Below are 144,179 nucleotides of genomic sequence, written 5' to 3' on the forward strand. Positions count from 1 at the left end.
CCCTGATGTCTCTCTCTCTCCATAATGTGCCTTTAATTCAGTTCTACTCTTTCCATCTCACCCCCCATACCCCCTCCTCTCTCTCTCATGCCGCAGGGCTCTCTGAATGGTGTAATGTATGCTATCTACTTTGCTAGTGTGAGAGGAAAACGTCGTGAAGCCAGCAATCTTCATGCCGAGCGCTCCTGTGGGAGTCTATGAGCCAGCCCCGACTGAGCTCTTTTTCTCTTTCACCATCTCTCCATACACAATGCAATTATCATGCGTGTGAAGAGAACACTCAATCTGTATTGCAGCAAAGGATAATTACGGATAACACAGAGCAGCTATCAGTTGCAAAGATATATTTCATGTAATAACACAACGCAGGTATCTGTTCTGGGGTCAATACTTCACCGACAAACGGTCATTTTAAAAAAACATTACCCACCAAGTGTTACCTCGAATTCTTGAACAAAACTTTGGTTTTACAGACATTTAACAAGAGCAAAACTATATCGAAAAACATCCTTTTGCACACTCACAACTCCAATTGAAAAATAAAGTCTAATTTCCTGAACTACGTGTAGGCGGTAAACTGGTTTTATCATCGTCGCCGTGGTCCCGTTCGGCCAGGTCCTGGATTACCATCCGATACCATCTTCACCGTGAGAAACATGTCCATGTACTACGTTGCTTGTACACTGTAACAGTACAGTACTTCACTCTAGGACACACTCTGTATAAACTATACTGCAAAAGTACATGTCACCGCCTTTCCATGTTGTCACAGAACCTCTTTCCATTGCAGGATGTTAACACAAAACAGCTACGTTATAACCCTGAATGAATCACGTGACATTAACATGTTTGGGCCAGTACTGCTCCCAAAACAATTTGTATTCTTATTTAGAGCCCAAAAACACATATATTGTCTTCAGATAAGTCACCCTTACATTATCAATAGACTGGAAATTGGTAGAATAAAGTTTTGAGTGGATATCCCTTTTTATTTTGTAATACTGCAAACGCCCCCAAAAATACTGTATGTTAGGACATATCGCCAAGCCCTGTTCGGAAGACTTTAATTTTTACCAAAAAAACTCACTATTTAGAACAATATTAACAGTTTCTCGCTTCTGCAGGCGCATTATTTCCCTTGTGGGTTCAAAGTGGTTTAAGTGATGTGGTTTCTGCAAAGATGTGTATCGGAAGTACTGAGTGGACAACCGGATTAATGACACTTTCTTATACTCCAAGAGTTGTGTGAGAATTTTCAAATGGACATTTTGATGTGGTCATGCTGTTCATAATTCTCTTCAATAATTCAAAGTAACAGGTTGGGTTATTGATAAACAAATGGAATTTTTGTGTGTTAAGTATTCCTTTCAGAACATATTTTGTATTCTGTGTTCAGATGGGAAAGTGTTTTGCTTATGTTTTATAAGTCTATATCAGGAATCCATAGTTAGACTGAACTTATGGCAGCAGTAATAACTCAACAGGGTGTTTTTTTAATGGGAAAATAGTTGATGTTGACTGAATATACTTATGTGTGGTTACAGGACAGCAATCAATTTCTATGACAACAGAGACGGCGTTGGCTGGGGAACTGAAGAGCGCAATGGAAGGTGACGCCATGAGAACCAATCAGGTGGGAGTGCTGTTAAACTCACAGCAGCTGTAGATCATTTCACTCAGGCCTTCCAATCACTCAGGGGCCTTGCAGCATGTTTGATATGCAAGGCAGCCAGCTCCTCCGCCAGCAACTGAACATCTCAACATCTTAGAGCAGCAGCTAATACTACATCATGCATTTGATGAGTGTCTCAAATGATCAAATATTAGGGATTAAAATCACTTTGGAAAACAAGTACATAATGTATGTTGAGACTCAGCATTTAGATATTTGAATAAAAGTAAAAGCACGGTGATTTGAAATGTACACACTTAGAGGAAGGATTTTCTCTCTCCAAGGTTCCAGAGGACCAGGGGGACATGGATGATAGCTCAGAGAAGACCCCCAGCAAAGCCTCCAGATCCCCCCAGAAAACCAACAAACGGCCCAAGACCGTCCCGATCAAAGTCACTCTGCTGGATGGATCAGACTACGAGGCTGGAGTTGAGGTACGCTACTCGCATTTTTTCAGCAAAGGATGGAGACAGTGGCGGCTGGTGGAACTCTTTTTTGGTAGGGCCATCCAATCAATTTCAGCAAACATCCTAATATGATTCAATGATAAAAAAACACGCATTTCTAAATATTTATTATATTATTATTTATTAAATATTTAACATTTATTGCAACAATGACAAAATAAAGACATCATATTCATATACATATATATATATATTAGGGCTGTCAATCGATAAAAAAAAAGTAACTAATTAATCGCACATTTTGAAATTCATTAATCGCGATTAATCGCGATTAAAAGTTTTTTTTTCTTCTAAAGACTAAATCTTCTAAATGAACGAGTAATCACTTCAGACAACCACAAAGAGACTCAAAATACCACAGAGCTGTGTTTTCAAAGAGGCTCCTACCTATAAAGTGCCAGTGAGGTATTTAATATCGTGGATGATTAATTGTTTCTTCAGTGAAATATCCAGATTAGTAAGAAAAGGTGTATTTGAGACCCCATTGGTCCTGTCATCTTTAACATTGAACAGCAGCAGAACCAGTGGCCTTGGTAAACTGACAAATATGTCACGTTAACCCTCTGGAGTCTGGGCTCATTTTCTCGATTTTTAAATTCACCTTTTAAAGGCTTTTGCATGTGACACATCCCAGTGTTTCCTCCACCATTCTATCAGGGTGAGGCCCCGCCCCCCTGTAATGTTCTCTATAGCGCCAGATTACAGCAGAAGTAATGTACGGTTCTTTTCTTAAAGAGCACGTCTTTGTTCTTTTATTAAACTAAACGTCTGTTGTTGATCGTCTCTACAGCAGCATGTCATTCTGTCTCGACGTGTCGTTCACTCTTCTCGGCTCTCAGTCTCGCGCGCCGCAGAGCTCCATGCCGGCGTGTCTGCGCGCGCATCGAGCGGAGCAACAACAAAAAAGTCCCCTGCACCTTCCGCCCCGCGTCACCGACACGTCGGAGGCGGACTGCCGCGGCTTGACACTCAGAGGAGTGCAACAACTTCAACGACACCGGAAGCAAACAAAGTTGCGTTAATTGCGTTAAAATATTTTAGTCCGTTAATCGCGGCCAAATTAATCGCATAGATTAACGCGTTAACGCTGACAGCCCTAATATATATATATATATATATATATATATATGTACTCTGTAATTTAATTTAAAAAATACAGGATGTTGGGAAATCTTTCTAAGCAATCTATGAGATGGAGGGGGAAAAAAAAATCCAGATTGGATTCTGAAGACATAATTACAAATAACAATGTGATCATGTTGTTTTGCAGTGCTATTCATACACAGTTTGGCTGTTTCTCCACACTAAAATGCACACCGTCTTAAATTTCATATCTCGCTGTGCAGGGTGACCAGGAATATATCATTTTAAGAAACTGGTGTACATCTCCCCCTTGACCATGGTGCACCTGAGTGGGATTTTGTCTCCCTCTGTAATACATGCTTCTGGAAATGCAGCCTTGTTTCTATTCTCGCAGGGAGTGACGGCTGGAGGTAAGACGAGCTCTGCACTGTGGGGGATGGAAGGCTTATAGATGAGCAATCCCCGGCTTCCATAAATTGTGACTCGGTTGCCTTTTGTAAACAGATGGGCATAGTTCCTGGTTTATTGGAATTTCTCATCAGCCCAAACGCTCATCATGATCGAACACTGCAGATAATGAATCTGCGGTGGAATGACTGGTAGAGCGAGGAGTGTCAAAGGGGCTGTTTCACACCAGAGGAATATCCTGGCCAGGATTTACAGAGCAGTAGTGAATCCCATTAAAGCCAGCACTGAAACCCCACTGGCTGCTGCTGATGATGGAGTGTGATGTGTGACGGGACTGATCTTGTTGGCTCAACCTCACTCATGTCACTATTCCTTTTATGGCGTACTGCCTCTCACGTGACCTCACATATTTTACTTCCGAGTGGAGAAATATGTCATAAGTAGTGACCGAGGCTTCAAACACACATTCTCCTTCAACTCAACCTCTCATCTCTCTCTAGATTAAATGTGCACGCATGCACACACGCACGTGCACACGCATACACACACACATACACACACTTCTTCATGTCACCTGGGCAGTGACACTCGAGGTACTGGGCTTTGACAGGAAGTCCATACGGTTAACAGATGAGTGCTCTGATGTTTGACCGGGGAGAAAATAGAATGGGAGAAGAAAAAGAATGAGGAAAGTGGGGTATCGGAGGAGGAGCAGAGAAAGATGGAGTGCTTGCTTGTAGTATGTATGCCACTTTGTATATCACGGTGTGTGCAATGGAGAAAGAGCGAGCGGGGCGACATTGATGAATGCAGTGAAATCATCGCTTTAATGACGGTCATTATGTCCACCGAGCGAGCGCGCACTGATGATAAAAACACAGAGAAGCAGCCGGAGCCTCCTATTGATGTTTGGCTCAAAACATTAGAGGTATTGATCGAGCTCAGTCCAGTCTTTAACCCAATGCTATACTTTAAAGAAAGATCGTAAGCACTGTGCTTACAACCTCGAGCTATTACTTTCCCCAAAAGACGCCTTGAAGGAAACATTCGGCATTTTATTAAAATCCCGAAGAAACCATTGCATCGATATTTGAACTACTTAAACTTTGGCTGAATGAAATTTTCTTTGCAGGTCCATGAAATTTTCATGCATTTCCACTTTTCTTTAATTTCTGCTGGTTAACTACACAACCATGTTTCTACTTTACTGGAGACGCATGGCTGTTTGGCGTCCACTAAGCGTTCTGTGCCGATGGTTCTTCAGCTGCTTATGCTCGCCAGCTTGGCAATTTAAGAAGTGCCTTTTTCACACAGTGATGGTAATAGATATGTAATAGATGTTGTTATGCACTGGTAGAATGTGATTCCTTTTCTGTGATAAGTTGCTTTTCCTTTGGGATGGAGAGTAGCAATAAACATGCATTATAAAGTGGGACCCAAGATATATCTACTGTATGTAAACACAGATTATAAACATAATATAATCCATAGTGCTCATCATTCTTACATTAAAACTGTCTTCTGGGAGAAAATTAGCAGTTTCATGAAATCAAATAAAAGATTTATGACACTGGGACTAAGCTCGACCTCCTTAAAGAAGGATACCATCACTTCTTCTCTCATATATTCTGCATAATAACCCTCCATTTAGTAGCACCCATGTAACATGTTCCCCATGTAGCTCTCTGAAGGTGAGTGCAGTCTCTCGCTCCAGAGAGCTTCCCTGTACACACTGGAGAACAGCCTGTGTGGTTGAAGGACAGCGTTTCTAAGGAAATGCCTCGAGCCAACAGGACTTTTATTGTGTGGGAACTTTAAACCAAATATAATTTATTTTTGTGGGTTTCTTTTGTGTTCTTTTGCCAATCTTGGTGAACGAGTCATTAAAGCTTTTATTAAAATTACTCTGGAACCAGAAAATATTTTGTCCCGACTGCAATATAATTTAAATGTTTATTGCGTTCACATGTTTTTCCACCACAGTAGGATGTAATGCTGCTTGATGAAGTCAGTGTGAAGTCTGCAACACTGTTTGCTTCCTTCAACTGAAATGTGAGATATTGCAAATGTCAGATTTTACGCTGTCACACTGTTTAATTAAAGGGTCTTCCCTTTTACTCATCACAAGGAGAGATGTCTTGTGAAAACAGTTGTCAGACGGAAATTTTTAGCTTTCTGAATTCTAAAAATAAATAACCACTGTGATGTCATCAGGCTTCAAACCTAAGATTTAAAACCTGTAATATTGACTGAAGGTTTGGGATTTGAAAGACATGGGCATTCATCAGGAGGTCAAATGAAAGATATCTAATTTAGGTTCCTCCATTTCGTGAGCTCTACCCATGACGGGGACTTCGGAAATTCAGGATATCTTGGCCTTTAATAATTAATCTTCATCAGAGAAGTCAGTTTTGTGAAACTTTATAAATCACGATATCCTCTAACTGACGAAATGGTTCTGGACAAAGCCACACAGACTCAGGCTCACAACAGTTTTGCAGTTTTGATTCCTAACCTTCTGCTTGCATTACTTCAAGTGACTTGGTTCGACAGATTTACTTTCCCCCCGGCCAGCCATTAACCCATTCACGCACACACACAGCCTCTCCTCATCTTGTTTGCATGGGCGAGGCGATCAGCAAAATGGATTTCTAATATTACACCAAATGGCTGCATGCTAACACAATCAGCCCACAGAACTAGTGAAATAAAAATGATTGGCGCCAATTGGAGTGACGACTAAATCTCATCAGCAGCTCCGAGCGTGACCTGGTTGCCGTGCGTGGGGGACCACCTGAGATGTGTGTTACAATTCAATTTATGTAAGAACATACAATATTTGCGCTGCTACCGCCAAAGAAATCAGTCTTATTCTCTCGCTGCTTCAACCGTGGCAGCTACCCGTGGCAGCAGGATATGCATTGTTATTGAAAGACGGATCACGAATGGTTCATTAATTAGTCTATTTAACATATTACACAGACGGTATGCTGACTGTACTCCTGCTTCTCTTACAAAAGCTGCACAAAGCGCTGTGGTGGCCTTGTGGTAACCAGAGACGGAGAAAGTGAGAGGGCGCACGCACATACAGAAGGGACCTATTACTTCTGTTTCCATGGTAACAGCTGCTTGGTTGCTTTGTCGCCAAAGGAGCCAGGTTTCCCGAGGAGATGAATCTGGCGTGTGTGTTCCTCTACGTGTGTGTGTGTGTGGAGATATAGCATTTTGCCAAGGCCGTCGGTGCGTCCTACGGAGGCCTTGCTTTCAGCCCTGAAGGGATGGATAGAACATGGGTGTGGTCTGTTAAAGCGCCACTGATGCGAGATGCATTTCCTCCCCATATATAGACATGCAATGAGCTCGTATCCTCCTGCTCTGCAGGGGAGAGACAGACTGGACGCTTCTCTCAGACCACATTTGGGGTGGACTTTATTATTTTTGTACCCCACCTTTCTTTAAAATGAAATATGATTAAAGACTGAAGACTAGCTTTATTTTACTGCATAATTAACACTTCATTACATAATGAATACTATATCGGTTTTGAATAAACCATTTTGCAACTCTTTTCTTCCAAGATTTGCAGCTTGATAATACAGAAGATGAAAACATGGAACAATGAGGGGAGAAGAAGGCTATGACATGCACCAAAGGTTATCGAATGGAGGTGAACCGGGGACTGTGCAGTTGTACTGTGTGGGTCTCGAGGACGAGGCCGGCAGACTCCCGACAGCATTATACATATTTATTGACTTTCATTATTACACTTTATCCTCTACTTGTTGACTTTTACAGTTTACAGTTCCGACAACCTAAACCTGCAGTGTGTCACCTGCCCACATGCTGTGTGTTCTTATATGGTGTGTGTGTGTTTTTGTTTGTGTGTGTGTGTGTGTAACAGAAATTTGCCAAGGGCCAGACCCTGCTGGACATGGTGTGTGGCCATCTGAACCTGCTGGAAAGGGACTACTTCAGCCTGACTTTCCAGGATACGGACAACACCAAGGTCAGACACTGACACACACACACACACCCTCCCCCCACACAAACACACACACACACACACTAAGATATCTTACTTAAGGAAGTTGTACTTGAGGAAGTTAATATCGTCATTCTAAGATCTAAACCTCTGTAGCTTGAGGCAAATGCAGCTGCAATTAAAACAAATATAAGACACCAATTTTGTCTCACATTAGAAACTATCCTGAATTGGCTTGTGTGAAGTTACAAATGTGGTGTATAAAAGACCTGGCACATACACACAGGGAGGGTGCATGAGTAAACTGGGTTTTTCAAGGTTCTTACCCATATAATGTAATAAAATAAAACCTCAGTGGTTTACTGGACAGTACTCTGACAGAGAAGTATTGTCATGCATGCATTTTTATTGTTTAACAATGTGTTTTTGTTCCCATTACAGTTTAAATGCTTGTTAATTGTGTAACATTGTTCAAAGTGACTCCAGACTTTATGAGTTCTTTTCAGAAGATTCTTTGGTTCTGGGCTCATCACTCATGATATTTGGGGTAATTTAGGTCCTTTTGTGGAGAATAGCTTTGTAGAGTCCAAGGCCAAATCTATGTTACATTACATTTGTTCTTCTTTATAACTGCTTCTAATAGTTTATTTACTTTTTGGTCACTGATTTCATAGCAAATATCAACCAGCCTTTCAGCCTTTCAACCCCTTTTAACCAGACTGCTTTTCCAGGTGTCATAAAGCAGTGAGTCCCCGCTGCCCTTTTCACCGTACTTAACCACTTACAGTCTGGGAGTGGCATACATGACCTTTCACCTTTTAAAATGTGATTAGACAGTATGGCCTTTTAAAAATGGTGCACATGGTCTCCAGTGCACCTTGAACGCTCTGGTGACATTAAGCATAGGGAGCTGGACTCAACTGACATTCATAGCCTCAATATTGATGCTTTCACTGTTTATAGAAGCATTTATCCATTTTATTGTAGTATGAATACATTTGGCTTTCAACTAGGGAATAGATATAAAAAGAAAAGAGCAGCCAGTGCTTTATATTTCTTAAAGGGACACTTAAAATGTGAATATGGATGATGTAGCTGATGTTGAAGTTCTCTAAGGAGATTGTCTCTTTATTTCTTTATCAGCATTGGTTGGATCCCTCAAAAGAGATTAAGAAGCAAAGTCGAGGTAAGTGCAACAGACAGACAGACACTGACTGACTGACTGACTGACAGACACACTGACTGACTGACAGACAGACACACTGACTGACTGACAGACTGACAGATATCTACAAACATAGAGCAGTCAAGCAAAACCTTTCTGGGGATTTGTCCACAGTTGGTTCCTGGACCTTTGGATTTTCTGTCAAGTTCTACCCCCCAGACCCATCTGTGCTAATGGAAGACATCACTAGGTAGGTGTGAATATTACAACAACAACAACAACAACAACACAGCTCACAATTGTTCGAAGCTAATGCACTGAGTTGATTTGAGGATATTTTTGTAAAGCAACTTAACAAAATCTTTGGAATCAACTGCGTTAGCAACACATTTGCCTCGTACAGCAAAAGCTACGTTTGTGTTATTGCAGAACAACTAAATTAACAAATCACAAAACCACATTACAAAACATCCATAATATTAAAGAGTGCCAACGGACAATTCTTTAAATAATGCGTTTGGGCTGTAGATACAAGATGCAGTGCAAAATGAGCATGGTTTCATTTTTGACAAGACGCAGCTTGTCCGTTAAAAGTGCCACAGAGAAGATGATTTTCTTTAGGCCAACCCAGAAGTTGGTTTGTTTGTCAAGTAATTTACAATTTACAATTTACACTAATTTGTGCTTTTGTTATTTTAACATGAGCTTACATCTATAGAGATTGATTTGCTTTTGGTGCCAGCCTCAAGGGGCCCTTCAATGAGCTGCAGTTCTTGGCACTTCCGTGTTGGCTTCATTTCTTAGCTTTGGCGGTTGCCACTTGGTAAGCATAGCCTATTGGTCAGTCAATAGGAAGCTCATGCACAGAATTGGGCGCCATTATCTTGCACAAAGATAGGCCGGTATACCTGTATATAGGCTTCATGTCTATTTTCAAGCAGTTATCATTCCCAATGGGTCAGATAACACGGCTTGATGGTTGCTTCTTGCCGTCCAACACAGAAGCTCATTTACCATAACAGTACTCAGGTACTCTTGGTTATCCACACTGATTATATTTCTCTCTATGAAACTGATCTTTTCCAGTTTGTATTGGGGCCCATTTTTTTTTGAACATAGAAGAATCTTGAAACCTCAACAAATAAGTTAAAGCAAAGGAAAAAAAATACTGTTTGATATTTTAATTAACTATTTTAATTAACTTTTTAATGACGGATAGGTCAATATGTAGATCAATTGGCTTGATCTATGTCCTAGGTTCCATATAAGACATCTAATTAGTCCATATAATACTGACTTAAATCATGAGGCATGAGGATGACAGGAATGTCATTATATTTTTTGATCTGTGGTGACGCTAAATTAATTTCAGACAGACATAGACATTGGCATCCAAGAGTCATGCCACTGGAAAATGGATGTGATGGAAACATCTAGCAATAGTTCTTCCAGATGGTTCCTGGTGATGTAGATACTTGAAACGTCCGCAGCATTTCCGCCTTTAACTCCCTCATTTCCTCAGGTACTACCTGTGCTTGCAGCTGAGGGACGACATCCTGTCTGGTCGTCTGCCCTGCTCGTTTGTAACCCACGCCCTTCTGGGCTCATACACTGTCCAAGCCGAGCTGGGAGACTATGAGCCCGAGGACCATGGCCCAGACTACGTCAACGACTTCCACTTTGCACCCAACCAGACACGTGAGCTGGAGGAGAGAGTGATGGAGCTGCACCGTAACTACAGGTCGGAGGACTTATGACTCCATTAATGTAATTGAAGGCCATGCGTACGATGGCAAATGCTGGTATTCTTGATTTGTTGCACATATATGAAAGAAGATATACATTGTGTATGGTATTTTGTCTCGTAGGGGAATGAGTCCAGCAGAGGCAGATGTGAACTTTCTTGAAAATGCCAAGAAGCTCTCAATGTATGGAGTGGACCTGCATCATGCTAAGGTACAGAGCTAAACCGCCTGTTTAATCTGGCAGCACACTTTTATCTGAGGTTTGTTGATGCTTAATGCTTTTGTTAACCAGGATTCAGAAGGTATCGACATAATGCTCGGAGTGAGCGCCAACGGTCTGCTCATCTACCGAGACCGTCTAAGGATCAACCGATTCGCCTGGCCAAAAATCCTCAAGATCTCCTACAAGAGAAGCAACTTCTACATCAAGATCCGCCCAGGAGAGGTAAATCAAATCTCTCCTTATCGTGTCCTATCACCTTGCTTGGCGATCACTGTCAACCTATTCCCACTAGAATAGCTCATGGCAGTCATTCTGAAAGAGCCGAAGCAACTAAAATAAGGGATTATTTTGTAAAGCGCCAACTCCACATTTCGATTTCATGGTTTCACAGTTGGTAAAATTACCTCATTGTCTCTATTGACTTGTACTAAACTGCATACATAATTATTTCATGGTTTGACAAAAGTGTTACTTCGGAGATTTATCTGCAGCAAACCATGTGACAACTGTCAAGGACATTATTTATAGCCCTCACAGATACTGTTCTTAAAGATTAGGCTGATGGGTCATGTTTTTGTTCCTCTCCTCTTTTTCTCTTCCGCTGTGGTGACTTCAAAGTGCGATTAGCCAGTCAAGAGGATTTGCACTTCCATCATAGATTTTACTTGCAAATGTTGGAGCCACATTATGCTCTCTCTGGTTTTCAACTCCTTCAATTATTATAATTTTACGTTTTTTCCTTCATTATTTGGCTGTCGGGGTATCTGCAATGTGTTTTACATTCACTGTTAAACAGACATTGACTTCTTTAGAGAATACCGAGGCCATTCTGTGCACATGCTTTGTTCTGCAGATCTATCCTCTTAAGTCAGCAGTCAATTCAGATTTGCCTGGAGGGTTGTCATTGTGTTATAAAACCCTTTTGATTCTAAACTCCCAAAGATTATTTTTTGTCCTTATGTTTAAAGACCGTTTAAGGTTATATTGCTAATGACCTCCTGATTTGAATGTGTCTTCATCTGCTCACACCACTGAACATCTGATGGAGTGAGTGTTCAAACGACTAATTTGTAGGTTGGTTAGAGAAGGAGAATCTACCTGACATGGCAGTGCGAGAATATATTTCTAACAGTTAACAGAAAAACCTCATTGATTTGTCCATTGCTGCGGACTAAACACAATTCACCCTGACACCATACCTCCATCTTTCCCCGCACTTGCTCCCTTCACTCTCCCTTTATCCTCCTCCTCCACCCCGACATCACTCCTTTCCCTCACTGCTCAGTATGAACAGTTTGAGAGCACCATAGGCTTCAAACTGCCAAACCATCGGGCCTCGAAGCGGTTGTGGAAGGTCTGCATTGAGCACCACACCTTCTTCAGGTAGGACCTGATAGTCACAGATACTCAGACAGACACACCTTTCCTACGCCGTAGTCGTTGCACCCTGCATGAACTGTTAAGACTTGAGAATAGAGAAATCATTCAAGTGCAACTCATTAGAGAAATGTGTTGAGTTCTTTTCATGGTAAACACTCTGTTTTTTTACAGGTCCTACAGTTCTGTTTAATTTTTCTTGCGGAAAACAGACATGTTTATGTTACTGTAAATGCATAGGAAGGTTGCTGATTCTGGGTAATTTGCCTCTAATAATGGGTTAAATGGGGACAGAGATCAGTTGGAACACTTCTAATTGATTAATTCCTATTGTAAGCTAGAGAGGATTTTAGTCAGTGCACAGCCGGTCAGCTGCATGTGAAATGTGTCTCTAGGCAAGCACACAATTCAGCACTTTAAAACTGTAAAAGATTCGAATAATGATGGATTATTTCCTTTTTCTCAAGGACGTTTTAGAGTCGCTGGTTGTGGGATTTTTTTTCCTTTGGGCAGAACCCAACTAAACTAAGATGTGTGTCTGTATGTTTCCCATATGTACTACCAAAACACAGTGTACTGTAGTTCTTCTCAGGAAATTATTAGAAATATATTACCAGAAGGATAACCTCGTCAATGACTTTAAACTGTAAATGGGTTAACGATGTCTACAAAGGGCAGAATCTGAGCTTTTGTGGTAGATTTACACACTCTCTACCTTCCTGCAGGTTGGTTTCCCCAGAGCCGCCTCCCAAGGGCTTTCTGGTGATTGGCTCCAAGTTCCGCTACAGCGGGAGAACCCAGGCCCAGACCAGACAGGCCAGTGCTCTGATTGACCGGCCTGCCCCACACTTTGACCGGTCTGTTAGCAAGAGGTACCTGCTGCCCCGGAGCATTGATGGAGGTAAGAAGCCAGATGAGTTCACCTTCCACACGGAGGGTCACCGATATGTCCTGGATTTTGTTGTGAGGCAAAAACAGAAATAAAAGCATCTTTCAACTTGTGTGTCATGTTATACCGTAGCCTATTGATGTATACATGGCCCGACACTGACTGTGCGGTAGATCATGTCATGTAAAAGCTTCATCACTTGAGGTGATTGATGGTTTCCTCCCTTTGCTCTTCACCAGCCTCAGCTCTCAACTACAGTATGGACCAGCTGTCCCAGCGGAGCTCCAGTGAACGCACACAGTTCATGTCCAGAGAAGACCTGGACCAAGAGGGCAGCCTTGATCTGGACCACGATCAGTACCAGTATCAGGACCAGGACCAGCTGGAGCCGCATGACGGTCAGGACCAAGATCAGCTTCAGAGGCAAACCTGGGGTTCCCACGTCTCTGCCACCAACAAGACTTTGGAGTTCAAGGTACAAGATGAGAGGATACATTAAAATACACAGACCCCTAACTCAACTGAAAATAGCTTTTTTAAAGAGGTATGGTAAAAGTTAGTAATGTAAATTCAATATAATTACATATTTCCTCCAATAAAAAACTACACAGCTTTGCACCAACTCGTAAAAATCCCTCATTCAACTTCTGACTAATGCTGCTCATCCTTTTATCTCACATTCCTTTTCATCTAAGAGTGTAATCACCATCACTACTTGTTCTCTCCTTGGTCCAATTTCCTCTATTTGTTTGCTCCTCTGCAGACTTATACAACTTCTTAGTATGAGTTTGCTCTCCTCTCCATTTCCTCAGCCCCCCCCCCCCTCCCCAACACCTAACATGACCTCTTTGCTGATGTTGACATTTTTTTAACCCAGAATCCTGCATCTAACATATCTTCTCTTTCCCCCGCTGTGATGTTAACACACTCTGCTATCCTCTGCTCTGCTCCCTGTCCGCCACCTCTTCCTCTCCCGTAGGGTGAGGAGGAAGAGGAAGGCTCGCCTATAGACTCAAAACCAGAGGTATTTTGGCCTTGGACCTTAGTGTCTGTAGTTTTGGTTGTTGTAGGTCATGCACGTGTACTTTGTGTTTGTTATACACAACGTGTCATTTTTCTTGTTTGTTTGTCTCTTGAGGAAATGTTGTTTATTTTCATGTCATGATTTCAAGGATTCCGCTGAGTATAATCCATGAAAACTGCATGAATCAACCTTCAGATGAATAAACATGAAATGTTTAATATGGATTCATTCAGGCTCTTTTTTACTTTTGATGCGACTCTGCCCACTGGAAAAAAATATATTAGATGTTCTTCATAGGCATTAAGCTCCTATCCAGATTCACTGAGATATCTTTAACAGTATCCCTGTGTGAAATCGCAGGGATTGATTGTTATTAGCTCGATAAACAGATTGCCCTCCAGCACTGTTGATCTTTCAGTGATCATCGGTTCCCCAGTTGACAAATCTCCAGGTACTTCAGCTGAGATGTGTAAAGTCTCCTTATCAATGGTGGCAGAGCTAAAAATGTAATAATTTGTTCTGTTATACTTTTTTTATTTATTGCTAAAGCCAATATAGATTGCACTCGGATACATTTAACTCTACGCCATTAGCGACAGCTTTTGAAGTTTGGGCCTGTCACATTATGGCGACGGTAAATGTAACGGTGGTGCGGGGAGACCCTCTACGGGTCCCCGGTCAGCTACAAGAGCAACAGTAAAGAGAGAGCTGACCGACGGTGTGTCAGCGTTGCTCCTCCATCGCAGGGTGAATGGAAATGCATCAACACAGTGACCGTCCGCGCATAATGACACGGCGATCTGCAGCTCTCCAATAAGTCGCTCTCACATTGATCGTGTGGTCAGTTATAGTTGACTAATGTATGTATACTTGCCGTGGAACAGATGTTACATCACCTTTGAAACGAGGCAGAAAGTACCATGTGAACTCCTCGGGACGCTCTAAAAAAAAATCACAAAATTTAATTATATATATATAATATTATATATGTTTTATTGAAATACGTTATTTGTATGCAAACCTGGCTTTTTAATGTATATTAATTATTGATGTCATGGTTGGTGTTATTCCTGCAGGAATACATCTGTTAGTGTTCTTGAGTCCTGCAGTACATATTGGCAAGGCATCACTAAAGGGTCTGCTCTTTTGTGGTTTTTGTAAAGCCATCTCACCAAATCTTTGGATGAAGAAGTATGGGAATAATCCCCCTGCCCAAACACTTCTGCTCTGTCAATATGTGACTGCATTAATGATCAATTGGCTGACACTGAAATCGGTTGTCGCTGTCTTCTTGGCATAACATTAAATAGCGAAACAGTCTTTGTCCAAAGCCCTGGTGCTGTCAACTGTTTGTCTGTCTGTCTGGCTTTTTGACTCACCTGCAGCACTTTACCTCTTTGTCTCTGCACGCACCCCCCCCCCCCCCCCACAATCCACAACCTCCTGCTTTGCTCAAAACCCTTCACTCCATCTCACTTGCCCCACCTCGGATTTGGCCACAAGGATGTGGCCACCCATTGGCCCAAACAGGAGGTACTGCTTGTCCCTTCTCTTTGGCATGTGCTGTGTGACCCCCCCCCCCCTCCCACCAGGGGTTTTCTTTTCCATAACTGTGCCTCTCACTTACTGTTAGAACACAGCCAATGGCAACAAAGCACATAGTCGTTTGGTGCACCACTTCTCTGGAATGCAATAAGATGGTTTTGAATGTCAATTTCTTATTTTCTGAACACTATTTACAGTTCAACTATTTGTGGTTATCTGTCTGACCTTTGATTACACATCTCATGTGCGCATCTTGGCTTTGTGCTTAATCTTCCTAAGATGGCCAGTTGTTTGTTCCCTAAGGCATTACACCAGGGTATTTTGTAAAGTGCAGCAACAGCAAAATACTTTTGGAAAACATTCTGTTCAATAGAGTCTGACCCTGTAATTCTGATATGTGTAAAGCTCCAGATCTTTAATTAAATCTCTTTGCCACTACAATGCTGCAATGTAGGAGATAAGTGTCAACACTCACCCTGATCTGTGTCAGGTCTATGTTGTCATGAGAGTAAGACCTCTTTTGTCCAGCCATTGGTGACAGCCTGTAATTCCTCCTACAGCAGGTACACAATAGGAAACAGTCACACGCCACACAAATTACAAACCTCCAGGTTAATTTTCAACTTAAATCTACATTTAGACCAGCTGTAGAAACGATTGTTACCAATTCAGAAAATCCTAGATCCAGATCTAGGATTTTCATATCTGTTAATTTGTGTTCCTGGTGTACCCTTCACCGTGTAAGCAGCAATTCTTGGATAAGCCCGAAGATGTTCTTCAAAAGCACCAGGCCAGCATCAATGAGCTGAAGAGGGCTTTGAGGCAGCCGAACAGCAAGATGGCCCAGAGGGAGAAACGCCTCTCCTCAGCTACTCCTCCTGGAGGAACCCCCGAGCGGAAACCAGTAAGAAGGGGATCCTATTCCCAAGTTATAATACTCACTATTTTACAATTTGTATTTAGATGTTCTAAATGTTTTTAAGTTTGTCAGCTCTTTCCATTTTCTGTCAAAAACATAAAGCCAAAAAGAAAGCGTTTTGAAATGCATCAACGTTTGAGGTCCCCCCCTCCCGCCCCATCCCAATCCCTGGTTTTCTTCCCTAATCACTTCCAGTAATTATGTGGGGTAACAATGATATCACAAGTGCAAGAGCAGTATATATATATAATATATATCGATCTAGGCTAATGCAACTGTCTACTCTATGTCAACATAGGCGACCGGTGATGGCAAATTGATTGACAAGCAGGATGCTTATGAAGGAGAACTGAATACTTCCACTAAAGTGGAACAGAGTGAGCCCTCTTCTTTGGGTAGAGACGTGTTATCTGTGAAACTTTGGACTGAATCAAAGATGAACAACTGTCAAACAGCTAGGGATTCATTAACAAGTGGTCCTGGAACATCCCTAAAACAAGAAACCGACTTTAGGGCAACCGGACTACTGGACGATACGCCGGCAACAAATGGACATCACGATTCTATATCGGTGAGGAATGATATTCAAGAAAATGGATATGGATCTCCACATGACAAACAGAGGAGTGGCATGATCAACAGAGATATGAAGCATTGCCAATATGAGCACAACATTCATCAAGAGAGCTTTGAACCTCCCGTGGCTGTGGACTCTCTCCCAAAAGGCCACGGAGGCGATATTGAGAGGGACGCCAGACTGTGTGAGACCTGGGGGAAAGAAGCGCCAAGCCCCACGGGAGAGCGAGAATGCAATAAAACCGGGAACGCACACTCAGAAGTCACCAAAATAGTTCCTCTCAAGCCACAAAGATCAAAGAAGTCTTTGAATAAGAGCAACACGGGTGCTGTAAACACTCAGTGTCGGCCTGATAGAGGCATCTCCAGTGCAACTGGTAATGTTCAGATGACAAAATCCAACGACGGCTCCTGTGACACAGGAAGGAGAGCGGATGGCGACGCTGTCAAGGAAAACACAGCGGCCTCCAAATACTACAGCGAAGCTGCGATGTCATACCAACAGCAAACTCTACTCCGTCAGCAGATTAAGAATGAGCTCAGAGACGGCAGAGGCCCCACAGGACAAAGTCTGTGGACAAGAGGAGGACAGGAGGACCATTTTCTGAACTACTCAGAGTTTAAAGAGAATTTTCTCTCGGGCTCCAAATTTCCGACAGCTCCCCCACGAACTCTCCCACTGAAAATGCATTGGTCCCGAGACAGGCCGAGCAGCGTGGACAGCAGCCATATCCACTACAGGACGCCAGGGCAGGAAACAGCCAAGTGGAAGCAAGCGGTAAACCCATCCGCCCCCTAATCTGTTTGTCAATCATGGGAAAGTAACGCATTGCATGAGCTTCAGGCGATGCCGTGCAAATCTTGTTTTTACCATCTAAAAACAAAACAAAATCACACATACTTCCGAACTCATGTGGCTTTGTATGAGAAGGCAAACGTTCGCGTACCTTGGCATCGCATCATTGATCGGCTCAGGTCAAGTCCGTGGCCCAGAAAGCATATTGCTTCCCCTTGTTCCAATTTGCAAAGCAATCCATCTGCTTGGCCATTGCAGAATGCCGCGGGCCTGTAAGCAAAGTTCCGTATAATTAAGCTTCAGCCGTCAATTTGATCCTTGTCACATTCACACTTGGTCTTTCCTTCCAACACCCTCACCGAATAAAGGTGGCTGCTGGAAAGACCTTTCCACCATTTTTCTTTGAACATATTTTTTGTAAATGGCATTGAAGGACATTTAAAACAAATGTTTTGCCTTGGCACCTCTGTGGCAACAGCAGGAAATGTGAATAAGGTGATGGAGTTGTTAAATCAAGCTGCAGAGCTGCCAAACCTCTTCAGGGCGAAGGCATTCATATGCTGCATTTACGATCATGAATACATCGTCCCTGAAAGGGATTTTTGAAAAACCTTTCAGTGCATGGCATTACCTTTGCACCTTGCGGTCATTTCTGATGATGTCCACCTGTGAAATATACCCTGTGTGCATGCTTTTGACGGTAAGCTTTGCAATAACTTAGAGCTCTCATATGTGTAAGTTCAACATAAGCCCTGAAGTTGGTGAATTAATTTAGTGTTTACATTTTCTTTGTATAATGCAGAGAACCTGCCCGGTACAAAAGCTGTAAATAGAGAACATTTCAAACATGATTTCTCTGAATATTATAATTAGTGCTGTGTGCTGTGCTACAAACAAAACATCATGTCAATGCAGTGAAAACTAAAGGCTCCGTTTCAGCTCTCTCCTCTTATAATGCAATAACACTGGTATCGGTATCATGGTTTGTTGTTGTTGTCATTTCTATGACTGTTTTATTCGTTTCATGCTAATGTGTTCTCCATGTTTGTTTTTCTTCTATAGGATACACCTCCCACACCTGCTATTTATGAAGAACCTTTCAACGAAGCTTCAGTGAGTTGTTGCTCAGTCTGTCTCTCTATTGGTCTTCTCTGCTCTTGCGTAAACAAACTATGTTGATATTTATATATGTATCTATATTTACATATATATATATACATATATTTATATATATGTATATATATATTTGTGTATATATATGTATATATCTATATATATGTGTGTATATATACATATACATATGTATATATATACATACATATGTGTATATATATATACATACATACATATGTGTATATATATACATACATATGTGTATATATATACATATACATACATATGTGTATATAAATATACATACATATGTATATATATGTATATATTTATATATACATATTCCTATTAAATTCAAAACACATTATTTAAATTGCTTAATAACTAAATCTAATTTATAACGTATTTTGATTATGTTGATGATTTATAGCTTTTCATAGGTAATTAAGGGGAAATAATCTGCAGAGAAACACAAACATGCTAGCTCGTATTCTTTGGTTATATGAGTAGATGTGGTTGACTTGCTCTAATGTCCTGAAGTCTTCTCTGCAGAGGGAACCGTGGGAGAGACGTCTGGGCTCCGTCTCAGAGGATGAACAGGACCAAGAGATCCTGTACCTGAAGGAGACCCACCTGGGCATCGAGCGCAAATGTTCCAGCATCACGGTCAGCTCTACGTCCAGCTTGGAGGCCGAAGTAGATTTCACCGTCCTCACGGACCTAAACACGGGCATAGAGGAGTTCTCCAGGGGCATGACAGAGCTCGGGGAGAGGAGCGTGTCACCCGATGTGGGTCTGTGCTTTAGCATGGACTTGCTCCAGCAGCCCTCTGAACCACCTCCTCCATTGGGGTCAGCCCCTCTGTCCAGAGCAGCCAGCAGCAGCCCTCCAGCCAAACACATCCAGGCTGAAGAAGTCCGGCCGGAGGTCAAACGGTCCGATGTGCAGGTAGAAAAGTGTTAACATCAAGTATGTGTGTTGCTCCTCCTCCTTTACTTTGATTTGGTAAGAAGAACCATGCTATTGTTAGGCACCTACAACGATGTGTCTTATTTCAATCAAACTACAGACACAGTGTCCGCATGAACGATCCAAAAATGAGCACACATGATTAAAGTGTTTTATAACTATCTCTCCATGTGGATTTTTTGTATTGCAAGAAGCAGAAAACCGATTAAAAAATAGTCAGGAAAAGATTTAACAACCGCCCTCCTTTTAAAACCACCATATCCTGATCTTCGCGGCACCCAAGTGTCCAACAAAGTGTGATGGCAGGCCTCCAACCTGGGCTGTTGAGCTAGTTCTATGTCTGTGTTTTTATGTTTTATTAAAAAGCCATAACGTAAAGGTAGAAATGTACTTTGAATGTGCATTAACGCTTATAATGCACGGAAATCTAGAGCAGACGAAGGACACGGTAATTAGCTGCAATCGAATGTGTTTTGAGTTGAACGCTCTTCACGGGTCATTCTCTCCTCCCTGTTTTTATTTCTTTCATCTTCATTTTCATTTATAATAATAATAATAATAACCTTCAATTTTATATAGCGCTTCTCTAAATACCCGAAGTCGCTTACAGAGTCCAGAGTGGTGGTAAGCTACATCAGTAGCCACAGCTGCCCTGGGGCAGACTGAATAAATAAATCTCTTCAGCGCTGAGCTCAACATACATTGCTCATCCTGTTTTACATTACAGTCACTGGTGTATGTCTTTCAGCCTGTCGTACCCAAAAAACCAAAGAGGTCGGTGCCGGTGCCATCCTCCGTGGACCGAGAGTCGCACAGAGAAGCCGGTCGCGTCTTTGCCGTCACGCCGCTGAGCAGAGAGGTCAGCGATATCATGCCCACACCGACGGTCAGGAAGACGGACGTCCGGACAGAGACTCAGCCCAATGGGTCAGAGGTCACCACGACCATCGTGGAGTTCACAGATCAGGTTAGTTTCATATTTTAGCAGAGGAAAGAATATCCGATGCAACTAGAACTAAAAGTTGTCCTAACCACAAGTCACACATTGAATGTGTCTGTTTCAGGATCATTGTATCTCGGGCCTGAGTGAAGTTTCTTATTCTTCCAGACAGAGTGTATCCCCTGTGAGTACGAACCTTTTACTTTGACCTGCAGCACACTCTAATGGGCTGAAACCTACTTACTGTACGAAGACAACAAATAAATACATTTATGAATGCACACCTGACTGGAAATCAAAACAGATTGACTTCAATTCTGTAAGGATTTGTATATATTGCAAGGGTGTTTCAAGTATTTGCTTTCCCAGGTGCATATGAGCAGTCTACGTAGAGAGGCGTCGGGGTCGCCCATCCTCGTCACTGAGAATGTTACCTCGGCAACCACTCACGTCTCCAAGGTAAGGAAGCTTAAAGGGGAACGAGGCCCATTTTCAAAATGCATACATGATTGCTGTTGTCAAGACCGCCGAGACCCAGACCCAGACCAGAGGGTATCGCGAGTGAGACCAGACCAGGCATTTGAGGGGTAGAGAGAGTCCAACACTGCATGACGCACTTACCATGAAAATAAATCTTTAATTACATGTATAAGTGTAATGTCAGAATTGTTTTGATGAAATAATCAAAAGGCATTGCAGAGGTGAGTCATCTTTGTCTGAGACCGAGACAAGCTGAGGTAAAAACGTCTGGACCAAAAACGATCCAGACGACAACACTGCATGACATTTATTAAACATTAACCGCTCCCAAATCTCCCAAATCCCCAAAACTAAAATGTGTGATGTCATCGAGTATAAAGCGTTGCACAGCTTCAAAGACGATGCATTGGGTAAGTTGTTATAACACTGAGAGAACCCAGGGGAATGTTCTGAGTCAGCGGGGACATTTTCTGTTTCAGAACTGAGGACATTACAATAGAATAAAGCTCATTTGGGCACAGTGAAGAAAACTAATATTCTATAATATATTGTTCTCTTCTATTCATTGTTTCTGAAGCCGCTCCAGACTTTATAATTGATTACTTGCTGAGACAGCGTTGACTTCTCTGGTTTCTTGCTTAGCTCATGTTCACAAATATTGACTTTTTGAATAACTCTCCTCGGCTATGGAAATAACATCATATAAATATAATTCTTAATTTAAGTGCTGTTTCCCTCTAAGAACTTACAAAGTGCACATTTGAATGTATAATTAAGATAAGGGGGCTCAACTCTTATGTCTGAATACAGTTAATAGCTCTACCTTTGAAGAATATTAAAAGAAAAGCTCTTGTGTGTTGTAGACGGTGAAAGGAGGATATTCAGAGACCAGGATTGAGAAGAGGATCATAATCACAGGAGACGATGATGTAGACCAGGAGCAGGTGAGCTGACATTAACAAAATGTGTGTGTATGTGCATCGTGGTTTCTGGCTGTTAGCGTTGGGTGTTTGTAGATGTTGCATATTTCCAGGTACGAAATGCTGTACATTTCGAATCGTCTATTAATATTATGTATAACCTGTATTCATGGACAGTATACCGTGCATATATTTGTGCAGATCTCGGATCGAATCAACAAGCTTATTTCGATGATTTCATACGTTGAACAATTATAATAAATTAAATAGGCACACAAAAAAATTATTCCTTTCAAGTCGGGCTGCGACATTATTTTCATGATCGATGATGTAAAGGTAAAATAATGAAAAGCCCGTTTTAACCCAATATCTAGTCAACTCAAAAATATTAATATTAATATTTAAATATTACAGGCCAAAGAAAATCACCAGATCCTCACATTTGAGAGCCTAAAACAAGACAATGTTTGGCATTTGTTCACTATTTTTGCATGCAAAATGTAGCTCTATTTGCAAGCATCAAAATATCTGAAATTGTCTTTCCTAATGTGGAAAAAAAAATGTTTCTTGAACTGAATTTCTGTTTTGTGTGAATTTCAGTTATATTATATTATATAAGTGAAAACTCTTTACAAAAGTTATACATTTGTTCCTATTATTAATTGTATTGCAGGCTCTGGCTATCGCAATACAGGAAGCCAAGCAGCAGCATCCGGACATGCAGGTGACCATGGCAGTTGTTGTCAGGGAAACCGAATCATCCAGTGAGGATCGACGCGGAGCATCAGAGGTATGGAGCCTTCTAGACTCCAAACGATAATATACAGCCAGGATTTGGCCTCAAAACCCTCCTTGAGATTAAGGGATTTGAGGTTGACTATCTCTTCTTTCTTCACCTGCAGTCCTGATTCCTTGAGATGAGAGCGCCCCCTTGTGGACAGAGTGTGTCAGTGCCCCGACCTGAAATTGCCACCTGCCATCCCGACTGATAGACTCCTGCCAGTGGCCTCAAATGGAGACCCCTGCACACATTCACAAACACACAACGCTGAAACAAGACTCCTTTTAAAATACTTATGTTTTATTGTTATTCAAGCATTTCACTACATTTTCAGCAGCGTGATTAAGCAGTCATGCTCGAGAAAAAAGAAGAAAAACAACATAAACATCACTTGATTGGTCGACAGTATGCCACCAAAATTCCAAACATCTGGAACAATTAAAGGTATGGGATCTGAATCCAACTGAATTCCCTGCAAACGTCTCAGGGCCTTTATATTCAAACCACTTCAGTATTTCTCAAAGGTCAAAGGGAATCTGTGCACTCATTCACACTGTGGAATAACCTAAGGCCCGGTGCAATGTCGGTACACATCCCACCCAGAAAGTATTATTTGGAAATAGAAATTAAATAGCTGTGCACCTAGGAGTGTCCTTTACATGTCTGTGCTGCTGTACTTAAACAATAATCAGATTCCTGTTGTGAGTGCTGAAAAAAACCTGCTGAAAAGACCTTCTGTGTGTAGTGTAATTACTTTTAATACGAAAACTATCAATTTCATGTAACTCCAGGAGAGAAGCTGGTTTAGGGAGAACAGAGCAAACCCTGCTTTAAGTTCTGACTCTTGCGTAGCCAGTCTAATAAATTAGCCCCCCCCCTGTTAATAAGCACCCGTTATATTGATAGCACCCGTGTTCCAATGATGACGATGCAGTTTCTGAGCATGCTGATGTTTCAGAATGAGCCCAGTTACCAGCTTTTACATATGCTTTCAGAATTCAGCTGGATATAATACCACTTTGGCTATTTTGTGTAATCAATACATAGAGTAGGCTGTTCTAGTTTTACTGATGCAGCAACCCGTTCTGGTCTCTAAGTCACAGAACGGGTCGCAGCATCCATAAAAAACAGTATCTGAGATGATGTTTGCATGATAATACTTTTGCATTATGGGTTTGTAATTGAGTAATATGGATATTAACTCATGAGAAGGATGGATCATGATCATCAAGATATGAAGGCCAAATTAAGGCTGTAGCTCAGTGGGGTAAGAGGGCCGTCCTGCAACCGCAAGGTTGTGGGTTCGATCCCCGCTCTCCCCATTAGTTGCAAGTCGAAGTGTCCTTGAGCAAGGCACTGAACCCCCAGTTGCTTCCCGGGCGCATCACTGCAGCCCACTGCTCCTTAATAACTAAGGATGGGTTAAATGCAGAGAACTAATTTCCCCTTGGGGATTAATAAAAGTGTATATTATTTATTATTTATTATTAATCACAATTGGCAAAAAAGGAAATGGAGAGTATTAATTAGAAATAGTCGGAAATATCAAGCACACAATACATTCAGTTTTGTTATTCCCAAAATGTAATCGCAGCACAGTGGCGGCAGTTCCTTCCTTCAGTTACCACCCTTTAACAGCTTCATCTAATGCAGGCCACTGGTGCTGTTATGTATCTTTATTCTACATATCACTCTGCTTTTGATTTAATCTCCCCGTCAATACACATGAAGTAGGCCTTTCATGTCTACATGAAGTTGTGATGAATGATATTTTGTACAGCTATTTATTGTACAACACATATTGCTCATCTTTCAACATACTCTGTAGAAATGGTATTATTCATCAACGAAGTACAGTGTTATGAATACATTTACAATAGGAGCACTCTTTTAACTTTTAGTTTTGTGTTGTTTGGTACATGGATGTTAGAGGGATGCCGAAGGCATGCAGTGTTCCGATTGAGGTAGCAGTTACATTGTACAAACTCTGATTTTATATGAACATATTTGTATGAACAAGCTACTTTTAATTACCGAGATGCCAGGGAGTCAAATGCATACAATTGAGATTGCAAGGTTTCCCTTTAATTATGGTGTCTTTGACATGACCTGCATATTTTCTCTCTTCTTGCATCATGTGTGTCATAAGTCAATGCAGGCAGCATCACAACTCATTCAGCAACACAATGTTTATCTGTTTATGAGGGTGTGACGGAGGTATTACTTTGCTTTTCAGACGGGTCGTGTACTTCCCATTGTGTTTCATATCTGCGTTCGAAATCCTTTTAAAGTGATGATTAATCATGAATGTGCGTGTCAAACTGGAAGGTGAAAAAAATGCAGTGGTGCATACTTTGTACTGTATAGTTGGTGCTGTTTGGTGGATTGTTAAGATGTAAAGTAGTTACTGGCCATGGGCTTGATGTACACTAGAGGGAACCTGTTACCAAAAAAGGAGAGCTTTTCAAAAACATACAGCACATCCATCTGAACTTGTTATCACCTTTCTTCATTAAGGGCCAGACACATCCAAATCATACTTGGATCAACTTGTAAGGTCACACTTATCTCCCTCTGGCCATGGACGTCTGACGAGTTAGAACTAGACTGTGATTAATGAGAGACATCCCAGTGCCAAAGTCTGATTGGACGACCTCCGGCTGACCCTTAAACCCCCCCCCCCCCTCCTCCTCAGCAGCTTCATCTCTTCTGCTCTTCGTTGCTCTTGGTGCCGTGTCTTTGCCGTACATTGTACTTGCATTCCTTCGAAATGAATAAAGAACAGAGAACAAGATGAGAAGGGAATCCCTCTGTTTGATCTCCTCCACACGCGTTGCGATGAAGCTGCAGCTGCTGTATTTTTCATCTGGGTTTGTTTAGGTAAAGGTATTTTTTATAATGCGACATGTTCTAATGGGACTTTCGTTCATTTATTGCTGAATTTAGATTCTTTGCAAGCAGGGGTGGAATTTAAATTTCAAGGTTTGGGCGACACAGTTATTAGTACAGCAACACATCCTCAGAATTTTTATGGGGAAAAAAATGTAGACACAAAATGTATACAAATACTGATCAAATGTATTCATTGACTCAACAGGAAAACAAGAACATGATGTTGACATTTCCCAACTATTGCTGGATTTAGTTCAAACTGCCCTGATACATGCCATTCACCTCAAAGCACGATGAATATCATAATATGTATTCTAAAACAACAGCCAAGAGGCTTTTCAATATGAAGTGTTCATTGGCAGACATGTTACACAGACACAGTAAAGCATGTGTAAAGAGTAAAATGCATTTTATAATTTAATTATTACATATCATGCTTTTGGAGAAGTGTCTATATTTTATAACGCATACAAAATAAACTAGATTGTGTAGGATAAGGGGGGCAAAATAATTATGTTTCATGAGTGTATAATGATCTGAAACTAAGAGTCGTTGTGTTTTTTATTAGCTTAAAAAGATATTGTAACTGTGCAATTAGTTTTCCTCTGTAATGTACTTTGTGGTGGAAAGTGTGTGAGCAATATATGATTTAGAGAAAGAAAAACAACAGTGAGTATCAATCATATTTGAGGTTCCAGCTGGACTGCGCCTCTGCCCCTCACAGCCTGGGCCTCAGTGACTGTGTCTTATTAATCTGTTATTCAATTCAGTTTATTTTGTATAGCCCAAGATCACAAATTTGCCTCAGAGGTCTTTACAATCTGTACACATAAGACATCCCTGTCCCAGGACCTCACATCGGATCAGGAAAAACTCCCCTAAAAAAACTGAAAACAACTTTTCACAGGGAAAAAAGGGAAGAAACCTTCAAGAGAGCAACAGAGGAGGACCCCTCTCCCAGTGAACAGAAGGAATCATTACAGTTACAATACATTCAATGAATATAACATACAGTATGAATAATTAGTAGTAGGCATGGACCACGATCCAGACCGTCACAATCCATGAAACAGAAGGAGGAAGAGATGGGGGGGGGGGGGGGCATCAGCAGGGCCATGACAGGAGGCAGAACCACGAAGGCAGGAGGTATCGCGAAAGAGGCCAGACCAATGACCAATGAGGTCGACCCTTGAGGCAGGAAGCACACAAAAGGAGGCGGGGCCATTGGGAAGGAGGCCAGGCCCAGGCCAGAGGCTGGATGCAGGAAGCAGGGACAAGGAAACCAGGACCAGCTTCAAACACAGCCGGGTCTAATGGACCCTATGAGGGGAGAAGTCACAAGACTCCGGGGAGGAAGCAGAGTTAATAATGTGCAATGAAGAGATGTACATTTGTCCATAAGAGAAAAGAGGAGAGGTGATCAGTGTATCCTAAACGTCCCCCAGCAGCCCATCAGCCTATAGCAGCACCTCTAGGGGCGGGACCAGGTGAACCTGATTCAGCCCTAACGATAAGACTATAAGAGCAAACTCTCCAGCGATGTGTGGGTGAGGGTGTTTATATTCTTACTGAATGCTTTGCTTCAAGTACAGTAAATCACGAATTGTTTTTCCTTACACTTATATGTCTCTTTACAGCCCTGAAGAAGGAGATTTGAGCCCTCAAGTCCGGAAACATTTATCTAAGGCATAGAAATAAATGTTTTGCACTCGAGGGATATTGATTCACTGGCCATTCTTTGGAACACGTGAAGAAGTGATAAACAGTTGACCTGTCCTTGTTTCTGAGATGCTAAAATCCCAAACCTAACCAGCCCTAACTCTGCCACTGAAATAATGACGCGCTTTGGTAGTCGGCTGTAGTTTTAAGAAAACGTAGTTTTCATTTATTTGCATGTTCAAATTTCAATCCAAGCACTTGGAATATGATCAGATCATCACAGAAAGCTAATTTTGTATGAAATATTACTAATGTTTTTCAGTTATGTGTGTTTACTGGAGCCTCTCCTCTGCCAGGATAAAAGTACTTTATTGGCGGGACATACAAATGATGCATGTGTTACATCCTCTTCTGTCCTGGAAATGGTTTCAGAATCCGGCGAAGCTGGTTCTCCCTGTCATTCACGCACCCTGCAACAGAGAGCATGTATTTGCAGTTATATTATTTTTATGGAATAATAGCACGATAAAAGCGTTTCCACACAATCAAATGACATGCTCTTAATAGTATATACCTATGCACATTTTTTAGAATTCTTTTTTCATAATCTCAAAATAGTTTGTTTGTTTGTCAGGTTACCCAAGTATGTATTGGCAGTGAAACACGAACTGCCAAATGTTTCAGGGTTGAAGTCCTCATTATAGACCGGCCCATCGTTCCACATCAGATCAAAGCCCCCCACCCTTTTCTCCTTGCCAGTCAGCCTAACGACAAAAAAACACAGATCATTAAAATGTGACGGAAAGAGATTAAAGGAATTTATCGTCTGCTGTGCAGCATTCGGCTCTGTTCTGTGTCTCCTCTGTGCGTCTCCTTGATTGGTTAATTCCCTGCACCTGCCCTCAGCCACTCTCGTCTCGTTACTGTCTCATGTCGTACACCTGTTCTCATGTGGTTACTGTCATGTCGTACACCTGTTTCCCCCCTATATATTGTGCCAGTCTTTCCCTTGTCTGTTGCTGGATTGTTGTCTTTTGTTCGTAGTCCTGTCTTGCGTGTTGCTAGTGTGTATTCTGCCTGCCCTGACCGCCGATCCTCTGCCTGACCCTTTTTGGACCTTGGTGTTTTTTTGTAACCTTTTTGGCCTCAGTAAAGAGTGAGTTTTGTTATCCGCACTGAGTCCAGTCCAGTTCCTCTGCGCATGAGCTCTTGCACCTCGCTACCCGTGACACCTTGTGAGGGAAATTATAGGGACTTATCTATTGTTGCAATTAATTCAAACTATTTTATACATACCATAACACAAGATTATAACTCCAAATTTGGATCAATTGGTGATGAACAAATACAGACTGATGACTATAATGAAATATCGGGTCTCCTGGTGACAAAAAGGCAAACGCGATGACAAAGAGATCTTTACCTTCCCTCCATGTCAACAACATTCAAAGTGTCTTCCATCAGCCGGAACTTCATCTCGTAATCCTCTTGATTACTCGGTGTAAGTGACGGGGACGCGTTCACCTCAATTAACCACCTGCAAGAAGAGGAGGGGGTTCATTATGAACAATACATTTGTTGCATACCACAACATTATTTTGATAGATTTATATGTATTTTCTGAGTTTATTTGTGTATCCTTAGAGGCGAGTCCCAGGTGTGTCATGTCTGCTTGGCTGTGTCTCTTTGTGAGCATGTTTGCAAGTGGCTGTGTGTCGGTGATGATGCATTGTGTTGCCATGTGGACAGTGTATGATCATAGGAGGACTCACGGTTTGAGACACTGATCCAGTAGAATGTCATACCCATAGAGCTCAAAGCAGTGTTTGTCATTGATCATGACCTTTTGTACACTCTGTAGACTGTGGACAAAGATGTTATCGATCTCCTTAAACAGGGATTCTATCGTCTGTCTGCCATGTTTTGCAGTCAGGTATCTTCGAAGCTGTTGCATCTGCCATTTAAATCCCTATATACAAGATTAATAAAACAATGCAGGAATGAAGTGGAGAATTAACTGGTTAATGGAGAGAAGATACAGCAAAATATAATGACGAAAATATGCCACAAAATGGTCTTTTACTTATTCTGTGGTTGTTGAGTTACACACCTGTTCAGGGTCATAGTCAGGTGCAGTTTTCTGAACAGCCACATTGGTGAGGTGCACATCTGATGAGAGGCACTAAGTAGTACAACCAAGCTATTTAAAACTAACTTTTAATTAATATTTTATTAGACAAAGGCTCAACATTAAAAATGAATGGAGAAATAATAGTTATGATGGTGAAACAAGGATACACTTGTCATCAATACTGCTCATGGAGAAGCGGGTGCTTGAGAAGCGGCCAATCCCATCTCGATACAGCCAGGCCTTCAAGGGAACATACTGAAACAAGAACACACACGCACACACATTGATTCACAAATGCTCCAATATTTACAATTTGTGTAAACATTGTTGACAAGATTTAATACATACAGCTGTTACCAGCACATAGACCCTCAGATCAAATTTCCTGCCTGTGGGGACAAAAAGTAAAACATCTAATTATTTTTGCTCACTCATCCTCCTGTTCCAATTTGTCAATGTTACGTGTTTGTTACTTTATTAAATTAAATTGGATTTACAATTAAATTTAGTTTTTCATTCAGTTTAGTGTATGAGATAGCAGTGTCAACATAATTATTATATATTATTATTATTATATTATTATCAACAGAATATCATTCTTATATTTATCTTTCTTTAACTTTTTAATTTAAACCTTTTAACTTTTACATTTCTTTGTTTCACAATGCTGTATTCCTGTGTACATTTTTAATTTCTGATTCTGACAACCATTGATTAGGTAGGGGTTCTCGATGTAGCGTTGAGCCACATAGCTTTCCACTTGAGCTGCATCCTTCTGTTCCTCCGAGCGCGTGCCATCCTGTGTAAACACAATATTACCAATCTGAATATGTGGGTGTGAACGTAACCAACATTTAATGTACACCTAATTCCTTGATGAAATTACCTTTTTCCAATCCATGATGTCTTTCAGTTTCCTGAATAGGAAAATGCCTTTCCCTCCAGATTTAGCTACCTAATAAACATACAGGAACAGTATTTTTTTATGATTTAAATGCCATGTGGTAATAACTTCATTTTAATTCCTAACGTCATCCAAACACACAATTCAATATCTTTTCATTGCATTGGATCACATGCATGGTCTACTTTAGCTAACCGGCTTCATGATCCAGGTGCTACCAGGGCTTCTTTTGAACTCCTCAACGAAGAGATGGTATTCGTTGGGCAATGCGAAGGTGCAGGGGAAGAAATCACATTTGGAGGCCTCCATGTGGCCAACATCCCTTTCGAGATTTTTCCGGTGTCTTTTGAGGTTTTTCACCATGAGGTTTTTGCGAGTCAACTTTAACATGAAACACAGAAACACAGAAAAAGACGACATGACTTTCGATGATACGAATGATTTATGCATATTACTGTTCCATCTCCAGTGTGTAGTCGCAAGCATGCTAGATTGATGCTGCCTCACCTCATAATGGTTGCGAAAGTGGTTTATCCTGACGTGTTCCTCCATATATGAATGATCCAAATTATCCCTGGCTTCACACCAGTTGAAGTCCCATTCTCCTTTTCTGTGAGAAAAAGAGTAAATACCAGATTCAAGCTACACATATGAAAAAAAAGAAAGAAGCTGATTTGATCATGAACAGACAGCGCTACTCACTCTTTGACTTCCACCCAACCTGGTCTTTGGCGTAAGATGTTTATGATGTTGAGTTGGCCACATTTGTAACGCACACAACACCTTCCCTCCCTGAGGAGACATGATTGAGTAGTGTTATTAGTATGAGACAATAGCTGCACCTTTAAAACCTAACTACTAGAGAACAACACTCACCGCTCCTCACTTTTGCTACAGTCAGCTTTGTATCCAGAAGTCTGCAGTGGTGAAGAGAAACCAAGATTTAGCCTATTTAATTGGCTTAGGGCCAAAGCCCAACAACAACTCAAACTGCTCTCTCTCTCTCTCTCTCTCTCTCTCTCATATATATATATAGTTTCATATAATGTTACTTTACTTACAGTCCTGTACAACTCTTCATTAGCTAGGTTAACTTATCAGTAGTTAAAGAAAATAACGTCGGCATACCGTGACACACGCACACACACACACACACAATGCTTTCTGTTACCTTGCATTTTGACATGGCAGCGAACGCTTAGAAATGTTAGAAAATTATGATAATTAACTGAGTATTACATGATGCGTAAGTACTATTATATAAACTAGTTATCAGTTAAGCTAAGCTAGCTAGATAGCGAGTCATTGTCGTGTTTTGATAACTGTTGCCCTGGTAACACGTCACGACAAACCACAAAGAGCATGTCCTGTCGCGCTTTCCGTAGAATTTGCGACTGACGAGTCCGCATATTACAGTCGTAATAATGAAAATGACCCACGATGTCAGGCTATTTGTAATGTTCCCAGTAATTAATTGGTCTGTGATATGAAACGAAAAAAACCACACCTTTCAAGAGCAGTGGTCATGATCATTTATGACCCATTTTTAATTTTCAAAAGATTTTTGAAAATAACGGAGTTGATCACCAGTGTCAATTCTAGGGTCAATTATTATTTTATTTTGCTTTTCTAATATGATTTCTAATTATGTTTTCATTATATGCACAAGTCTACCTTTAAAGAAGAAAGTCCTAATTAAGCACATCTAAAACACAGACAACTCATTTCATCACTCGACCCTACTCTAAAATCACCACTTAGGGGCGCCAACACCTCATCTAACTGAGAGCCTCTGAGAACCATCGACGTTAAATTATTATAAATAAAATTGTTTTATTTGTTTTAATTTCTGCAGAAGATAATCAGTTTAAACAAAGCAATTGATACATATACATATTGTTTGTTTTAATTATGTGAATGTTTTAACTTTTCATATATAAAGTCCATCCAGCCAAAAGTATTGAATGACAAATCAACACAAATAATAACATTGTTTAGGATTTGTCCCTAAAATGATTCAATATTTAATATTTTTTATTTTATGAAATAAATTAATTTCCTGTTTCTCTCTCTGCATGCATTACTTTCATCGAACAAATTGGCTTAAACATGTCTCATTGATCCTTTGGTTGTTGTTTCTGAGATAAAGCCATGGAGGGTTGGGGTACGGGATTAGGGATTATTCCCTTTTTCTTTTTTATAAAGCATAACAGCTGAATATATACCCCATTCAAAAATATTTTAATGTATTGCTTTAAACGCCTTGATGTCCATTCTGTAAAAAGATCTCATCCTTGAGTCAGATTCCAGTGCAAAGCAAAATATATGGGAAGATTACTGTTTTGTTTATTGTTGCTGAACCTTTTTTCTTTCTTAGCAATGTCATGTGGAATCAGTACTTTCAGCAGTAAGTATATGTAATGTTGTATAGTGTAGAGATAAACCATAATCTTTAACAACGAGCCAAACAGGTGTCTCAGGACAGAGACACAGCAATGAGACCAGAGGGCCTTTTAACAGAGTGCACTGGCACACACGGCGCATGGGTTGCCAGTGCTGCTAATTAATCGCAGGTGTTCCCACTCTTCTGAGGCCCCTCTGCCACGCCCACCTCCAATACCTGCAGGGACCACGGCCACATTGGCAGACAGATTTGTCACAGTATCAACATATAGTCATATCCAGGCACGTGCACAGACATTTTGGGGGGCAGGTGCTCAAACCAAAAAAAAGGGCACCCAATGCTAAAAAAAAATTCTGACAGAGTTGAAGCATTAGCAGCAATACACTGATGATGCAATACATCCTCGACCTGTGTTTCCTCTGGCAGCATCAGACCACTAGCTTACATTTACTTTATGAATAAAGAGGAATTATTATATAGCAACAACAGTACAAGCGTTCTGATTGGCTCATGGGTCGTCATGCCAGCCACGTATTGCCCTCCTCGCTGGTCTGATACGGATCCGTTTTGCCCTCTTACGTCATTTTCAAAATGAGCGATATTGATAGACATCAACAGCCAAGAGCAGTGGTCCTCAAACTCCGGCCCGCGGGCCGAATACGGCCCGCCTCCACATTTGACCCGGCCCTCTGAACAATAGAGGCCGTATGATTTTTTTTTCAGTCTGGCCACGCAAATCCTAGACTAGCCCCTGTTAAATAGAACGGAATAAGAATTATCTCTCTCTCTCTCTCTTTTCTCTCTCTCTCTCTCTCTCTCTCTCTCTCTCTCTCTCTCTCTCTCTCTTCTTTCTCTTCTCTCTCTCCCTCTCTCTATTCTCTAAACATAACTAACGTCAGCAGGGGCGGCCCTAGCACAGAACAACGATCGCAACAATGAACAAACATTAAATAAAGAACAAAATCCCTGAGAAAATGTCACATCTGTGCTGAACTACGCTCCGGCTACGCCCCCCTGATCAACGGTGCACATTCACTCCCTCGTCGTGCCCAAAATAATGTGACCGCCTTTTTTCATCACTTTTTTTTTTTACATTGAATTTACATGACGTGGTCTACACTTCACGAAGGGACACATGATGCATGAATATGTTCACAGACTCAAAGCGCCACCTACTGGCAGATTTAGCTGGCGGCTGTTACAGTTTTTCTCGATTGAAGATTATCTGCTTTAGACACAGATTTCAATTGTTAACCACACTTTCTTCAAAACACTAAACACCATCCTCTCTACTTTGCACACTTCATCAATGCCAAAACCTCCTTGTGTTCAGACAGAACACACTGCTATTCAATTGGCAAAACTTTCATTTCCACGGCTGTTGTGCAATTTGGAATCAAGGCTTTAGCAATATAAGGGCCACAGGTGACCTCCTGATTTGAAGAAGAATGGATGAAAACATGGAAGGTAGAGGAGACCAGAGAGGCAGAGGAGTATTTTTTTGTCCTTTTTTATTTACACTTTTCTTTCTTTTTTTGTTGACTGTAGTGGTCTATTTTCTATTGTTTGTTCTGTGAAAAAATTAGAAAAAAGAAAGAAACATTTTAGTTGTATATTTGTGTGCTGTTTTATATTTTGAGTTAAAACATTATACATTCACAATATTTTACAACAGGAGAAAGCATACAGTAACACTGGACATGAAAAGGCATAATGCTCCTGATAAGGCCTTCATACTGGTGTTTTCCCATTTCATAGTGTTTTCCATTGAGCACATCAGTGTTCAATTGATGCTTAGAATGTCTACTCATATAATGGGCTGTGTTTGTCATTTGAAAACAAAATACCCTTTTGAGGTGACATAACACGGTTTTGAAAGCAAAGTTGCATTTTGCAGGAGATATCAAGGGTTTTGCATTTTGTGTGAGTGGTTTTGGGATTTGTGTTTAGAGTTTTGAGAAAACGAGGCATGCTTTCAAAAAATGTGTTTAACCTCTTCCACTCCACCCCCATTTTCGAGCAAAAACGCCAAAAATGATCTGACGAAATTAAAATGGCTGTAGTTTCTGAACCCCTCTGAATAAATTTATCAATGAAGGCTTTCTAGAAAGATTACCCTTGTGATTACTTGTGAAAGTGTCAAAAATCCTTTAGGTCATACAGAAACAGAGCAGTGGGCCTTTGAAGTCAGGAAAAATGTAAGCTTTTTGTCCGCCTAAAATAAAAAAGTATATTTCAGTATAAATAACTCCGTGTGACTGTATCTGTACAGGAAAAGGACAGTATAGGTGTGTAACTGCACTAGTACTAAACACCTGCTTCAAATTTGAAGAGGATAGGACAAAGTATGACCATCCTACATTGTTTTTCATGAAAAGATCCAGGCGGAGCTCCAAAAAGGACATGTGCAGACTCCAAATGCACACATGGTACCCAAATGATATTATGAGACACTGAAGGTGTTTTCCTTTACATGTTGATATGTTTCAAAATATACCAATGTAAAGAACTGTAATATCACTGCAAAATATAACTTTTACTCCAAGTAGAGCAGATGTATTGCTAAAATAATATATACATATAAATATATACTACATATATATAGATATAGTGACATATATATGTAGTATATATATGTATATACTACATAATATATATATACACACACAAATATATATGTATGCATAAACATAGATATATATATTTCTATACATGAACATATATATTCTGTAAGGAGAAGACTGGCTGCGCCCACGTATTTCAGAGGAGTTCCGTTACGTGTGACTCAATTTGCATATGCAACACGTCGTTAGAAAGCCGTAAGTCTCCTCTAGAGTAGACGAAGGGATTGACAAGTCTAACCTAACTTACTAATAAAATGTAGTCAAACAAAAACGGAGCAAATCACCGTGTTCATGGCCCGGCAAAGACAGCGCGGTCTCCTGGCTTCAACACGTTACTGTCAGGGAAGACACAGCGCACCAAAAAAAAAGTTTTTTTTGTCAAACTGTTTACCTTTTCTGATTCCGCTAGCTCTTTGCTAACTTCCGCTAGTACTTCCGCTAATACCTCCGCTAATACATCTACTTAGAAAGTGTATTCTCTACGTTTTCTCCGTCGAAATGTTGCAAGACCCGACTTGCTGCATTTATCGCGACTTTAGATATTGTGTGTTTGGGCTCGTCTTGTGAAAAATTATTACGAAATAAAAGAAAATGTATATGTTCTTTGCAAAGATGAGGATGTGTTGAATGCTGGGATACCAAACATGCCCATGTTTATTGACGTGGTCTGCGTGAGCAAGCCGTTTAAAGGGAAGGGGAGGGTCTTAAGGACGCCGGCGTCCTCAGTGGAGTGGAAGAGGTTAAGCAATCGAGAAAAACTGTAATCGCGCGCTGAGTCACCATGGAAACAGTCTGCGCTTTGATGCGGTGACGTCGCTCGTAGTCGTGACGTCACGGAGCAGCGAAACAGAGTATATAGCAGTGATTTCCAGCAGAAGAGAAGAGAAGAGAAGAGAAGAGAAGAGAAGAGAAGAGAAGAGAAGAGAAGAGAAGAGAAGAGAAGAGAAGAGAAGAGAAGAGAAGAGAAGAGAAGAAGAGAAGAGAAGAGAAGAGAAGAGAAGAGAAGAGAAGAGAAGAGAAGAGAAGAGAAGAGAAGAGAAGAGAAGAGAGAAGAGAAGAGAAGAGAAGAGAAGAGAAGAGAAGAGAAGAGAAGAGAAGAGAAGAGAAGAGAAGAGAAGAGAAGAGAAGAGAAGAGAAGAGAACTCCGCTCCGGCCAGAGTCTCCGCTCCGGCCAGAGTCTCCGCTCCGGCCAGAGTCTCCGCTCCGGCCGGCGCAGATGAGCGAGGACCCGTTCGACGCTGCTTGCAGCTTTAATGTTTTTTGTTTGTTTTCTGCCTGGCATTGCCGTCAAAATATTGGTTGGAGATATAGATGGGGGTGCAAAAAAAAGGCGCATTTTTTTGCGCCCCCCTCTGAATGGCGCCCTAGGCGGCCGCCTATACCGCCTGTAGGAAAAACCGCCCCTGAACGTCAGTAAACAGCTGGACGAGGCTTTGAAATCACGGAGTTTAAAAACATTTTTTTTTAGGAAACGTCGGACCAGTTGTGACGTCATGTTTTCAGCAGCGCTAATGTTGTGGTTGATCACAAAACAACGTCAGGGGACAAACACCATCATGATCTGTGTGTCTGATGCTGCGGGTCAGAGGAGAAGGAGGTGCACCCGTTTGGTGGCGCGAGGAGCACTGCGCGGAGGAGGAAGTGGAGGAGGAGGAGGAGGAGCGTGCGGGGGAGGGAGAGGAGGGGGGGCCCGTGAGCGTCGCGGAGCATGTCAGGGCGAAATTCTCACAAGAACTCAAATAAATGCCCCGTCGGATGACAAAACACATTTGGGGGGACTTGATGGCAGAGAGAGTAACTTTTATTCTTAAATACGGATGAATAAAAAAAATGTTTCTCCAGCAAAAAGGGCACTTTACTCATTCAGGGCAAAGGGGCTGGTGCTTGAGCACCACTAGGGCTCTATCTGTGCACGTGCCTGGTCATATACATAATCTGATATTTGTTTTTACTGTTCATCTGTTCTTCAATTCACCAAGGCAAACTATGGATGCCCTTCTGTAGCTTTAAGCTTGTAATCTTAAAGCACAGGCAAAGAAAAGTTCACCGCTTGTAGAGACCCCATCTTAATTGTGCACAGAGGAAACAGAATATCTGAGCCAGGTGCTAAAAGAAAGGGAGCTATCAAACATCAATTAGTAGAGCGTCCACTGATGACAGGTACAGAGGAATTCAGGAAATAACTAAAGAGGGTTGTGATGGATGGCAACCAAGGGATCAGTTAGGAACATGAGCATGTATATTTAGGAGTCTCGAAGCAGAGGGACGGGAGCCCGGGGGTCTCTCAGGGGGTCTCTAGGGACAGATACGTTACTGGACCTGGGACACGGTATAAACTGATCCACATTATTTATGTATAGTTAGTTGATCCTGGAGCAACTCGGTTTGCTTGTACTCTGTGTGATCAACTAAACCTGCATGGAGTGAACACAATCCAATCTCTCTTGTGTTCAGTGTTTTGTACTGAGTTAATGAGAGAGATCTTCTGGTGTCTCTCCATCATTTTCAATGCGAAGGTAAATATGTGATAAGTAAAAGAAAGATTGTCTTTCAGGAAAAACCTCGCCATTTTAAGTCCCCATATCATTTAAATTTCGGGAAAGCATGCTCCACGGCCTCCTTCACATATTCTATTATTATTCATATCTTTTTATTGAATGTTCATTCGTTCGTGTGATTACAAAACAGAAGCTCCTACTTACTATTTTCATCCAGATGAAGATGAGTGTCTGACAGTTATTGGACCTAAATTAATAGGAATATGGAATAATTCCAAGGAATTAATCAAACAGATCCAGTGTCATATTGCGATTGTATTGTAAACATTTATGTGGTCGTCAAATGGAAATATGCTGCTTCGTAGAAGTCTCCTTCATATTTGGACTTGTCCATGTTCTCTACATCTTCACCTCAAAGAAGCAGTTAATTCATGTTCACTGGACAAAGTCACTTGTTTACAGTTAATTCACAATACGACCCGACATGTGAAGTTTTAAATGACTTTGTGTTGGAGGACAGTTGCCTTCAGCCAACGTGATGACAAAAAAGATTTTACAGCTCCAAATGAAAAGGAATAGAAATAAAGTTCCAAGCAGATACCACAGAGTGACCTAGATATCAATAAGTTACCTCATTACAAGCTTCACTCCAGGACTCTGGAGCTTATAGTCTGGCACACCACATGTAATATGTCCCATGCATGTCTTTAAATGGATGTGTCAAAATAATAACTGATTTTTACAATCCTTTCATTCAATTCAGTTTATTTTGTTTAGCCCAATATCACAAATTAAAAATTTGCCTCAGAGGGCTTTACAAACTGTACACATACAACATCCCTGACCTTTGACCTCACATCAGATCAGGAGAAACTCCCAAAAACCCTTTCACAGGGAAAAAATAGAAGAAGCCTTCAGGAGAGCAACAGAGGAGGATCCCTCTCCAGGATGGACAGAAGCAAGAGATGCCATGTGTACAGAAGGAGTCATTACAGAGTAACAACACATTCAATGAGGAGGACAGTGTGTGAATAGTTGGTAGTAGTCATGGTTCACGATCAAGACCTCCATGATCCATCAGGCAGATGGAGGTAGAGAGGAGGAGTGGGCGGAGCATCAGCAGGGCCATGGCATCAGGTCCAATCAGTCAGAGAATAGCACACAATCCAATATGTTCAATTAGTTAATTAACCTCGGAATTAAGCTTTCATACGATTGATTATGGCATCAAACATTATGGCATCTCCTCATTTTGGGAGGGGGGGGTTAGAGATTGAGAGGATATGAATCTCCTCAGTTTAACACAACCCGATGGCATGAAACAACTCCTGATGCGCCCCTCTGCGTTATAGCAAGGAGAGAGAGGACCAAGCAAAGCCCAGCGGAAGACAACACATTCAGTTCACAGGTGCAGATTGAGCCGATATTGATTGCACTTTGGGTATCTGTTTTCAGAACATTGATCAGGAGAACAGAGAAGGAGCGCTGCTCTTTTCTCTCTGGCGTGTGTCAAGGTGTTGAGACACACAGCCAGAAATACATTTCCAACAAAAGGGCTGAAAGAGACTCACATTTACATTTTGAATTGACCAAGTCCTGATCTTTAATTCAAAGGACCACTGAAGCACCAAATCCAAGAAACCCCGAAGAATTAAATCACTTCTTGTGAGGAGAAATGGGCCGTAAGCATCACTGGTTCAAGTCAGTCCTCCAGAGTTTCATATAGTTTATAATTACATACGTTTCTACCTCAATATGTGAATGCTTTGTGAATCTTCTGCATACGCATTGGAAACATCACTTGGTGTTGATGTGAGGGAAGGGAGCAAGTTGCCCTTTCTTTGAAATCGATATACACTACTGTTCAAAAGTTTGGGGTCATCCAGACAATTTCGTGTCTTCCATGAAAACTCACTTTTATTTATCAAATGAATTGAACATTTCATAGAAAATATAGTCAAGACATTGACATTATTAGAAATAATGATTAATATTTGAAGTATTAATTTTGTCCTTCAAACTTCAAGCTCAAAGGAAGGCCAGTTGTATAGCTTATATCACCAGCATAACTGTTTTCAGCTGTGCTAACATAATTGCACAAGGGTTTTCTCATCAGACATTAGTCTTCTAAGGCGATTAGCAAACACAATGTACCATTAGAACACTGGAGTGATAGTTGATGGAAATGGGCCTCTATACACCTATGGAGATATTTCATTAGAAACCAGACATTTCCACCTAGAATCGTCATTTACCACATTAACAATGTAGAGTGTGTATTTTTGATTAATGTTATCTTTATTGAAAAAACAGTGGTTTTCTTTGAAAAATAAAGACATTTCTAAGTGACCCCAAACTTTTGAACGGTAGTGTATAATTCAATTCCATTGTCCAAACCTGCATAACACATATAGGGACAACAACTCACGCCCATATAGACACTTACGGGGAATTTAGAGCCTCCAAATGCTCCAAGCTGCTTGTCTTGGGGGGGGAAGAAGCCCAGAGAGAACGTGCCAACCCGTTCCCCTTTGAAATGATGAAGTGATGAAATACGACAATTTCTACCAACAAAGACAAACTATTATTTCCTTTTCTGAGATTGCACTTAGTTGGTCTGTCATCACACACACAGTCCGTGTGGTTGAGGGTTTCACGGACTTCATTTGACAAATTGTGAGTCAGATTAGTCGAAGTTGTTGTAGAGGTTTATGTGCAGTCATACACACTAAAAGTAACTTTACTCAAAGTGTATTTATTGTGTATTTGTATCATCAACTGTAACCACTGTGTAAAGTATAATCTTGATGTCAAAGCAATGAGTGTTGTGATAGCGTGTGCTCCCCTGTTCTTCCCCTCCTGTCTGTTGTCTTACTGTCGGCCATGTGCTTGATGTTTTTCTTTGAGTCAGCCTACCTACGCTCTCCTCTCCCCTCCTCTCCATCGGCTGATTTAAGGACCACGCCGTTCCCGGGCGTGTTGTCAGTTGGTGCCGGTCACCGGTCTGGTTCTTCTCGTGAGTTGGAACATTTAGTTCATGTCGATCTCGACCGTGCCCCGGAGTAGAGTTTGGTCCAGTTGTCCTCCCGACTCCAGCGAAGGAAAGAAGTCTTCTGGATTCACTGGACAGTTCTGGTCGTTGTTTTGTTTGTTTTATTCTTTGTTGTTTTTCTGGCTTATTAGGAAAATAAAGTCCTCACTTTGATTTTCAAGCTGCTGCGATTGGGTCCTCCACAGCACACATCCATAACTATGAAACTGAAAGAAGCTTACCTCAAAGTCCAGAACAAAGTCCATCTTCTAAGTAAGACCAACAGAGCGTTACTTCAGAGCGTGGCCTGGTAAAGCCTTTCTGCCTCTTTTGACAGCAAAGAAGGAAATAAGAAAAATGGCATCATGTTTATTAAAAGCAGGTTGATCCATTCAGACATAGGTACGTACACTGACCAATCTCATGCCAAACAGCAGCTAAAAAGTATTTTACTAGATAGTAAAACACCATCACTACTTTTTAATAAGCTACGTTAAAAAAGTCAGTAATCACTGCCACGTGTACTGCATCACAATGCGCATCATGAAGATTTAGGAGAAAGTCATGTTATTTCTGAGCCCAAAATATAATCTAAAATGTAACAAAAGTGAAACATCTCACTAAAGCATATAGTATGGTCAGTTATTCATAAATTATAGCATGAGTGAGCCAAAATACAACGCAAATAAATAGAGGAAAATAAATAAAACTCTTCAATCATAATAACGTGGATAATAATCATAAGACTTAAGGCTCATTTGGGACCTGAGGATTTCATACATACAGTGTACAACAATGGGGCTCTAAATGCTTAGCGTGCCAGACTTGTCATGGATGAGGGAGGAAGGTAAGACATCAAAGCACCAACACAAGGCTGCCGTTTACAATGGGAGCCATATTGGGGGTGTCGGCGCTGCATTTTCTCACAATGATACAACAGGTGGTATTGAACCAAGTCGGCTTTACCTTTGGTTACAGTCAGTTTCATGGCAACTCTGAGCTTTCGATGTAATGTGGTGGAACATAAAAGCATGAATAAAATCCATGTAAAGTTACTAAGGTCCCAAATTCTGGTTTATCATAAAGCAATGAGGTTTAGCGCCCTTTATCTGGCAGGGATGAGTAACAGTTGGTTTCCCTTCGACGGGTCAGGAAGCTTCCCAAAGACTATCGTCTGCAGAGAGGAGGCAACTTACTTCCCCCATTGCTCCTGAACCAAACATGAATACAACTTCACTCACATAAATATGAGCCATGTCAGGTCTCCTCAAGCCCAGTTTAGATCAAATCCCAGCATCCAAGAAAAGTCCAGAGCTACACACAATATCTGTTTAAAAGAGCCTGCACCGTCCCACAGAGAAAAACATATACACATCCTATGGTGCATCACACATCGCTGGACCTCCAAGGTTAAAACCAAGTGAGAATATCCACTGGTAAGAAAATGGCAAAGAAAGAAACATCTTCAAAGAGACTGCAGCAGAGTCACGGTGTCCTTTCAGTGCCATACATACTTCTGAAAGAGACAGTTCCTTTCAAGAACTCTTAGAAAGATGGAAGGGCCGGATTCTTCCTCACAAAGAGATCTTTGTAGAAAAAACAGTAAAGACATAGCAGGGTGGGGAAGGGAGCAGGAGGAGATGTGGCTGCCAGCCTCTTCTCGTCTCTGACCTGCCGTTCCTCCTTCTCCAGTGATGAGCAGCTCTAGTGCCTGGTGGATGCAGACGTTTGTCATAGTACCGTCCTCGCTGTGAGGATTAACGCTGCAAGGTGGACCAATGGAAATGCAGAAGACTCTGGGGCTGCTCCTTTGGCGATGGAGCCTGGAATACAAAACACAACACAATGACTTCAAATGTTGCTCTTAAAACGTGGGTAAAGTTGATGTGACGGTCTCACATTCATTTTCAAAATAAAAGAATACAGCAGGCAACATATGAAATGCATTCAGTACAAATAATGATAGCGTTGTGCGAGTACACGTATAGGTCAATAGATGGCACTGGTACGCTATTCTCTGCATGTCTCAGCCTTGTTGTTGTTGACATGTTTATTTCTCAGACTGTGAATAAGAGACTGTTATTTTACAGCTGAGACAACAAAACATTTACACTTAGCTTCAAAGATAAAAGGCTTATTTGAAGACTGCCCATTTTGCACCAACCTGTCATGGTCAGGGAAAATACCTCATCGAAATGTCAAGGATACCCATTTATCTATAGACGCCTACAAAGACCATAATGCAATGCAGCTACATAACATGCTGTTTACAGTGCAGTTCAAGTTAGAGAGTAGCACACAATATATTTAGCGTGCTCAAAACACCGGTTATCGGGTATCTACAGTTCAATTTTTCATGAAACCTCAAAACTAATAAACTGAAGCGACGCCTCACAGGCCGACACAGGGTTCGTTTTCATGTTTCCCGTCTCTGGCCCAACCTGCTATCTTGGGGATGGTAATCTGGCTGCTGCTGCTGCCTTCCCCTCCCTCGCTGAAGGGTTTAATCTGGATAACGTAGTCCTGGTTGACCGGTAGTGACAACTCCAAGGAGGTGGTGTTGGTCTCCACCACACTGGGATGGCTGTGTTTGTCCTGGCTGTACATCACCTGCAGGAAGCAGAGAGGTACAGATGACGACAGTGTGTGAGGCATGGCCTGAAACCACTGGAGAAACAGCGAATCATACGAGGGGTTGCAGAGCGTCCTTGTCGGTGCACTGACAAGAACATCAAAGTTCCAGCTTGTGTTTCGTTCAGACAGCTCGGTGAGATGCAATGCGCTCCCACTGAAACTAACAAGATGGCTCTTACTGTAGATAGCTGCACATGGCTGTGATGGACCACCAGAGTGGAGGGTGCAGCAACGATAAGGGGAATGTGGAGAAGCATCAATCCAGTCAGCTGCAGCGCGACTCTGGGGATGAATCTACCCATTGTACGAGACAGTCAGCCCCCCTCTCAGGAGACCCCTTGTACGGGGTGAGAATAATGTGCAGCAACCAACGAGACTGCAAATGTACGTGTGAACTTTCTTTTTTGTATTGATAAGCCAAATGGCACTTCATAACCTCAAATGTACTTTTTGAAGTTATCATTAAAACATATACTGGGCTTTTAATACTGCCATGCTAAGTCAAATGTCCCAATCTGGGAAGATGGCAGTGAATATACTGTGTGTACACGTCCTGTATTGATTCCTCTCTTGAGAAACAATCACAAACGTTGTGGATCTTTGTCTGTTGCGGAAATTATGTGGCAAAAAAAGAATAGGATGTGGGCGTTGTGGCTATCAGGGGATTATTATTCTAGGAGAAGAACATTTTAATAATAATAAAAAATTAATATGCAGCTCCATTGCACCCCAACTAACTTTCCTATGAAATAGTTAGAGGCGAGCTGCACTTCCAAATTTAATGGAGTTAACTTTTGTGTGAAAAAGTTTAGATGCCTCCTTAGTTATCAGAAGAATCAGAGTATAGTATCCATGAATGAGTGCAGTCAAAATTGGAAATTACCAAAATAAGAAGGTGTACTCATTTTAAATAAATTGATCAACTCTTCTGTCATTCTCTTTTATGTTACAATATATAATACCAATCACTCATCAGAGAAGTCCAGTTAAAGCACTCTCTGGTGGAGAAGAGGACATCTCTCCACTTCTTACCTTATATCCTGTGACTTCTGACTCATTCTCCAGAGCGTGTACTTGGTCCCACCTCAGGATGACCTTGGAGTTGGAAGTGTTCCACATTATTTTGACCGGGGCTTGACTTGGCGCTGGAGGAAGAGGAGAGGAAGAGGAGGCAGTAAAACAACATTCCCCCCGGTCGATGAACGGTAAAGTCCAGAATCAACTCAGCATGAAGGAGTTTTTTCATTATCAGTCCATCATCCCACTGTTAGGAGTGAGCAGTGACTCGAGGAAGACTGTATGTGTGTGGGATTGAGTGGACGACTGTTTTTTAAAGGAGGTGGTTGGGGTGAATGAAGAAGAAACATGTGAGTGTGAGACAAAGGAAACTGATATTATATCATTAACTTAGATGAAGATATGCTGCTCATCGGTCAGAGCTCTGCTCTGCCAGCGCACACAGGTGTACTGTACGCTCATTGACATGCAGGTGACTTCTAGAAAGAAAAGTGTGAAACAATATTCAGAGGAGTTAACTCATGTTTATCGGAAACCTGCCAGCGGGGAACAACATCATTTTCCAGCGAGGCCTGCATGTCAAATCACACAGTGTGACCGTGAATTAAACAGTGACCGACATCAGAGGTTTACCACGTCAACCAAATGACAAGTGAGTGCTACATGATGTCCCTCAGTTTCACATTGTTCATGTTTGTAAGACTTGTGTGTGTGTGTGGGTCAGGAGGGGAGAGAGAGAGAGAGAGAGAGAGAGAGAGAGAGAGAGAGAGAGAGGACGATCAACAAGGGTTCCTCGGCCAGGACTCGATCCGAGGTGAGGCAGTAAAATAAATAATGCACTTTATGGTGCTCCTGTGTAGTGACTATTCTCTACTTTCACTCCAATTGGTAAAATATTATTGCTGAAATTAAATATATACCAAATGGACCGTGCACCTCTCGCCAGAGGTAACACACAAGCACAAGTCCCCACACTGTGCTGAGAGCCCTTACGTGGCTTCTTGGTTGTGACATTGACGATGAGGCTCTGTGGACCCACTCCAGCACTGTTATAGGCGCGCAGGGACATGTAATAGGTCCTGCTGCCCTCCAGATCCCTGACGAGGACGGACGTTTTATTTCCCACCGTCCTGATCACACTGGCTGTGTCCTGCTTCTTCCTCTCACCCCAGTACTGCAACTAAAATCACACAACAATACACAGATTATACTTCAACAGCGTGCATCTGATTTGTTACTCGATACTTCCATCTGTAACTGCACCAGTGTGTTCATGGAGCCTGGGGGGCTTCATCATGCTCATACTGTGGGTGACTTCATGCGCAAACAATCATACAGACATGAATACAAAAGGGTTATTGTATTGTTATCCAAGATATGCAATGAGCTGTTGGCACTGTCCACTACATTTCTACAATTCATATTGTGGGGGTGTGTTGGTTTGACCTCATAGCCCAGGATGCGTCTGCGGTTGTTGCTCCAGGCCAGCGGCTTCCAGGTGACCTCTGCCTCGGACGCTGAAACACTCTTTGCCCTCAGCCTCCCTGGAGCTCTGCTGGGCTCTGAAAGGCACGTGTGCAGGAGAGTCAGGATAAGGAAGAAGGCACAGATTCACTCCACCCACGTCTAAGAACGACTTATTGAATAAACTATAGCTCCATCCGATCTATGCGTATGCCTGTGTGAGTGTGACAACATTAAGTCCTGCAAAGTCCGCTGAATAGAACATTTTAGCCCCTAAAAACTTAAGTCTTTAATTAATATCTCTGTACAGAAAAATCTCATGTATTATTCTGCAACATTAACTTTTCATGAATAAATGCACAACAATTAAAACAAAACATAATTTGTTTTGTGATCATGTGGAAACACATCAATCACATTACGCCACTACCCTGTTGAGACTCCGCCCACTGTTGAGACTCCGCCCACTCCTCCTCTCTACCTCCATCTGCCTGATGGATCGTGGAGGTCTCCATCGTGGAATATGCCTACTATGAACTATTCATACACTCTGTCATATTCATTGAATGTGTTTTAACTCTAAATCTGTCCTTCTGTACACATTACATCTGTTCCACCTGTCCATCCTGGAGAGGGATCCTCCTCTGTTGCTCTCCTGAAGGTTTCTTCCCTTTTTTCCCCCCTGAAGGGTTATTTGGGAGTTTTTCCTGATCCGATGCGAGGTTTTGGGGCAGGGATGTCTATGTGTTCAGATTGTAAAGCACTCCGAGACAAATTTGTAATTTGTGAAATTGGGCTATACAAATAAACTGAATTGAATTGAATTATTAACAGCCTTTTTTTTATCCTGTCAAGTTGTTAGGAAACTGGATTCTATGTTACATCGAACATTTTCCAGAGTTCACTTTGAGTGAAAGTTGTTTTTAATTGACAAATGTTAACAGTTGTTGGCCCACTTGCTCTTCATGCATGGCTTTGAGGCAGTAGGAGTTTAAAATGTAAATTACTAAAAGTGCCATCAAAATAAAAACTGATCTAAAAATGACTCATTGCAGTACATTCCCGGAGTCAAGCTAAAGTCGTGTTAGTACACACCTTCCTCCGCTGAGTAGATGGTGGTCACTGGACTAAAAGGGCCTTCTCCCTTGTTGTTGTAAACCCCGACTTTGACTTGGTAAGGGCAGAAGGGAGGGATGCTCTCATTCTTGAACACATATCTAGAGGCGTCCGGAGACGTGACAGCAGCCTGCATCCATCCTTGCGCCCCAAGTGGGCGGAACGCCACCACGTAGCCAAAGCCCAGACCTCTCTGCAGCTCCTCTGGAACCGGCTAAGGAGGTAGTGGTCAGAGGAAGGACTGACGATGACGGATCTTACAGATAGAACATTAATCCCGAAAAGAAATGCAGCTATGCACGGATTAGTGAAGCAATACTGCTGAGGGCAGTAATATTCTTGCAAGCATTGCATGAACTCATCTCTCTGTCCAGTTAAGTGGTTTTATACTGAGGAGAAATATAATAAAATCATGACTATTAAATTTAACATGAAAAAAATATAAGAAATATACAAACATTAATTAATGTTTAATATGTGTGTGTGTTTGTCCAAATATATATAAATATACATTATATATATATATATATATAGACTTTATATTTTTATATGTTATATATATATATAATGTGTCTGTATATATATATATATATATAAATACAAGTTTACCTCCCAAGTGATGACCAGCTCTGAACGTCCCCCACCGCCACCGTTCACTCTTGATGGAGTCACCCTGGGAACTAACAGGTCAACCAGTGTTAGAAGGACCAGTTTGTATATTCACTTAGCTGCAATAAGAAATGGATTTTCTTTATTCATCCCCCGGGGGGGAATTTGGTTGTAGTAGCAGCAAGCAAAGTTACAGAGTGAACATATAATATTGTTCAACATTTTCAAGAATTAGACCTTTCTTAATAAATGTAGACTGCTCCATCCTTGAGCCGCTAGCCTCAAGCAGAGATAAGGAGTGGGATACAGCGGTCTGGTGATCTCACCTCTTTCTAACAACATTTATTTTTCTCATTCAAACTTAAAGTCTTTAGCCACCAACCAATTTTTCACAGCGACATTACATAAGGCAATGGAATAGATTTAGTGCAGCCTCTGGACCCATAAAACGGGTTATACTTTTTTCTCCTTCCTGTTAACAGACTTTGTGTAAAACCAGAATTTGCCTTTTGATGTGCAGCAGAGTGGATACAACAACTTTAATTTTAAACATCTTATGAAGCCATACAGTAGTGCCCTGCTCTTGGTTAGAGGGTCTTTTTATTGGTTGGTTATTACGAGACAATATATTGCTGTATGGTTTGATATGTATACATATAAGTGTTTGTTTGTATATATGTACTTATCTATTCATCTGTATATGTAGGTGTATGTACCTGCAGTTATGTATAACAACTCTGTATTTATGGTCACTAATTTACAAAGTCAGGGTGATTCATTTAAATAAATTCCTTTTTTTTTTGCATTTGAAAATCTCTTTTTTAATCTACTGTTGTCTAGATTTGATTCATTTTGGTTGTGAACCAAAGATACGGTATTCATTAGTATTTCCTATACATTGCCCGTTCCCCACACAGACATGGATGAAGCTGTGAGACGAGAGCTGCGAGGCATCAACACATTTATTGTGTACTTAATTAATTCCTGTGCTGTGCGCCCTGAAGAAGCAGAGAATTCTCTGAAATGCACTCGTACAATAAAGTTCTTTGGAGGGATCTAATTGCCGTCCTGGGCATGATTTGCAAACAATTTGTGCCACTGTTGGCAGCGGGGGAAATGTAAGGAGCTTCTGATACGTACGCATTTCTTTGGTGCGGGCCTTTTTGGACGGTTTGCTGGGCTCTCCTGTTCCGATGCCGTTTGTTGCCAGGACTCTGAACTCGTACTCCACCCATGGACTCAAGTCAATGACAGAGGAAGACAGCTGCTTGCCCCCAAGCAGCTCAGGAACTGAGAGACATCACAGAAATAACCTTTCATCAAAACCCTGCAAGATATGTCTCAGAGAGTTCGGCAAGCTGATGATGTGATATTTACCCACTTCATGTGTGGCGTTTGAAAAGGATACCGCTCTCATCCCATTCCCTCTTTTTAATCTCATAACTTCACATTCACTCAACCCACAGTCAGACTGTCAGATGAGAGCAGCCTACCGGTAGTCACGGTTTGCCACCCGAGAGAGAAGGTAGTCCTGGCCTGGATGGAGTAGCTGGTGATGGGGCTGTGATTGTCCATCCCGGGTCCCCAGAACAGAGAGGCAGTGGTCTCGGTCATCGCCGTCACCTGGCAGTCAACAGGTGGGCCCGGGGGACCTGGAAGGATAATTAGTGAGTGTAATTGCACAGGAAGATTCATACTGTAGAGATTAATGCAGACAAGAGGCGGAACCGGGATACATGGTTGGTGAGCCATAATTAGAGCAGATGATACAAACTGATTAGAGAGCGAGTATTAGGAAAGCTGTAAGTGCAATACTGAACTACCACCAGTCCAAAGATGACATTGTTTACCCGAGTAGCAGAAAAGAACAAACAATACGTGTGCAGCTTATTGTAATACAATTATCGAAGGATACTGCAAGGGAAATGCACAAATCCTGAACAAATGTCAACTTTTATGAGGGGTATTATATTAACCCAAGAGTTTGCAGTAAAAAAAGGATTTGCTCAACGTAGTGTAGTGTAAATACCGTGGTTGTGCCATTATTCCTTAACGCAGAACAACAAATCTGACTTTCAGGTTTAGTTAATTAAAAGAATAAAAAGTTCCTTACCTCTGACAACCACATCAGTGGCAATAGACACACTATCAACCTTGGTCTGAACAGCACACGTATATTTCCCAGCATGCCTCAGTTGAATGTTCCGGATCATGATGTCACCAGCCGAGCGCTGTCAGTGCACAAGTTAGGAGAAAAAAAAGAGTAAGAAAGTGGAGTAGAAAGTCAATAAAATGTTGCAAACTGAAGAAAAGGACTGCAGAATGTCACAGTGATTTATTTTGGCATTTAATTTATTACATTATGAGAGAAGAGAAAAGGAAAACACACGTCCAGAGAGTCAGGTACGCAGCAAATGATTGAGTGAAGTGTTTTTTCATCATTTGTGAGGATAGCTTTTTGCTGGAATTAAAAAAGCTCTTCTTTCTTCTTTCAGCTCGTTCCCTTTTATTCCTTCTGATTCAATTTAATCGACAGACAACCATTCAATGCCAAGTGCATTATTAGCTTTGAACTTTAACGTTATACTGATGGCTTATCTGATATGAAAGTAAGGGACTGCGAAACAAAATTAGAGTTGATAATTACTTTGATGTATAATCAGGGACATTTTATGAAAATAAAAATGCTGTTGCTGCAAGTCATTCACTCTTTGAAAGTCCCTGCCATCATTAAAATAATATAGCTGGGGATGGAGCGGGTCACAGATCTCTCAATCTGGAACATTTTAGATAAAGCAGGAAAAAATAACCTCGAGCCGTACTTATTAAATTAAGTGAGACCGTAAAAAGACCCGCAAAATACCGTACATGTATTTTGTGTGGCTTCTAGACAGAATAAAAAAGGTAAATTACTTCTCTCTCCATTGCAGGTAAAGTCTGTGCCTAAAAGGCACCGATATTGCTTTATGTCAATGCTGACATCATTTATGGGATGTTGGGTTCCATGAAAAGAAGGTTTTATAATTACAAAGATGTACAGTAACATTCAGTTTATATCAGTTAATATCTTTCAACTCAATACTGAACACGTCTCCCTTCCACCTGAAGTAATATAACACATCAGACCAAAGATATTCAGCATCATATTTCTGCAGGAAAGTATATTTCACACTGTACTGGTGTTCTTAAAAATGTCATTCAATTCCAGATGGACCTTTTTTCTGAATAGACACCATGAGTCCCATCATTTTCATAATCCCAGCCACTGCAATAGTGCGACTGCAGCTCTGGCAGCAGCAATACGCTCCACGACATGCAAGGAGCTCATCTCTATCTGGAACTGCAAAATGCTGGCGGCATATCATTTTCATATTCAACACTTGCAGGATACATTACATTCTCTGCCAGCAGACTTCAATTAGGTGTGTTGCAGAGTTTCTCAACATTACTAGTCTGCCATCATTTTAATAGTACATTTTAAAATAACTCAGGCCCATGATATACCATTGTGCCAAATCTGTTTCAATTTCTGAGCCATCAAGTTTGCCGTTTCATGTTTTCTGAAGTTATAAAATTACAATAGTACAAGGTATTAGGGTATGACTCACTCACCTTCTTAACATTGATATTCTTTAGTTTACTCTGTGTTGGATAGAGACGGCCTATTTTATCGGTATTTGCAACAGATATCTGAACATTTACAACATGTTGCAAAGCCTGTAAAAATGCAACGATAATGCTTCCTCCTCACATATAAGCCAATGCCTCACCGCTATTGAATGTTCCAAGCTGTAATCTCCTTGAGTTTACAGCAGACTATCAGTATAGTGAAGAGCATGCCATAGTCCACTTCAAAAGAAACTATCTGTATAATGTTGTATTGCCCACAACGTTCCAACATAGATCAGAAACCTTTCAGTACTGTGACCTTCTACTCTCAATAATATATCAACAGTTTCCCTCAACAGGTTTGCGTGGGTTTGATGCAAAGTGCTTGGATGAACTTCACAGCTAAATGCAATTAAAAAGCTCTTATTGTCGTTATTGTGCAGAATGCAAAAAAATAATTGCTTTTACTAATTAAAAGAGAATTTTTTTTGGTGTTTGATGATGATCAGATGTAATACATGGCTGGACATTGCATAATTGATTCCTTGGTTGCTGCGTTAGTCAATGGAGGAAGTGTTTTCAACAAGCCAAACAGCCGAGCACTTCTTGCTCAGTCAAAAAGATAATGTAATCTGTGTTATTCATCATGAAGTGTTCAATTCTTTGCCTCTTGAAAGACGAAGCTGAAATGAAGCTGTGGAGGAATGAGACGTAAATGTGTTCGCGATTATTTTAAATAGCTGACTTCCTTATGAGTCACATTAAACCAGATGGTGTTAAAATAAGGTCCGAGGCCCAGAACCAGAACCAGCCCACCTGCAGGGCCAATCCAGCCCAACAAATGACTTTGAAAAGTGTGACAATTGTATTAATTAATATCTTCTGCTATTTGTTCACTGGGTGTCTCAATAAGAGCAGCAGGCCCCGTTTTAGATGCCACGTGCCTACGTACAGGCTATGTCACGCAACACCATCACGACGAGGCCACTGGTCATGCCGGTGCTGCCGGTGAAAGTAGGTGTCAAAAAGGAGAAAAGTGGATTGAGTCGGGTTTTCAAAGAATACGAATATAATATTCGAGGCCACTATCAGACTCATCATGCCGAGAAGTACGAGAACTTGAACAGAGATAAATGAGTCCAGAGAAAGTAGATTACTCGTCAGGTTTGAGGTACCAGCCGTCTGGCGTTAGTCGAAGCTGAGAGATCAGCGAGACATCTCAGATTGCTCATCATCTGTTTTGCAAATGGATTGTTTAATTATGAACGTTATCAGAATGTACTTCTACTTTTTAGAAAGTGGGGTTGTTACTTATAGGTTATAATGCAATGGTTTTACTGGTCTGGCCCGCTTAAGATGAACTGGGCTCCATGTGGCCCTGAACTAAAGTGACTTTGACACCCTTGATTTAAACTACTGTATACAGGACTGTCTCAGAAAATTAGAATATTGTGATGAAGTTCTTTATTTTCTGTAATGCAATTAAAAAAACAAAAATGTCATGCATTCTGGATTCATTACAAATCAACTGAAATATTGCAAGCCTTTTATTCTGATTTATTGCTGATTATGGCTTACAGCTTAAGAAAACTCAAATATCCTATCTCTAAATATTAGAATATCATAAAAAAGTATACTAGTAGGGTATTAAACAAATCACTTGAATTGTCTAATTAACTCGAAACACCTGCAAGGGTTTCCTGAGCCTTGACAAACACTCAGCTGTTATAAATCTTTTTTTTTACTTGGTCTGAGGAAATATTAAAATGTTATGAGATAGGATTTTAGAGTTTTCTTAAGCTGTAAGCCATAATCAGCAATATTAAAAGAATAAAAGGCTTGCAATATTTCAGTTGATTTGTAATGAATCCAGAATGCATGACATTTTTGTTTTTTTAATTGCATTACAGAAAATAAAGAACTTTATCACAATATTCTAATTTTCTGAGACAGTCCTGTATATGTACAATTTCATCCTTCAAAGCAAGTGGGTGTGTAGAGATTGACAATCTGCGTATTATTAAGAATGTAACTGTTTGCTTTAAGCCTGCCTTCAGATGCAGGGCGCTTTTTTAAAGTCATAAGCAAACAGTCACCACGTTCAAATAGAAAGAAGAAAGTGTTTGTGTTTTTTTATCCCAGGAAATGTAACTTGGCCAACAAACAAATCTGGTGCTTCAAAAAGTCATTTTTAGTTCATAATGAAGTGTTCAAAGGTCATTTAAACAACTCTATAACAATATGTATGTACCTGTACTCACAGTTGTCTTGCAACATATCACATTTCCTCTAATGATGACTTACTCCTCCAACTTTTTCAAAATACGCCCAGTGGCTTCCGAAGTGGATGAGCTGCTCGTTGAAGAACCAGGTAAACTTGAGGTCCAGCGTGAGGTCATGAGACACCTGGCAGGGCAGCACAATGCTCTCCCCCACGGTCACGTCCAAATGACCTGCTGGACTGGTGATCCCTGTTGGCTCTGAAACATGGAGCACAGAGTTAGAAAGGTGGCCATGCAACAGCGTTGATAGACCTTTTTCACAGAGTCTAGACTCTAGTCTCTGCTGTGTGTGTATGTAATACACAAGCTTGTTTTATACTGCGTTATGTTCCCTGGACATAGAGAAATAATTACAAAAACATGTCACACTCAAAAACAAATCCTGCCCTTTGTCAAATCCTCTCCGGGATGTTAAAATAAACAAGATATATTACTTTTCACTCAGCCAGTGAGCTTATATCACATCTCTTTCTTTGAGTTTAATAAATCAGAGTATGGTCTGATGTATCACTGAACAACGACGGAGTGAAATAAACAAACAAAAGGAAAAACTCAACCATTACGGCAGGTCAGAGCCGAGTCTATAATTTGGCTGTTTGTGCCGAGACAAAAAGCCATCCTCTTTCATCCTCAGTGTGGGGCGCATCAACATGAATATGATCTTTGGCTGCATGTCTCATTCAACAGAAAAGAGCACAGGCTGAGACGCCCATACACTAGTGCACTGTGAATTATGCATGCATGTCATAAGCAACTAATGTACAGGAAAGCCAATGCAGCATGTCAGGGGGAGTAAAGGTCTATATTCAGCTCTGTCAAAACAAGCCAGCTTGTTTATCTCACACCCCGGATGGAGAGCCGACTGGCCATGGCAGTGCATTCCAGGTGAGTCTTATGGAAGTTTGGCACCAGATGCAAAATGAGAGGGGAAAACTTTCTGCTTCCGATTGCTAAGCTGTCAGGCTCATTTCGTCTTATGACGAAGGAAAATCACAAATTGGCTCCCTCATTACTACCTTCAGTGTATTCCGAGCATGGCCCTGGTTTTCATTGTATGGATACATGCAGAAATTTAATGTTTCCAATTGAATTAGCATATGAATTTCTGAAATGTGTTGCTACGCCCATATACCTGAAATATATTAAATACTTGATTACAATTACAAATAAGTTAAAGTATGAAACATTTGTTTTTTTGCATTTTTTCTTATCAGTTTAATGAAATTTAATAATTTAGTTGATTAATAATAAAACTGTTAATGTAAAATATAATTTCAGATTTCAAAACATTTACTGCTTCCTGCTTATTAAAAAACTTTTTAAAAAGTCCTGCTTTAGTCCGCTTCATTGTACTGTTGTAAAAACAAGCCGTTACCTTGGGCCGCAGGACATTGTGATGACATTTTGAAGACGAAACAATTCATCAATTAATTACAAAAATAACCTTCGGAGTAATCAATAATGCAAATATTCTTTATTTATTGTTAATAATGTTTCCTCTTAAGCTTAATAATTAACATTGTGAATACAGTGATGTAAACAGGAAGTAACATAATGGTGGCGAGATCAAATTCACAATGACTAATATTTTAGGAGATCTCTTTGTGTTTTTATTACAATGTAATATGCTTTTGCAGTTCCTTGAATTCCTTGGACAGTATTTGAATGAATAATAATTTACTAATACTATTAATAGATAGACATACAAATATACAGTACACTGTATAACAGTGCAGTAAGGCCTCTTTACATAGGAAAAGATTGAAACTGTGTCTATGCAAGCTCATTTGCAATTCAAAAAAACTTGTGAAGAGGAATCACCAAAAGGCCTTTTAATATAGAGCACTGTTGTTGACTCTGCTCTTTAGAAAGACCTAGAAAAATGCATTGCTCTGCAGAAGTGTGTGATTTAAATGGATTGAAAACTTGAACAAACCGAGCATGGCTATGAGCCATGGTGCAAAAAGTATGAATTAAACATAAAGGCGCATGAGCGCAATGATCTTCATGTCTCGCTTCCTCCAGCCACTGCCAATCAACTAATTGGACTGTAAATCCGTCAGGTGAGAGAGGGACGTCTTTACAGCAACTCTGCTTCACTGTGTTTGTGCATCAAGTGTGCAGTAAGGGTCCGTGTTGGTTCGTCTTGAATGCAGCACTGGGCCCTCTTTTGCAGACTGACACATCTTTTGTTTCGTGTTCCCCCGAAATACTGACAAACGTAAATTATGGGCTGGATAATAAACCTGCAGGAGTCCTGATGTTCAAATGGATTACACACCGACAAGCAGACCAGCTGTAAATGTTTAATATCTTGCATGTTTGGTGTTGAGGTAATTCTACTGTTTCGTATAATCGCAATGTTCTCTTAATAGATGGAGATTGTTGCTGTAAGTTAGTTACGGTCTGTGTTGTGTAAGAGCAGTTGTTACCAATGAAACAGCTATTGGGGATAACAAACAATAAACAAGCAATATCCAGCTGCCCTTTACAGTAAACCAACAAGAGCAGATATTTGAAGCCAAAGTTTAAAAAAAGAGAGAATATTTTACCTTTAACCAAAAGGCTGCCAGCACTGCTCGCGACTCCAAACTGGTTCCTGGCTACACACGTGTAGAGTCCAGCATCCATCTTAGTCACATTGGAAATCCGTAGGCTGCCATTATCCAACACAGTAACTCTGTGGGTAAAAACAAATGAAATGATAATTATATAATACATATTTATATATATATATATTAGGGCTGTCAATCGATTAAAAAAAATTAACTAATTAATCGCACATTGTGAAATTGCGATTAATTACAAACTTTTAATCGCGATTAATCGCAATTGAAAGTTTGTTCCTTCTTTTTAAAGACAAAACTGCTTCTCTGACTGACAGGCTGCTATAGAGCCTCACATGTGTGGTGGGAGGTCCTTGTGATTTACTGAGTGATCATTGGTTGTTTTTTTCGCAAAATGTTGACAGACAAACGGATTGACCAAAAAAAGATTTGCGTTAATTGCGTTAAAATAGTTTAGTGCGTTAAGGCGGCCAAATTAATCGCATAGATTAACGCGTTAACGCTGACAGCCCTAATATATATACATACATATATATATATATATATATATATATATGTATCACTGTATCAGGCCAACTGACAGTACATCAGTGTTGGGTTGATATAATTGTATCTATTCAAAATGCACACAAATGATATCTAAATATCTTTCTTCCCTTTTTTTCCCCCTGAAGGGTTGTTTGGGAGTTGTTCCTGATCCGATGTGAGGTTTTGGGACAGGGATGTCTATGTGTACAGATTGTAAAGCACTCCAAGACAAATTTGTAATTTGTGAAAATGGGCTATACAAATAAACTGAATTGAATTGAATTAAATGACAGAGTCCAGTGTTGTAAAGCATGTCTAGTTACAGTTTTATTTCTTTTTGAGTTGACAAGAACAGAGCGGGCGTATTTTGTGGGAGGAAAGTCTCCTTCCTTCTAAAAAACTGAATGCTATAGATCTACTCACACCGTATAAGTCTTACATGTTGCGTTGGAAATATTGCTTCAGCACTAAATGCACTAAAATTCATTGAAAACATTTCAATGCATTGGGCTTGTTACCTAAGAAACTCTGCATCTAGTACAGCAGGCCTATTCAACTAGCGGCCCGCGGGCCGGATACGGCCCGTTTGAGTTTAACTATGGCCCGCAAGACTGCCTGCAAATCAGTATAGCTTGGTAAGAAAAAATAAAACTGACGGACACGCCTCTTTTATACATTGAGACATCTAACCCAGAGCCATTGAGTTTCACTGTTGCCTCAACCAAACCTGTATGGTTACATCTTTATGTTACGCACCCGTGTTGGTTGCCGTTGTTACACCCCTACTGGTTTTCAAACCTACTGGTTTCCCTGCGTGTGCGTTGTGTTCTCTTCACATCTGCAGCGGGGCTCTGTCTCACTCACCAGATTCGTCACACATTCACAAACATATTGCTGGAGATCTTCAAGCCACCGTTCATATCCATTTGGGCGATTACGATTGTATAAGTGAGCAGTGCATCACAGCCACGGAGGAAGAAATACATTTTCGAAAAAATAAAAATAAAAAGATCGCCCGACCTGGTTTCGATCCCTTTCACGCAAAAGGAGACTGCACTCAAAGACATGCAGTCTGTGCGCTGCGCCACCAGATATTAGTTTCATCCCAAGTCATTTATATATTGGCGGCTGTAGCTCAGTGGGGTAAGAGGGCCATCCTTCAACCGCAAGGTTGTGGGTTCGATCCCCGCTCTCCCCATTAGTTGCAAGTTGAAGTGTCCTTGAGCAAGGCACTGAACCCCCAGTTGCTTCCTGGGCGCTTCACTGCAGCCCACTGCTCCTTAATAACTAAGGATGGGTTAAATGCAGAGAACTAATTTCCCCTTGGGCATTAGTAAAAGTGTATATTATTATATTGATCCATTAAGTCACATTTCTTATGTTTTCATGGGAACAGTTTGGTTTGGGATCTGAAACAACTGGTTCCCTTGAGCGGATATTTACACTTTGAAACATGTTTATAGTGATGCTTGTTCGCAACACTTTTGCCACACAATACCGACGCATTTTCGTGTGTGACTGTTTACCTGTGGAAATATACATTCCTGTTTTTAATTTTTAGCCATTATTTGATCAATATTCTGTGCGGCCCTCACACCCCCCGTGATTTTCTTATTCGGCCCACTTGCTCCTGAAGTTGAATAGCCCTGTAGTACAGCATATGTGACAACCAAAGGTGTTCATTTGAACGCAGTTCCTTCAGGTTTCCTGCATACGGTGCAACATGAGCTCGCTCCTCCGGGTCCCCAGCACCATGGGCGACCATGGAAGGCCAACACTCCTTGTCCCATCCTCCTTCCACCCTTCTACCAAGACACTTCGTCGACTACTTTACAAACAAGATAGATGACATATGCTGCTCCTTTACTAATCCATCTTCTATCACTACACTTCCATCAATTTCTTCTTCATCCTGTTTGCTTTCCTCTTTCCCCCCTCCTGTCTCCTAATCAAGTGCTTACATTGGTAACCTCCACCCCCCCGACCACATGCCCCCTTGACCCCATCCCTTCTCACATTCTCCAGGCTATTGCTCCTGACCTTCTTACCTTTCTCACCTGTCTTGTTAACATCTCCCTCTCAACTGGCTGTTTCCCTAACTCTCTGAAGGAAGCGATAATTAATCCTCTCCTGAAGAAACCCACCCTTATAGACCCGTCTAAAACTACAGCGCTGTCTGTCTTCTTCCTTTTCTTTCTAAAACTCTCAAGCGAGCTATCTTGAGCCAAGTGTCCTCCTATCTCCACAGTAACAACCTTCTTGACCCTCACCAGTCTGGATTGAAGGCCAGCCACTCAACAGAGACTGCCCTCCTTGCTGTCTCTGAGCAACTTCACACTCCTAGAGCAGCCTCTCTTTCTCATCTGTCCTTATCCTTCTCGACCTTTCTGCGGCAATTGACACAGTGAACCACCGGATCCGTATTTCCTCCCTTCAGGACCTGGGTATCTCAGGCACTGCGCTCTCCCTTTTCCCATCCTACCTCAACGACCGCACTCACTGGGAAACTTGGAGAGGATCAGGGTTTGAACCTTGCAGTCACACCACTGGGGTTCCTCAAGGCTCCGTCCTGGGTCCCCTCTTCTTCTCTCTGTACACAAATTCTCTCGGCTCCGTCATTCGCTCGCATGGCTTTTCCTACGATAACTATGTGGATGATACCCAACTGATCCTCTCCTTTCCCTCATCTGAAATAGAGGTAGCAGCACAAATCTCTGCCTGTCTGACTGACCTCTCAGTGGATGTCTGCACACCTGCTAAAAAACAACCCTGACAAAACTGAACTACTTTTCCTTCCAGGGAAAGGCTCTCCCTCCGACGACCTGACTACCACCTTCAACAACTCTGTGTTAGTCCCGACCCCGACTGCCAGGAACCTCGGTGTGACGCTTGACAGTCAACTCTCCCTGACTACCGACATTACTGCGACAACACGTTCCTGTAGGTACATGCTGCACAACATCAGGAGAATACGTCCTCTTCTTACTCAGAAAGCGGCACAGGTTCTGCTCCAGGCTCTGGTAATCTGACTCCTGGACTACTGTAAATCCCTCCTGGCAGGTCTTCCTGCTAAGGCCATCCGACCTCTGCAGCTCATCCAGAATGCTTCGGTTCTTGCGTACCGTGCTGCGAACGGTCCGGGCCCCGTCTACATCCGGGATATGGTCAAGGCTTACACCCCAGCACATTCACTCCGGTCGTCATCTACCAATCGACTTGTAACTGTCACTGCGAGCGATTCACTCGACAAAATAAAGACCGTTTGCTCTCCTGGCTCCTCAGTGGTGGAACGAGCTCCCCACTGACATCAGGACAGCAGAAAGTCTCTACATCTTCCGCCGGATACTAAAAACACATCTTTTCCTACTATACCTCGAATAATAACAGATTAGCACTCCAGTGGCACTTACTTATGGTGATTTAGTAGTTTGGCTTTTGGATTCTTGTTGTTCTAGGTTGTACTCATGGTTGAATGCACTTATTTTAATTCACTTTGGATAAAAGTGTCAGCTAAATGACATGTAATGCAACACAGAAACTGGACTCTGAGACTAAAAACCTTTTTATTCAGGAAGGTGTTTTGGACTTTTTCTTAAATCACTGCTAGCTATTTATTAGAGTTTTTTGTAACCATCTACAGGCTCTATAGCATTTTGAATGAAAAGTGCGTTACAAATAAAATGCAGTATTATTAGTATTATTATTATTATTATTTAAGACACCTTACTTGAAATACATCGTAAAGAAAAGAGGTAGGTGTAGCATGATACTCAGTAGTGGTACTTGTTTCAACTCAAAGTCTTTAATGTCAGTACAATTTCACCAGCAGAGCAACAAGCTGGACCTGCTTGGTTGTGTGGTTAGAAGTTGAACCACACTTACAGACTGCACCACTCTCATTTCATCGATTGCTGTCATTAGTGAAGCCTGACAGATTTCTGAATGTATTGCTTCTTCCTCACCAGCCAACACGGTGCTTGATGACGTAAAGCCAAATATGAAAGATAGGTCAGCAACAAGGCACTGCTTGAACAAAGTGTCTATGTTTTCCAGTTTTCCATGGTTAGATTTTCATCTGAAGACTATTGTTACATCTAAGAGCATCAATTACATTCATACATGAGCATAGTTTTTTTCTCTCCTTTCACTTACTTTGCAAATGATGATGGCCACCGTTGAGCATTTGGAGGGGGATGAATCCTTAAAAGCATATCAGCAAGGCTTCGAATAAAGTGTGTACAAAAAAACTTGCAGCACACATAAAGAAAACTACAGGACATTAATTTTGCACTCTGCAATCTGAGCAGAGTCAAGGATGGAGGATAAAAGAAGAACATCGGTAAAGTGAAAGTAGTTTGGTGAGAGCCACAAACACCCGGTGTATAAAAGGGAAATGAATGGCAGGGTCACAGGTGACTGAGGCAAAGCAAAAATAAAATAAAATGCTTTTCATCCATTCTATTTACTGTAATTCCAAAAAAGCATTCCCTCGCTTTAGTGGAAAACTGAACACAGCTGTCACGCAGCACAGAATGCTTCGATTAACCCTCCTGTTACCTTAGGGTCAATTTGACCCCATTCAATGTTTAAACCCTCCTGTTACCTTTATATTTACTGACATATTTTACCCTTGGGGTCAATTTGACCCAGCAATTAAAACCTCCAGAAAATTATTAGAATTAATATTGTTTTCCAAGTTTACGGTACTTTATGTTTGTTTGTTGACTACCTAAATAGCCCTTTAAATATATAAAAAAGTTGATATTTCTTATATGTTTGACACAGTGAAAAACAGCCTGGGGTCAAATTGACCCGAAAGAACATCGACATTAAACATTGAATGGGGTCAAATTGACCCTAAGGTAACAGGAGGGTTAAAAGCTATAAGGATTTATTCAAGCAACAGATCCATTCATTTTAAACCCTTAATTCACTGTCTTTCTTGTTATCAAAGCATTTCTGCTCGTTTAAAAAACCCACTGTCCTTGTTCTTTCCATTTTGTCTCTGTAAATACTGGACATCTCATCCCTGTAAGTGTATGCTTACAGCCTCCGCTCTCCTCCTGTTTCCCAGCTTCTATCTGGCTTTGTGGTGGCAGTAATCATTGTTTTTCCATTATCATGTTCGTCAAAGTAAAGTCTGAAATTAATACTGATTTAATATGTTTGTCCTGATAAAGAGGTGTCAGCAGTGAGCTTCAACTGTGCTCAAGCATAGTTTGCTTTGTTAACTGTACTAATTATAGCTGAGGTAACTGTCTTATTGGCGTATCTGTCAAACTGAATGGGATTACAGAAGAAAGGTCCTATAATGTAAACAAAGATTTTTTTCTTCCTGTTATCTATTTGGGGACAACTGTGAGGCAGTCTGGAGAAAATCACACACGAGTTAGAAGTTAAATGACTTGACATCCCATTGGAGCCAGTCACCCTCACTGCTTATCACTGAGTATCCGTTGTAAATCTCTCGAGAATATCAAGAATTAGAGAGGCTAGTTGTTACTGAGCTCATCCTCCAGTTGTCACTATGAAGTCAAGAATCTGCCTTGTCGAGATGTCCTAACGCAACACGGCGCCTTTACCAGCTGGGGAGGGGGGCATGAGAAACATTCCCTGCAGGGATCATGGAATACCACAGTGTTCGAAATGAATTCCCTGGCACTAACAGGACAGCCACTGCTCATTGAGCTCATAATTAAGTTGGCCTTGTGTTATCAAAGTTATTACAAACAAGCAATAATCATTAAGCCTCATTTGCACAGATATTTCATGATGGGAAGCCGTTATGACAGACTTGCATTGTGATGCAAACGGTTAACAGGCAAAGGGAGGATATTCATGATCAACATTCAGTGTTTGAGGGAGAAATGCATTATTGACCTATTTTGATGAACACAAAGCACAAAGAGCTTTTAGAAAGTCGAGCCACGATAGAAAATCCATCAGCAGTTGAATTCTTTGATCAGAAAAGCCGTGCCAGTTGATCGAATTGTATTCCACCAGTCTTTGAAACAGCCCGTCAATCGAGGTTGTACAGTGGAACAATTTCCTGACCACAATGGACTTAATTACCTACTTGATAAATGCTTTGCCCTGCAAATGCTCAATAGAAGCTCCCATCTCATCTTCTGAACTGCACAACAGTGTAATGAGGTTCAGCCGGTGTTTCAAACATAACTGGTTTGAAAGTAGAACGTACACCTTTTTTTCCTTACAGAAGGCAGCCCCTGGACCTCGTCTTAAAAGCTGGAAGAATTAAATATACCCCCGTGGAGCCGGGGGTATATAGTCCTAACTGAACTGAGGGCCTTCTTTTGTAATGGGCTGTAACAAAGAGTTATGGATATGGATATGTCACCGGTAGCCTTTGCCAAGTGTCCTCCTCACCAAAGCAAAAAATGGGACAGAGCTAGATAAAGACGTAAACTGCATTATCTGTCTGAAATGATATCACTGTGTTCCCTTTTCTTTCAAAGGTTGCCCTGGAGCAATTAAGATATTGAGGGAATTTGTGGGGCGCAATAAACTTTAGCGGTGTGATATAGTAAACAAGCACTTTACCGTAACCTTATTGGCCGGAGTTAAAGTGAGCTATTGGCTGTAATCTAAAAGCCTTCTCTTCCTCTCCATGGTGTAACAAAAAACTAAGAGTCCAGGCCGGAAAGGAAAAAACATTATTTGACCACTTAAGAGGGATTGCATAATTAACTCAGTATATTACAAGGAACTGCTTATTTTATTCCCTAGGAATGCACATTCAGTATTGGCAACACATCCAGAAAGCTCTTGCATTTTTAGGAGCAGGATTACAAATTGATTCACATTACATAATGTTCCGCGTAACAATCTTAAACACAGTGGTTCAATCCAAAAGGTAATATTCCTGAGAGCTATTTCCTATATCCGATATACAATTGCTGGCATCGGTCAGCAGAGAAATTAAATTAGGGTAAGGGCTTTATCGTTAACCTCATAGCATCCTGCATAAGTGCACAGTAACCCTGTAATAAGGCAATCTTGTTATACCTGCCTGGTATATGAGCTGATATAAGTATCATCTCAACCTGATTTCATTAACTAATCAGATCCTCCTATGTTCTTAGTTGATTTGGTCTCCCCTGCTCCTTGAAAACATTATCCCTGGAAGATTAGAAGGAATTATGGGTATTTTAGTTGAGCCAGTGGGAGGGATTAGTGTTGGCCACCGCTTTAATAGCATTGGCTGCAGCCCGATTCCGATATGGAGGGAAGTAAATGCTAATGAGCCAGGAACGGGGGAATAGGTTTGTGGGAGATGCTGCGATAATGTCAAAGTCTAACATCTTGTATGCAGCTCGCCCACTTCAGGGTAGGGCTGTAACGTTAACTCTCAAATGGGAAATCTCACCTTTATGAGCACGATTGATATTGCACATTGCGGTCTGGATGCGTTGTCCTTTCAATAGTCAAGAGGATAATAAATCTGCAAGATGAGCCCAACATTTAGCAGGCGTTTGCAACACAGTCTTTATGCTGAGTCCGCCTAATAAAAACAAACTCTGCTGTAACCAAGAGTCTCGGCATCGCACATTTACTAACAATTTCATGGCACTTTTAGTTTGCCAAACATACTGTTTAACGGGGAGATTTGAGACTAAACTAAACCTGCTGGAGTCCCACTGTGTTGGTGATGGATGTCTCAGAGGTTAGGTGTGGAAAAGCTGCTGAGCCAGTTGAACAATGAGTCGCAAATCAAATGAGGAATCTGAACCCCCACTACGTCACCACATGAGCCCGGAGGTGGGCTTTGCCTCCTGCTGGGACCTTCCTGCACAACATGAGGAGGTTATCAATCAGAATATGGAAATGCATCATTGAGTGATTTGTGAAGACAAACACTGGGTTTTATACAAATGACAGAATTTGAAAACACACCAGAAAGTTAAAGCTCTTCTAAAAAAAGTGTTCCTGATAGAGCAGCAACTAAAAGGGCAAAAGCACATCGGGGCATGTTTGGCTCTTCCAGTTTAAACTTGTTGGATGTTTCAAGCTTGTGAGAATTGCAACAGTGCAAATATTATCAAATGGCGACATTTATGAAAAATGGCAACACAGAGGTATATAGTCTATTTTCTTTAATTGGTTGTTTTTGCATTTAAAGCTGAGCAAACACATATGTCCAATTCCCTTCCAGCAATGCTAAAGATATAAAGGAGCTGCATTCTACCGTCACTGCGTATTTCCGTGATTGCTGCAATGTGAGAAGAAACATGAATCCTGATCAATCACTGACATCCTCCTGGTGCTTTGACCAGCATTGTTGCTTCAGGGGAGGTGGGGGTGGGGTAGGTTTTCATTTTCTGATTAACATTTGTTTTTCCTTTTCCTCTCCAGCACACAGAGGCATTGCATTGATCTGCACTGAACCTGATTTCTAAATAAACAAGTTGTCCAGCTACTAGTTTCCCTGGTGTCACCACCACTATCACACGAGAATGTGTGTTGTTCAGCGGCCAGCCATTGATCAGTCCTTTTGGGGATTTCACCTGTTTCTTCCTCGTCTCGACGGTAGCCTGGATCATCGACTGCCTCGCGCTCTAATGACCCTCCAGGCATTACATGCGGCTAATGAGCTGATGGATCAGCGCATTGATCCAAGTGCCGCAGTCTGGGAACGGCCAATTACCTCAAGTAAACAGCACCGAAACCAGCTCCGAGCACAGCCGGGGGAAAAGGGACAATGGAGGGAACAAATGTAGATCGCAGGAGCAAAGTGGGGGAGTGCAGAATGTGTCATGCAATTCAAATTGTATTGTGTCACACTGTGGTTCTGTTCTTTGCTGTTGGTCGCCATGAATACAAAGTAGGGAACAATAAAATAACAAGTCGATGAAAAACGATTCTGCAAGTAAAGCAGACAAAACTAAGCAATTGTGGTCCCACACACACTTGCACTTACTGCTCCACACACAAAGAAACCTGGTACCTGTGGCTCTCTCTCAGGGATTCCTTCCCCTTCCTCCAAGAAATGACACCCCAAGGAGACATCCTGGGCTTGCATTCTATCAGAACGTCGCCACCCTGTCGGGCCAGAGTTTGGGCCTTCAACAAGTTTTGGGAGAAGTCTGGAGCGATGGCTGAGTGGAAAGAGATGAGTGTAAGTATCGTGAGGGAGGAAGAGAAACAACAAATTAGCCGGAGAGAGAATCTTAAAAACATACAGGTCACTCCATCCATTAGACAGGTCAGCTCTCACATCCTCTTCTTTCTCCACACACATGCACGTGTTTGCACACACACACACACACACATTCACCAATGGTTGCAGGAGAACACACATGTGGCATCATTTTGAAGTGTTGTGTTTTTTTTCAATTCCATGAATTTTCCTTAGGAGGACGTTATCCATTAAGCATTAAGACGTGGGGCTCCGAGGCACAAATGAGAGAATGTAAAACAAGAAGGAGGCTTTATTGCTGCTCCTCTCGGCCTTAATTACTACGGCGCCGCCGTCTGGAGCTGTTTTGTATGCGTACCGACTCAGCAGAAAGCTCTTTAAAGTGAACACACAGCCTGGCGCCAGTGACATGGCTGAGCACCTGCCAACGTATCCAAATGCACGTCAACACACAGCAACGCACACCACGATACATATGCAATAAAACACACACGGCATCTGGCAATTATGTCTTGACACTGTGTGAAATGCCAGGGTTTTCCTCCAACAGACTTTTGTCTTCTCATAACACACGAGTGGAATGTATATGAACTCATATAAGCAGACTTGAGGAGTTGTAGTTCCAATAAGATCGGTTTCTCCTCATGTATATTGCATGAATGTGGTAAGTTATAAACAGATCCTCTAGTGTGTAGGGGACCATGTCAACAAGGGAAGACATTTATACCATGTATTCTTTTTGATTGATGTTATTACGACTGCATAATAAAGAGATAACACCCAGGTATCATGATGGTGGCATATATGAGGATGGGAATTGGAATGGTTTAGCAACACTGACAATAATAGTCACACTACAGCTATTCAGGACTCCCATTAAGATGTCACCTTGGGCTCTAATAAATCATAATGGGCATTTTTATCCATTTTGAATGGCTTTAAAAGACTGTGTTTTGGTCTTAATCTCTAGCAGGTAGATTGTCAGATCCCATGATTTATAATACAGAAGATCATGGTGAGGAGGTAAACATTTAGTAAATCATGGGGAGTAGTGTAGCCGACTGATAGATTGACAGAAAAATAATCAAAAAACCTTTTGATAATTTATTAAAAAGTAATTCCTTCTCTAGTAGTCACTAACATGGTGTCATAATTAGTTGTGTCTTAGTTTATGATGCACAGGCTTGTGACTTCTGCCATTTCATTTGCTTTTGGAAACACCAACTTTGTGTCACGCTGACAATCAGTTTCTAAACAGAACCGTCTAAAGCTCCTGTGTGAAGGAGTGAGGTGGCTTAGACACTCCTAATACGAGACATTATGCAAAACTGACACAGCAAAGTGTGGATGCACCTGGTTCATTACCTGGTTTTACAAAATGCTTCAGAAACTGTGTTCATATATGTAGAAGCTAGTGCCAAAATGAATTGAGTGACATATAGACACAACTCACAACTCTCCTTGCTGAGATAGTTGTCGTATCTTAGCCTTTAGTGTTTCCTGTTAGTCCGACTACATGTTATCGGTTTGCCAATTCAAGTCTCAAAGACTTCAAACTTATTAAATAATGTTACTGTAATTCTACATTTAATGTTGAGGTGATCAGAAATACATTTATTATACAGTAAAAAATAATTACACTTGAAAATATAGAAGCTTTGCTAATGGTAAAATCTAATGGTATCTAAAATCTATATACTAATAGTAAATAGATGCCCCTAAGTTGATTACGAAAGTAGAACTAGGGAATATTTTTCTCAGTCTGCTCAACAAAGAGGCTCGATGAGGAGAAACAGACTTTGCTCACTTTAAATTCCGCCACGAGCCCTTTTTGGGGCAAGATTCTGAAAATAATTAGCATTACGAGTAAAATGTAATTGTACAATGATCTTGGTGATCCAACTTGCAAAACTGCAAAGAAAAAGATGAGCATGTGTTGCAAATGATCTGCCAATAAGCCTGTTGTGGGAGAAGGTATGCACTTTAATGGGGACCATTCATTTCAGCGCCCCCACCAGGCTGGCTGCTATGGTATTTATTTTGGCAGCTTTTACACATTAATCATCTTGCCAAATGTAAATATCATGTACCATCCAACATTAGTTCAGGAGATGGCATGAGGTCAACTCCACTGAACGTGTTAACATTATCAACAGTCGTGATTCACATTGGTCTTACCGATGACTCGGAGCTCCGCGTTGGTGAAGATGCGGCCATGCTTGTTCTCTGCCACACACTGGTACATGCCGATGTCAGCCAGATCCAAGCTACTGATAGTCAGCACTCCATTATTGACCTGAACCCTGTCCTGCTAAAGACACACACACACACACACACACACAAAGAGAGACACACATTTAGCACCACGATTGGAAATGGAATCTGCTGTGCTAACCTGTCAACAAACACTTAACAGGCTTAGACAAGCTCAAGAGTCAGCAGGAGGCTTGAGTGGTTGCCATCAAATACAGCCCAAGGTTTACGATCAGAAAGTACAACAAACATCTTCGCGCCCCCCCCCCCCCCCCCCACACACACACCCACACATAAGTTATATGTCAAATGTGTTAGTATCAACCGCCTCTTTGTACGTCCATAAAACATTGAGCAACTGTCATCCATGTGGTTTTTCGGGCCACCTGGATCCAATATTCACCATCTTTTTTAAATATACTGTATTTGGCCTCGACTAACTCTATAGAAAGCTGTTGCCAGCGAGCATCTAATTGTGTCTGTCTGCTGTTGCTGTGGAGGTAGTGGGGAGAGGATGACTAATCTCTCCAAACAATAACCTTACATGCAGTCATTGGATACATTGCCATCATAAAAATATTGATTAGTGGAGCCAAGACAGGAGTTTAATCAGCCTCTGTAGAAAAAGGACGATAACATCCTCAGAGCTTCTGTCCAAACAGCATATTACCGGTTACAGTAGCCGGCCTCAGCTTCACATGAGCCGTTCTGGCCCGTGAAATGCATTCTGGGAGACCTCAGTGGATGATCCTTTGGCAAAGCTGACATTAATCCCTACAAGGACTGACACCTGTTCAGATAACATTTCCATTAAATTAACAGAACACAGAGTACACGTATTACTAAATTCAAGGTTTTCTGATCTACAAAAGCATTTCAGTTCCGCAAGCCAATTACCTCTATGTAATATGTATAATATGTAACTCCTTCAAATTAGTTCAATAGTCTGTATATAATAAATTAAACATTTAGCTGCTAAAATGTCTTACTGGTATACAATAAGGATGATGATAGTTTCCAGCAATTACATAAAAATTACAGTGGTGAGGCAAAAGTTGACTCATTTGATGCATTACGTAAAAAGAAAAAGGGTTACCGTTGACTTTTTTTCTTCTTGTTTTCTAAAGGGTTACATAAGGTAAACAAGGTGACTGTAAACACTGTCACTTCACAGTTCACCCTGCACCGCAGTTGGATTCTCGAGATGTCACATCACACAAAGCTCTTTTCAGGCTTTACCTGAGCTTTCCCAACTGAAAGCTACAGCGTGGCTTTGGTGTGTGTGACGACACACAGTCGCGACTGTTTGTTCAAAACAACAATGGTAGTTCCTGAAGAGGTGAACGTAGCTGCTGCAATATGCAATAGCATCAGTTCTATCACAACTGGAGAGCATTTCTTAATTGAAAGAAGAGCAAAGAACTTTCTCCAGGCCTTTCTCCATGGAAAAGATGTTTTCACTCTTGTATCGACTTCTTTTTGCAGCAATTTAATTGACAGATGGTTTTTTCAATAATCCGCCAAAGGGCTCATCAAAAGCCAAGGTTTATCTAGTACTTTGGAGTCATTAACCATTAAGCATAGCATACACATTCACCTCATTGTTCTTTTTGTGACTTGTGGAGGATCTGCTTTTAGGATAGCTTATAAACACTGCAATTAGTGCCATGACAGCATCATATGCTTGGTGTTAATATGAGAATGCTGGACTAAAAAAAACGTTGAGGTGGGTAATTAGGGCTATATATGGACATGTTAAGTACCACAATGCCAGCTGCGTTCATTCTGATGAATGACCTGATCCAATTCAAGCTTTAGCCACTTTTTTCTCTCCTCAAGGGGGTTGATAATTGAAACACTGCTAATTTCCTGTGGTCTTAATAGCCCCGCAGTGACTAGATGTAACCACCCTCTGCTTAACATAGCACTAAGACATTATCAAACGGTGGTTGAAATTGAACCTCGGAGGTATTAGTATACGGTGCAGTGAGCTGCTGGGTTGTACTGCACCAAGTTTCATGGAGGGTTCGGGAAAACATTCTGCATGAGATGCTGTTTGTTTGAAAATAAATGCATTGACATCTTTAAAAGTCGACAAAAAGAGTACACATAATAATTACACCAGTACTTTTCTTCCCACTGCTTCTTTTGACCTTTGCAAGGATTGGCACTACTTTATGCTCCCTCTTTATAGTTGTGTCAATTTAAGTGTGGCAGCACTCATTGTTCTTGCCCTTGATCTTTTCCATTGAGTGTAGCCAGACCTTTTAATGTCACTGACAAAGTAGTCCAGAGGGTCCTGCCGCCAGTCTTTCTGTCGTCTGGAATCATGACAGCACTGCCACTTGAAAAGACAAGGACTGTCCTTTAGCATCAGTCAGAGACACTGTTGAGCATCTTCAAATGGGGCTCTCTATGAGGCCCGGACACACGAAGGACACATGGCTGACCTGGCGCTGAACCCACCTCCAGAGGGGGTCCCGAGTGAGGATGTATGCAGACGATTCCAAGTCCCTAGGTTTTTCCTGGATGCTTATGAGTTCAATGGGATGACAGAGAGAAAGACAGAGAGAGATAGAGACTTTGAATAGATGATGGATGGTCCCTTTTAGGTCACGCAGTGCAAGGGCCCAGGGGGGGATCGAGATGAAAGAGATCTGTGTGAGTGCATGGGTTGGAGCCACACTCCGCTCCTCTGTACTCAGTGCCCTGTTGAAAAGCCCTCATGAACTCTGTGCTGGCTCAATCACAGATCTTTTTATGACTGGAGACAAATGGTGGCATTTTTCTGCTTTACAGCATTATTAGTTATCCTCGACTTTTCTTTGATAACAGCACTGTTTCAAGTTGAGCTGTGAAAAGGCAAATCACATGCGCTTTGTTGCATGCCGGTGATGTAATGATCCTATTCCTGATTGCAGGGGCTCTGAATGTGTGCTACGACAACAGTGACTTCTCAGGACGCAGCTCCCTGACTTTGGAGGTCAAAGGTAGAACAAATCTCAAAAACCACACACTCATGTATGAAGCTGAAAGGGCAGCAGGTGGTAGGAAAGAAATACAAGCATGAGTGGGTCCTTGTTTCACCGGTATGACATTTTGAAGTGACAGCCCTCCTCTGCGGCATTTAATTCTTGTGGAGGTGGCCCAAAATGAGTTGGAGAGGGGGAAAAGAAGAAAAAAGAAAGAAAAAAAAGAAAGAAAGAAAAAATAAGAAAGAGCAAAAGAGATGAAGAGGTATAGAGAGAGAGGAGAAATGATCCATTCTAATGAGGAATAACAAATGGCCCACTTGGCCTTCCTCTCCTTCTCTCTCCCTCTCTCTACATCGCTGACCTTTGGGTTTAGAAATTGATTTACTGTTGCCGCTGTTGATGGTGGCATTTTGAAAATGGTAACACCCCACCTCATTAATATAGCCACATGTACAGAGAAAATGTTCCCTTGACCTCCCGCCAAAGGAATTTTTACAATGTTATTTACAAATCAATACTTTAGATGCACATGTGGTGTGATACGGATTTTCTGTGGTTCAGGGTCTGTGGCAAAGAGAGGAGGTGGTCTGTCACTCAACAGCCCCAAAGGACCGAGAGAGGAAATGCTTCATGACAATGAGGCGTATGTATATGTACGGATTACAAGCACACAGGATTTATAGATAACTACTTCTGTGCTATAGTGGCAAACTATTTAGAGTGCAACACGCTGCAATCTTCTTCAGTGTGTGAATTGTGATTCATCTCTTTAATTTAAGTGCCCTGAGTTTCAAATATTATCTCAGCTTTTGATTCAATAACAGAAAACTAAACCCACCATCCCCCATTAAAGACATGTCAAACGAAACAGCAACAGTCTGGTTGTCGGGCTCATTGCTCACTCCAACACTCCAAACAATGACAATATTAGATTAAAAGTTATTTTTAGGCAAAAAGTTTGCTTACTACAACAGTACATGTGAAATGTATTTTGGAGGATGAGGCATCTTCACCCTCCCCAGAGATGACAACATTGAGAGAAGCAGATAGGACGGATTGAGCGCTCAATTGTTGAGTCCCTGCGAAACACATACAAATCCTCCCCCAACCCACACACACACACACACACACACACACTTGTAATGCCAAATGTAGTCCCAAATGAATACAGCCATTTCAAAGTCACCTGTTCTTGCCAAGTAAAGCCTTTGAGTTGTGTCCATTATGTGTTCCTCGGCAAAAAGGATCCAGCGAACAGTGTCGCCACACAGCGTCCTTTAAGGAAGATGCTGCTGAATCTATTGTCATCTTATCAGCTCCGCATTATGTTCATCTACATCCACTCTACTGCCTAAGGGCTGTTGTAATGAAAACACATACTGACACTTAAATACAATGCAATATTAAAAACAAGCCTGTCAGGGGGAGCTTTGCAGATTTCAGCAACTTGAACGTGTTAGTTGTCAAAGAACAAATAGTAACTGGGTGATTGGGTGTTGATTAAAGTCAGTGAGCACAAACTAATACGTTTTGCATCTGTTATTGTTATACCAAGCACAGGTCTCACGGTACCAGATATAAGATACCTAAAAGCTAGGCGCGTTTGTCTGGGAAATAACACGGTGTCTTCTGGCTTGGACCGATTCAAAGTAGTGGCTGCAGTTCCAACATAACATTCCAGTGAAGTGAGCGAGCACCCAGAGGTGAAGCTTTGGCTGCAGGTGTTTCCACAACCATCACCTGAAGTAGTTGTCTGGTTTTAAAATATAGTCAATACTTGATTATTGTACCAGACATACTTCATTATTTGGTGTGGACTGGGGAATGCTCTTGACTGATTATCCGACAGGGTTTCTTTCTTTCCTTGTTGTGCGAGTTGTGCGTGTCAAGTGCTGCATGGTCGGGGGAACTGTTCATATAGTTTATATTTCATTTTTGTCTCGTTCTTTTTTTCTGTTTTTACTGTGATTGAGAAGAATGACTTACCTCGATGGGGTCCAGAGGCTCTCCATTCTTCAGCCATCGGTATGAGGGTTTGGGCTTCGCACTGGCTTTGCACTCCCACACCAACGTATCATCAATGGTCTTCTGAACATCTTGAGCCTTCTCAGTCAAGTGTGGTGCAGCTGTGAGGTCACATACCACAGACTGTAAATGAACACGTTCACACTACCCCCATGCTCGAGTATTTCCAGTACGTAGCAGTTTTAGAATAAATCAATGAACCAACCAAGCAGGCAATTAGTTCATTAAAGAGGCATCCAAGGGTACAAATCATAAATCCACTTCCAATTAACCCAAAGCTCACCTCTAGTTGAAAAATGTATCAATTAAAACAACTGCATAAACTTAACACGTGAAAGGATCAATAGGTCAGTTGAACCCCTCCACGGTAAGGGTGAAAGCTCAAATATATCTATTGGATTTACTACAACCTGCTTGAATAAGTTACACTCATGAAGATATTTTCCAAGAATCGGGTGTTCTGTAATATATGTGATACAGTTCAATGGAAGGGTTGTATTTTTTAGCAATGCTGGCAATAAGAGAGATTATATTTAATGTTCGTCTTTTGAAACATCTAAAATCCATAGAGAAAATGCCTCTTTATTTATGATAGTGATCCTGTGGCACATAAATGACTCTCACCGTATCGCTAGCGACAGACTCAGAAGATGTATGGCCCTCGTGAATCACCCAAATAAATACAGGACGCCGTGCCAGGGTCAAGGGGAACATGGTAGTTAAATATCTGTCTGCTGGCCAAGCAGTGTTACTTTGATGATACTAATAATAATAATCAGCAGCAGCATTGTCATCATCATCATCATCATCACAATAATGCTAAATAATATTGCTTGATGAAGCCTTTCATCTCATCTCTCTCCAAGGACATGACGGTACAGTTACAGCTTGAACAGTACCTTCAGAGTCAAGGACCGACCACACACACACACACACACACACACGGTATTAAACCAACAGGTTCCCCATGCAAAATACAGTCTCTCCCATCACTAGGTCATATTGTGGCTGGTGAGTCTGTTTAAATCGGTCATGATGTGCTCCGTGGATTTCTGAAGGAGGCCGACAGTTTGTCTTGGGGTGAAGTTGACTGCTGTATCAGGGGTCTCCTTCATAACCACTGCGTGGACACTAAACGTGGTCCAAGAGGGGCGTACGGCACTTCCCACGCAAAGGTTTACGGGAGGATGTGCGGACGTTCCTGTGACAGTATTTTACAGTTTTTTCTAAGTAACCGCGACGAGGTCACGGCACGTTTCCTGAGGACCAAAATAAGGGCAGTGTTCAGGGTGAAGTTGTTTGGATGAGTGGCTGCAAGCAGCAAGACAACAGGTGAAGCATAGAGCTTGTTCTGTATAACCGTGGTCTCATTTCCATTGAACATCACAACATGTTCCATCATCTCTAAAACAAGGCCGCCCCTCCATCCCTCTCCTTCTCCGCTTCTGGAACGCTCATTATACTCACAACTGCAATTGCGTCCTGCACAGCACATCCACCAAAATCCAGAAAGGATCACCCCAGTCCATCCAAACCTCCATCGCCTGCCCATTCAGCAAATAATCGAGTTCAAAATGCTCCTCATCACCTACAGATCCCTGACAAACCTCGCCCCCTTCTACCTTTCTGACCGACATACTCCCTCCAACCTCAGACGCCTTCCTCCTCACCCCTCTCACCTGGTCCAAGCATTGGACCTGAGGGGATAGAGCCGTCTCCATTGCTTCCCCAACACATCAGACAACCAGGTTAACGTTCAGGGTCTGAGATCTTCAGGATCCCAATTGTAATTTAAGGTGCTCCATCGGCCTCATTAGGTTGGCTAGAACGTACCCAAGGTCAGACCCAACCTGCCCCATGCAGGTGCCAGATATTGTTAGTCAAGAGCCAGGCAACCTCAGTCACATGTTCTGGGCATGTCATATGTTAACTCCATCCTGGACATTTCAGAACCTTTCCACTTGTAAACAGCAAAGATTTACATCATAAATCTCTAACTTCTCTTTACGGTGTAGCGCCTGACAAGATGCAATTACTCCATCAACAAATCAGGCGTAGAATACATATTATTTAACAGAATTGGCTTGATGAAAAACTATATTTAGTTGGAAGAATGCAGCACCACCGTCTCATAAATGCACGGTGGAGGAGGTAATGACGTACATCAAACATTAGCACCGTAAACACATCATCCAGGGCTCGCCTTTAAAGTTCTTCAAGATCTGGCAGCGATTTAGTTTTCATTTTGAACACAAATTCCTCCCTTCTTAGTATTGAATAAGAAAAAGCCGACATAGAGGAAGTGTTTGGCAGCTCCATATGAGAAGTGAGATCATATTTTGTATAGCAAAACCACATAATACATTTGGAAATGAGCAAGCTGTACTGAATTGAAAATACATCACGATACAGAAACAGACACTATTGTGCATGACACCCAGTTAACAATATTACAAATGAGACTGTCAGAGATAACATAATGGAAGGGAAGACATGATGCAAGCGGCTTCCATACAAAGTTAATCTGATTGTGTCTAACCTCATTCAAATGCAGTCAACTGATAAACCATGATCTAATTTCATAAATCCCCTGGAACTACATAAGGACAATTAAGTGGGAAATCGAAAGAGAGGCCACCCCTTATTGTTTCTGTGCCCATATTGGTTGGGTGTTGCAACCACCACATCCCCATATTGATTCTCCTTTTCTTCCATTGAGCTGATGGATGTCCCACAAGCTGCTGTCTCTGGGAGTTTAAAATGAGATTACAGATTTTTAGCACCTGGCGGCTGGCCAGTCTGCGAGGCTTTGAGATGAGACGGGCCTTAAATCTTACAAGGAGAAACATGACTTCCACACAACGACAGCAAAGAAAATGTGAAGAGGCAATACGACACAGTACCGAGACAGTGATCGCTACAGGTTGTTGACATCGTATGACCTTGTTTAGAAAAATAACTTTCACATGATTATGCCATTTTCCTTTGTTTTAGGGCTCCAAGTCATCAAGAGCCAGTGGAGCCCTGCTACACTGCTCTATGAATAGGCGCATGTTTAATTCTAAGCCAACCTACAGGTACTGTGAGCATTTCATTTTACCCACAGGTGCCGCAAAAAACTCCGTACTACGGAATTATCATATCAAAAGGCACCCTCCTTCACAGGAAAGAAATATCTGGATTTGATGATTTCACTCAAGCACATGCCTACAGGGCCTTGAGCGCAGACATCATCAATGCATAAACTGAAAAATAATGGAGAGAGAAACCATAAAAATCCTTTATCAAGGGCCATTAAAAGCTTTCTCAGAATATGGACCATAAGTCCAGTGTTGGTGAGGGGAAGAACCACCTCTCTCTGAAAGGTAGTATAAATCTGTGTTGGCCGCTGGCACAATAAAGAGCTTGTCAGAAATGAACTACTGGTAATAGGTTAATTTATTACTACATCCTACTATATGATGCGGTTATATATGGATTCTCATAAAAGCTACGGATTGCATGACGACAAGTCAAACCTTTTGGCTCGACTCACCCCAAAGCTATACTTTTTATTCTGCAAGATTTTCAATCAAGCTCAGCTGCAGAGGGTATGAATCAATAGGTAGAAAGACTTAGTGAAAGTCTATAAATGCACATGATATGTTAGGAAGGAGACAGAGGTTGAAGGCATATATTATATTATATATATTATATGTTCCCACGACGAGAAGTGTGAAGTCAAATCAGTTTCAGATCAAAGTCAGTGAAATCCTCCTCCTACTCACCATAGAAGGAGAGCTTTCCTTTCACAGAGTTTCTTCCTCTGCTGTTCTCAGCCACACATTCATATATTCCCGCATCCTCCTGCTGGAAGTAAGGGATTTCTAATACTCCGCTGGCTTTATTTATGTCCACCTTCCTGCCAAAAGAAGCTCCATCCACTCTCCTCCAGCTGATGGTTGGCACTGGGCTAAAGGCAGGGAAAAATAGAAAGGCCACAAAATGAGAAATACTCTTAACCCTTGTGTTGCCTTCGGGTCATTTTGACCCGATTCAATATTTAACCCTCCTGTCGCCTTCGGGTCAATTTGACCCGATTCAATGTTTAATGTCGGTGTTTTTTCGGGAGTCAACAAACAAACATAAAGTACCTCACACTTAAACTTGGAAAACAATATTAATTCTAATAATTTTCTGGAGATTTTAATAGCTGGGGTCATATTGACCTCAAGGGTAAAATATGTTAGTAAATATAAAGGTAACAGGAGGGTTAAATATTGATTCGGGTCAAATTGACCCGAAGGCAACACAAGGGTTAAAGATAGTATTATCTACACTTTTATCTCAGGCCAATACATTTATATGATAGCAGTGAATACTTACAAAATATTCAATGATCAAAAAACATCAATGTTTAATCAATCTGAAACATTAACTGGTGAACATCTCTGGGTGTACAGCACAAGAAGGAGTCATTAAAATGTGAAATCCGCTGCTCTCAAAGTCACTTCTCACACATTAGGATGCAGCTCGGAATGATCCAGTAAACAACAAATGGCTGTGGTATAATAACACACAGTGGGACTTACTTTCCAAGTGCAAAACATTCCAGTTTGACGGTTGAGCTCTTAGCGACAGGGACAACTTCAGGGAACTGCACTTCGATCTTTGGCTCATATTCACCCATCACACCTGGAGTTAAACAGAGAAACACAGATATAATACCATGCATGCCTGGAGGACATTTTTAGAGCTCAAGGCTTTAAACATTTTTCCGGTCATGATGGTCTTCGCCAAAATATATTAAAGCTCTTTTAATGGACACCAAGTGTGCCAACGGTTGAGGGAAGTATATCAAATTAGGACTCTTCCAACTAGTGGCCACTATTGCAATGCGTTGCTATAAATCACAGCCTATTCCTTTAGTGCTGGTCGACAGATCATCAAACATCTACAAATCATAATTACAAACATGTCATGTCTTGTTTCAAGATGAGACGAATCAGATGAAGTGATGCAGAGGCCTCGTGAGCTTGAACCCGCCCTCCTTTTCCAAACCAATCAGTCGGATACTTTGATGATGTGATCAGCTCGATTGTTCAACCAAGAGACTCGCATCTCTTCTGGACGTATTGAACAGAACCACCAGAATTACATTTAGTGGACACAGATTGCCAGAAACTGGCAAAATCAATGTTTGCCAGCTAAAACTCTCACCTCTTAAAACGTGTTGCCAGGCTGTCGCTAATTTCAGCAATTTCAGTCTGAAATGTAGATGTCAAAAAAAAAAAAAAAAACTACTTTATACTCTAAGTGGAGTAAAACTGTCCTACCATCGACCCGCAGCACCAGGGGAGTTGGTGTTCCCTGAACACTGCTTTTGGTGACCGTATTGGTGACCACACAGGTGTAGTTGCCCACATCAGAGGGTTCCACTTTGGCGATGTAGAGGTTGCCCGTCTTCTGGGAAACAAATCGTCGTGTGTCCTGGATGACAAACGACGGGTACTCGTTGAAGATCCACGTGAAGGTCACTTCTGAGAACAAAGTCAGGCGCACAAGTCAAAAACACATCGTCCATGCCCATGTAAAGATAATGTGTACTGCATCAGCAGTCCTATAACTTCCGTGTGAGTGGGTACCTTCAGGGATAAAGTAATGAGTGGGTGAGAACTGAGTGCCAGCCTTCTCTGATTAAAAACACAATACATAATGGAGGCGCAATTACTCTTACTCACTGTCGGATAAATGCCCTTAATATGATAAAGGTGTTCACGATGTTGAACTGATGGTGCCAAGGATATGAAGATTGAAGTACATATTTAGAGTCGCTGCTGTTGAGGTGTTTCTGCGATGGCTCGCTCGTGTTAAGAAGAGGATTGTGGTGGTGATTTAATGACGAACACTTGTCCCTTAAGAAAAAAACAACAGGTCAGCCTCGTCCAAGGCATTCAAGTCCTATTAGTTTCAGTATTGCCGCTCAGTGACATCCGGGATAATATCACGTTCACGCTGACCGCACATTCATTTAAATGATGCCAATACCGTCATAGAATCACGGTCCAGAAGTAGAGTGCAACAACAAAAGAGAAACACAAGGTTGTCTGGAACAACTGAACCTGGCTGTCAAACATCCTCCAGCAAATAGCCTGCAGTCAAGCAAGGACATGATTGCATGAACAATGATCGCAATGGAGGACACTTTGATTGCTCATGTAATAACTTTCCAGTGTTTTGTAATCTGAGCCTTCCAACACTTGGTTTTCAGAATCAGAATCAGAATTGTATTTATTGCCAAGTAGGTTTTCACCTACCTGGAATTTGTTCTGGTGTATAGGTGCATACAGTGAACATAAAATGAACATAAAACATAAAAACATACAAACACAATAAGTGCTCCTAAAAATACAAAAAGCAGGGCAGGAGTGCAAAAGTGCATGTGCAATGTTCAGTGTGCAAAGTAGTGTGAGCATAACACAGGCTTGAGGTGTGGTGGCGGGATAGGTGACCCCGTCAGGTGGGGGTCCGGGCCTTGTTCATGAGGCCAACGGCAGCCGGGAAGAAGCTGGTTTTGTGGCGTGAGGTTTTGGTCCTGATGGACCGCAGCCTCCTGCCGGAGGGAAGGACCTCAAACAGTTTGTGACCCGGGTGGGAGGGCTCGGCCACAATCTTACCTGCCCGCCTCAGGGTCCTAGAGGCGAACAGGTCCAAATCTGAATCGCTGGATCGTATTTCATTGTCTGTCTGTCACCTGAACACAGCTAAAGGCTGTGAACATTTCCAGGTGAGAACTCAAGCTCTCAAACTCACCTTGTGCAAATTAAACCTGAAGTTATCTGTCATTGTTTTACCCCTGCATCATTCAATAAAGCCCTGCTTTTATAAAATTTCCATCCATTTCCATCCGCTTCATCCGGGGTCGGGTCGCGGAGGCAGCAGACCAGCAGGCCGACCCAGACTTCCCGCAACACTCTCCAGCTCACTCTGGGGGGTCCAGAGGCGTTCCCAGGCCAGCTGGGAGATATATTCCCTCCTGCGTGTCCGGGGTCTTCCCTGGGGTCTCCTCACAGTTTTTTTAATTTACTTTAATTTGTTTTAACTTTTCTCTTCTTGGAATTTATTCCATAATAAGAATATATTTGAAAAAGACAAACAGTTTTACATAAAAACAACAACAACAAGCATCTCCCTTGGTGGCTGCCATGTAGCAGCAGAGGACCTTAAATCAACCCTAAAGCTGCAGATCCTGCATGGGAAACTATAGAATGCCCAATAAAACCAATATATTACAGATCATGTGATTCAGTATGGTTCCACCTTGTCCACCATTCATCATCCTTGATAACGAACTTCTGGAAAAGACTCCCGGTCCTATGAACCAAATGGAGTGCAGTCAGAAAGGCTTTGTACTAACAATGAACCTCATTTTCAAAAAGGAATGATGATGTTTTGACACATTGACACAAGGATAGATTGCTCTGGACCATATTGCATCCCTGTCCCAAAAGCAATCTGAGCCGTTGGTAAAAACTTGTTTAAGCGATGACTCTGCACTATGGTACAGGGAATAATTGAGATGAGTTGGACACTCATCTTCTGACTCGGTGTACTTCACTTTTGCTCTTTCGGGGATTAGAGGATGTGTGGGCTTTGACATAGCACTGCAAAACTGGCAAATCACCACGTGGCACGGAATCTTGAGATCTCGTGACGCACATGTTAAAAATGCTCCTTTCAGCATGTGGCTTGGACTGGTAGAGGTGACCTTGTGATCATCCCAAGAACACAACCTGATTAAAACTTGCAGCACACAGTGTAAGCACATCTGTCCTTCTGTTTCGTGCCAATGTTGTTTTCTTCTTTTCTAAAGTGCCACATTTTGAAAGTTATGTGTACAATAACTGCACGCTAAATACAATCTAATGCTGCCGTTAGGTTCATAAGTCTGCTCAACTAGTTTATGGCTGGAAGCATAACTTCCTCGGGGGTTGTTGTCACCCGGCGGTTGCCAGACAACCAGCAGAAAACTTCTGCTGAAAATGTTTTCAGAATTTTTTTAATTTTTTTAACAGTGTACTTTAGCCATTGTACAAATTGAACAAGCAGAACAAAATAAATATTATCTAGTTGCTTTAATTTGATTTAATTGTACCTTTAGATAGAGCCAGACTGTTCCCAGTCTTTATGCTGAGCTAAGCCAACAGCCTCCTGGCTTTAACGAATTAAGAGTTGTATCGATCCCGTCCTCTAATTCTCTGCAAGAAGGCGAATATGTGTTTCCAAAGTCGATGACTTACATAGACTAATTTGAGACAAGTAATAAGAGGAGTGGCATTTCAATTGCAAGGTTTATCTCGTGTGGCGTCTACTGCTTTGTGGTTCCTTCTCGCCTCCGTCATTTGTTTCAACCATACCCTCTTGGTTCGATCCATCCAACCCACAGAGAGAACCGCTGTAATATCTTCCCCCCTAAATAATATATCCCAGCTCTCAACCTCACAAGGTCATTTATATTTAATGTCTGTTTTTGAAACAATATCTTCTAAAAAGGTGCAGGGGATGACAAACTGGAACAACAGCAAATAAGAGGTTACTAATTGGCCAGTTAAAGATTCATGATCAGAAACAGGAAGCAGGAAATAGGAAGAGGAAAGTACCAATGGTTGTACTTGATTCGACTTGAGAGCCTCCTGCGGATGGGCGGTAATGGAATAATGCAATCATGACTGAAAGTGAGTGGCAGATTTTCATTGTGGTTCCATTTAGCCCTTGTATAATGAACAGGCAGCATCTATTCCCCCTTAATGATCTGGGACGAGGGAAGAGAAATGCAACATGACAGGCCAAGGACAAACTGAATCCAGAGTGGGGTTTTGTACAAGTGGGTTTTGTAGCAAAATGCGAGTATATGCACAATGTGTGTGAAAGTTGCACTCCAAAGTATGTTCCTCAGAAAGTAACAGCCATTAACCAGGGCTACCTATCTGTATTCATAACACACTACAAGTTCACTCTTTGAAAAGGCTTCAGTCATCAACATGGGAAAACATCCCTGCAAGCTATGAGTGTTAGTGGCCAGCGAGCAGCCTCGTTTTGAGGTATATGCACTGCAAATAGAGAACAAGTCATTTCAGCCTTGAGTGAATCTAAAAAGCCTGTTTCCATGAGCAAAAGGAGGTCAGATGTATGAAGTCCTGCACTACCGCCGTCATTCAGACCCTCTCAAAGCCGATCATGACACAGACTGACATCGGATGCAGATACACGACATTGCAGTGGAACAACACCGCTGGAGCTCCTCTTGGCACTTGACAATATGTTGGTCAGTCTTTAAGTGCAACTTCACACGGCCGTACAGTTTCAAAGCATCCTGGCTGCTCCAAACTACTTCCTGCAGCTGTCGTGAGGGTTTCGAAGCATCGTTAAAATGAAATAATGGCCTCCTGAATCATGCATGGGATACTGAAATCCTTTAAATGGGAGATGAGGCAGGTCCTTGTCTAAGGCAGCGTTACACTGATCACACTTTACATTATATTTTTCAATTTCCCAACACTGAGTCTATTCAAATGACAGTCAGTCTTTTCTGGGTTTCAAATGTGCAACAATACATACATTGTGCTGTAAATAGAGTCGAGTGTGTCATGTGTTTGCTCAGACAAAACAATGGAATATTTAAATCAATAAAGAAAATAATAAATAGTTGCAGCCGTATACCCTCTGTGGATTAAAGTGACCAAGTGCGATAGAGCCATTCATCTTTGTAGTCTATGACTATAGAATGTGATTGTTAAGTATACGTATAAATATGTGATATATTATTACCATAGCACATATGGTCAGGCTAGCTTTTCAATAAAGATGTTAGAACATTTGAGAGAATTCATCCCATTTCATATCTCAGCATCCAAACCATGTCCATCAATAAGCATGACCTACGATGAAAAACAGTCAGAAAATGGATCATTGTGAGCACAGTGCAGGGTCTCCAGAGAAGAACTGTGACAACCAGAAGGAAGGTGGGGGTGCTTGGTATAAACACAAGCAGTCTGTCCACCACTGGGCAGACATGCTCTGGATGTGTTTATGTGTTATGAGAAAAGCAGCAGCGGAGAACAAACTGACGTAGTTTGTCTGAATTTGAACAAGATCAGCAATAATCCACCCCAAGAAAAGAATAATTTGTAACCGTTTGATTGCATTGATAATGCATAATGTTTCCATGACATAACTTTCATCGTTTTACAGAATATTAAAACAACTTACTTGGAAAAACATTAAATAATAGGACTTGACTTTTACCCAAAGCAGATCTCATTATATTTTAAAATACATACAAAATAAAACAGTACTTTGTCTTTTGCATTATTGATGTGTTTTTTGTAATGATAAGCAACATTTTGCTGTGTAAATAAAACCTCTTTAGTCCCGATTGCTGCCTCACACGTCACAGTGGTGCACCAGTTAGCACCTCCACCACACATCAACAGGGACACCCACCCCCCTCCCTTTCTGTGTGGAGTTTGCATGTTCTCCCCATGTTCATGTAGCTTTTCTCCAGATCCTACGGCTTCCTCCCACAGTCCAACGATGCAGGTCAGGTGAAGGGATGACTCTAGCTTGCCCCTGTTGTGAATGTGAGTGGGATGGGTTGTCGGCCTATGGGTTGGCCCCGAGGTAGTGTTAGGTTGTAATAGTTTATTTTGATAACATCTGCAGAGGTCTTATGTTTTAAATGAATACATATAGAACTAGAATGGGCACTCGGTAGAGCGCATACCTTCGCATATCACAAGATTGGGCATTGAATTATGAACATTTTGGCATTAGTTGCATGCCAATTGGACAAAAATGTATCGTGCTATGGTAAAAAAAGAGTTTGACCTTTCCATGACCTTGACCTTTGACCTGATTGATCCCAAAATCTAATCAAATGGTCCCCGGATAATAACCAATCCTACCAAATTTCAGGCGATTCAAGAACATTTTGACCTGTTCATGACCTTTGACCTTGACCTTTGACCCGATCGATCCCAAAATCTAATCAACTGGTCCCCGGATAATAAACAATCATCCCACCAAATTTCATGCGATTCGGTTCAATACTTTTTGAGTTCTGCGAAAGATTTTGACCTGTTCATGACCTTTAACCTTTGACCCGATCGATCCCAAAATCTAATCAACTGGTCCCCGGATAATAAACAATGATCCCACCAAATTTCATGCGATTCGGTTCAATACTTTTTGAGTTCTGCGAAAGATTTTGACCTGTTCATGACCTTTGACCTTTGACCCGATCGATCCCAAAATCTAATCAACTGGTCCCCGGATAATAAACAATCATCCCACCAAATTTCATGCGATTCGGTTCAATACTTTTTGAGATTTGCGAATAACACGCATACAAATAAATAAATAAATGGCGATCAAAACATAACCTTCCGGCATTTTCAATGCGAAGGTAAAGATATTATAATAGAAAATATTCGGAAGAATATTGATATTGTTATTAATGTATTGTGAAGCATAGGGGTAATGTTTACTCGATGCAAATGGCAATAATTAATGTATATTGCATGAGAGTGACTGTATGTTCGTATTATAGATTGACGAGGCCGGTTGAATTCCGTCAAGGGACTTTTATTGTGAAAGTGACTTTAATGCGGACAATTATTGTGAAAATACTTGTTTAGCGACTTGACCGGAAGTGACGTTTTGACCGGGCCGGTGACATTGAGTATAAAACTCCGTGGATTAGAGAAATCGGGTCTCTTCCACAGGTATTCGACGCCGGAAGGAGGGCGGAGGAGCCGAAGAAGAGCACGATCGTGAGCCTTGAATGTTTGTTTTACCCTTCCTGCCATTAAATGTAGATAACTTAATTCACGCGCGTCCGGAAGCCTGTTTTCCATCATTTGGGAAGTGCCCAGTTTCAGAACTACTTTACAGTAGCCTGGCCATCAGTCCGAGGGTTGCCCAAAGTCAGCTGATGATGGCAACACTGTTCGACTGTGGGTCAGTGGTCAGCAGGTCCGTCTTTCATTCAAAGGGTCGGCGGTTTGATCCCCGCTCGCGCCCTAGTCGATGTGTCCTTGAGCAAGACACTTAACCCAAAACTGCTCCGTGTAGCTGTGTCTACGGTCCACTTTGGACAAAAGTGTACATTTTACAATTTAGCTGATTTTATCTTCAATATAATTATCAATCCTAAGAGCAGGTACTGGCTCTGTATGAGACTGGCTGAGACGGATATGGGCCAGGTGCAAAGTAACAGTGTTGGTTACTGACAACAACCCCTCCAGAACCCGAGTCCCAAATGATCACAGTCATGTTGGAGGGACGTCCAGAGGGACTCGACTCTAAATAAAGAGGAGCACATTTTTGTAACAAACGACTGACAAGATGAACATCATTTATTCAAGAGAATTATTGAACAAGTCTATTAACATTTCCCTGCAGACAAAAACAACAAGACCCAGATAACATATCTCCAATGATTGAGTCACATTTTCACCCAAACACACGGTGGCATACATCTTAGTAAACATCTGTGAAGTGTGATGCTGTCAAATATGCAAGATCGCAGTCACAACAAAGCAGCCCAACTTCTGGAGCAAAGTACGAACATCAGAGGCTGAGGGAGTCTCCGGACTCGTGAAAATGAGTTCATAAATAGAGACGTTACATTTATAATGCTAATTTAAATAAAATGCTGTCCCGATATCCCCGTATTGCATGAAAGTATAGCAATGAATGATATGCTCCCGCCGGTTGAACCATCTGATCGATAAAAGGTCACATGAAGCATTTCATCACCGATGAAGGAAGAAGTAGAAGAAGAAGCTGTGCCGTTGACAGAGTAATACACTACATGTGTGGGAGAGAGACATTACATGGAGAATATTCACATGATTAGAAGAGGTGAGTTTCAAAGGTGTGATGTTTCTCACAGGGCTGAAGCTCCCACATGCTGTTAACATGAATAGAACGGGATTCATCAGGTGGGCTTTTTACTCATCTGACACTTCCAGTCCTTTCCTGAGCAGCAGGAAAGTTAAGTTTTATATAGACAGTACGTAGCAATGAATCAAACGGTATACCCTGCAGTTCGCCGACTTGAGCATTCATCAACACGCAAACAAGAGACTCAGTAAACTGCATTTTCAAGTGAATAAATGAATGCGTGAGTACCAAACATCTCCACCTTTTTTTAGACTTCCAGCCCGTTTGTGTACGTGTGCAAATTACCCAAAACATTTTGGAACCTGTAATGTTTCCAAGGAGAAGTCAGTCAATGTCGAATCATTTCTGCTCTCGCCGCTAAAAGCCCGAAAGGTTGGCCAGGGAGTGCCAATGCAGTCACGGAAAGGGAGCAATCTTCCTCTTCCGAATCACTAACATGACCCCAGTGGCTGCACCGTCGCCTTCACAACAGACACTGTATTAAGTTTCTAAAAATAATTCAGCATAGTGGGACATTGCCGTGACTAAAGTTGTGCCGTTTCCCTACAGATAATGAATAAACTACGGAATTTAAATAGTTATTGCCAAAATCTTTCAAAATATATTTGTGGGCACCGCCATGACACGGCGACGACAGCGCAGCGCTCCTGACGAGGCTGCGGTTTGGCTTTTAGCTGGATGAATGTGCCTGTTGGCATTTGGACATCTTCCACTGGGGGATGTGTCTAAAAAACAAAAGGAAAAAGCCATTACACGACGAGGCTGCCAAAAGTGAGCATGTGGCTCATTGTCTCGGCTTTTCTTGTCAACACAAGGTGAGATGTCTCATTATTACATATATAGAACAAAATGCTTAGGTTTGCAAGTGATTGTGTGATAATGATGAAAACAACAGCATCTCTTCCTTTTGTCAAACGTACAGCATTTGTTTTGCACAGTATGAATTGGTGGCATAAAGTTCCCCGAAACAACACCAACAATAATGTGTTTACGTTAGAAATGACATGCAGCAGCAGAAGCTTAGCGGACTTGTTTTTCAGTTTGTATACCGGTAGTATTGTTGAAGGCATGCCGTGATCAATAAAATAGTGTCCTGATATCCCCTTATTGCAAGAAAGTTTCGGGGCTGGGCAAATGCAGACATCAACATGACAGCATGAAAAGGTGCGCCTGTGGTTACAGCTGCGTCTCACAGACGATCAGCGGTTCGATCCCCAGTCGATGTGTCCTGGAGCCAGACACTTAACCCTGAATTGCTCCCCGTAGCCGTGTCTACGGTTTAAGAATGTATATCGCTTTGGATAAAAGCGTCAGCAAAATGTTATGTAAAGGTAGATATTAATAGAGCAGCAAACAACTCTGTAATGTAAAGACATACTAGAGTAAACACAGAACAGCTTCTCTGTGCTTCGTTGTCCGGCTCTCACGCCGACCACACCATCCTGAATAGAATTGTATGAAGGATGTAGAGTTGGACTACGGTTCATGAAAGTTGCCAATTAGCACATGAAGAATAAAAAGTCAGACTTCCAAGTGTAAAATTAAGATAAGATGACCCAGATAGAGCCAACGCACCTTTAACATCACCTCCCTTCCATCTGGCCAGCCTTGTTCTCGGGCTTATTCAAATGAACGGAGGAAGGAAAATAACCCTGGATTCAACTATTAGTGCTTTTTAACCCTTGTGTTGCCTTAGGGTCATTTGACCCGAATCAATATTACACCCTCCCCCCGCCTTAGGATTAATTTGACCCCATTCAATGTTTAATGTCGGTGTTCTTTCGGTAGTCAACAAACAAACATAAAGTGCCTCACACTTAAACTTGGAAAACAATATTAATTCTAATAATTTTCTGGAGGTTTTAATTGCTGGCGTCAAATTGAACCCAAAGGGTAAAATATGTTAGTAAATATAAAGATAACAGGAGGGTGAAACATTGAATCGGGTCAAAATGACCCAAAGGCGGGGGGAGGGTGTAATATTGATTCGGGTCAAAATGACCCTAAGGCAACACAAGGGTTAAAAAACTTTTAGGACCTCGATTTAAAATCAAAATGTTTAATTCAAAATCAAATCAGATTGTCACGATAGGATTCCACCAAGATAATATGGAATACTTTCCACAAAACAAAAACACAAAACACATCACATGAGTATGTTGAATTTTACACAATATTTCCTTTTCACATCCCATAAGAAATGACCAACGGTCACTGTATTTGAAAAGAAAAATGTAGAATGATCGTTTGGACTATGCCACTGTCTAAACAATATCCTCCGATGATCTTTAGAAATAATGGCTGACCCGCCCTCCACCATAAGGATTTTACAACAGTGGAAAATGCCATTCAGCTTGCTCGCTGGTAGAATAAAGCCCGTCTCCAGACCCATGTGTCGGAGTTAATAACACTGGACGCTAACTCCCAACGATAATGTCATGGAGGCAAAAGGCTGAGCACCTTCAGAGAGAAGCTCTATGACACAGCCCGGCAGGGCCCGAGTCACAGAGCGCCTCTCCAGTCGGCAAGCCAACGTTTTTTCCTCGACCCCATTGAAAATCGAACTGACAGGCCAGAGTGTCCCAAAGTAGAAATGACTCACTCCGCTGTCCTCAACAACACAAACAGCCAGATCAGAGGGGGAGTGCACGAATGTACGTGACTTCCACTTTGTCCAGATAAACAGGAAGCAGATGAGTCCTCACTGACGCCAAGTTGTTGTTGTTGTTGTTGTTATTAAGCAGCGCAAATGACTGAATGTTTAAGGTAGTAAATAAAATGAAAACCTTGACAAGTTAAAGAACGTTGAGATAAGGCCGTCTTACCTCCAGAGTGGCGCGGTGGGCCACACAGGAGGACCACTCCTTGACCTTCACGAACCCTCACTGGACTTCTCCTCTGGGTCTTGAAGTTCTCCAGGTCTGTTAACCACAACAAAAGATTAGTACAGCTGAAGAAGAATTCATTCGTCTCAAAAGCCAGAAGCACACAAGACATGCTGCTGTTGTTGTTGTTTACAAAAGGTACAAATACACGACAGGTCATATCTGTGGCTGCTCAATAACTTCATATCTGGTTAGAACACAGCTACAGATCGGAGTTCAACGGTGCCATATGATGCAGAACTTTTGTATATTTCCATAAGGCACGCGATATGGTTGCATAAATGTGCTGTAAAGACCTAAACACTTCTGACTGGAGCAGAACGCAATTCCTCAAGTATAAGTCACACATGAGTGAATTTAATTGGAACTGTGAATTGTTATCACTTTCTGTGTTTCATCCACTGCACACAGACCAGTAACAATTAAATGACTAAGACTGAAACATAATTTGTATGGAGACCGATTACTTGTTGACAACCTGCTGAGAAAAAGCAAATAGAGACAGCAATCCGTGAACATTCTGCCTTTTCTCGCCTGCCGTGGCTCTTGGAGATATCGCAAGCAGTGGAGCCAAATAGGTGGCTCCCATATGACGACGTAATCGAGACAAAACCAGGGACAAAGAATGCAAAACTGACACCTCCTGTGTACCGCACAGCAGGGTGCGCCGCGTATAATAAATACATTACGTGATTTTTGCAGACCTAGCGAGTAATGGAAAACTGCATTCGGCAGAACTGCGAGTACATTATCGAAATTGAAAGCAGGTTTTTGTGGAGGTTCACAAATGATTTAGCAAATTAACGAGGAGATAATTAAGTTATTTTCATATTTGGTGCAGACAGATTGTGCGGACGCCTCAGTGGCCAATTCTAAATCTATGTCTGATCCATGGGTAACAATAGCATGAAGCCTCTCAGTGGATGAACAGATTGAGCAGTCGGGTCCCTCTGGACCAGCCACCCATCTTTACTGCAGATTCCTCTAAGTAAATACAAAGTGAATGTGAGAAATGTATTAATGTATCCATAAATATGAATGGATCAAAACATTTCTACATTTTTATTTCAGGCTTTGTATGTTGGAAATACTAGTAAAAGCATTCCTGTTCAGGTCTCTGCCGATGTTCCTGTTCATCGTTGTGCCTTAATGTAACACTAGCGAGAGAGTTAACCACAATAAAACATGTTTGTAAATGTAAATGTTTTATTTAATCTTGCTTTCACAGACAAACTTCAAACTGAAATCAAATTTAAGCAGAGACTTGGTAAAAGCCATTGCTCGCAGATATTAATAACCAGCATTGGAATCTCAGAGCGGCAGCGATAACTTCGTCTTTCTGTTGGCTGATCAAAACACTTTTAAGTTCCATCTTAATTCATCAGTTTTATTTTAATATATGTAGACTAACTAACAAAATAAACAATACTTGCAGCCACACCAGCTGCTAAGTTATTCTGCACTTTGAGTGCTTTGTGATGAATGCCAATATGCTGATGATTCGTGGGTATAATGTGTACCACCTCCGTTGTCACGGTAACCCATGCCCTATAAAAGACTACATACTAGTTTCAGCAGTGCTATTGTATCTTCCATTACTTTAATAGATCGGTAGTCCTGCTTGTGTTATGTCCTACTAGCATAAGTCATTTCAGTTTACATATCCTCAATTAAATAACATGTCAATTAATGTTTTCCATTCAAATTCATTTTATTGATCAATACTTTTGCATGAACTCCCAGGTAATCCATATTGCTTATAATGGGTTGATAAAAAACGGAATTCAGACAGGGTTTTTCTGACCGTGACAAAAGGACCTATGTTGTTGGGACATTTCTCTCAAAACCACAAATGCCAACCTGCATAAGTATATGTACAACATGTCATAACAATCCAATGCGATGGAGGAACAGCCCAAATGACACGCTGACACTGCCATAGATCTACGAGTCTCCAAATGAGGCCGTCTTTTTAAGTTGAGGATTTGTGAGGAGGCAAACAGACGATCTGATAACATGTTCAACTGGAACTGCTCCGGCAGGGCTCTCTGCCTGCTGAGTCAGACGGTGTGTGCAGCAGCGGCAGCAGCAGCACTGCCTCTGAATGGCTTGATGTTGTGAATCGTTTTGTTTGAGGTAATATTCTGCACACTGCTGTCATCTGAATGCTGATAAGAAATAATACACTATCCACTGTTGGTCGTCTGTGGTTTCAGATTCGCTGCAAAAACTGTTATGTTACAATTTGTGTGTACAATGTGTGGTTCCTGAGACAGAAAATAGGTCTATGTTTGTCTTCTGGCTTCAGGAGTCTGCAGTTTGTTTTTTCTAAAACATTTGAATGTAATAAACTAGCAATAACAAAGTGATTTACAAAGGACAGGCATAAGGCAAGATAATAAATAAAGTGAAAACAATGAACACATTTGATCAAATAGAAATAGTAAGAACGAGGAATGAAATAAAATACCAAATATGATACATAAACATACAACATTCTCGCAATACCAGACAATCACTTACTTTATATGTCTGCTGACTTTTAAATACAATGTTGTTGCAACCATATGTACATTCGTTGGGACGCATTACACGTGCATTAGAACAATGTTAACTCGAAAATAAAACGGACTTTATTTTAATGTCAGTTTAACAACTGCACAGTTGAAGAAAGTTCTCAGCTTAGGAAGAAGAACAAACTTAATTCACGGATGAAACGGTCTCCCCTGATTAAGCGGTTCGCACGATTGCCATGCAACTCCTCTTATCCACTCTGTTCCACAAAGGGAAACAGCTCACATGAGCCATCTGCTCCAAACAAGCATCTGTGTGTGTAGTTTCTGGAGGGAGCACGACATTGGGTTTGAAAAACTGTGTATCAAATCAAATATGTAACCAGAAATACACAGAAACACAGGGCCAGATAGTGGGTGCCGCGCACCATTCCCTGTCCATCAGTCGGCACAGCACACAGGAACACATTGAACTATTTTGATTAGAAAATAGCAGAGTTGCTCAACTCACAGGACGGAGAGTGAAGTGCCCCTGATCAATATTCCTTTGGAGGATGGCGGAGCGTAAATGAGCTAGACACACTAAAAGCCAACAATGCCTGACAACCCAAGCTGTTCTGCACCCCGTGGATCATCTTATCAAGCCCATCACGGCTCTGCACCTCCATGTGCTTCTCCATGGCAGGGTTCAGGCTTTTTGGAGTGCTTTCAGATCCATGAAATTGGATGTGAATTTGCATTTTTGGGCTAGCTTTATCAATGTGACCCACTGCAATAAATGAGGTGATTGCCGAGAAGAAAAAAGTAAGCCATTCTGTTAGAGTGTGAGCTCGAGGGGAATTGGTTATACGTGTCACCTAACCACTGGACAAGAGGCATAAAGAGTTTTAAAAACTTTCCAAAATGGGCTTTATTTAAACATTTCCAGCTATGATATAATTTGCCTTTATTCAGGGTTTATTCCGTATTTCTAATGTGTGCTGACCAATCTGTATATGATATACACAAAGCCAAATAAATAATAATAATGAAATACAAACTCTTAGGCTTTCATCCAGACAATTAAAGATGTTGTTTACATGGACAACCAACGGACAGTGACATCCTTACAGTGATGAATAAAAGAAAACTACATAGAAATAGAAAAATGCCAAAAACATGATATAAACACATATAAAACAGCAACCTCACTTTTCTTAGCAAACCAAAGTTGTGTCATCCATCACTTTATTTTGTGTGTTTTGTTGTTGTTTGTATCACCTTTGGATGGTGTTTGTGTGATTGTTGCATATTGCTTAAAAAGTAATGTTGTCATGACTAGACCCCTTTGGGTCTTTTTTTTATTAGGATACATGATTTATTTAAATTCTGCAAGATTTTGCTAAACATAATTCATCACTGAAATGTCTACTTTCTCATTGCAACAAACACACATTAAATGTGTCATTAAACATGCAACATCAAGGACAGAATGTGGTTTTGGGTAGGAACAGAAAAACATTTGCATTCAGTCCTGATAGAAAACTCTGACATGCAGCCAAGTACAAGAGCTATAATAGACAAGTCAAAAGCTTTTGGAATTTCGTGAGAATAAAACAAATTGATGTTTTAGAGTGAAGGGTTACTAATCACCAAGTAAAGCTGTGTGAACTTAATTACCGGTAAAATATAAGTCACCAAAAAGCTGCAATGAACAACTCGACATAAAGGTAAAACAAAGAAATGGAAAACTATCTAAGTATCTATGTCTGCTTCTCGCTTCCCTCAGCTCACCTCTCATGTGTTATCAGAGAAGCATCATGCAGTGAACAGTGAGTGACGCATGACATTTGAGGAATGATAAACATCAAAGGAGCCTAATTCTTACAGAGCGCTCCTGCTGATGTCTCCTGACAATTACAACACTGCTGTGAAGCGCTGCATTCAGAATATGTCCACGCCCCCCCCCCCCCCCCCCCCCAAGAGGATGTGAAGCCCAGATTGAGCACCTAGCATCACAGCGTTGACCATAAATGCCATTGTGCCTTCCTCGGATGCTCTCCAGCTCAAAGCAGACTTCATTTTCAACCCAGGCAAAATAAATTAAAGAGCACACAGCTGATGGAAATGAGAGAGGCCAGAAGAAAAGAAAAAAAAGCAATAGAAGTCTTGCAAAGTAATTATACAGATAAGACAGTTAGTTTAGACCAGTAAGAGAAAAAATGCAAATTGTGTGCAATTACAAGACGAAATTTGATATGAGAAATCATGAGAACCAAGATACAAGGGAGTCCCATCATGCATTGCTTTCATAAATACAGCTATTTCACCCTCCATTAAACACTCCGTTGCCCTTGTGGCTCCATGAGCAGCACAGCATTGGGGCGGTGGCATGTTCCCTCTTCAGGCAGGCGTCTTATACACGTTGCCTATTTGGCAGACCTTGGGATCTGTTGCATAATGTTGCATCTTGCCTCAGTGTAAATCCTTAGTTACTCCAAAGATATTCCTCCGAGATTAGAAAATCCAATCTGGCTCAATAACCAACTAGATTATTCCTTCCAGCAGTGCCAGCAGGCGAGCAGAACCTTTTCAACATTTAAGTCTGTATGGTCAAGAGGATCAAGAACCTTTATACTTTTAGAGCTTTAAACTCCTACCAGATGGCAACAGATACCGTTACATCATCCGTCCTCTAGAGGATTAAACATGTAGGCTATGCACCACACATGCATGCAATACAAGTCTGATGATATGTGACATCACTAGTTTGTGCAAATCCTAGACATTGATATTTTCGCAAATCCTAAGCATTGCTATGTTTGCCTTATCAGCAAGGACTTCCATGAATAAAGCCCAGATATAGACAACACTGTTACAGTGCCCAAACGCCTTGGTTTTAGACTACCAGAGCTAATGGGATTAACCTGTACACATTACTGTAGAGCTGTGTGATTAGTTTATTAATGGCCTTTACTTTGGCCTTTGTCTCACAGAGTGAGGAGGTGCAACTCTTCGTCTTTGAAGGAGCAGATTGAGTTACTCTGAGTCAGAGTCTGTTACAAATGACACAGGACTGACTCTCCCGACAGGCTGCTCTTCCATGAATGATTCCCCTGGCTTGAGACCCGCTCAATCATGGAGCAGAATTAATTAAGTCAAGAGCAATAAATAAGATGTACGACATATCAGCACTGATGTTTGTCCTCATCTGTTGACAAAAGCAGCGGGTCTCAGGTCAGGCCCAGGAAACGGATGAGACTAATCACAATTACATACAGTTCAGGTCAGGCCTTGAAATGTGAACATGATGAACAGCTTGATGGCAACTCCAGGCACCGATTTGCACGAAATGCCTAAGATGCAATACTGCTTGGTGACAAAGAAGCACCAAGTTGTGGCGAGATGGATACGTCAGTGCTCTCCCTGCCAAGGATCATTTCTGGGTCTGCTATGGCAGAGACACAGACATCAGAATCCAATCTAGCTGCACCATCTGTTCACAGATATCAGGACTGTCATTTGATACGGGCCGGCCATCAAGAGTGGGGCCTCAAGTTCACCTTGCCATCAGAGACGCCTTAGACGCTCGTCTTATAAAATGTGATGCATGAAGGCTGTAAAGCATCAACTATACTGGGCTGTCAAGGCCCACAACTCACTCATCACAGGGGTGTGGGACGTTTAATAGAGTAAACACCAGCACTGGAGCTTCAAATCAGGGTGAAAGAATAAAAGCATGACAGGAACATCGGCAGTTAATGTGGGTTTTCTCATTAGTAACTTTAACGGTATAGGCCGACTGGAAGAGTCGCTAGCTACTGGCTGTTGTTTTGTTCGAGAAGATCAAGTCTGACAACAAACAATTTCCAGAGAATCCTACTGGGTCATTATACTTTTAGTGAACCACAACTTCTGATGTTTAATGAAACCTTTACTTTCCAAGGCAAACAAAGACTCAGATGATCTCAAAAGAACCGCGTGAAATAGCAAGTGAAATAACAAGACTGAAAATAACACTAAATTGCTCAAGACAACAAAACAAAATTATAAAGTGGCACTTTTGGCTATTCAAAATCATCGACACATTACCGCATGGGCGAAGTGGGAACTTACTGAGGCCTTGAGGGGCCCTGAATTGGTCTTATGATTAATTATCATTTTTGTAATGTAAATTTGGAGCAAACATTATTTCAAAAATGATAATTAAATAGTTTGAATGCTTTGTAAATTAGCCGATTAACTCACAATCATAATCACATAATCTCGTTTGTCTCTCTCCGAAGGCAGTCGCATTTTTCTCTCCCTCTCCTCCCCATGACCTTCCCTGCTTGGCTCCTATCGTCATGTCTTGTTTTATACTTGAGAGACGCTCTTCGAACTAAAAACCATGGATTTGATCAACTGGACTCTCAACGCAATTGACACCATCTTCTCGACGAGAAGCTCGGGTTCGGGAACCTGCCCGCCCTGCCGGGACGTTGGCAGCTGGTTACACGATGGACGCGTGGGAGCGTCGGCGTGTCGTGTTCCTAGCGGCCCTTTCCGTGGAGGACGTAGAAGACGTCTACCTATTCGGAACTATGATTACAGGATTTCTGCTGTTTGGATTTGGCGCTGCCCTGGTTTATCGGAAAATTAAGGAAACGGTGACAGCTGTTAAAAGCCCCCTAAGGCTGCCCGAATGCGCTGGGTAGAGTTGTTGGCACTCACTGTGGGCATTAAACCGCCAGAATGATAACATCGTGGAGAAGCTGACGGCTCTGCAAATGAATTGGATCGATTTGAAAACCTATTGGACAATGGGAGGAAAATGAAGGGATAGTAGTTGCGCAAATTGAATGCAGCTACTGGAAGACCAAACAATCCCAATCTTATCTGCTTTCGGCTCCCTCAACTAGAACGGGCCTTGGCCGAGGCCGTTACTGGAACAACAACTCCCCTGAAGATCGCTGAAGTGAGAATCTCTCTCATTCCCGTCCCCCTATCCACAGACACCTGTGGTTGTTGTCTCCCCAGGACCTTTCAAGGCTATCTCCATGGCAACGACCATCTTGCGGACTGAGAACTCTGTCTGTTGTGGCCTGGGGGAGGACGACATACCAGGCCACTCACACACGAACTTTCAACACACTGATATGCATTCACTACCCTCACCCCAATCCCACGCCTTCGCCTGCTTCGTACCCCCAGTGTGACGAGACGGGGTCTGTGACTGGCGCCGTAATGGCTGCTGGACCGGCTGGCTGCTTGTCTGTGCTGGTTACCTTCTGCCCCCCAATGGCTGGGCTTAGATCACCCCCCCCCCCTCCCCCCATCTCTATGTTGCAAGTCATGTTTAAAATGTATGTGCTTATGTGCTCTCTCCCCTCATGTTATGCTGTAATCTTCATCCTTTCTTGCCATTTCGTTGCCTCTGTAGCTGTACTCTAGCAATGACAATAAATTGAATCCAATCCAATCCAATAATGACTTAGAGGCAACTTGATAGAAAGCCGGTGATCTTCTTCTCTGTGGTTCATTGTGTTGGTTTAATTTAAATGAAGGTGTCTTTTCACATGTTAACATACACTTTGCTGTACGTGGCGTTTATAAAACTACGGGCCACAAATGGCAGGGATTCAACATGTCAAAGAAATAAATACAATTTCAAAGTAAGTACAGGCTACTTTGGGGTTGGTGTGTAGCATGTTGCTATTGTGCAACCAGACTATGCTTGGGGAGGGCACAGCTGCTGACTTTGTGTCCTGGGCCTGTGGTCATGATCATCTGTTCATGTTACAAATCATTTTGATACGACAAATTGTTTGGTGAAAAATAATATGGACTTACATGCAACATGCAGACTGGCCTCCCTGCTGACGATGGTGCCAAAAGAGTTTGATGCCAGGCACTGGTAGATGCCAACATCTTCCTCTTTGTTCAGATGGCTGATGCGTAGGTTTCCTCCCATGAGAGAGTAGCGTGACCCTGGTCTGGGCAGGATGAAAGATTCATTGAGCTTCCACCTGTGAATGTAAGCATGACACACACAAAAACACATCCTTAATACAAAGAATAAAGATGGCCTGTATGTTGTTTGACCTATTGTTCAGACTAACTGATGCTGTTGCAAAAAGTCCAATTAATGTCAAATAGAGAAAACCAGGAGCCTGAACTTTGACCAAACAGCTCTATTATGGATAAAACAGACAAAACCCAAATGAATAGAACTCAAAGGATACATCTCTTACTCACCAATCAAATGCTCTATATTCCTCTGGCATTTCCCTTGTTTTTTAGCCCGTTTCTCCATCAATGACAACCACATGAGTGTGCCTCTTTCCCCACGAATCAAAAACCTCCCCTCCAATCAACGTGATTATCAGACAGAGGGGGGCAAGCACCAGGGGCCGGATTCATCCAGCTCTGTGCAGATTCACGACTGAAATGATGTGCGCACGGAGACAGAAACGTCCATCTGCGTTCTTTTCATCAGATTCAGAAAGCTTGATGATTCGGCATTATTGATCTCATTTCCACTCTGTTAGCCATAATGTAGAAACACTCATTTGCATATCGGTAATAAGACATGTTGATGCTAAATATGAAAAAGTGCAGTTTCACCTACCGTTTTAATTGGCGAGTTTCTCCAATAGATATTTTATATGAATATTTGTAGCGTCAATACTGCTTATTCATCACATTTCTACAAACCATAATTGTAGTAAATTCTCAGTTACAAGTATTATTAAATGTCTAGGATGATGAATGATTCATTCATAGTGCTCATACTGATAGACTTTACAAATTGTTTCGTTATTAAAAAATAACAACAATCAACAGGGAGTTCATGGCTCACATGTAAAGAAAAAAAAGAAAGAAAGTAAAGTTATCTCTCATAAATAGTTTCAAATGTTTGTAAATGCACCTTCGATTGACTTTCAGGAATGCTGCATAGCCTGCAAATATCAAGTCAGTCTGACATTTGATCATGTGATCAGTTATAGTTGACTAATGTATGTAATTATATATATATACATGGGGAAGAGAGAGAACAGCAAGTTTTGAGTTGCTAACAATCAGTTTTTAACTACATAAGATTTCCGTGTGGCTTGATTTTGGAGATGAAACGTTCACTTTGCATAATTAAAGCTTATGGTCTCAGAAAACCTGCTGAGTTGTTGCCAGTTCAACCGAGTAAAACATGTGATGATATTAATCTCCTCACTGATTATGGAGACTAGAAGACAGTTACAGACTATAAAACAGAAAAACACAAAAGAATTGTTTTGCAGAAATAGGCTGTTGAAATTGTCTGTATTGTGCCCAGGAAAAAAACAATAGTCAATGGGAAAGAAAATGAGGAGAAAAAATAAGAGAGTAAACAAAGACAAAGACGAAAAGTGGCACTTGCAAAAGGAGACTCTAGAAAAAGCTTTTCTTTGGAGGAAAATAGGCACACTTTAAGTTGAATATTAGCTCATTGGTCTTGATTAGATTTTCAAACCTCTTTGAGAAAAAGGAGACTTGGGGTTTTCTATTTCTGACCTTCTTCCTCCTCCTTCACTGGTTAGGATTAAGACAAAGGCAGCGGCGGGCAGGGTTTAAGGGAGGGAATGGAGGGACATATGCAGCAGAGCGGTGCTCAATGGCAGATTGGCTGATTAGTTTGATTTAGTGATTTGGGTTTGCAGCTGGAACTGGTCCAAGAGCTGCAGATGAGACAAATCAAGGGTGCATGGTGGCAACTTGGAGTGGGGGCTTCATGTGGTTGGAGTCTTTGGGTAGTCTTGGGCAAATGAATTTGTCCTTGGGGACTCTGAAATAGACCTGCCTTCAAAGGAAGCAGTGAAGAGCCACTCGGCATATGGTGTCCTGCTGCTGCTCCTCACAAAGATCCTCAACTCCTTTCCAAATCTGGCAGAAGTAACCTTTGGTTAGGAAAAGGAAATTGCAAAGGAGACGACGGCCCTATGATGTATGCCGACTGAACTAGCAACACAGCATTATGTCCATCTGAATACCAGGCCCATCAGGACAGCTTGTGATCAATCTGAAAACCTCGTCTTAATGGGCTACATCAGCTGCCACAGTTTGTGGCACTGCAGTAATTAAAGAGCTCATTAAAGCAAAGTTTGATTAGATATGGAGCCGAACAAGCTCCCAGAACTTCAACTCAGAAGGGCAAAGAAACTTGCAGATATGAACTGGTTTTCACTTTAAAAACTAGGACTACCCAGATGGTGAAATAGCGACTGATTGCTTAATAAGTATTCCAGTCGATCCCAGTGATAAGATCGTGAACATTCATTTCAATTTGTGCCCATTAGGCATAACACCAAGGATCTTCAAGCTACATTAACGGCTGCATATGCTGATATTATGAAGGATCGTTTCAACCTATTACACATTAAATGCTTGGCTTTGCAATTTGCATTTAATTAGACTGACAGGAGCACAACAGCTATGTGGCCTCATTTGATAGCTTATAAATGAATAGCTTATGCGCTCGATACACTTTAAAGCAAATCATTGTTCGTCATTCGTTTCCATTCGTTATCATTTTAGCTGCAGGGGAAGTGGGTACCAACTTCTTTCCAACACAATCGAGTACCGAGCAAGCACAATGAAGAGCATTTCTGTCTGTGCACCTTAGTCCATCAAGTGATTTGAATCGTGTGATAACATCATCAGCATCATCAGATGCCCTGTGGCAATCTGGGTGCAGCCGTGGGCAGTGATGCTGCACATCAAATGTAACTGTCGCTGTCCCGAGGCTGTGATATGGGAGGGCATCTTCTGCCCCATCATCTCTGGTATGTGAAACACACTCCACTGGCGTTTTCCTCCACACTCAATCTCTGTCATGACGGCAGCAGAGTTTAGGGGCATGATTCTCTTGAGTCACTAGATCTTTCCAATGGTCAGTGATACCGATGACAGGAAGCTCTAAAAGGGAATCTACAGCGGATCAATGTCCCCCCCCCCCCTCCCACCCGCCAAGGCGAATATACAATAGATCAACAACTGAGCCCAATTAATTCGTCATTCTCAAATTAACCATGACTGACAGGGACGCCAACTGCTGCAGGCGGTGAGCAGCAGCGAGCCATAAGGTCGACCAATCGCCACTTTTCCCAGGGCATTAAATCCAATCTCATTTGTTTTGTAAATTATCTGCACTTCAAAGCTCTGCGAAAGTTCTGCAGGACCAAACCTGTAAAGCAATGCCTGGAGATGTTACCTGTAGAAGGGTGGCGGGTGTCCCTGGGCCTCACAGCTAAACACCACCTCTCTGCGATTCTCCCCCGGTCGAAGGGGAAAGACCACACTGCCGGGTTGTTTGGTGAACACGGGCCTCAGCAAGACTCCGCTTCCTGGGTGGAGAACCAACACAAATACATCAGCGTTCATGTCCTGGTGAGCATGAAAACCATTTGTTCTGCTGTCAAGTAGATATTGCAGGCTTAGACTGTAAGGAAGCAAACGGAAAAACAGTGCAGCACAAGGAACATCTTAATGTACAGACTTGTCACAATTTCATTTTAACCCTTCAAACGTATCACCATCTTCGCAGGGGACGTCAATCAATAGGACAATTTAAATAAAATGCCACAACAAAAGCTGAGAGTAATATGGTGTCATTTCAAATCGGCCCCTCTCATTTGAGCCATTCAATTCAATTCAATTTATTTTGTAAAGCCCAATATCACAAATGCACATGCCCCGTGTGACTCAGATGGAGAAAGAAGGAAATCATTCCCAACATTTGAGGAAAATACTTGAAGGATTGTTATTCTTCCTATAATACAAAATTAAAACCAACTCTTGTACTCCTTCCAAATGGTTTGTATTCCACTTCAAACTGACTTCTATATTTCATCCGAACCTCCTAGAATTATTTATAATACACTTCTATAACGCTCATGTCTATAATGCAATAAAAATACATACTACGTTATTACATTATAATCTACTTAGAGCAATGTTTTGTTGATGGAAGGATTGTATATACACATTAAAATGATAACAATGTGATTATAACTCACAAAGAGAGGTAATGTGCTAAATTTAAAGTCAAACATTGTATGTGTTAATTATATGAAACAATGATGACGTAATACGATACAATGCATTAAAACAGGGAAATTATCATAATGTATTAAAGATATGTGAATTATAATGCACTATTATCAGTGAGTGACCAGCAATATTGATATAAGATACTTTACCTAATAATAATTAATTATAAAATATTTTCTAATGCGTTTTGATTATTGTTCTAAATAATTATTCATATTTTAAGAGTATTGACAACTCAAATTATACAGTGAATTATATAAAGCACATTATAATGCATTATAAAATGTTTATAATGCATCAAAAACATGGTTTGCAGTTATACAACAAATCACCAGTGCAGCTTGCAAATACCTTGAATGATAATTAAACTGTTTTTCTGCATACATGCCATGCATTTACAGTTTGTATTATCATTATTAGTCATCAAGTGGTGTTCTGCAAGAAAGAAATACTTTTAATCATACAATATAGCACAGCAAATAGATTAGTGCCATAACTCCAAATGTGAGGGATACATGGCATTTTCTTTGCACCAACAAAGACAACAAGCTGCATGTCTAGTTTGACATGCGTTTCCTTGTTAATTACCCAGGCTCAATAGGGAATGCATGTTGTGAAAGCACAGCCCACAGTCACAGTGACCCATGGGGTAGTCAACTCTTCACAGAAGTAAACACTTCTTTCCGAGAAGGAAGAGAATTCCCTTGTATTTGTCAGAATACATTTGCGCTTCTTTAATGACAAAGAAGTGGGAAGAGTCTGTAGGCATGGTAACTAAGTTATACGAGAGGCAGGTATCCTTTTCAAGTCGCTGGCGCCATGGGAGTACAAGTTTATCCTCAATACCCAAAATAACTCTGAGAGGGTGGGGATGTTTGACAAGGGACCTTGTACACTGATTGTTCCTCTCCACAAGGATAAACCTCTCAGAAAGTTACACAGAATAAAAGGCCGCCTAATTATAATCTTTGTTAGATGAAGTGTGTCCCTCGAAACAGCTTTGAGAGACGAGTGATTACCAGAAGACATCTCTTCCATACTGCAACACAAACATTCACACTTGTTGTACACAAACTAGGAAGAATGATGACGCCTGCAATAAATATGCGATGAATCACTCTTCCCTATTACATTTATAAATGAGTCCGGCTACCAAGTCATAAACATTTGCATTCGGCATCATTTTTTAAACATGCTTGAATTCAGCTGGGAGTCCCACAACATGATCCAGCTCTTTAGTTATGAATTAGCACTTTAAGTTGCATCGATTCAAAAGTCAGAACCCAAAGACAAAATTGTGCGATTTAAAATGTATATTTCATATCCCAAATTAATTGTAGATTTTGAACGAATCATTTTAACAAATACATTTTTCAGTATTGCGTTTGTTCCATCTCGTGAGTTTGTTCTCCCACGCTGCATCAAATGGCATAGGATTCATTCATCACGTATGTAGTGTTTACTACAGGGAATAATGTTAAAGACGGACACATTGTAAAGGAGTTCAATTCTACCGTTACTGTAGATACTGTATGAAACAATTGTTGAAATATACTGTTCAAGTGTAACAACTTTAGTTCATGAAGGTTATCATATTGAAATAAATGTATATTGTAAATACCATGCTGTTATTGTTTTTATGACCAGTCGCTTTATTATTCAGGGCTGCTGCCGGTGTTGTGCCAACAACTCGTGAATGCATGGAAACTGTAAAAAGAAAATGCTGCTCCGTCGCTGCTCTTGCTCATCCTCATCGCATTTAGAATCACCACCGGATTAGGAATGGTACGTGATTCATGGTGCTTATTTTATGTGTTGGACCTCACACTTATCACTTGCGCCCTGCTGTTGCTATGCTTAAAACACGAACAACCGTTCAACGGAACCACTTGTTTGACTCCTACGACAACCGAATGGTGCTGAACCGCATCTGTCAGAACACATTTGCCTTGGTGTGCATTGCACTAACAATCAATCCCTAAAATGACTGCAATGCAAACACCTAACTCAATGCTCAACGAGAAAGGTGCACTTAGAGTGCAGATCTCTCTCAGCCAGGTGAGTCCCCCCAGCCACGAGAGGTCCATGAACATGAAGCCATAACTGGTTATTAAAAATGTTGTGCAGCTTGCTGCTGCAGACATAAAAGATGCACGCTTGCTCAGTCACAGACGTGCGGACGCACACAGGCACACACACACACACACAACAACTGAAGACATGACCTCTCCCCAGGCTGCAATAACGCATGTGACCAACGTAGATATTTGGTTGAAGCCTGTGCTTTTGGTTCTGGTCTTTGGTAGCACCCTGGCAGCTCCTAGCCGATAATAATGGTGACCAAGTGTCAGAATAATGAGAACGGATTGAGCTCCGGAGGCTGTGCCTGGGGGCTCAGCTCAAACTGATGCAAACTCCATGAAACTCCTGTGTTGCCGTCATGGGAGGCGATGTAAGATGCAGCAGGAAAAAGGAGAATATTTTTTTTAGCCCACTTTTTGGTAATCAAACACAGTGGTGCGACACACTACTAGACTGTGATCTACAGGTATGGGACATTGAGGGAATTCTTTTTCAGGAAGATCTTCATTTGTTGCCATACCAGTTGGCTTCACCAGATCGTAGATGCATATTGGAAAGGCATCTGTTAAACGTCAACATGCACACTCAAATTGACAGACTGGAGGGAATCAATAAATGATGTTGAAACCAGAATCTAACGGCAGATCCAACACCGAGCAGCCCAGAACACAGGCAGCAATATAATGGGGAAAACACACACAGTGAAATGTACTAATTAAGAAACCTAACAGGAAGTTGACTGCCCAAGGCTGCAGGACAGAGATCGAGGTCATGATGAAAGGGTCTGACAGTGGGCCGCCTACACTCATATCTGTCACCTGCTGCCAGATGCAGCTGCTTTTTGAAGGCTCTTCAGACAACACAAGACTCAGCATCGAAGCACAAGTGCAAGGCAGAGGGAGCTGTTTAGGGGGGTGCAATAAAAACTAATCTCAAATTCAATACTCGCTGACAGCAAATGAATTCCTCCAGCTTACCTCAGCATGAATAAACAGGCACATGGGGAGTCAGGTGTGGGGGAGGTATCGGTCGTTTGCGAGGTCCCAAATCCATTCGTTTCAGCTCAGGGTTTTATGCATCAAATAAAAATAAAAAGCCAATCTTGCTTTTTAAAGCATCTTCCCCCTCTGTCCAGGCCGATAAGGTACACCTTTAAGGTCTCCGATTCAGGGGCCGCAAATGTTACTCCAGAGCAAAAGGATAGTTGAAGTTGGTTTGAGCAAAGATTCAATCCCACTCCTTTGCATATTTGGAATTTCTGTGGAACTTGTTTTTTTAAAAGGCCCTTGAAATATAGCAACATTAAGCTATAAGTAATAAAAGCATTAATATTTTAACATTTCTTCAGTAAAATTAGGAAAAAGGTTCAATAATTATTGGAGATGGACACATTTGTGTGATTCCAGTACCAAAAAAGTAGTAAGAAGATATATTAGAAACATACAAAGGAAATAGTACAAGGGCATTCTTCACTTCTATGACTATCAGCCTGGGGGTACTGTACCGTCGTGCAGACCCTCAATAATTTAATTAATCACATTTTTAGTGACAGTCTGTAAGGAAAGGAATGCAGCCGACACATTCCCAACCAATACTCAACCATGTCACACCATTCTCAAGCTAATCAAAGTGCATCTGAAATTCAATAAGACCCTTGTACCCAAGGTATCCAATGCCATGTTCACTGGGGAAACACAGAATTGATTAGGTCCAACTCCATTTATGGGAAAGGAAAATTAAAGCTATTTGTTGTTGTTGTTCTTTGTTGAATGTCGACATAAACCCATAAACATATTTCTTCAGGGAAAAGCCATTTGTCCAATTGTTGTAATATTGCAACCGTTTCCTCCTAAAGATTGGTTAGAAGGTTATTTGTCACTTGCGTACTGCAACAGTGTGCACTAATGGAAACCTTCATGATTTAGAACGGTACCATGTTTCCTGACATACTAAATGCTTGTTTTCACCACTAATAGTTTATTTCGCGAAGATGCTGTTTGGATTGTGGTACTAGGGTTAGAACTAACAATTCGTTTTAATCATTCTATGAATTAATAAAATTAAATCGATTGTTATAAAATGTCAGAAAATAGTGAAAAATGTCCATCCCATTCCAAAGTGGTGTCTTTAAATGTCTTGTTTTGTCTGTTCAAATTCCCAAGCTATTCAGTTTATCATCATCTAAAAAAAAGCAGTCAATATAAATTTTTTAGGGTGAAAACAAAATGTTGCCATTTTTACATGAAAGATTAATTTAACGATAAATCAAAACTAGTCGATCGACTAATCCATTCGTCAGCTAATCCTTCCTCTACTGTAAATATCTTTTATCCAATGCAACATCAATCCGTCCAAAATATAACCACCAACCCACACACTTGTAAACTCTCTAATTAAGATACTGTGAGTGCGAGTGATTGCGGTGATGCTGGCAATAAATATTTAATGCTTTCTGATGAATATAAATCTTGTGATAAGAGTGTCTTGTTCCTGCTCACATCTAAGATAACACAGGTATAATGTTCACATTAATGATGAGTCATCTTTACAGACTAGTAACGTCAGCATCAGAAGACACTGACATGTGTCAGTAAAAGCAGCTCGCAGCAGTCTCCAAGGCTATTGGGATGTATCCTGACACTCATACTGTATATACGGTACTGCTGTTTAATTGATCGTGATGTAAAAACACCCAGTACATATTAATTATCATAGATCTATAATTAAAAGCATTTAAATTGAATGATTTGTCAACCCTGGTTGAAGTGAAAATACAGACAGCTGTGAGAGGAAGATTCAATGGGGAATATTCCTCATCTTCAGATAAACAGAACTTCAAAGACGAAATAAAATCCTTGCTTAAGGATTCCTAAAAAGGCTTTGCCATATTCGGATGAATCAATGAGGTAAGTCAATATTTGAAACTCCAGCCGACTCGGGGATGCACACAGAGAAAAGTCAAAGTAGTTCCAGGAGATTATAAAGCATCTTCATTTGAATGAACAGTGGGTTGGTACAAGTCATGTCTTCTTAGTATTGATTTGGGTGACCGCTGGCTGCGTCATATCAAAGGATACCTTCACATTTATACAAGTCAGACTATCCATAGACATGATGCAAAATTAATCAGTAATCATAATGTGGTTGTCCCGTGTGTGTTGTTACAAAGATGAAGATATTTCACTACCAGCATTGACACCTATGGTAGAGAGTGCCTAATAAATGCATATAATGTACAAGTAGAGTAGACATGTCAGTGTTGTATTCAGGTGGAAATATGAAATGTGAACGTATCCTTTAAGGTTTACAGGAATCCAGTTGCACAACCACAAACGCAACTCATTCAATGAAACCGTCACGTAAGCGTTTTTTTGTTAAATGTGTGTGACTGTGGCACAATAAGGACTCATTACTGCTTTATTGAATACTTATTTCTGATTGGCCAATAAACAAACACTGCCTGAGGTTTCTTTCTCAACACTGGACATCTGCTAATGATAGCACTCTGCTTTTGACAAGTCAAATATTGTGTTGATTTTTCCTCATATTAAACATTAATAAGCATTACTTCTCTGAAACGGTTGATATGCACTCAATTGGCAATGTAAGATTTTTTCCGTATTAATTCTGAAAGCACAAAACATTTGACTGCCGGTCAGACCCTTAGCGCTAATATCTTCCTGGAATTGTTTGCATTTCTGTTTGAAGTGTCGCTAAATTGTAGCTCTTCAATACAAACTAGATGTTTCTCAGACTGCAGATGCTTGTAAATCCAGTGAGCGTGTTGGAAAATGTTTTTGAGTCAATATGTTTTTCATCAAATTATTTACGTTTTTGGAAAGTGGTTGTGTAGTTAAAGGTAATATGTGAAGCAAATTTAAGAGCAGGGGATTATATTTTCTTCATGAACACATTGTTGTAAGCTGTCTCTTTGATTTATTATTTATAAAAAAATGTTTTCAATATTGCAGTCTCAATTGAACAGAACACATCTCTTCTAACAACTAACAATTATTTTGATAATCGATTAAAGTGTTGATTATTTTTTCGATTAATCGGATAAGAAAACAAGAAAACTGTAATTTTCAACCCTTTATTCAAAACAGGGTCCGTACGGTCATGGGAAACCTGGAAAAGTCTTGGAATTTTTAAATGGCTATTAGCAGGCCTAGAAAAATTGAAAAAAATAAAATCCCAACATTTTTGGAAAAGTAATGCAAATGTGTTATATTCAAATGTTAATTTACACGGTATATATACTGTATGCTTTGGAATTCTCATTGTTAGTTTAAATACTACATCTTCTCACTTTGTCATGTACAGTATACACAGAGTTTTCACAAAATGTGTAATCATGGAAATTTGGTTTAAAGTCATGGAAAGGTCCTGGAGATCCACTGGTCAGCATGTGTATGAACCTTGTTCACTGGTCAGCATGTGGATGAACCCTGTTCACTAGTCAGCATGTGAATGAACCCTGTTCACTGGTCATGTGTATGAACCTTGTTCACTGGTCAGCATGTGGATGAACCCTGTTCATTGGTCAGCATGTGGATGAACCCTGTTCACTGGTCAGCATGTGGATGAACCCTGTTCATTGGTCAGCATGTGGATGAACCCTGTTCATTGGTCAGCATGTGGATGAAGTCTGTTCATTGGTCAGCATGTGGATGAACCCTGTTCATTGGTCAGCATGTGGATGAACCCTGTTCATTGGTCAGCATGTGGATGAACCCTGTTCATTGGTCAGCATGTGGATGAAGTCTGTTCATTGGTCAGCATGTGGATGAACCCTGTTCATTGGTCAGCATGTGGATGAACCCTGTTCATTGGTCAGCATGTGGATGAACCCTGTTCACTGGTCAGCATGTGTATGAACCCTGTCACAAACAGAACTGACAGCGTTTTACTCGCCTGAGTTTACTCAGCCGACTATTTGTGGGTTAACCGCGTCATACGTGTCGGTGAGGGGGCGTGGCTTATCTCCGTTGCTTTGCTCCGTGGAAAAATATTTTCCGCCACGGAATAAATAACCACTTTTTCTACGTTATACTTCTTGTGGAAATGCCACACATGTGGTAACATGTAGCGCCCTGGTGTCTGGGTTCATGACATCACCCGTAGGCGCACTCAGCTCCGTGAATGTCACTCCGACTGCGTGAATGACTTCTGCTTCCAGCGCCAAGAGAGCAGCAGCAGCCAATTAGATTCACCAACGGAGGAGCAGCTCGGCGCTGATTGGCTCTCACAACGCAGCGTTCCGTCTCTCCCTCCTCGCCGCTATTTTTTTTCCTGCGACGATCTGCGCTCAACTCAACTTTTTTTATACTTCCCAACTTATTGAGTGCCGTAATAATCTCGCGACACAACGAATCAATAATGAAATTCGTTGCCAACTGTTTTAATAATCGATTTTTACGATTCGTTGTTGCAGCCCTAAATGAGTTGCTCTACCAACCAGGTTGACACAACCACTTCTGTCAGAGGGAGTTGACCCACTGATGGAAGTGTCTTTCTGTGTGAAGGTTAGCAGTGTGTGTGTGTGTGTGTGTGTGTGTGTGTACGGGGGAAGGGAGGAAAACCGCATCCAGCTGTACAACGCCTCTTCTCTGCTCCCTCGCTCTTTCTCTTACCCGTACATTTATGCAAGCGTACAACCGGAGCACACACCGGCCTCGGGCCGATCAGACCCTCTGGGAGCAATGAGCAACGGGGGGGGGGGGGCTGGTAAACTTCACATGAACTCGCCATGCGCTGTGGGAGTGACTTCCTCTTGGCCCCATTGCTCTCCCACACAGCCAATGCCAACTGGAAAAAAACATGCGTCCACATCTGGATGAATAAACTAGAAGATCTAACTTCCTCACACAAGCTCTCTCTCAACCAGCAATGCAGGGCCGCATACTAAAAACAGGGCTTTGGCGTTCCATCGCTATGTTGCGCCATACTTGTCTTGCAAGCAGAGCATATGTAGGATGCTGAATATTAATGCTAAGTTATGCTTTTATACCCACTGAGAGTGTGAGGCAAGGGCCGTGCAACACTTTGCTTTTCAGAAACCATTTAACCGCCGCTCCTTTGTTAAGCACTAATCTGCCGTCAATACATAACCCTGGATGCAGGTTATTTTTGCACCTCGTGGTTGCAAGAGTATGTTTTGTGGCTGTGATCTTTGGTACAGACTGCAGACTTGAATTGTGTCTTGGAGGCGGCGTGTCTGAGATCAGAACTCTGTCAGCTTGTTGGTGGGATTTGCACCGATGTTGAAAACATTCTCTTGTCTGTATATTCTATATTTGATCCAGACCTGCCTTCCTAATCCTATAATGAGGCAGAGTTCCCTGAGGAAAGCGTTAGACATCCACTGATTTAGTGATAAGTGATACTAATTGCCATGTCGGCAAATTTAGGTGCCAACTTGCTGTTGTGCATTTGAAAAGAGAGACACATGCACAAAAGAATTTGTGGCAGTTTCAAGAACACACACACACACACACACACTAATTATTGTCGGTCCTGTAAGCTGTAAGGAGGGGTTTGCTGATCTGAAGCATGGCAACATGAAAGATTACTCGTTCCTCAAGATACCGTGCTCATGCGACGAAGCCCCGATTCATCTTCAGACGGTGACATCGTGAAGAGAATTAGCATTTGACCCTGAACATTTTTTAAGAGAGGAGAATTAGGTCTCTCATTAAAGGCAAGATCAATGACAAGATGTCTGCACTACTGCCAGTGCAATCTCAATTAGGAGTAACAATTGAGGGTCTCTTTAAAATGAATGACTACACATTCAACTGCTCGATAGAGACCGTCTCTCAGCGACAGAGACCTGGCTTATTCTTCTTCCATCAGGATTTACTGTCGCTGGGAGAAGAACAAAAAGAGAGATAGCTGCTATGCAGAACTGAAGGAATGTTGATTTGCTGCCTTTTGCTGACACCAAGGTGAATCTTTACCGCGGATTGTAAAATCGGTCGGAAAGCTTTGGGCACTCTTTGCCATAACATATTTTCATTATCCATGTCACTTTTAAGTGTCATCTGTTCTGTATTTCACAACAAAATAAATATCTATAACAAACAAGTCATAACCCCTATATTAACAACATAAGAAAGTGCATGTTTGGGAGGCTTACCTGCCAGACACTCCACCAATGACAGCAGAAGTATAAGTTTCCATAGCAACTCCATTTTAATAGCCCAGGTCAATACAGGCTCACAGGTGTGTAGAATCTTGGCTTCGTCTTTTCCAGCACTTTCACCGTTCTTCTGTCAAATGAAAGGAAAAAGAAGAGTAAGCCATTAGACACAACCGTTGTGGAAAGTAACTGTCCATGTTTGCTTGGAAATTACTTGCTTGATATGAAACATAAAAGGATGGTTAAAAGAAGATCTTATCAAATAACAACTAATCTTTACAAACACTTTTCATGGCAGGGCGACAGTTGACAAAAGCAGTTCTATTTTGAATTGCAGGGACTAATAGCCTGGGTGCAATCTATATTTGTAAGTATAATCAAGAAACCGCTCCGTCTCCCGCAAACACATGAAATGATTTGTCCAAGCCAAGCACTTACCGAACACTTGTGCAGTAGCGCTTGCTTAAGTGTGCTTAAAAAGAGGGATCATGTCTGCAAGAGAAACATAAAGGGATTGCTTGTACTTCAACCTGCTGAGACAAAACAAAAAGCAAGCTGCTTGTCACACTTCCCTGGCATGTAACAAAGCACTGTCCCGGCTCCTCGAATTCATCAGAGCTGGAGGGATTATGTATTTCTGACATGATGACTGAAGGCAGGGCAAACCTATTGTCAGTCCCCTGGGAGACTCAAACAATTGATTTTCTCAAGGACTAAAGCGTAAATTATCCCTGCTTAGGCTCAAATTAAGTTCTGAAAAAAAGTTGTGAAATGATAATGAGACGGATTCCTTCTGTCACTGGTAAACAGTGATGTATTTTTTTTGTCTAAATACTCTGTTCGCCGACATATTGATAGCGATGATCCTTTCTGATAAAGCAGCAGATACATGTTTGCATATGATAGGATGGTTATGGAGTGGGACCGGATGGAGAGAGGAAATTAGCCGTCGTCTTTGCTCACTGACTCCGGGACATTTAACTGACTGATGGGCAGTTTCCTCTGACTACACACCACCAGCATGCTGAAATTAATGAGGAAAGAATTACTCGCAACATACAGTAGTCCATCAAAAGGCAAGTGCGGAAAAAAAAGAGCAAGACAACTGAGAGATTACACTTTCATAGTTTCCAGTTATCTTTTACGGCTCTTATCTTCACACCACTGAAAGGCATGATGGAGCATACTGATGCTCACGTGAATATATCAACTGCGTCGCTGACACGTTCGCCAACACTCCTCTTCCTTTTGCTTGTACTAAACTATAACAAAGGAAACACGTTTCCCCTATAAATATCATCAAGAAGATATGGTTACCGGTGTCACCTTAGTTACCAACTTATCTCGCCGTTATGAGGACACCGATGCCACGAGTAAACGTTAGCTTTACAAAATAATAAAAACAGAGTGGCTTCTAATCCCTTCTTGTGCTCCTGGATATTTTTGGAGTGTTCTTAATTAATTGTGAATAAATTACTTCACTAAATGACAAACAGAAAAAGAGGAGCCTGAAACTCACCGCTTTATGTTTTTTTTAAACGGTTCAGTAATTGTTTTCTCAACTAAGCTTGTAAAGATGCTTTCAATGAGAGTCCTTGGGATTGGCAGTCTGGAAAGTGTCTGACGCACCCCCAAAACTTACTTTAAGTCAACACCACCAACACTATGTTCCTTGATTAGGTGCAGCACCAATTGTTTGGTCAGTCATGTTCATGTTTGACTCAAACATTGAATCCGTTCTGACAAGCGAACAGCCAGAACACAGCCTGACCCCCCCCCCCCCCCCAAAGCAGCTATCTGTTGGCCTGGAACAGAAATCTCTTGATCTCCATTACTCAGCAAACCCTGAGACGCGAGACATCAGACAATGGGTTAGTGAGGGTTAAAGGAGCGCCTTTTGATCAAGAGAAACGCAGCACTCCGATGACGGCCGGGGGAGCCAGGGAGTGTCCACGGCCGTATTTGACTTCCTCTTCAGTACAAATTAATTACCCTTGTGACCTTAAGTGGTAGTGACAAGGCCAATGGCTTACTTTCATCCCAAATTGATTCTCTCATTTGTTTGCTGTATATGAGATGAAAGTTAATGATGGAGATGCCGTTCAAACTCAGTCTTTCAAGTTCCACTCTCTTTCATGCTTCTGGAAAAAGCAGGCAGTTGAAAAGTGAAATAAGATCAAGGCTGGAATGACAGTCCTGGCCTAAACCTTTCCTGTCCCAATTTGCAGGAAATCAGCTGCATTTAAAGTCAGTCTCTCGTTTCATAAATGCATATGACATATCACAAAGCAACAAATGATACACATTTAATTTCTCCGGGGTAGTGATTTAATACGCGTGCTGCGTACAGCATTATCCCCGTCAAGTGCCTCATATATATTCCTACCTTTGAAACTGACATTTCAGCTCAAGTACTTTCACAAATGTGTCAATTTCTGGAGGAAATATAAATGAAATCTGGCCAATTCAATTGCTTTGACTCTGGTGTTCTGAAAACGGGCCAGACCGCTGGTGATTGCTGTTGCTAGAGCGATGCATTTTAATTAGAAGCAAGTCGTGATGATGAGCATCGGCAACATGTCAGGTGCAGCTCATGTCTGACTTCATGATCTGTGGGTGAAGTTTCCCATAGCAATCATTATGTAAAATGCTCAAATGTCACATTACCATAATAAGCAACATCCCAGGTGGTGTTTCTTCTTATATGAAGACATCAATATTACAACACATTTTCCTCAACAACAATTTTAAAGTTATTTATCAAGAGGTCAAAATGCCAGGAATTCTGTCATTCAGGCTTTAATGTGAGGATTTGTAACTTGTTTTATTGTAAATTGAACAGGTTTCAGATTTGGACTGTTGGTCAGAAGACCTCACTTTAGGTTACTTCTGCTTTGGGAAATTGTGTTGTGCTTTTTTCCCGACAATTTTCAGAAATATCAGACCCAATATATTGATCAATCGGTTCCTTTGAGCGTGCACTGTGTTTCAGAGCGACAGTCGGGGTTCGTTCCTCAGTGCACTATTTGGACACATTCACATCAGAATAATGCCATGCATTGGAACCGCAGAAGGCTGGGATACAGAACACGATTGCCCTTTTGAGGAAATGCAGCTGCTTTGAGGGACGCCTCAGATTTGTGGAGACAAAGCGCTCTTCCACGTTCCAGTGTTGTCAAAGTGACACCTCTTTTCCTGTCCTTCTCTGGCAGCACCAGCTGGAGTTGATAAACCACAGATTGTCGTTCAGTCAGCCAGAGGAGCTGACATTGATGTCAGCTGATTCAACCCTCTCCACTCCACACCATCCCTTCGCTGCCGTCAAATTCAGGGCACAAAAACGTATTCATAGGAGGGGTACTCCAAATACCTCTGGTTGAAGAGTCCAGATGAAGATAAAACTCACACTAAAATACACACACCAAGAGCTCTGAATCATGAATGAGACCATGCTCCAACACTCTGCAGGAACGAGACAAGACCAGGAGAAATGGCATACAATGCTGCATCTTTAATCACCTGTGACTTGATGTGAAGACACCAGCTCGCTCAGTGGTGTACTGCATGCGAAGCTCATCTCACGGCTATGAGTGCCCCTTTAGTGATTTAAAATTCATTTTCTGCTGGTGCTCGAATTGAGACCAATAGTAGGGAATGTGAAATCTAATCCTGCACACTTTGATTCACCACACACATGAAGCTGTAAGGGAGTGGCGCTTGTAATGATATTGAGTCCTCATCAAAAAGCAGTTATATTTTTTTACGCTAGAAATTCAATTATTATACCAAAAATACACAGCCATAAGACATCAACTAATTCTATTTAGTTTTTTGACTGGGGGATTTATTTATGAAGTGACCGAGGCTGTCCTGTTTTTCATTTGAAGGTTTGCAAATGTTTAAGTGTGTCCTCATCAAACTGGCACCGGTCCTCGCTATGTGCCGGCGTTATATCCGTTCAACCCAAAACAGCTTCCTGCATAACTTTTCCGAGAAAAATAAGACAGTACCTCCAAAAATGTATTTTTTTAAGGTAAAAATTGAACTCAAGGAACTTTCAAAGTTGAACACATTTGGAAACGCCACAACAAAATCTCAACTTCCCTCCGACAGTCTCACTCTTCAAGAACCTATGCACATATAACCAATGAGCTCAAAGCTTTTCGAAGCTTTCATGCGTGCCAACCCAAGTTTCTTTTCTCCTCTCACCACGGGAGTCAAGGAAGCGCCAACATATTCCCTTGCCGAGATTCTACCTCAAATAGTGGCACAAGACAAAGAGACTAATGGTGTTTTGATATAAGCACACAAGCCGCAGGCATAACATAACACATGCCAGCTTCTTGATTTCTCCAGACCACACCAGGGGCGCTCCACGACAGCGCTCATCCCAAACTCCTCTGTGACACAAGCAGCTGAGCATGTTGAAAGGTTCTCCCTGCTTGCACTCATGCTCCAAGCCCAAGTTAACACATAATGAGCACATTATATGGAAATATTTGTCACACCATTATAGAGCTATGCATCCAACTTCAATTAAAGTTTTTGAGCACCCTTTACAGAAGTATTATTTAATAAATAGTTAAACCTCAAGAAATGCGCTCATTGTAAATACCCTACTGTATGTAAAAGATTAAATGAACTGATAAATCACTGTGCCTTTTAATTTGGTTGAATATCAACTGAATGTGACTGGAGTGGCCTAGATTCTAATTACTCTAATTAGGCACCTGCAGCCAATATAGTGCATTAATTGTCTTACAATTGATGCTTGCTCTGACTGAAAGTGGTTGACAATTCCAGCGCACCTGCCTTTAATAAGATACTAATTAAGTATCCCATGAGGATTTAAGAGCCTGTCAAATTAATAGTTCCTTAAATACACAGATGTAGGTCTTCGGTCAAACGCTGTGGTTGGTGGTAGCCAGCAGTTCTCATGGGAAGCAAGTGGAAGCCCATGACCAAGAAAGGGTATCATGTTATTGCTGTGAGGGATGAGAGAACATCTTATTAAAAAAGAAAACGCATCTGGGAGCAAAACTGGGAGAATTTAGATCACTAAATAATCTGAACAAACAACAGTGTGTTTCCAGTTTACTCCCTTACTTTGGTGTTTTATGTGCTTGGAAACTTCCAGCCGCAATGTCCATGAACAGCACATTGATATTTTGAGATATTACTTCACTTCTATTTACAAAATAATATAATATTACTGGAACAGCAGCATATTCCAAATATACACATTGTGTGAAGAGAGGGAATTGTTTTTTCTGTTATTTAAATAATATATTTATCCTCCAGCAGAACATGATGTGTATGGATGGTCTGGAGATGTCACTGACTCACAAAGTGGAGGAGGTTGGAATGTGTACTTTATGGACTGTATACCCACTGAGCTGCTCTGCATGAGAAATGGCAAACAATAGCAACACATAGCAAGATACTGAATAAGGACTGATATCTGGTGCAAGGGAAAGGATCAGCAGTCTTATTACACATTGGGCTTGTAACATTTAAAAAAAGGTAATAAAGTAATAGGTTCAGTTTTGTGTTGGTGCTGTTCCACTTAAATATTGTATAGAATAACTAAGTCACAAAAGACACATTAAAATGCTGGAAAATCCTACCTCTCAGATTGCACATCATTTTTGCCTGCATCAACCTTCATCAGTCTTGGTGCTGTTTTTCTACTTCTTATGCAGACCAGGCTCTGCACAGTGGGCACGATGAACTTTGTGTTCCACCCTCCTCTTTCTGAGCCAGTGACATCATCAGAAACGTGTCCAACCATAAGCACACTTCCCAAAGGAGACCTGCAGTAGATATACTCTTCTAACCACTTGGATACTGACAGGTAAGATAACTGCACTCCAACGTAGGGTTTGTGTCGGGAATTGAACCACAGCTTTTGGTAGAAACTGTTTGCAGGGCACATCCAGCTGGCATTATGAAACAAAAGGAAGTGCTCACAACACAGAGACTTTCCTTCTAACTAAAGAGGAGAATGACTAAAACTGTAAACATTGTGGAAGAGAGAGGAGTAACTTGTCAGAAGAACCCCCTCCAGAGCCACCTCTAATTTACTGAACAGCAGAGTCAGGATGTGCAAGGCAGCTCCCTCTCAAACATATGGACACTTGATTGCAAGAGTGTTTTTCAACCGAGTCACCATAGGAGTTTAGAGAATCTGAAACGCAATCAGGCTCGGAGCTGGATGCAATCACAGAAAGGGAGCGATGATGAGACTGGACTAAGTCCAATCCCTGTTGACCGCTGACAGTGAATACTGACAGTTTTTACATTTGGAAGAATGAATAGGTGGATTTGTTCCCCTCTTCTCGCATGCATGGTATAAAAGGATGCTCGTTGTGATTAGAAGACACAGAACACGTTGTTATCTCTAATGGGTTGTGTGCAAATTGAACAATTTAATTGGGAGTTGGTAGCTACATCAAAGCTGTGAGTCTTCTAATTGACAGGTTGGACACAGTCTATGGCTTGACGTGCAATTTCACAGCCCACGGTCAGCGCACACGTACATGTCCAGGATGGGAGAAATAAAATGTCACAAATGAGAATAGTCTGGAAGACACAGGCATGTTGATATGTCTCAGTGAATGTCTGAAAGATTAGGTTGTACACGTTTTACTTATTTATCTTCGACGCCAGAAGTGGAAGTTTCTGTCGGCTGCGGGCTGAGAGCAGCCTGATGAGTGCACGGAGCCACACATACATGAAGGCAGTGCCGTGTTGGGAATATTGAAAAATGAGAGTTTACACAGAAAATAGATAAAAAGCAAATCGCTGTAGTAATTTACCTGAGTGGGCTGCGTTCCCTGCGGTGTTCTCTGCTCTTTGCCCCTTCTCGGATATCCATGTTACACCGCGCATCCATTCACTCCTTCAGCCCCGCAGCTCTCGGCATCGAGTCGACGGCGACAGTGAAGTTCGTCTCTTCAAAGTGCGGATGTTGTGCTCTCGCAGAAATGGACCCAAACAACTCTGCTCTGCTCGTGTCGCCTCTTCGGAGGCAGGCTCCCCTGACCGCCGGCGTCCCCTCCTTCTACCTTCGGTGTTTAGTTTCTTTCCACAGTCCGAGGAGTTGCTCGGTCCTCGGCTCTCCACAGTCCCGGGTCCCCGGCACGTTCACGTAGAGGGCACCACGTCGGTCCTTCCCGACGAACTATAAACCCGCAGCTGTGGCTTCCGACAAGGAGGTCTGCAGTTTTTTTGTTTTTTCTCCAAATGACGGTGTACGAATTTAATTTTAGGAGCAGAAAGTGTTTCGCGTCGGGTCGGTCCACCGGATGGGGGCTGTAGTTGCCTGCGCGTGCGGCGGCAGTGGCACGTGGGGCATCAGAGAGTGGTATACAGTAGTCTAGTAGGATGCTGTAAGTGTGCTGCAGGTTCACAGCACGTTCTCCTCAACGTCCCTCAATAGTTTGTATTGCTTTGCTTTTTTCTTCCTCAGGAATTGAAATATAAGCATGAAAACATGTTGCAGTTCAGAGTATTGGGAAGTAGAAATACTGCATTGAAAATATAACTCACGTGTAAAGTAAAAATACATATTATGAAATGTAAAAAAGTTATCGCCTCCATACCTATAGTCCACATGGAATTTGCACTTGTGTTGTCTAATTAGAGCTCCTATCGGGACTGTGTTGGCAGGTAAACTCTGTAGGCCTACATGATTTACATATTGCTCGCCCTTGTTGTGCTGCATCTGGACCAAGTTATCTGATCAGTTTAGTGATATGTGACCCAACAACATACTCCTGCAGGATTGATTAGCCAGTGATTGAAAACACCTGTGCAGCGCCTTAATTGGAAAGTAACAGGTACATACAGTTGTCAAGCAAATGCTGCAGTAGGCCTCGAACATGGAAATACCTAAAGTACAGTTATACCTCAATGTTTCACTTGGTACTCAATTTGTGTGTGTTATTGTTACATAAACTAACTAAGTACATCAACCAAGCAGCCTACTTTATTTGAGTACAACATTTTGAGGAACTTGCACTCTTTACTTCTCCAAAGCCACACAAAAAAATGTAATGACTAAGCTATTCCACTTTAAATAATATTTCACCTTTGTAGCAAATATTATTCACAGCAATGTATCATGAGGTGCATGTGGTATGGCATAGTACCTCACAATTAAAAAGAAACAAGTCGGTATTATAATTGGTGTTCAAGATCATGCAATTATTTCTGTCTTTTTCTACTTCTACTCAACAAAACTGCCAGCTCGAGAAGTTAAAGCAGTCAGAACTTGTTACATGCGCCTGTGGTTTATAATCCGCTCATAATGTTGAGTGGGATAAGAGAATCTACTTCGGTTTGAGCCAATGAGAGAGTGATAATTACAGCAGAAATCACTGAATGCCCCGCTGAGCATTGGAAAGGCAAAGGGGGAAAAGAGTATTTGGATTAACCCACTGAATGAACATTTAGTATAGTCACCCTACACAGCTAATAATGGTGCATCAAACCTCCATGGAGCACTTATACCCATCCTAAACACAAATAACTGGCAGTAGGTTTGAATATTTCATGAATTCATTAATGCTCAAGACTGGAGGGAAATGTTCTTTTCATTTTACTGTGATTATTTCAACCAAAAGAAAAGCGAACCGACCTCATGCAGCTTTGCTCATTTCCTCTGCTCTGCAGAGACTGTGTGCATGCGACCATCCCGATGCGACAATGAGCTTTTCATTGTTGTTTGGAAGATGTCATTTAAATACATGAATTACATTTGTCCTGTGGCTGTAAATGAGATGCTAAAATGAACAACTTGTCAACACCGCCCGGAGCCAGAAAGACAAGCATGTGTCTCTTAGAGGGCAGATTATTCTCTGCAGAGGTGACACACTGCCACAAGCTCTTTATGACACATTTAAACCGGTGACCTTTAATAAAATATTGTCTTTAATCTCAGAAATGTTCCATAACTTGTGTCATGCTGTTGTATTTCAAGCTCCTTTTACAATTACCCTCTTAAGAAGGCCTCAGTTAATTAGATCTATAAATCCTAAATGAATTTAGAGAGAAATATGTCTTAATCCTCTATTTATCGATCTCTTAATTTAATTGTCGACTCAAAAAAAGAATGACTCATTACAGAATAATTGTCAGTCTTTGTGGAGGCTTATTTGGAGGCAGGAACTTGTCTTTAACCCAGCAGCTTTTTATAGCCTGAAAAGACCTGGTTCTTGACTCACTAGTTGCTTCTCCAGAGTATAGCAGCTGAATTTACATTTTGAAGATTATTCTTATGTTATGTAGCACAGTAAGACAAAAACTTCAGAATTTTACATTTTTCTTTCTGTATTTCCAGTGGTACTGGTTTAATTGGTGCTTGTGTGAAGCGACTGAGGTGAAGGGGATAATAAACTGGACCTGAACGGCCTGTTAGAGCAATGTTTTTTTGAGAGCAATGCTTTTTGGCACAGTCTGGGTGTGCATTGACTGAGTCAAGGCAATGCTCCATGCCCTTGTCTCTGCATGGTGTCATTCTGTTCTAATCAAATGAAGGACAGTCAACAGCTCAGTAGCCTGCTCAGCAATGCAGACAGCACACTGGAGCTTATTCTGGGGACAGGAGGACGTGGTGTGAAACCAGCGGCTGAGGCCTTTGGTGAGTATACTTTCCTGACCTGCACAACTGGACCAGAAATGACACCAATATCTTTGAGCTGCATTGGTCAGGAAATCCACTATTGATCTTTCATTTTGGCTTTTGATTGGACATATTTCATGTTCATTTAACCCTGCTGATGACTGCCAACATGGTACTATGTCAAACATGTAAAACTGGGACTTGGTTAAGGCCTCACTTGGTTTACATTAATACATATAGGAAACATCAAATGATAGAGATTCCCTTTTGCACTAAACCAATGATTAAACTGATCGATTCCTGTCTACCGAATATGTCAAAAGCAAGAAAAAAAAACAAAGCCAAATTGAAAATGCTATGTCCTGCCATGTTTTATAGCAGACACTAAAATGAATCCATGTAATAGACTAAGGAGAAGTCGGAGGAATATCTTTACATCCACAGAACCCATTTAATATCAAAGTGGGGCAGAAATGTCACCAAGGTCCGGGTGCTGAACTGATTTGTAGATTAATTGATTAGTTGCTCGTTCCATCTTCTGAAATGTGGTTATTTGCCGGTTTATAGCATTTTTCTAGCATTGTAAATTCAATGCCTTGGGGTTTGGGGCTGCTGGTTGGACCGCATACGCAATCTAAAGACATCATCTTGGTCCCTTGGAGCTTGTGTTGATCATTTTTCACTGTTTGTTGACATTTTATAGATTTACAGCTTAGTTATTAATTAATCAAAATAACAATTAAGTAATCGTTAGTTGCAAATCTACAGTCCCTTTAGAGTTAATGTTATTCTCCATAGTTCACATACAAGCGTCTTCAAAGGTGTTGAGTGATAGATTTTCGGAGATGATGCTCACAAGATAAATGTTGTTCATAAACTAAAGAAGCTTGATGGACACGTTAAGACATACAATCACAGACGCTCAGTGTGGAGACTCTTGTGCTTGAAGCCTGACATTTGACAGGTAGCTGCCTTCAGCCTGTCACGAAGTCTGATATCCACCCACCCATTGAGGGAGCAGTGTCGAGCTGTCGTGTGGCAGGTCCAGGATAATAGCGTAGAAAGCATAAGTGATTATAATCTAAGAATACAAAGCAAATATTAGAAATGTACGTGTAGATTTTGCCATCACCAAATATATTTAAAGGAAGCTCAAGCACTGTTTAGGTTCATTGGAGACATATTATTCTGACCTTGAAGCTACAATTGTTGCTCCCTGCTGCAGCCCAACACTTCTGAACCTCCAACCAAGCTGTCGGCGGTCGGGTTGCATGACATGGAATACAAACGGTGTCATCTCTTGATCTGCTGCATCGATTTCATCGATTACTTTTACATTTTGAGGTCAACAAAAATATGTTGTTGAGAAAACAAATACTTTCTTTTTTGCAGAAACATTCGGTAGGAACGTCTCTTGATAGCAGTGAACACTTTTCATGTGTGTTCCACTGCAAATGGTTCCTTGTTCTGTTGATAATAAACATATTCTGGGTGGCAGTACATTCCCTATTCACCACATTTGCTGAGCAAAGTTTGTTGTTTTCAGGAAACAGGGTTAGAAATGTGGGTCAACCACTAGTTTCAATTGTTCTTTTTTTAAAGAGTCTTACCTTCCAAAAGTGAAGCATCATTAAACTGCTCATGTAAAGAGAGATATATTATGGATTTATGCACAGCTTCAATACACCAAATTGTCAAATTAAGGTATTAGATCTGAGTATTTTATTATGATAGGATAATATGTCTCTCTGTATGTGCAGGGGATTTACTTTAATTTAGTAAGAGTTGAGACATACAGATCTCCCTTGCCCACCCTCCCAACATGAGATGTAATTTACATACCTGATACTGACATGTCTTCTAATAATATTTGGATTGGATTACACTTTTTGTCACTGCATTATCTATTTACTATACAGCTGATCATGTAATGGGCATACCTGAAGAATCCACAATGTTTTGCACAATTGAAATAATAAATAAAGTTGATCTGGACATTCTTGGTGTGTGCCATAATTATATTTACATGCTGAAATATCCTAGTTTCTGCGGTAAAACTTTATAATAACTGCACGCTATGAAGCATTAATTAAGTATGAGTAAACACTTAATTCCCCATTTGTAAAGCATTGTTCCACACTTCATGAATGATGGATTCACCATTTGTAAATGAAGTATTATATAAAGCTTCATAGCGTGCAGTTATTATAAAGTCTTACCGTTTCTGCCAGTTGTCAAAAATACAAATTAAATCTCCAGAGATCAGTAGCAGTTTTCACGAGAGCAGTTTGACTGACATGAGCTTAATTAAGCAAAATAAGTATTTTGACAGAGATACCCGTTATCTAATGACACAGGTGTAATACTAAGTACGCTTTAAGAAAGAAGACTCAACTACGTTCTCCTAATTACTCATGTTAGTTTGAAATACTCGCAACATAAGGGCTTTAATATTCACTTGCAACTACTGGCTCCGCGGGCAAAATGATCTGCGTCGGAGATATCTCAGAGAAAATCAAGAGTTTTTTCTCTCTCCTCGAGCCTTTTCTTGCTGCACACTAATGACAGTCTAGCCAAAGCATTTAACCTTCAGCCCATCTTTCTTCTCACTTAGAAAAGCTGAGTTCTTGAAGCATGAAATGGAGATACTTGTCCCTCTAAAAGGAGGTTACAACCCAGACTACTTCATGATAAATCAATTATTGCTATTATTGAACTTGTCATTTTGTTTAATTTCAATTAGCTTTTTATGTGAAGTGTCACAATACATTTCCAAAGTATCATTTTAAAACACTGGACCCACGACACATGGGCAGTATTAGTCAGGGTGGTATACCTGCATAAACCGGGCAGATGTGATGACAAATAAGCAGAATTAATTTGTCAAACCCATCTTGATTCAAAGTGTTTCTGCTGCCAGTAAATGTATTTATGAAAGTGTGAGTATAATCCAGTGCCTATATATCCAGCTGTCTCACCAGAGAGCAATGTGGAGGGGATGAATGCATCACAATCAAAGCAAAACCTGCATGAAGAAATCCCCATCTGAGTTTTGATTTGTGAGTGTGTGTGTGTTGGCACCAATGCAAATTAAAAACATTCTGAAACACGTCACACTTCTGAAAGAGAATCTGAAATACAGATTTCTATGATACATATCCCCTGCAGTCTTTAGTCACGATGGTATTTAAGAATTATTCCAGATTTGAAGTGACAGCTACTTCTTCAAAGAACAAGCTGACAGAGAAGAAATGACAACCTTGGTTTTGCATTCAAATAAAAAGTGTGTGTGTGTGTGTGTGTGTTTGTGTTAGGTGTTGCAGAGTGTGTCTGCAAATGTGTGAGTGAATGCATGGCCTTGAGGTGCTTTCACTAATTTGTATAGAAGTATGTATGGGAGGGTTGCTATTATTTTGCTATATTTTTCTTATATTGTTGTGAATTTATATTTCTTGGAGCGTACGAAGGCCACCTACTTAAGGGCACATTTTGTTTGCAACATGGTTAAGATATTCATATATTTAGCCTGAACTCGATGAGCTTGGGTAAATAGAAAATGAATGTCAATACCTTCTTCTACTCTTGTGACGATCAGTAATGAATATGCTTTAGTACGTTGCTGTTTATTAGATTCCTCGCTCTCATCTCAGAGCTTGAAAAGAAGTTATTCTCTGAGTGAAATGCTAATTTAATTTAGCTGTAATGACACCTACATTCAGTGAAAAATCATTCACAGACACGAACATCGGAGAAAATCTGGGGATATGAGCACCTGCAATATTCTTAATTTCAACCTCGCAAACAGCAGAACCTTGAAACCGAACTGAACAGTGATATAGCAGCAAGGCCAACTTCCCTTCCCTTTCTCACCAGTAAATATAGTGTTTGTTGCTGATGGGTCTCTCATACTGCAGTTCCTCACATAAAGATGGTCTGAAGCTTCACACGTGTAAACAAGTCAGACTTAATTGTTAGAAATGATTCATGGCAAAATCATGTTACGCTCGTGATTGCCTGTCCACTTTTCCCTTGTCCACATTGAGTCATGCAGTAATTAGTATTTTGATAGGATTATGTGTACAGTGGTTATAATTACACATTAGCAAACCAGAAAGTGCTGCGGTCCTGCACAGAAAAGGCTGTTGCCCTTGTTTCCATTTCAAACAGGTTTACGGTACATCAGAGGCCATATTGTACCTGCTCAGAGGAGGCGAGAGAAAGCTAAACACCAGGAATTGCAGCACTTGTGCTCTGAGATCTAGGGAGTGATATGGCGAAGCTTTCGTATTCTTTGTCTCCAGTACACCTCTGCAGTGGCAGCAATTGTGTCTCTCCTGTCTAATGAATAATGCACACTGAGACATCCTGAGTTATCCAAAACCAAGTCCCTCTTATCCCTGTTTGGGTGCATTGATTTCCTAGCTCTCACCAGCATCTGCAGAGGCTCAAAAGCTGCTCCTGTGCATGTGGTCTGGGGATAAAAGAATAACAACAAGGCAAGCATCGAGCTTGTCGTGCACTCGTACAGACTCTGGAGTTCACTACCTGGCGCTCAGATGAAAGCAGAGGCCATGCCATCACGGTGCTTATGATATCTGTCATTAGATATTCAGTTGAACCTGATTAGTGGAGACTGTGTCAACTTTACTGTGATCACCTACAAAACAGGTAGCTGACACTTGGACCTGATGAGTGTTACCTTATTTCAAGGCAGTAAATCTTTTGTAATAATCTACTGGCACAAGAAGAGAGCTTTTAATGAGCTGCGGACGAGCATGCTGAAACAGCCTCTGTACTAAAGTTGTACCAACCGATTCTCATTTCTCACAATTGTTAACATCACTCAGCCAAGAGAAATGATTGTATGCAACACCTATTGTAATCACAATATTAGTGAGGATGAGAGCAGCAATGGTTTATTAATTTTTAAAGTATTGGAATGAGGAAAACAATCTGTATTCACACAGACATTAATTGTAGATGATCAAGTCGTACACCTTTTACTGTAGTCCCCATGGGAACAAGCAGTTTATCTTATTATAGTACATTTTGCAGGAGCAGCATAGATATTTTCCAGTTTTAATGTTGCGCGATAAATTATTGGTATCAGTGTAAAGAGGTACGAGAGGCGTACAATCGTTATTTCTCACTACAGTCTCGCTTAGCTGCTGTGGAACAGTTTTAGACTCCAGATGCCACGTCTTTATGCAGAAAGAAGACAGACACACACACAAAAAAAGTGTATTATAGACGACGGTTTAGAATTCAAGGTCTTTATACTGTCACCATCTGTCCCATATTTAACAATTTCAGATTAAATCAATATTAATCTTCTGCTGACCAAAAGGGACTTCAATTTCATTTAAATAAACCAATTCATTTTGATAAGGAGCCAGACTATTTGGATAAGCATGGCAGGCAAATCAGCATGAGATACTCTCTTTGAGATTGTCTATTTTCGCCCCTTCCTTGATTGCTTAAAGGATTTTAGCACACTGGAAAGTAAGTTCAGTGGAGTTTTTGTCACTGCTAGGGACAAGTGGTTTCACAAAGCTTGCAGAATACTCAAAAAACTCAACCATTAAAAGGCCACCGGAGCAACGTATATGGTATAATCTTACCTCGAGTCAAAATATGGGAATCAGAGAAATGAACGCACCATATAATCCAACTCAAGGGAGCATGTTTCACTGTGATTCAAAATGTATAGAAATCAATATTTAATCTGCACCAACTATTGGAAAATGCACAAAAGAGCCCAAGATACTAAAAGCTAGACTGTCAATGAAATAACTAATCTTTTAGAATGGATGAGAAATAAACCTTGGCATCGCTGTGGCATTAAGTAGATATCCCACCTTGTGTTTACAGTCAAACTTAACAACCTCAGGGGGCAGAATAAGTTTACCCTTGACACTCACTGGATTCTTCGCTGTCAATTGATGAATAAGCGTTTGCAGGGGATAAGAAATACATTTCACGGCTAGAACAAAGCATCACGTTGCAGACAGACTTGTTGTCTTGTTGAAGGTGACCTCAGCATTAGACAGAACAATACGTTTGCATGACATTGTGGCTGATGTGGGTATGATCAAGATGGTAATTCATGCCTGCACTGTACAATGTCTTGTGTGTCTGTGTGCGTGCATAGGTTCACAGTCTGAGGGATATGTCTTATGCTTGTTCTAATAGGCTTTGCTCCAGTGAGTGCTGGGCTTACAGGTGTATTGCTTCCTCCACACACATACACACACACACACACACACACACACACACACACACATAGGGTAACATTAGATTTCAGGAGTCATCTCACCTTTCTACTTTGCATGCCACCTGCCTCTGAGGGGAAGCTGTTTTCACATTCCTAATCCGCTATACTTTATTTTTCCATACAGCTACCTTTCTGGAACGATATGGAAACATTCGCCATATTGTTTGTCATTTTACTGATCACATTTTATATCATTAAGTGTAATAACTATGTAATAACTACTTTGGAGGAAAATCGATGAGCTGTATTTGACAAAAGACAAAATGAGCTAATACATTGTGCTGATGGGTCTGAAAACACAGACACAACCAGACAATTGTATAAGTTACCACTGGCCCATTCAAATCTGCATCTACACTTTAATGGCTGCTTTAGCATTTTCTTGATTATACTCTTCGTGACATCTCTGAGCCTGAGCACACAAAAGCCTGGCCACCAACTGGGACACCTGGCAATCCACCTGTCACGAATGTGTCACACACCTCTTGGACTCGATAACAGAGAGGACACATGATCCCAGAGCCGGAGCTAGCACCGCCTAGCAGGGGCTCCCATCTCTGGTACATCTGTTCCTCATGCTTTGTCCCAGAAAGGACTCAGAGGTCTCAATTTTCTTATGGTTTTTAAAAAATGTGGTTTAATTATACCACAAAGATGTTGTCATAAGCACTTAATGACTGCGTTGCCTATTTATAAAGACTTTATAAGAAAGAAAAAAAATGTGTTTTCCAAGCCGGTCTCTTAAAGAAAAGGGCCTAGTGAGAGATAGACAGATGGCCTCACAGTTGGTGACTGTATCATCTTGCCAAGGTTAGAAAAGGTCAAAGTCACCACATGGCTCCGAACCAGGGCCATATCACCAATGTTTCTTTTTGAAAAAGAAAAAAAAGAAAAGGACAACATGTCGTGTTGAGACCAAATTTAAACTTCCTGTCCAGAATTTGAGCAACAATAATAATGATGATTGAAATTACACGTGTAGTAATGTGTTACAAATCATAAGGAAAATAAGTTTTATCATACACAAACACACTGCCCATGGACATGTCTGACAGCTCAGGAGAATGACAAATTCACAAAGGACGCAAAGCATTAATACTAGAATCAGTCTGCAGGAGACTTGATCCGGGCACAGCTACGTCCTGATGAACACTTAAGCCCCCAACAGACTCTGTGACAGCTTGTCACAAATAGACCACGGATTAATATTCAATGCATATTTGGGCCCTTAAATTACAAAGTCTCTGTAATTAGAATAATTATTATGAAAGAACAATCAGAATTTTTTTATGATTTAATGAACATAGTATGAAAATACAGTAGTCATTGCCTCTGCATTAAAATAATTAGAATTTGTTTACAACATTTTCATTAAAAAAATGAAAAAGGCAGTTCATCCACCAGTTTATGAAAACCAACACAAATGCAGAGACCAGATTGGTAAAAGATGAATAAGCAGCAGCTCCACAAGGTGTTGTAAATTATCAAAGCTTTGAGTGTCACGAGTGGTTACCGAGAGAAGACCCCAATGCCAACAACGATGCAAGTATAGTTTCCTTCCAGCTGTGTCTCTTCAGGGTATTTCGGAGGCTGTGTCTGCTCCTTCCGGGAAACCGGAGGCAGAGTAGGCTTCTTCCAGGATTCCATAGGCTATGTAGTCTCCTCCGGGGATTCTGGAGGTTGTGTAGCAGGCACGTGCACAGACATTTTGGGGGGCAGGTGCTCAAACCAAAAAAAAGGGCACCCATCGCAAAAATTATTTTTCCAAGTTAAGGAGTTGGTTGCTAGCAACACTAGAAACACATTGTGTCGTGAGAAGACATGAGAGTTGAACAAAATGACATGTTTTCTTTTAACAATAACAATTTATTTTCATTTTTCAAAATAATAGGAGCCAAAAATGCCATAATAAACAACGTACTAACCTCGACCGTTCGGTCATGCCGGGAAATATCAAACTTCTGTAAAAGCGTTATAAGGCCTCAATCTGATATTTCCCAGCATGACCTCACTCTTGGTTAGTAAGAAGCTATTACAAGTGTTGTTTTTTCTTGCGTTTACTCTTTTCACCCTCTGCAATTACTCATACAAGATTGATCTTTGTAAAACTGGAGCAGACAAAACAAAGAGAAACATACCACATAAAACAATGTGGCACATGGATAGCATGACACCGAGAACTATTGTTAGCATAGTTTAGCTGCTCTGTTCTAGCTGTGAATTATTGTGACATTTATAAAATGAATTAATAAATTCAACATACTATCGAAATTGTCTAAATGGCATTTATAAAACAGATCTCTCTCTCTCTCTCTCTATCACCACAGTATTTATGTGTTTCCTGGATGCATCTAAAGCTTTTGATCGAATTAATCATTCCAAATTGTTTGTCAAATTACAAGAGCGAGGGGTGCCACCATATTTGATTAGGATTTTGCACTTTTGGTATGCACGTCAAACCATGCGAGTTAGATGGGGTAAGAGTGTATCTGCACCCTTCCTACTGACAAATGGTGTCCGACAAGGTGGAATACTGTCCCCTGCACTGTTTAATCTCTATATGGATGACCTCTCTAAGGAGTTAAAAAAGTGTAAGACAGGATGTGTGGTGGGAGAAAGTCTCATTAATCATCTCATCTACGCTGACGACTTGGTGGTCCTGTCACCCTATAGTGCTGGTTTACAGCAATTGCTCAGAGTGTGCTCAAGGTATGGGGTGGACTATGATATAGAGTTCAACTATAAAAAGAGTGTTATCATGATAGCAAAAACCAGGGAGGATCAGAAGCTACATTTTCCTTCATTCTTTTTGGGAAACCAGGAGCTAAATGTGGTTCAAAAGTACAGGTATTTGGGTCATATCATCAGGAACGACCTTAGTGATGATGACGATGTGCAGCGGCAGTGTTGCAAACTGTATGCACAAGCCAACATGCTGGCACGTAAATTTCACATGTGTACAGAAGACGTTAAAACTGCTCTGTTTAGAGCCTACTGTACCCCTCTGTATATAGCCCACCTGTGGTGCAGTTATAGTAAAGGGAAAATGAAAAAGATGCAGGTGGCTTTCAATGATGCCTTCAGAATCCTGCTCAAGCTTCAGAGATGGACAATTGCAAGTCAGATGTTTGTGAGCCGGAATGTTCCCACTTTTCATGCTGTTTTGAGGAATTTTATGTATACATTTAAATGTCGACTAAATGTTTCGGAGAATGCAGTTATAAAAGCCTTGGCTGACCCAGCACTGAGTGATACCAGGTATTCGTCTTGTTTCTGGAAGCAATGGAACAAATGTATGTATGTTTTTTAATCCCGAGTGATTTTTTTTTGGCTGCAATGGCTGGACCGGTGTCCTCGTATTGTATTTTGTATATTGTTGTTGTATTTGTTGTTTTATGGACCCATGAGTCTGGAATAAAGATATATACAGGACTGTCTCAGAAAATTAGAATATTGTGATAAAGTTCTTTATTTTCTGTAATGCAATTAAAAAAACAAAAATGTCATGCATTCTGGATTCATTACAAATCAACTGAAATATTGCAAGCCTTTTATTCTTTTAATATTGCTGATTATGGCTTACAGCTTAAGAAAACTCTAAAATCCTATCTCATAAAATTTTAATATTTCCTCAGACCAAGTAAAAAAAAAGATTTATAACAGCTGAGTGTTTGTCAAGGCTCAGGAAACCCTTGCAGGTGTTTCGAGTTAATTAGACAATTCAAGTGATTTGTTTAATACCCTACTAGTATACTTTTTCATGATATTCTAATATTTAGAGATAGGATATTTGAGTTTTCTTAAGCTGTGATAATCAGCAATATTAAAAGAATAAAAGGCTTGCAATATTTCAGTTGATTTGTAATGAATCCAGAATGCATGACATTTTTGTTTTTTTAATTGCATTACAGAAAATAAAGAACTTCATCACAATATTCTAATTTTCTGAGACAGTCCTATATATATATATATATATATATATATATATATCTCAAACATGACGTCAGTAAACAGCTGGACTAGGCTTTGAAATCAGATTTCGGGAATTTGTGTTTATTTTTTTTAGGAAACGTCGGACCAGTTGTGACGTAATATTTTCAGTTGTGGTTAATTTATCACCAAACAACGTCAGGGGACAAACACTGTCATGACTCATGACCTGTGTGTCTGATGCTGCGGGTCAGACGAGAAGGAGGTGCACCCGGTTGGTGGCGCGAGGAGCACTGCGCGGAGGAGGAAGTGAAGGAGGAGGAGGGAGGGGCGCGGCGGGGGCGCGGCGGGGGCGCGGCGGGGGCTCGTGAGCGCCGCGGAGCTTGTCGGGGCGAAATTCTCACAAGAACTCCAATAAATGCCCCGACAGATATCCAAACACATTTGGGAGGACTTGATGACAGACTATTTTTTATTCTTAAATACTTATTAATGAAGAAAAAAAGTGGGCTCCAGCAAAAAGGGCACTTTTCTCATCCAGGGCAAAAGGGCTGGTGCTTGAGCACCACTAGGGGTCTATCTGTGCGCGTGCCTGTTGTGTAGGATATAATTCCGGGATTCCAGAGACTGTGTGTGCTCCTTCCGGGATTCCAGAGGCTGTGTAGTCTCTTTCGGGGATTCTGCAGGCTGTGTAGTCTCCTTCTGTCACAGTTTCAGCTCCAAACCCTCCTCACTCCCCATCGTCAGTCTGACTTCCTTCACCTGTTCACACACCTGTCTTTGATCACTAATCAAATCCCTATATAGTCTCCTGCCTCACGTACACACCTTGCCAGATTGTTCTTCCTTTTCTATGCCAGACTCTCCAGCACTTGTTTCTAGACGGATGTCCTGTCGCCGACCCTTCCTGTCCCTGGTTAACCCGCTAATCCAACTCCCCGAGAACCTACCAGCCCTTCGTCCTGTTGATACTCTGCCTGCCGTTTCCAGAGTGTGGAATATAAGTTCGAAGGATCCCTGGAGTCGAGGGTGCATTTGGGTCTACACACGAGTCGTTACACCTTCGGGGATTCTGCATGCTGTGTAGTCTCCTTCGGGGATTCCTGAGGCTGTGTAGGCTTCTTCTGCCATGGGATTCTGGAGACTGTCTCCTTCCGGGAACTGTGCTCTGGGGATTTCGGGAGTGGGACTCACAACGGTACAAGTAACTTTAGTTTTCTCCAAAGGAAAAGATCACAAAAAACAAAGCTCTAAACAGGGAGATCAACAGGGATCTAAACAGACTAACCGAAACTAAGGCAGAAGACAGGGTAAATACACTGGGAAGTTGCAGGTAATTTGACAAAGGAGGAATCAATCAGGACAGGGCAGACGATCACAGGGACAAGAAGTGCAGGAACATCTAGGACACGAGACAGGACTCCAAAATAAATGTAAAGATGTCACATTGAGTCCAAATAATGTATTGCCTACTGACTAAATCCTCTTTTCATCTGGCATTAAGTATCCACCAGACAATACATGCCACTGCCCACCATCTATTGACACAACATATATATTCATTCATGAAATTAACCTACTTTGAATGAGTAGAGCTTTAAGCTGCATCCCAAAAGTACCAATACTCCCATCCATCTTGATTCATCAGGTATTCTGGCCTCAATGCCTCGCTGTAAATGTAAAATCCCTGTATAGGGCTTTTCTATAAATGTAAATGGAAAGAAACAATAATGTATCCTTTTTTTACTGTACTAGTTTTCCCAGCGATTAGTCGTGTAAGTGTCACCAGAGCTCCACTAACTTCTAATATAAATAAATGTTCCACGATGTCCTCTTGCCCCAACAATCTTCCAGCTAATGCATGCTGTTCTGAAAAGCAGAGCGGACAGGGAATGGAATTGGGTGTGATTCACTGGAGCTGACGTTCAGACTGCGAGCATGCAAACACGGGTCAGCACATAGATCCACTCAGGAGAAGAGCCCCCCGCAGGCTACACCATGCAGCTAAAGGTGGAGCGCTCATTGAGGAACATTATAATTATATTTGTCACTGCCAATGATTCTGCTTGAGTAGAGAACAAGAGGGGCGCGAGTGGCTTTGTAGCCAATGGAGCAGAAGGATAGCGGAGAGAGGTGGGTATGATGGTGGGGGAGGCGGGGGTTGAGAAGATCGGGTGGTACACTGAGCCGCCAGCGCTGGCTGTGAAGTGTGATTGTGTGGTGAGAGAAGGTATGTATTATGCAGCGACATCTCTGCTGATGACCTCATTATATGAACATCAGCTAATTCTTTAATGTTATGCAACTAACAGATGTTTGTGAATGTATAGTGCATTGGTCGTAGACTCCAGTGATGCTGTGGCATGTTTTTGTGTCTAGCTGAGGGAAATGTCAGATGCATCCTATTATGCTTCCTGTTGGGCTGCAGCCACAGTGTAGCCATAGGTCACACGACGGCGCAGACAGAAGGCCATAGCTCGACTTTGATTTGGTGTTCATACCAATAACCTCACTTTGTGACCCTATTCAGTCCTATCAACTATCAGCTCACCCATACTTGGGGATGGATAGCCCCAAGGCATTGTTGTGGTTTAGTGGCTTGACCCAACAATATCATAGTGAACAATACTTTTTCTGACCCACTGTAAATCCTCTGACCCACCATGAGACCTAAACCCTAAACATGAAGTAACTGACAGCGAAACAATGAGCTGAAAGCTACTGGAGAGCTGCAGGTTTGGGAGATAATTCTCTGCAGGTGCATCACTACAAACAACCCTTTTCACATTGACATTTCAATCATTATTATAAAAATATAGATTACAGCCGCTCTAACCTTGCCGCAAATGATCTGACTTATAAACCCTGGTGAAATAGGAGAGAAGTAAGAGGACATGGTCTCCCTGCATGTCAGTGTAACTGCTGCAATAGCCAGCCACAAAATTTCAAATAGGAAAAATTGGATTGCTGATTTGATGTTTTCAGCCCTGGAGTGTGAAAATGCAGAATAATTTGTCGCATATGATTGTAGTGTTGGCGAGTCCACAGTGATTGAAGGGCTGTTGTGTTAGCTATTCTGAAGTTGCTGCACCTGGCCACTTGAATTGGCCAGACTTGAAGGGTAGACTCATGGAGAAGGAAAGTAGGATCAAACACTGAATGATAAAAACATTACAGAAGGTTGTGGAAGTGCTCACTTGAGAGGTTAGTTCGGTTGATGTGTGTGTGTACAGATTGTAAAGCACTCCGAGACAAATTTGTAATTTGTGAAATTGGGCTATACAAATAAACTGAATTGAATTGTGTGTGTGTGTGTGTTGTCCTAGAGTGTGTGTGCTTGTATGTGTGTCTTGATGAGAATCATCACACCTCACCAGCTGTTTTGGTTTACTTGTCTCCAACATCTCGACACAACAGCTCCATTAGTTTCCAAATGGAAAGCTGTTGGACACATGTTGTTTTGCTGTTCGCCACAGATTGACCAATGTTTCTCTTGAAAACGACTTTACAGCACTGCGATTCAACGTGGCCGCCAGTTTCCATCTGTTCCTCTGTGCGGTTAAAATCAGTGAAGCAGGGCTAATGCGGAATTTGATTTGAATTTACATTTTTTCTTCTCCAGGCAATAATTGTGGGTGTTACCGTTTACTACATGAGGTTAAACTCACTTGTTAGGGTGAAATTAGTTATTCTGGAACTTTACATTGTTCTGTCTCCACTATCGGCGTAATCAAGAATAATTTGGCAGAACAATCCCCATAAGTTTAACACATATGAGGATATTTCATTATGTTCAATTGCAGATCAAGTCAATTGCTTCTTTTCACAGTCTGTGAGCCAAAGGAACTGTATTTGACTCATCTTGACCAGAATGCTCCTCACACTGGGACTGGAGGCGGCAACAACGTGTTCTCCTTTCCTGTAACGTTTTAGTGTTTCCTTGTGATAGTTAAAAGCAATCCTTCCCTTTAATGTATCCAATTCCAGGACACTACACTATTAAAGACATATTTTAAAAACACTGTTGTTAACAAAATGGGGATATTACAATAAATGTGTTTCCACTAAATATAGCTATGTATATTAACACAATTAGCTATTAATTAGAAATCAGTAAATTTCTACTTGAACCAATTTAACTGGGAATAAGACAATTACAACATATTGTGGCATGATAGTGATAATTGCTACATTGTTAAATTAATTAATATTTTATATTGAATTGTAATGCATTTGTCTTGCTTGTAGTACCTTTGCTGCATATGCTGCTTTGTAAATGAACATTGTCGTCTCAATTGCTTCTCAATTAAGTGGAAAATAAGTTAGAAGCAAAACAACGTAACATAACTGATTTCCTGTGAGCATTTATTTACTCAACAGAAAGCTATACTCCTTAATGAAATGGTGAACAATTGTTAATTGTCCTATTTACCTCTTAAAAGGTATAACATATATCAGCATCAGCATTTTATACCATAGTAGTTTGTCAAATTGTTTGACATTGTTTGCAGCTGTCTTTACAGTCCTGATGGACTGTAAAGACAGCTGCAAACAATGCCAAACACTGACAAACTACTACTGTCTTATTTTTGTCTGGAGGCCCAGTCAACACTAGCTTTATCTTTTACAGACATATTAGTTTCCCTAAAGTTGTCTGCCTTTTGATGGATTGGTGAGGACTCGGCTCCAGAGTTTTAGATCGCAGAATAAACTAAAATCAAATGAATTCTCAAGACAGCGTGACCATTTCTGAAGATGCCCCATCACACATATTCAGCCAGTCAGGGCCCACTGAGGTCCAGACAATCTGAAGTGTGTGTGGATGACAAGGGGTGTATTGTTTACCAGAAGAAATATGAGAGAAATGTTGAAAGCCGGAATATCTCATCTACATCAGATTTATGTCACACAAATAATGTTGATTTGAAAGTAGTATTCAAAGGAATATTCTTTTGGAGTTTTAGGAAAAACGAGAATGTTTACTCCCGACATCCTTTAAATATCTGAATGTGGAAACTTAAATATAAGACCTGGATAATATTAGGTAACCACAACTCATTTGTAAAAAGAATGACAAAAATGTGATGACGAGTCAAAGGAAAGGATATTTTCTCTGATTATTATTCTGTGTTAAATCAACTCCCAAACACATTGGATTGGACACACATTGGAGCTACAAACACAGCTCACTACCCACATTGACTTTGCTTTAATTTTGTGTTATGACTATTTATTGCATTTTAAGGGTATTACATGATATGATGAGACACAAAACTAGGCTGCCAGCTTTGAAAGTAAATGCTTATTGGCCCTTCTGCCATCTTGACCTTTGCATCCTTATTTTCACCGCACTACTTCCTACATTAGGTTTGAGAGCTGCTGCTAAACATAAATAACTAATGTAAAATAGCTATATAGTTGAAGTGTAGTGGTACCTTTATATTGGACATGTTGCTTGCTTTTTTGTTTCTGTATTTTTAGTTTTCTTTGGGGAGGACTCAAATGTTAATAAAAAGAGAAACAAAAGCAAGAGTCATTCTTGAAATATACTTATAGCCTTTAATACAAGCGCCTATCATTTTAAATTAGCTATATCTGTGTGAGGAAATCATTTCGGCATATTGCTGATGTCAATTTAAAATCAATTTGCATGTGGATGAGGACCTGGTGTACAAAAATAACTCCTTATTTCCACTTTGGAAGACTGCTATTGTAACAGTTTAGCTCCACGCCTTCCTTTTTGTAATAGTTGTTTTCATCCTGTCACACCATCTCGTCAATCCGACTCCCCTCACCTGCCTCTGATCACTCCCTCGTTAGTCCCTCATTCCCTTCACCTGGTCCTCACGCCCTTCTCACCTGCAGCCCATCCCCTCATTAGTCCCTCACTATTTAGCTCCCTCACTTCCACTTGTCATCTGCCAGATTGTCTTGTGTTTTCGTGCCAAGTTCTCCAGCGTTATTAGAGTATATTCCTGACCTGCCTGTTCTGACCCTGCCTGCCTGCCCTGCCCCTTTTTGGACTTGTTTGCTTCTTCGACTGATCTCCCGGTTTTGACCCAGCCTGTTTCCAACCAAAGACGGTATTCTTTGTTACTCCTGTCTGAGTCGTGCTTTTGGGTCCACTCTAATAGCGCTGTGACTGCTATGGAGACAGAAGCAGTTTATTGTGCCTCCTAGATTACTGGGACAGATGGGAAGAAAGCATCTGTGTGCAGGTCACCAACAAAGTTATAGTACTGACAGAACTATAAAAGGAAGGAAGCATTAGTCGGACATGTACCCCTAGGCAATAATACAGAGACGCAGCAGTGATGTTTCCAACTGAGCTTGGAATGGCTCCATACATAGAGGGGATACCATTACATTTTACAGGGATATAATTGTTCAAAGCCTAATTCTGTCTCTCAAAGTATCTTTTTAGCAGTACAAAAACAGTCAAGTGTCTAATCACAGTACTACCAAAAATTAACAACATGATCATATGTATTTGGCCAGTATAGCACTGCTAAGCAAAGTTCCTATCCAAATGTACAACTGTTGTGGAAATATTCAGGATGTTGGAATAGTGTAACTATACATACACTCTGTCCTCCTCATTGAATGTGTTGTTACTCTGTAATGATTCCTTCTGTACATATGACATCTATTGCATCTGTCCATCGTGGAGAGGGATCCTCCTCTGTTGCTCTCCTGAAGGGTTCTTCCCCTTTTTCCCTGTGAAAAGGTTTTTTCTATTTCTTGGGAGTTTTTTCTGATCCGATGTGAGGGATGTCTATGTTTACAGATTTTAAAGCCCTGAGGCAAATTTGTAATTTGTGATAATGGGTGATACAAAATAAACTGAAAAGATGACCTTGATAACAGACACATTTTGCTTCTTAGATGCACCAACTTTTCCATCTCACTCAGTGTTTTTGTTGTTGCAATATGCACACTAAGCACAAATTAAAAATGATGTCTTTGCAAGGTAGACGTGCATAACAAAGTAGACTTTTATAGTAGGGCTTTTTATAAAACTGCAAAGCATGGCCTTTACAACTACAATATATCCTGCAATCAGTTGTATTAGATTTTAAATAAAAAAGCAATATTGCAACAAAAAAAATTTGATTTGCGTTGACAAAATGTTTGAAAAAACTGTTTAGAAAAGAAGTTCCAACTAAAATATCTGAGGACACTTGTAATATATATATATATATATATGAGGAAGAGAGAGAGAACCTGCTGAGTTGTTGCCAGTTCAACCGAGTAAAGCATGTGATGATATTAATCTCCTCACTGATTATGGAGACTAGAAGACAGTTACAGAACAACAGAAAAACACAAAAGAATTGTTTTGCAGAAATTGTCTGTATTGTGCCCAGGAAAAAACAATAGTCAATGGGAAAGAAAATGAGGAGAAAAAATAAGAGAGTAAACAAAGACAAACATGAAAAGTTACACTTGCAAAAGGAGACTCTAGAAAAAACTTTTCTTTGGAGAAAATTAGGCACACTTTAAATTGAATATTAGCGCCTTGGTCTTGATTAGATTTTCGGCCTCGTACTAACACAACATGTTAACTTCTGTATTTATATTTGTATTTTTCTAACAATAACCTGACACCATACAGGCGTCACCTCCACATCTATATGATCACTTGAACCATATAACTGTACATGTGCAGAGGGCTCTTAGATCCCACTGATATGATTCACCAGAGTCTGCTTCTCATGGACTTCAGTGTATTCACCGCACAGACCTGGCAGTTTTGGATGAAGCCTTGTGATGCGTGTCAGGTTCCTGACGTGTTGCTTTGATCCGGATAGACCCTCATGGGTGGAGCCGGAAGGAGTCCTCCTACAACGCACAACAAACAAACGAGCAGAAGCATCGCAAATGACAGTCGTGACATAATGAGGATAATGAGAGCACGTCTCTTACAACGGAACCACTGAATGACGTCTGTGTCCATGAGACATGGTCGCAGCGTGAGAATTTCATCCCTCGCCTCTGTAGCAAAGGACACAAAACAAAGTGTATTGACAGAATCCTGGCTTAGATCTTTATATAAAATCGAATCAAGTTCAATTTAACCATGATGGATAATCGCAACCTGGACCTGCTCCAGTACCAATTAAATGGGCATTTATGTGGACAATGACCACATTAAGGTGCCGCCTCAGCGCTCCTGCCGGCTGTTGTGAGATAGGATTCCTATGGTATAAACCCTCAGAACATTCCTCAACTCTATAAAGTCAGATAGTCATAGTCTGGGGAGCAGCTCCTGTGTGTGTCTATATCAATCATTTGTCCTGTTTGGTTCTGGCATCTGAAAAATGTCTTTGAATTCACGAGTATAAAGCTGTCTACAATAATTGGAAAAAACATACTGCATATAAAATGTCATGACAATCCTTTTCTTGTTTGAAATCTCTTTGGGTATATTTTATGTATCCTGTAATACAATAATATAAAATAAATGCACCTCTCTCAGCCTGCAAAGTAGTGTGTGTACAGCTTACTTATCAGGCAGCATATTTATGAAGAGCATATAAAGAGTTACATTGAAACCAATGCTATTTTTACATTTCTTATTAGAATATTTGTGTAACACCCTGTTCTATGTCTTCTGTCTTAATTGTTTAATTCCCTGCACCTGCCCTCAGCCACTCTTGTCTCGTTACTGTCTGATGTCGTACACCTGTGTTTCCCTCCCTATATATTGTGTCAGTCTTTCCCTTGTCTCCTGTCAGATTGTCGTCTCTAGTTCCGTGTCCTTTTCCCGTCGTCCTGTCCGTGTTCCTGGTTCTGCCTGTTGACCCTGCCTGCCCTGAACCTGGATTCTCTGCCTGCCCCGTTTGGACCTTGTTTTTTTGTAAACTGTTTTGCCTCAGAGTGCTTTTTTTGTTATTTATATTGCGTCCAGCCTGTCACTCTGCGCCTGAGCCTCACCCTGTCACAAGAACCTGACAATTTGATGTAGTGACAACACAGCTTTCAATCCACTACTCCAAAGGCTAACATGTGCACAAGGGCAGCAGCACATGAATACAACCACTAGGCCTTCATTCAAATTGATTGGGTAATAATGATCCTTAGCAACAATGAGTAGAGACATGGTCATACATAAAGAGAAGACATTGTTCAGCGGACAGTCTTCTCCCACACGGCCGCCCTATCGTCTCCATTCACTCGCCCACCCAGACAGCCTCGTTCACATGAGGCTGGGCCAGAAGGCAGTGAAAGGCTACATTTGAACTTTTTTTATATAAAAGTAAAATGGGAAACATGTGTATCAATTAAATGATCATTCTAAACAATGGGCGCATTCATGGAAATAAGTGTCAGATTGTTTAAATTAACTTAATTCAAATCTGAAAACCTTGTTTTTGCAGACCCCAGGTTTAACTTGTGTCCTCCTGCTGCGATGTAAAAGGGTATCCAGAGAGTGGTAAAAGGGTACCCTTTTTAAATGGATATTCTTAATATATATTTGTATATTTACTGAAATGTGGCCCAACAAAATAAAGTAAGAACAACAAACACACAGCTATTAAAATATACGAGATGAAAGTGTCTATGTTTTCTGCTGTCTTCCCACTCTTACTGAAAAAGCCTGTACCGATAGAAAAACATGTTATCTTGTGAGTTCAGTTTAATGTAAATGTAAATTATTATATTTCCAAGACAAAATGTTTCAACATAATTGATAAAAAAACATACAAAAGTGTAAGATAGTGAATATTGAGAAAATCGTACTTTAATACAAATATAATGAAATAATCTATTAGTCTTCAGAAGTTTTATTTCTTGTATATTAAAAATACAATGAGGCTGGATCTAGCAGTGGTATGGAGGAATAAAAACACTCATCCTGCCATGACTGGGTCCTCTCAAACACATATCCTTCCACCAAGCATTGAGTGTTTGTGAGCTCATGAATTGATATTTTACAAGCCACTGTGTTTTGGGATCAAGCTCAATAAGGCAGCATTTCATGTGGAGTTACAGGAGGGAGGTGGAAGAGCAGCAGTGTGAAAATGATGTTGTCATGGGGGAGAACAATTGGAAAGGACAGGTGAGGCACAGAAGATAAGAAGCACAACAAAAAGCCCCACGTGTTTGTCAGGATGCCTCGCTGTAAGGCTCCACTAATATGTATTCTTTTTTCTCACATTTCATTTCTGTAAGGCAACAGAGCGGCAGGGCAACATAGAGCAACACCCGTGCGTGGTGTTGACACCTCCAAATAACTTGTTCTCTCCATATTGACATCTGTGATTTTATCATGAAACACTCCCAGGGGTGCAGCAACAAACACCACTGACCTGCAACATATACATCTGTGTTGCTATACTGCCTATTATGACACCATCACTTTATTCAAAAGATATCTGCACTTGTGCTTCTTTCTGATTTAGTACCCAACTTAACCTAATCTTTATCCACAATTGCCATCATTAAAACCTCCAACCGAGCTCACATGAGACCACTTGATTGGACTGAAGTGGTGATGTCAGTTTTGGTTTCAAGGGAGGATGTCTCGACTTTGTGTAGGGCAAATTGATGTCAGGAGTGGTGGAAGGAGGGGGCAGTGGTGGAGGGGTCTCCTGATGCATGCTAAAGTGCCAGTGAGTGGACTGGCATCTATTATTTATCTCCCCTACCCACCATCAAGCCTGTAATGAGCTGGTTTAATTCACTGGGCAAACAGGCTTACAGCAGTCATGTATCAATCCATGTTAATTATCCTGGCTCCTGGTCACGTCTCGGAGTGCCCCAGCGCTGCAGTCCTGGCCTGATTGCTCCAGCATGGAATCCAATGTTAGATGTCAATGACACATCAAATGAGGAATGTGGTGTGTGTGTTGAGACAATTAGGGCTCCCCTCTCTAGTCCTTGGTTTGGAATAATGAAGCAAGCCCTCTACTGCTACAGCAACGCTGGCTCATTGGATTCTCTTCCAGAACGGCTCTTGAGTCCTCGTCTTCATGCGCTGAATTATGGATCAGATATTTTGAATACCATACTACGAATCACTGGTTGAAGGTTGAAACATTGAACAAATTTACATTTCTAAAATGTTTAGTTTCAAAAAAGTGATTTGTAGGCAGTGAAACGGAGCATTCAAACTTAAAGGAGCAGTGTATATGATTTAGTGTCATCATGTGGGGCCGTTGCAGATTGCATCCAACTGAATACCCCGCCACTCACCCCTCTCTCTATGAGCGCTTAGAACCCTGCGGTGGTTTCAGAAAGCGTAAAAACTCTTCTCTCCAGAGAAGGTGTTGTGTTTGTCCGCTCTGGGCTCCCGTAGAAACGTGTCGGTGCAACAGGGCGAACGCCATGAAGTGGACTCAATCGCTATGTAGTTATGAAGGGCTCCTTTTAAAGAAAAATGAAAAATATCTTGATTGTACACTTACGAAAAAACCTATTTATGAATACTATATTCCATGTCTTCCAATGAACACCCTTACATCCTACACACTGGTTCTTTAAACTGCGTATTAAAATGCTCAGATCCTTTTACAGTATGCTGATCTATGACATAACACGGGTGGATTACAATACAATACACTGCTTTTTACAAAACCTCATGTTCTCATATGAGGTGAACTGAACTCACTATACTGAAAAATCGACAATTCTTGAATCAGGATCTTTTAGCCTTGGAGCTCCCCTCTGCTAAAATAGGCCAACCAGCTGCTGGCTGGAGCCTGTTGAACTACTTCCTGTATGTGTATGTTTTTTGTCTCATTGAGTATTGCAATGACTATCGTCCTGATCTACACATGTGAACGAGTAGAGAATCCCTCATTTGTTTCCCTCCATGCAACCACACAGACAAAACAATAACCGTGCGTGGAAAACAGAAAATCTTACTCTCAGCAGTCCAGTGAGAGGACTCTGAGTCAGTAAAGATGTACAGCTCAGGATGCCACAGATCACATGCCTCCGATTTATTCAGCTACATGTCATTTTGTTTAAAAAGAACAATTCCATCTGCCATTCTTCTCACACTTTGGGTGAAGACTGAATGTAGCAAAGTGTCACTTGTTAAAACAGAATGTGATAAATCTGCGCCCACTTTGCCTCTGTCAGGTGGAATCAGTGAGGGTGGCTGTGAAGAAAAAACAACAATGTTTGGGATTACTTCAGAAAGAATAACATTACCAAAAAGGCAAGCATATCCTTTTGGAATGTATTGCCAGTGGCAGCACTTTAATCTCTCCATCTCCCTCTCTCTCTCACACACACACACACACACACACATCATGGTGTTTTGGTTCAGCTGGTCGTGGCTCTGGTGCATTTTCCCAGTTCAAGTACAGTTCAGTCCCCGTATCCCCTCACCCTTCCCATGGGGTTCATCAAGTGAGCAAAGCGTCACGTGATTAATGGGCAACAAAGGTGGTTGATGGGAGGAAAAGAAATGCAGCATTAGAATGAATAATTGATGAGGCTAGATCAACAAGTAGAAAGTCAGTCCAGGTGAAAATGTCCCCTTAGTCGATTTGTACCATCGCCAATACAAAATATTTCTAATTCTAGTTTGTTTTAAAATGGGACTTTTTACTGTAATTCTTTGGATTAAAGAAATGTATTATTTAAATCAAAGATGGCTGGTTCTTTGAGTGGTTATAATAATAATATCTGCACAATGCATATGGATAGTATTGTTGCATAATACATGAGTTGTTTAAATCTATTCGTTGTTGCTGAAGTAGCTATGTTATATCTGATAAATGTCTCGGATGTCAGGATCAGTTGGTGCTGATGAGTACTGAGGGGTCCTCTGTAATGGGCGACTCATCTCAAGGCTACATCAACCACTTCTAGCATGGTGGAGCTGCATTGTGGGTAATGTACACATTCGGTTTTGACAAGAGAGAAGATTGCGTGGATAACACATCCTGTGTTTGCGTTGGATTGTGAGGCCTGAAATAATCCATGATGGATTTCTTCCTGTGGGGATACAGAGCTGCTCTGGAGCTGCTTTGTGCCGTTGATAAAAGTCTAACGCTCTGCTGTGTTGTGTTGCACCTGACTTTCTGACAATAGCAGTGCAGTCTACCTCTCTTACTTCAGAAGATAACACATCTGAGTTTACCTTCGCTGATCAGGAGATGAAAATGAGGTCAAACTAACTCACAAACATGACATCATATCAAATGCCCCATATATCCTCGGTGTAATCTAAACCAGCAGTCACCATATTAAAAGAGACAATTTGTCAACTTTTCCAGCACAAATACAGAGTATATGCTTTTGATGGAGGATATCTCCTCTGAGAAATAA

At 41.2% G+C, this 144,179-nt stretch overlaps 3 protein-coding genes across 6 annotated transcripts; 1 reads left to right on the forward strand and 2 right to left on the reverse strand.

Annotated features, from left to right (window-relative positions):
- Nucleotides 1-1,561: 1,561 nt before the first annotated feature.
- si:dkey-178k16.1 (band 4.1-like protein 1) lies at nucleotides 1,562-23,263 on the forward strand. Its single transcript, XM_056423064.1, has 23 exons — nucleotides 1,562-1,633; nucleotides 1,957-2,106; nucleotides 7,532-7,636; nucleotides 8,756-8,798; nucleotides 8,952-9,027; nucleotides 10,300-10,518; nucleotides 10,646-10,733; nucleotides 10,815-10,967; nucleotides 12,031-12,128; nucleotides 12,848-13,023; nucleotides 13,251-13,486; nucleotides 13,997-14,035; nucleotides 15,539-15,568; nucleotides 16,329-16,484; nucleotides 16,798-17,853; nucleotides 18,934-18,984; nucleotides 19,537-19,932; nucleotides 20,702-20,920; nucleotides 21,018-21,077; nucleotides 21,263-21,352; nucleotides 22,237-22,317; nucleotides 22,967-23,083; nucleotides 23,196-23,263. The coding sequence occupies exons 1-23, from the start codon at nucleotides 1,562-1,564 to the stop codon at nucleotides 23,199-23,201; spliced, it is 3,717 nt and encodes a 1,238-aa protein (XP_056279039.1). The 3' UTR covers nucleotides 23,202-23,263.
- Nucleotides 23,264-27,788: 4,525 nt separating this feature from the next.
- Nucleotides 27,789-31,916, reverse strand: ttll9 (tubulin tyrosine ligase-like family, member 9). Its single transcript, XM_056423532.1, has 14 exons — nucleotides 31,832-31,916; nucleotides 31,537-31,577; nucleotides 31,363-31,452; nucleotides 31,168-31,270; nucleotides 30,856-31,041; nucleotides 30,643-30,711; nucleotides 30,465-30,555; nucleotides 30,105-30,145; nucleotides 29,924-30,011; nucleotides 29,736-29,794; nucleotides 29,398-29,594; nucleotides 29,049-29,162; nucleotides 28,265-28,389; nucleotides 27,789-28,095 (listed from the first exon to the last, which is right to left on the reverse strand). The coding sequence occupies exons 1-14, from the start codon at nucleotides 31,844-31,846 to the stop codon at nucleotides 28,025-28,027; spliced, it is 1,290 nt and encodes a 429-aa protein (XP_056279507.1). The 5' UTR covers nucleotides 31,847-31,916; the 3' UTR covers nucleotides 27,789-28,024.
- A 9,655-nt stretch (nucleotides 31,917-41,571) lies between these two features.
- cntn3a.1 (contactin 3a, tandem duplicate 1) lies at nucleotides 41,572-118,295 on the reverse strand. 4 transcript variants are annotated; one of them, XM_056423607.1, is made up of 23 exons: nucleotides 117,882-118,295; nucleotides 111,061-111,193; nucleotides 101,002-101,134; nucleotides 97,608-97,783; nucleotides 89,224-89,319; nucleotides 78,769-78,972; nucleotides 78,025-78,127; nucleotides 77,221-77,405; nucleotides 73,415-73,554; nucleotides 68,379-68,508; nucleotides 66,009-66,159; nucleotides 56,501-56,628; nucleotides 53,971-54,146; nucleotides 50,171-50,288; nucleotides 49,551-49,709; nucleotides 49,198-49,347; nucleotides 48,058-48,128; nucleotides 47,428-47,662; nucleotides 46,315-46,430; nucleotides 45,862-46,048; nucleotides 44,884-44,996; nucleotides 43,659-43,827; nucleotides 41,572-43,040 (listed from the first exon to the last, which is right to left on the reverse strand). In XM_056423607.1, the coding sequence occupies exons 2-23, from the start codon at nucleotides 111,113-111,115 to the stop codon at nucleotides 42,949-42,951; spliced, it is 3,087 nt and encodes a 1,028-aa protein (XP_056279582.1). In that variant the 5' UTR covers nucleotides 111,116-111,193; nucleotides 117,882-118,295; the 3' UTR covers nucleotides 41,572-42,948. The 4 variants fall into 4 exon arrangements, with proteins under 4 accessions (XP_056279582.1, XP_056279580.1, XP_056279584.1 ...); XM_056423605.1 differs by having other exon boundaries at nucleotides 68,379-68,511; XM_056423609.1 differs by lacking the exon at nucleotides 117,882-118,295 and adding an exon at nucleotides 111,502-111,536.
- Nucleotides 118,296-144,179: the final 25,884 nt, after the last annotated feature.

Source organism: Pseudoliparis swirei, chromosome 9 (genome assembly GCF_029220125.1).
Source record: "Pseudoliparis swirei isolate HS2019 ecotype Mariana Trench chromosome 9, NWPU_hadal_v1, whole genome shotgun sequence".
NCBI lineage: Eukaryota > Metazoa > Chordata > Actinopteri > Perciformes > Liparidae > Pseudoliparis > Pseudoliparis swirei.

What these genes read in the sequence shown, in the direction of transcription:
- si:dkey-178k16.1 (XM_056423064.1), top strand. Translation starts at nt 1,562, where the DNA reads ATGACAACAGAGACGGCGTTGGCTGGGGAACTGAAGAGCGCAATGGAA. An exon ending in ACAAGACTTTGGAGTTCAAG is followed by an intron (nt 13,487 to 13,996) that starts GTACAAGATGAG and finishes CCGTAGGGTGAG; the next exon opens with GAGGAAGAGGAAGGCTCGCC. An exon ending in CCCATTGGCCCAAACAGGAG is followed by an intron (nt 15,569 to 16,328) that starts GTACTGCTTGTC and finishes CCGTGTAAGCAG; the next exon opens with CAATTCTTGGATAAGCCCGA.
- ttll9 (XM_056423532.1), bottom strand. An exon ending in GGTTGGGTGGAAGTCAAAGA is followed by an intron (nt 31,271 to 31,362) that starts GTGAGTAGCGCT and finishes TTTTTCTCACAG; the next exon opens with AAAAGGAGAATGGGACTTCA. An exon ending in TCTATGTGCTGGTAACAGCT is followed by an intron (nt 30,012 to 30,104) that starts GTATGTATTAAA and finishes TTCTTGTTTCAG; the next exon opens with TATGTTCCCTTGAAGGCCTG.
- cntn3a.1 (XM_056423605.1), bottom strand. Translation starts at nt 111,115, where the DNA reads ATGGAGTTGCTATGGAAACTTATACTTCTGCTGTCATTGGTGGAGTGT. An exon ending in CCCACCGCGCCACTCTGGAG is followed by an intron (nt 78,973 to 89,223) that starts GTAAGACGGCCT and finishes CTTTGTTCTCAG; the next exon opens with AAGTGACCTTCACGTGGATC. An exon ending in AGGAAAGCTCTCCTTCTATG is followed by an intron (nt 73,555 to 77,220) that starts GTGAGTAGGAGG and finishes GTGACCTCACAG; the next exon opens with CTGCACCACACTTGACTGAG.